This window comes from Rhinopithecus roxellana, chromosome 8, assembly GCF_007565055.1.
Source record: "Rhinopithecus roxellana isolate Shanxi Qingling chromosome 8, ASM756505v1, whole genome shotgun sequence".
Lineage (NCBI taxonomy): Eukaryota > Metazoa > Chordata > Mammalia > Primates > Cercopithecidae > Rhinopithecus > Rhinopithecus roxellana.
In genome coordinates, this window is record NC_044556.1 from 100,979,554 (window position 1) to 101,084,879 (window position 105,326).

The 105,326-nt window shown below is 42.7% G+C and overlaps 1 protein-coding gene across 1 annotated transcript; it reads left to right on the forward strand.

Moving 5' to 3' along the window:
* Window positions 1-28,585: 28,585 nt before the first annotated feature.
* ACTN2 (actinin alpha 2) lies at window positions 28,586-104,732 on the forward strand. Its single transcript, XM_010384678.2, is given in 22 exon segments — window positions 28,586-28,711; window positions 58,821-58,935; window positions 59,862-59,981; window positions 61,078-61,164; window positions 66,880-66,967; window positions 68,637-68,715; window positions 72,187-72,268; window positions 76,643-76,728; window positions 78,142-78,234; window positions 80,330-80,560; window positions 83,102-83,249; window positions 84,832-84,982; window positions 88,594-88,702; window positions 90,049-90,189; window positions 92,346-92,528; window positions 94,822-94,956; window positions 95,877-96,041; window positions 96,043-96,057; window positions 97,077-97,223; window positions 100,636-100,701; window positions 102,251-102,409; window positions 103,999-104,732. Coding segments are annotated over 22 exon segments (2,685 nt in total). The 3' UTR covers window positions 104,158-104,732.
* The last annotated feature ends 594 nt before the right edge of the window (window positions 104,733-105,326 follow it).

Here is a 105,326-nt window from a genome sequence, read left to right on the forward strand (position 1 = left end):
AAGGTTATAGTGAGCTCTGATTGCACCACTCACACTCCAGTCTGGGCAATGTCAGACACAAAATCGGCTGGCACCTTGATCTTGGACTTCCCAGTCTCCACAACTGTGAGAAATACATTTCTGTTGTTTAAGCCATCCAGACTATGGTGATTTGTTAAAGCTGACTAAGACAGTATTTGCTATCAAGAAGAGGGGTGCTCCTGTACCAAGTCCTAGAAATGTGAAAGTGGCTTTGGAACTTTGAAAGAAGGCAAAAGATGGAGGAGAGGTTCTCAGAGGGGACAGATGAGACTAGATCTCACTCTGCCCTGTGTCAGCCTAGGGTTTGGCCCCATGGGCACACCAGCCTCTTCTGGGTAGATTAGCAGACTGGCAAGATGCCGGTAACCAAAAGAACAATTTCTACATAAATCTGTTTCTTTGGATGTGGAAGTAGCTTGAAGGTTTTTAGGAGTTTTTCAGGTGCCTTTCTAAAATGACCTTTGTGCATTTGAAAAACCAAAACCATGAATGGAATTCACTACATAATTTAGGGGGCCCAGTGCAAAATGAAAATGTGGGGTATCTTGTTCAAACATTAAGAATTTCAGCTTGTTGGCCGGGCGTGGTGGCTTAAGCCTGCAATCCCAGCACTTTGGGAGGCTGAGACAGGCGGATCACTAGGTCAGGAGATCGAGACCATCCTGGCTAACACAGTGAAACCCCGTCTCTACTAAAAAATACAAAAAACTAGCCGGGCGAGGCGGCGGGCGCCTATAGTCCCAGCTACTCGAGAGGCTGAGGCAGGAGAATGGCTTAAACCCGGGAGGTGGAGCTTGCAGTAAGTGGAGATCACGCCACTGCACTACAGCCTGGGCGACAGAGCGAGACTCCATCTCAAAAAAACAAAAAAAAAAAAAAAAGAATTTCAGCTTGTTGGTAACAGCCGAGCACTAAATCAAGCACAGGACCCTTGAGGGTGAGGTCTGAGACTGTAGGACTACACAGGCTATGCATCCATGAAACAGCTGTGAATAGGGTTTGTTTACTCTCTCTTTTGGCCAGAGTTTTTCTTTTCTTTTCTTTTCTTTTTTGATATGTTGCCCAAACTGGAGTGCAGTGGTATGATCTCAGCTCACTTCAACCTCCACCTCCTGGGCTCAAGCCATCCTCCCACCTCAGCCTCCCAAATAGCTAGGACTACACCTGTGCACCACCACACCAGGCTAATTTTTTTCTCTTTTTGTAGAGACTGGGTTTCACCAGGTTGCCTAGGCTCTCTTGAACTCCTGAGCTCCACCTTGGCCTCCCAAGTGCTGGGATTATAGGCGTGAGCCAACACACCTGGCCATGGCAAGAGTTTTCTTACCTGCCATAAATTAGTGGTTCTTAGGCTGTGGTCCCCTGGAGAGGACCATCAGCACTGAGATGGTCTGAGAACTTATTAGAAATGCCAAACCTTGAGCCCCAATCTGTGTTTTAACGAGATCACCTCCAGGTGATTCTGTCTCATGCCCAAGTTTGAGAGCCACTAACACAGGCGATAACTAGAATGATAGATTTTGGAATAGAAGCGATCTTTGCGATCATGTGGGCTACCCACATGAGGATTTCCTTATTATGAGGAAATTAGGGCAGGGTGAGGCAGAGTGAGGTCTACAATTTATGTTTAGTTCCCTATTCCTCCACTGAACAGATAGCGTCAAATGATCTATTTCACTAGTTAATTACTCATAGTCAGCTTTCCGGTGAAGACAGCTCATATCCCAATTTTAAAGATGAGGAAATCAAAATGCCATAAGTGTTCAATGACTCGACAAGTGGAGCTGAGGTTAAAACCCAGAGCTCCTAAATCCCCTGTCTGTGGCCCTCTCCCCAGCCTGCAGGTAATATGATACAGCCAGCAGGTGGGCTAAGCCACTTTCCCCTCTGCAATAGCATCAGAACCCAAGAGGAACCAGCACAGCCCGATCAACCCAGGAAAAGTACAGTTCAAAGTGCCTCCACCATGTGGTACAATGATGAGGACTTCAGGGGTGTTGTGTTGCTTTTGAGAAGTTAGTATTCATCAGACACACCATATGGACACGTGGATCTCAGCACCCCCACAAACTGACGTCATGGAGTTTATTATTCTACGTCTGAGCGGAGCCAGTATGAGGGTGGCATGTAGCCCAAACCCTCTGCACTTGCAGGTTCTTTGGGAGGCCTGTAATTCACTATACTGTATTCTCAGATCTGCCCCTTGCATTCCTGCCATTAAGTCACTTTGAAAGCCTTGGCCCCGGCTTATCATTTTTTCCATTCTTAGGCCAAGGCTATTTGTAGTTTCTCCACCTGTCACCCTATGTGTTAGGCTGCAAAGGCCGAGTGCAGTTTCATTAATAGCATAATACAAGCTCAAGCTTATTTAGAACACTGTGCTTTCTTTGAATGTTCCATTTTCGGGTCCCTTTATGAGTCTTCACAGCTTTTTAGCTGTGAGATTTCACTTGGGTTGGGTAATACATATTGAGTTAGCTATTCAGTGAATGAGTTCCTTTTCAGGCCTGAGTTATTGCCATTCATAAAGAAGGAATTTTTAATAACTTACTAATTTCATAATATGCTCATGATTAAAGAAGTTTCTGCATGTGTCCAAGCAATACAGATGTTATAAATGGACTGCTATAGAAGAAATACCTATGGAAAAGAAACAGGAAAACATAGTGGGATAGAAAACAAGATGACTGGCCGGGTGCAGTGGCTCACGCTCTAATCTCAGCACTTTGAGAGGCTGAGGCAGGTGGATCACCTGAGGTCAGGAGTTCAACACCAGCCTGGCCAACATGGTGAAACTCCATTTTTTCTAAAAATACAAAATTTAACTAGGCATGGTGGTGCGCACCTGTAATCCCAGCTACTTGGGAGGCTGAGGCAGGAGAATCCCTTGAACCTGGGAGGCGGAGGTCGCAGTGAGCCAAGATTGTGCCACTGCACTCCAGCCTGGGCAGCAGAGCGAGACTCCATCTCAAAAAAAAAAAAAAGAAAGAAAGAAAAGAAGAGGATAGCCTAATTTTCAGACTGCAATTTATAATGCAAAATACGAAATATCACAATGCTGTGATCTTTTAATTCGATAGTTAAATTGGGGTATTATGGAGAGCATTAGCCAAAAAAGAAAATGAAATGTATCATAGGCCTAATGTAAAACCCAAAACTATATAACTCATAGACGATAACATGGAAAAAAAGCTAGGTGACCTTGGGATTGGTGTTCACTTCCTAAATACAACACCAAAGGTACAATTCATGAAAGAAAAAAATAATTTTGGACCTCATTAAAATTTAAAACGTTTGTTCTTTGAAAGACACTGTTAAGAGAATGAAAAGATGAACCCATAGACTCGAAGAGAATATTTGCAAAATGTATATCTCATCAAGGGTCGGCATCCAAAATATACAAAGAATTCTTCAACAGTGAGAACACAACTCAATTAAAAAATGAGCAAAAGAGCTGAACAGACACCTCAAGAAAGAAGATAATTGGTAGTAAATATGCATATGAAAAGAGGCTCATTATATGTCATTCAAGATTGAACACTTAAAAAACGAGATACCACTACACTGCCCAGTTACTAGAGTGGCTAAAATCTAAGACACTGACAGCACCGAATGCTAGTGAGGATGAGGAGCAACAGGAACTCTTGTTTATTGCTGGTGGGAATGCAAAATGGTCCAGCCCCTTTGGAAGACAGTTTGGCAGTTTTTAAAAAACTACACATCATCTTCCACATGATTCAGCAATAGCGATCCTTGGTATTTACCCAAATGAGCTTAAAACTTACGTACTTACAAAAACCGGTCCATGAATGTTTATAACAACTTTATTCATCGTTGCCAAAACTTGGGGTCAATTAAGATGTCGCTTACTGAAGTAAGTGAATGAATAAACAAATTGTGGTACATCTGGAAAATGAAATACATTATTATTTAGCACAAAAAAGGAAGGAACGAGTTATCAAGCCATGAAAAGACATGGCGGAAACCGGAATGCATATTACTAAGCGAAAGAAGCCAATCTGAAAAGGCTGCATACTATGTAATTCTGATTATACAAGTTTCTAGAAAAGGTAAAACCATGGAAACAGTAAAAAGATCCATGGTTGCCAGGGGGTTGTGGGAAGGGAGAAATGATAGGGAGTGCACAGGGAATTTTAGAACATTGAAACTATTCAGTATGATACTGTAATGGTGAATACATGTCACTATGCATTTTCCAAAACCAGCTGGGCACAGTGGCTCACACTTGTAATCCTAGCACTTTGGGAGGCCAAGGCATGTGGATCACTTGAGGTCAGGAGTTTGAGACCAGCCTGGCCAACATGGTGAAACCTCGTCTCTACTAAAAATACAAAAATTAGCCCAGCGTGGTAGCATGCACCTGTAATCCCAACTGCTCCAGAGGCTGAGGCAGGAGAATTGCTTGAATCTGGGAGGTGGAGGTTGCAGTGAGCTGAGACTGTGCCGTTGCACTCCAGCCTGGGGGACAGAGTGAGACTCTGTCTCCAAAAAAAAAGAAATCATACAACACGAAGAGTGAACTCTAATGTAAATTATGGACTTGAGTTAGCAATAATATGTCAAGAATGGCTCATCAATTGTAATAAATGTCCTACTTGGGTAGGGGATGTTGATAATAGAGGAAACTGTTGGGGAGGATGTAGGTGAGAGTGTGTATAGGAGCTCTCTGTACTTTGTTCAATTTTTCTGTAAATCTAAAATTGCTCAAAAATAAGCATGAAACTTAGAAATTATGTAAAATTATACTCTTTTTTGACACAGAGTCTCGCTCTGTCACTCAGGCTGGAGTGCAGTGGCACAATGTCGGCTCACTGCAACTCTGCCTCCCAGTTTCAAGCGATTCTCTTGCCTCAGCCTCCTGAGTAGCTGGAATTAACAGGCACACGCCACCACACTCCGCTAATTTTTTTTTTTTTTTTTTGTATTTTTAGTAGAGACAGGATTTCACCATGTTGGCCAGGTTGGTCTCAAACTCCTGATCTCAGGTGATCCACCTGCCTCGGCTTCCCAAAATGCTAGGATTATAGGCGTGAGTCATCACCACGGCCTAAAATTGTACTTTCAAAAATTTTACATACAATATATTTATGTGTGTGTATTTCTTTAAGTTCTCCAAAAATAACCGTAGGATACTTTGAGGGGGCCCGAGACCCTGCTATTATGCACATGAGGCCTACTGAGCCAGTCAATGTTAGGTTAAGAATGAAATCCTGTTTAATGGGTGCAGACTTTCAGTTTGGGAAAATGAAAATGTCCAGAGACGGATAGTGACAATGGTTATACAACAACGTAAACGTACTTAATGCCACAGAACTGTGCACACCTAAAAATGGTTAACATGATCAACTTTATCTTAGGTGTATTTGCCACAACAATTTTTTTTAAAAAGGGCCCGGCACAGTGGCTCATGCTTGCAATCCCAGCACTTTGGGAGGCCAAGGAAGGAGGATAGTTTGAGCCCAAAAGTTCCAGATTAGTTTGAGCAACATGGTGAAACTCTGTCTCTACAAAAAATACAAACATTAGCTGGGCATGGTGGTGCACGCCTGTAGTTGCAGCTACTTGGGAGGCTGAGGTGGGAGGATTGCTTGAGCCTGGGAGGTTGAGGCTGATCACGCCACTGCACTCCAGCCTGGGCAACAGAGCAAGACCCTGTCTCAAAGAATAAATAAGTGAAATGATTGAAATCCTGCAGAAATGCTAACTGCTAATCATCTAGTGCTACCACAGTGTTCTTTTCAAATAAAAGTAATAAAGCAGGGGTCTGGAGAAGAAAAACTGGATTAATATTTCTGGGACTTTCCCATCTGTAAAAATAATCTCCAAGCTCGAAGATATTAAGCTTCCATAATTCTGTGACTTTATTTCACAGGGATATTTGCAAAATGGAGAGGTTGGATGGCTCATGAAGCAAAAATGAAAGGAAAGGTTTCAGTTTCCATTCTGTCGTTTCACATCAGTCTCAGCTATATTTCTGCATGGGCCTACTATCTGGAAAGAGGCTTCTAGGAAACCAGGCACAATTGCGAAGGGGTGAGTTTGCCTCTCTTGCCATTTGTGGTATTTTTCACACTTCCTGAGCAGGCAGAACTTCTCAGCTCCTCATACTTCCCCACCCTCTTTCTCTGGTACCCTCAGCAGATGCCCTTTCCTCCCTGGTGGCTCTAAAAGCCATCAAACATGAGCGTCTCATCTACCTGAGACCAAACTCCCAAGCCTCTTTGCACACATCTCCATCTTCCTTCCTCCCTCAGTGAGCCCCTGTCTGTCCCTTTCTCGTGCTCTCTGATCCCATTCCTTTCTTCCTTTCATAGAGACCTTGATACGTATCTCCCGTTTCTCCCTCGGATCATCACTTCCTCCCTCATTTCTGGATTCTTTCCCTCAACATTCACATTTGCTCTAATATGCTCCAATTTTCTGTTTTCCTTATTTTTTTCTTGTCTTTTTATAGATGAAGGAAGTATTTTTTCCTCAATCCAATTTTTCCCCACTTCTACTTTGAAAGCTATAAATTCTACTTCTATTCTTTTGGTAGTTAACATGGAAATTTTAACATGACATGTAAGGTATCAACTTCTAAAGTCATAGACATCTTTATACTCCTCCAGGACAATACAAGGACCTTAAGACCACTGCAACACTGAGCACCTGTTCCTGACTTATGCTATTATTGTCCTGGATTTTTGGATTGTTCATTGATGGTACTTTTTTTTTTTTTTTTTGAGACACAGTCTTACTCTGCCACCCAGGTTGGAACGCAGTGGCATGATCATAGCCCACTGCAGCTTTGAACTTCTGGGCTCAAGTGATCCTCTTCGCTCAGCCTCCTAAGTACCTAGGACTACAGGTACATGCCACCAAACCTGGCTGATTTAAAAAAAATGTTTGTACAGATGGGGTCTCACTATGCTACACAGGCTAGTCTTGAACTCCTGGCCTCAAGCAGTCCTCCCTTCTTGGTCTCCCAGTTTCAGGATTGCAGGTATGAGCCACCATACCTGGCCTAGATTTCTGTACATCATTCTTGCATCTTGAAACTTCATAAAAGTCATTTATTAGTTTTAGCTGCTTTTTTGTTGGTTCCATCAGATTCTCTACACAATCAAGTCATTTTTTTTTTTTTTTTTTTTTTTGAGACGGAGTCTCGCTCTGTCGCCCAGGCTGGAGTGCAGTGGCCGGATCTCAGCTCACTGCAAGCTCCGCCTCCCGGGTTTACGCCATTCTCCTGCCTCAGCCTCCCGAGTAGCTGGGACTACAGGCGCCCGCCACCTCGCCCGGCTAGTTTTTTGTATTTTTTTTAGTAGAGACGGGGTTTCACCGTGTTCGCCAGGATGGTCTCGATCTCCTGACCTCGTGATCCGCCCGTCTCGGCCTCCCAAAGTGCTGGGACTACAGGCTTGAGCCACCGCGCCCGGCCAAGTCATTTTTATACAAGGACACTTTTACATCTTCCTTTCCAATGTGGATGACTTTTTACTTATCTTTCTTGCCTTTTACACTGGATACGTCCTCCAGTACAATGCTGAAGAGAACCGGCAACCATGAAATCCATGTCTTTTCCCTGATCTTAGTTAACAGAAGGATTCAATATGTCACCATTGAGTATGATGTTTTCCGTTTCATTCTCCAGCAGGTTGAAGAAGTTCCTCTATACTCCTAGCTCACAAAGATTTTTTTTTTAAAAATAAGGAATGGATTTTGGATTGTCTTTTCTACAACTATCGAGATAAATATATTGTTCTCCTTTTTTTTTTTTTTGAGATGGAGTCTTACTGTTGCCACCTAGGCTGGAGTATAGTGGCACGATCTCCGTTCACTGCAACCTCCGCCTCCTGGATTCAAGCGATTCTCTCGCCTTAGCCTCCTGAGCAACTGGGATTACAGGCACCTGCGACGACACTTGGCTAATTTTTGTATTTTTAGTAGAGATAAGGTTTCACCATATTGGCCAGGCTGGTCTCCAACTCCCGACCTTAAGTAATCTGCCCGCCTCGGCCTCCCAAAGTGCTGGGATTACAGGCGTGAGCCACCACGCCCGGCCTATGGTTGTTCTTTATTAGCTTTTGATATGGTGAATTATGTGATTGTTTTAGAACATCAAGTCAGCCTTGTATACTTGAATAAACCCCACTTTGTCATGATGTATTCTTCTTTTTATATATTACTGTATTTGATGTACACAATTTATTTTAGAATATTTTGCATCTAAGTTCACAAAAGATAATTTCTTACAGTTTTTGTTCTTGTAATGACTTTGTCTGATTTTGGTATGAGTTATGCTGGCCCTACTAGATGAATTAAGAAGCATTCTTTCTTCTACAACTTCTGGAAGTTTATGTAGAAATGATGTCAGACAGGCATGGTGGCTCACGCCTGTAATCCCAAAACTTTGGGAGGCCAAGGCAGTGGATAACCTGAGGTTGGGAGTTTGAGACCAGCCTGACCCATATGGAGAAACCCCATCTCTACTAAAAATATAAAATTATCTGGATGTGGTGGCACATGCCTGTAATCCCAGCTACTTGGGAGGCTGAGGCAGGAAAATCGCTTGAACCCGGGAGGCAGAGGTTGCAGTGAGCCGAGATCACACCATTGCACTCCAGCCTGGGCAACAAGAGTGAAATGCTGTCTCAAAAAAAAAAAAAAAAAAAAAAGAAAGAAAGAAAAAGAAATGATGTTTCTGGTATAATTCATCAGTTAAGCCATCTGAGTCTAGAGTTTTCTTTGTGGTAAGGTTTTAAACTGCACTTTCAATTTCCTCAATCAGGCTATTTAGAGTGTCTGTTCTTGAGTAAAATCCAGTAATTTATGTCTTTCAAGGAATTTGCCCATTTTATCTAAGTTGTTCAAAATTTTTGACATACAGTTTTTAAAACATACTCCTTGATTATAATTCTAATATTCATAGAAGCTCGCATTTGAAACTCAGGAAAGCAGTGCAAAAATGTTGATACTCAGGCTACTGCTATTGGTGTGAGTAATAAAGTCCTTTGCCTCTGACCCAGGAGTCTCATGTCTTTTACCAGCATCCATGAAACTGGAGCAGTGTAGATTATTAACTTGCAAGTGGGGTAAAAGTCTTATGTACTTTAGTTCTTGATGTACTTTAGTTTGAATCGTTTTTTTTTTTTTTTTTTTTTTTTTTGAGACGGAGTCTCGCTCTGTCGCCCACGCTGGAGTGCAGTGGCGCGATCTCGGCTCACTGCAAGCTCCACCTCCCGGGTTTACGCCATTCTCCTGCCTCAGCCTCCCGAGTAGCTGGGACTACAGGCACCCGCCATCTCGCCCGGCTAATTTTTTGTATTTTTTAGTAGAGACGGGGTTTCACCATGTTAGCCAGGATGGTCTCGATCTCCTGACCTCGTGATCCACCCGTCTCGGCCTCCCAAAGTGCTGGGATTACAGGCTTGAGCCACCGTGCCCGGCCAAATCTTTTTTAACTTTATATATAAAGTGTATTTGCATAGGCAGCACACAGTTGGGTCTTACTTCTTCGTCCAGTCTGATAATCTGTTTTGCAAATGGGGAGTTTAGACCATTTACATCTAATGTGATTATTAACACGGTTAGGTTTAAGTCAATCATCTTCCAAATGTTCCCTCTTTGTTTCATCTATTCTTTTTCCTATTTTCTTCTGCCTTCTTTTGGATCAATTGAATATTTTTAATGATTTTACCTCCTTTGTTGGTGTTTTAGCTCTAACTCCTTGATTTGTTATCTTAATAATTGTTTTAGGGCTTGTAGTATTTATCTTTAACTTATCAGAGGTCTATGTTGAAATTATCTTTTATTACTTCACATGCAATATACAAGCCTTACAATAGTATACTTTAATTTCTCTTTTTCTGAACTCTATGCTAGTGCTGCCATTCATGTTACTTTTATATAAATCTCATACTACATTGTTATTAATTTTCTAAACTGTTCATCCATTTTAAGAGACATTTCAACAATAAAAAAACTTATGTTCACTCATGTTATTACTATTTCTAACACTCTTCTTTCTTTTGGAGAGATCCCTATTTCGATGGCGTATCATTTTCCTTCAACTTGAAGGACGTTAACATTTCTTTCTAGTGATGAGTGCTTTCAGCTTTTGTATGTCTGAAAAAGTATTTACCTTATTTTGAAAGACACTTTCACTCAATATGATTCCCGGTTTGCAATGTTCTTTTAGTACTTTAAGATGTTATTTCACTGCCTTTTGACTTGCTCTGTTTCTGATGAGAACTCTGTTATAATTCTTATCTGTTCATAACCTGCCTTTCTTCTCTGTGTATGACACATATTTTTTCCCCTGGCTACCTTTTTTTTTTTTTTTTTTTTGAGACAGAGTCTCACTTTGCCACCCAGGCTGGAGTGCAATGGCACGATCTCAGCTCACTGCAATCTCTGCCTCCCAAGCTCAAGTGATTCTCCTGCCTCATCCTCCTGAGTAGCTGGGATTACAGACAAGAGTCACCACGCCCCAACCTCCCCAGCTGATTTTTGTGTTTTTAGTAGAGACGGGTTTCACCATGTTGGCCAGGCTGGTCTCAAACTCCTGACCTCAGGTGATCCACCCGCCTCGGTCTCCCAAAGTGCTGGGATTACAGGTGTGAGCCACCGCACCTGGCTGAGTCTTTTTATTTATTTATTGTATTGAACTTTTAAAAATCTCAGCTCCCACTAGAAAAGTTTTAACATTACTCAGGTGACAGAATGAATGAAGGAGGATGGAAGATACCTTCCCATTATTTCATAGACCTCAGTATGCAGGCAATTACCTCTCTCTATAAACAAAATCCATCCTATCAACTTCTCAAAGGCATTTTGTTCTATTATCAGTAGAGTCAGGACTATTCTCTTTCTTAAAAGTTGCTTCTCGGCCGGGCACGGTGGCTCACGCCTGTAATCCCAGCACTTTGGGAGGCCAAGGTGGGCAGATCACGAGGTCAAGAGATCGAGACCATCCTGGCTAACACGATGAAACCCCATCTCTACTTAAAAAAAAAAAACAAAAAAATTTAGCCAGGCGTGGTGGCGGGCGCCTGTAGTCCCAGCTACTCCAGAGGCTGAGGCAGGAGAACGGGGTGAACCCAGAGGCGTTCTTGCAGCGGAGGCAGAGCTTGCAGTGAGCCGAGATCACGCCACTGCACTCCAGCCTGGGGACAGAGCAAGACTCCGTCTCAAAAAAAAAAAAAAAAAAAAAAAAAGTTGCTTCTCTATGGTATTAAGCATTTACAATGTTATTTTGCATCATTAGTTTATTCATTCTTCATAACACCTCTGGTGAAGTGTGCAAAGCAAGAATTATTCACATTTTACAGCTGGGGAAACTGAAGCTTGAAGAATAATTTGTCCAGCATCACACTGGTAATAAGTGATAATGCTGGATCTTGAATATAAATTCTGAAGTACTGCCAATGTGAGACGCGAGTTTGATCCTTACAGTAAATAGTTTGCTTATGTATGCCTCCAATGTATATTTTTAAGCTTAAACACATTAGCTGTTTAATCTAGTTAAAAGTGTTATGATCAATAGCACAGACTGTTTAAACACAGTGCTTCTCAAACTTTAATGTACATACAAGCCAGTGATGATCTTGTTAAAATGCAGGTTCTGATTTGTGAGGTCTCAAGGCTCTGCTGTGTAAAGCTCCCAGGCGAGGCTGCAGGTCTGCAGACAGAAGCATTTGAAATTGCAAGGACTTAGCAGATTTTTGCCAAACAAACAATGACTTATAATGTGAGGGAGAGTAAAGTGTGATTTAAAATGTCTTGGACTAGGGATCAGGTTATGTTGGCTCTAATCTTAAGAAAATACTTGCAGATGCTAGAACTTGGAGTGACGTTAGCAGTTTTCTAACCCAAGTTTTTCATTTTCTGCATGTATAGAAATCAAGCTTGGTTGGACGTGGTGGCTCACGCCAGTAATCCCAGCACTTTGGGAGGCTGAGGTGGGTGAATCACCTGAGTTCAGTTCGAGACCAGCCTGGCCAACATGACGAAATTCCTGTCTCCACTAAAAATACAAAAACTTAGCTGGGCACGGTGGCGGGCACCTGTAATCCTAGCTACTCGGGAGGCTGAGACAGGAGAATCGCTTGAACCTGGGAGGCGGAGGTTGTAGTGAGCCAAGATCGTGCCATTGCACTCCAGCCTGGGCAACGTGAGTGAAATTCCATCTCAAAAAAAAAAAAAGAGGAAATCAAGCTCAGAGTGATAAGGAAAGTTGCCTGGGGCCACATAACTAGGGAACTAGAACCTGGGTCAACCTGGCTCTAATATCAGTTCTTTTTCACGAAGCACACCGCCTCTCCAGACAGTCGTGATAATTAGAGCTGGGGCAGACTCCTTAATCTCTTAGCTTCAATATCCTTATCTTTAAAATGAGAGGCCTGGACATGAACACTAAGATTCCCCTATCGCTAATACTCACTAGTAGTTAATCTCCCTTATTTCTCACATTGGAAAAGAGTAGAGGGAGACAAAATGAGTCTCTCTGCTGCTGTAGAACTTTAGACCAAAGACAATTAACCCAAGCACAAAGTAGTGTTTAAAATAAAATGTCAAGTGCAAAATGTACCCTGTCCATAGTTAGAAGAGAGTCCTCTGGTTCTCATACTCTCATCAAGTGAGAAAATTGCATTGCCCTTTGCCTCATAACACTTGTATTATTTTCAGGTAAGTTGCCTTAAGGACTAAATTACTAGGGAAGACTTGGAACTTGGCTTACTTTCTGTGACTGAGACACAACAAAACTCTTCATCAAATCCCTTCATCATTGCCAAGTCTTGCCGAAGGAACCTTTAATAACTCTTCAGTGGTGGGTTGCCTATACTTCCTCCACCACCTGTTTTCTGTTTAGATCTTCAGGGCCCATTATGAAGCACTGGAAAAGAGATGCTCATAGTGTAATTGACCTTTGGAAGATGTGCTTGGAGATTTCTCTTGGATAAAGAAAATGAAAGTTTCTAACAATTTTATGATTTTTCAGATAGCAAGTATATTTGTATGAATGTTCAGACAAAGATAATGAAAGCACATGACTCAATAGAATGGACAAAATTAAGAGAAAGAAGATTAAAATAGAAAGGCAAAATTTCAGGCTTTCTGCCAAAATAAAACAAACTAGCCTTTTGGTACATTCGGTAGATCCGTACATCCTGATTACAATTTGAATAAACAAGGACTGTTTCTTCTTTCTAGAAGTGGGATCTTGCTAAGTTGACCAGGCTGGACTCAAACCCAGCAATAATAACCATTTTAAATCTCCATTTAAATCTTGATGAAGGTTTGTTCTACCAATAGGCTTTGCCCCAAGCATAGAACCTTATCTATATAACATATATTTATACCTATATAACCATATATATATATATAATATACCTATATAACATACCTGAGTAGCAGATTCTCAAAAGGCAATCTCATCTATGCCAGGGCTGATGCTCTCCAAATCTCTCCTCCAATCAGATCACTCTCCCTGCCCTAGAGCCACAAGTTGAGTCTGACTATTGAACCTGTCCCCAAACTGAATTCACCATTTTCCCTATGACTTCTGCATACACCTATATCTGTTCCTTTCTCTCTATTGTCTCAAGGAGTGGTACATCCGCCCACTGGCCAAGTCAGGAACCTAAGAGGAAACCTAGATTCCTTTCTCTACCTTCCTCTGCCTCCATCAAATCAATTAAAATATTCTCTTCTGGCTGGGGATAGTGGCTCACTTTTGTAATTCCAGTACTTTGGGAAGCCAAGGCAGAAAGATCACTTGAGTCTGGGAGTTAGGGACCAGCCTGGGCAACATGATGAAACCCTGTCTTTACAAAAAAATAAAAAAATTAACCAAGTGTGGTGGTGCACACCTGTGGTCCCAGCTACTTGGGAGACTGAGGTGGGAGGACAGCTTCAGCCCAGGAGTTCGAGCCTTCAGTGAGCTATGATCATACCACTGCACTCCAGCCTGGCGACAGGGTGAGATTCTATCTCAATAATAATAATAATAATAATAATAATAATAATAATAATAAAACAAAAAATACAATAAAACATCCCCTTCTTTCACCTTCCAGATGTCTCTCATGCCCATTTCCTTGACTCCATCCCCATTGCCATTGTTCCAGCTCCCTCTTATCTTCTGCCACTGGAATGATCTTTCCAACACAGTAATCCAACTGGGTGTACCTGAGCCAATTCTCTAGTAGTTCCCCCTGACACATAGAACCAATTTTTACAGTATAGTGTGGCATATAAGGCCCCTTCTCATGGTTTGCACCAGCCCACGTGCCCATGTGTCCAGTTGTATTTCCTGCCATGCCCCATTGTGCCACCATTCAGGCTCAGGGTTGTAAAGGGGCTCCATGCCTTTGCATGTGTTGTTCTTTCTTTCTAAATAGCAACCCCGGTTTACCAACGTGGGAAACTCCTGCTTGTCTTTCGCATCTCAGCTTAAACCCCACTTCCTCTGCAAAGCCTGTCTTGTCCCATCGAGTCAGACCTGATTCCAATCTTCCTATACAACCTCATATTTGCACACACTCCCATTAATGCTCCTAAATTATTGCACTAGAACTCTTCATGTGTGTGATTCTCTCCTCATTAGCTCATAAGCTCCTTGAAGGTGAGAACACTTTACTTTCTTCTTGGTATCACCAGCACCTACCATGGTGCTTGGTACTTAGAATAGGCATAAAAATATTTGCTGAATAGAGACATGAATGAATAATATTGATATACATCACTCATCACTCCTTTCTGGCCTGCCTTATCCAAATTGCTTGGCTGAGCCAGAACTGATTAGGAGAAAATTTTAAAAATTCCACCTTTGTTACATGGGAATATTCCTAAATTGGAGTGGCCCAAGGAGGTGGGTCATTTGAAAACAAAAGTTGAAACTACTTTTCCCCAAGCACATGTTGGGAAAATTATTTTGCTTTGTGTTTCTTTACGGTCTCTTGGAGAGAATCATTAGACTAAATACAAGAGTTGCATCAGAGGAGATTTGAATACTTTGGATCAGAATCAACTAGCTAAAATGAGACAGACTGAGAATACTGCTTTAAGAAACAGTATTATAGTGACTCAGAAGTCTGAAATCAGATAGATCTATGTTTGAATCCTGATTGCAACATTTACCAGTAGTAGGCTGATTTACTTATTGATGCCACAGTGATTTTTTTTAATGGCCTACTATGTGCCAGGCATAGTTCCAGATTCTGGGAACAGTGAAAGCTAACATTAGTGAAGCATTTAGCACACACTTGGCAAACATCATGCTCTTAACATGTGGTAGATATTATTATTACTAAATCCATACCAGTACAGACATCCAAAATTCAGACAGTGATGCTCCAAGAAACCATAAATATACCAGTGGCATTAAAGATGTTCTTAAGGAATTATTTGAGCTACCACCCGAGTCTCAGTCAAAATTAAAGTCTTTACCTCTCTCACCTCCTCATTCTCTTCTAGCACTGTGTCCTGGTCTTCAACATCTAATATCCTACATCCTAACCACTCAAGCCTTTCCATTTTTCAAAAGTCTGAATTTCATCTCCCTGCTCAGAACCCAAACTCAGATTCATCAAGTCTATCTCAGACATTGCCTGAATCAAACAATTGGCACAAATGAGTATTCATGAATGGGTGAACTTAACCCCACACGCCCTCCAGCCTCCCAATCCCCACTGGAATGTGAGAGTGTGCTCCTGGGGCTATCTTAGCTTGAGTGGATCCTGAAGGGCATGTCTGGCTGCTTCCCTAGAGATTCAAATTTATCAAAATGGAACGGAAGCAAAGTCAGGTGGGAAACATTGCTAGAAAATGAGAGAATAACTGAGGTTGACATTAGGAGATAGAGTAAAAAACCAAGGAATGCAGGAACCAGGGAAATGGGACTGGACCCTGGGTGGACTGAGCAAATGGGAGGAGACTTCTGGGAATGCATGGGGTTCCCAGGCATTCAGGGTTGCTGATGTCTAAGTGTTTACTGGACTGTGATACACAGGTAACCTGTAGAATCATCTACACTCTAAATGAAGAACTTAGCCATCTAAACAGCTCTCCAGCTAGTGGAATGTTTGGAACACAGTTTTTGAGCTGATAAACTTCTGATACTCCTTGCATTCCGAAATTTCAAAAGGACCTATCTCCTTCCCCCTCTTTCCCTCCTTGCTGCCCCTTCACCCCAATCTCTCTAAAATACACGCAAAGGTGGATGGTAAAAAAAGTTCAGGCCAGGCGTGGTGGCTCACATCTGTAATCCCAGCACTTTGGGAGGCGGAGGTGGGTGGATCACTTGAGGTCAGGAGTCCAAGACTAGCCTGGCCAACAGGGTGAAACCCTGTCTCTACTAAAAATACAAAAAATTATCTGAGCATGGTGGTGTGTACCTGTAATCCCAGCTACTTGGGAGGCTGAGGCAAAAGAATTGCTTGAACCTGGGAGGGGGAGGTTGCAGTGAGCCAAGATTGTGCCACTGCACTCCAGCCTGGGCAACAGAGCGAGCCTCTGTCTCAAAAAAAAAAAAAAAAAACAAAAAAAAAGGTCAATCAACATTACTGAGACAACATCGCATTTAGGAATGAGGATCTCCATGCAGTGATATAGAAAGATATCCAAGATGCAGCGTTACATTAAAAAAGGAAGTTGTACCATAGTTTGTATAGTTTAATCCTATTTAAGTTTTTAAAAAATAAGTTATGAGTGAATATGCATAGAAAAATTCTGAAAGAATCACAAGAATCTGTTCACATTGGTTGTATGGCTAGGAAAAAGCATTACATTTATAAATGCACACTTATAAAAAACAAATGATTAAGCACTATTGAACAGCCGCATTTGCATTAGATCAAGCACTATTGAACACTATTAGATCAAGCACTATTGAACAGCCGCATTTGCACACCACCCACCTGCACTTTCTTCACTTTTTAAAGGGGCTCTGCACTTCATGGCAACGCAAGAGAACGGTAAACATCATCAACAGGAAAGAGAATGTGGGTTGGTGCAGGAATCAGTGCTGAAAATGCCAAGCATGTCTTGTTGTGTTAAGTCTGTTCTTAACAATAAGTAACAATTATCGGATTGAATTTTATCTTTTGTTATTTTACCTACACTGCCTTCGGGCTCTGTGGAAAAGACCTAGGTGTCTTAACTGACGGCAAGTTCAATAGAAGCTTCTGTAGGCGGACAAAAAAATCAAATGCAAAGTTAAATTGCATTAATAGATGTGATGTTCAGTTGTTGATAATGTAGTATTCTTTCAGCTGGGGAGAACGCAGCTAGTAATAAAGGCTACCATTTATTATAAATGTAACATGTACTCATTGTACAAAGAAAAACAAACAGTACAAAATTGTATGAAATAAACACAACTTAGTTCCCCCATCTTTCCACCCCTCCTATTCCCCACAGTTCTCTGATAGGAACAGTTTGGGATGTTTTCTTCCAGATGCAAACATTTCATAGACATATAATTTTCTTACATCTTGCGATCATTCTTGCAATTTGCTTTTCATTTCTAAATCACAAACATCAAAATTGAGAGGTGTTCGATAATCATTAATCAGTCCCCTACACACGGACATTTGTCTGGGTCTGTACAGTAGATTCAAAAAGCAGAATTTCGGAGTCAAAGGGTACAATTACAATCTTTGATAAGTAGTAACAAATCCTTTCCAAATAGGTTGCATCAAAATCACCTTTTAGAAACAGTATGTATACATGCAGAAGTTTGTCCAGAAAAAAATTAAGAAGGCAATATGACATAGCTGTTGAATGTGTAGCTTTTGTAATAATTAATAATTCTTAATAGACGCTATCATGGTGAAGAAGCCTCCCACCTCGGCCCCTGAGTCAGTAGGACCACAGGTGCTTAGACATCTTCTCTGGAGCTCCAGAAGAAAGGTGGAGCTACTAATGGGTAGAAGTAACATCACTTCTTCCAAAACTAAGATGAGTTCGGGGGACCATAGATTGTTCAATCTGGTGAACTTTAAGAACAAAGGATACAAAATTATGACTCCTAAATTACCCGCTATTTGACCTTGGACACATATTATGACATCTCCCACCCTCAGTTCCCTAATTTGTTTCCTTGTTTTTGGAGACAGTCTCACACTGTTACCCAGGCTGGAGTGCAGTGGCATCATTGTGGCCTCGACTTTACGGGCTCAAGCTATCCTTCCGCCTCGGCTCCTGAGTCAGTAGGACCACAGGTGCGTGCCACTATGCCTGGCTAATTAAAAAAAAAAAAAATTCTGGCCGGGCGCGGTGGCTCAAGCCTGTAATCCCAGCACTTTGGGAGGCCAAGACGGGCAGATCACGAGGTCAGGAGATCGAGACCATCCTGGCTAACCCAGTGAAACTCCGTCTCTACTAAAAAATACACACACACAAAAAAACTAGTTGGGCGTGGTGGCGAGCGCCTGTAGTCCCAGCTACTCGGGAGGCTGAGGCAGGAGAATGGTGTAAACCCGGGAGGCGGAGCTTGCAGTGAGCTGAAATCCGGCCACTGCACTCCAGCCTGGGCAACAGAGCGAGACTCCGTCTCAAAAAAAAAAAAAAAATATTCTTTTTGTAGTGATGGGGTCTCAATAGTTGCCAAACCTGGTCTGGAACTCCTGGCCTCAAGTAATTCTCCCGCTTCAGCCTCTGAATACACTAGGATTACAGGCGTGGGCCATGGCATCAGGCCTCTTCATTTGTAAAATGGGAATCCTAGTTCCTCCTTCCTAGGCAGCTGTGCAGATTATTGAGATAATTTATGATGACCACAATGTTTACCACACAGAGAGCTCTTTTAAAATTAATTAATTAATTTATTTATTTGAGATGGAGTCTCGCTCTGTCCCCCAGGCTGAAGTGCAGTGGCGTGATCTCAGCTCACTGCAAGCTCTGCCTCCCGGGTTCATGCCATTCTCCTGCCTCAGCCTCCCGAGTAGCTGGGACTACAGGTGCCCGCCACCACGCCCGGCTAATTTTTTTGTATTTTTAGTAGAGACGGGATTTCATCGTGTTAGCCAGAATGGTCTCGATCTCCTGACCTCATGATCCACCCGCCTCGGCCTCCCAAAGTGCTGGGATTATAGGCGTGAGCCACTGCAGCCTGCCGAGAGCTCTTAATAGATGCTATTACGGTGAAGAATCTGGAGAACAAGTATTGTGAGATAATACCAAAGAACTTGTGTGTACTGTTGATTGTCTTAAAATGTTTGAATCAGATTAGACATCTTCTCTGGAGCTCCAGAAGAAAGGTGGAGCTACTAATGAGTAGAAGTTACATCACTTTTTCCAAAACTAAGATGAATTTGGGAGACCATAGATTGTTCAATCTGGTGAACTTTAAAAACAAAGGATACCAAATTATGACTCCTAAACTTGATACTGAGTCATGAAGGGGCCATGCAAGGGAGGGTCTCTAAAGTTTAAGCTTCAGTAAATCCACCTTCAGATGAGTCATTGTGAGACAGTGAACTTCCTAGGACTGAAAAATTACATTCTGGGTCATAGCAGCTATGCCAGAGGTCTAGAAATAATGCAAGTAAGCAAGGTATTTATTTTTTTGTGTGTTTTTTTGTTTTTGTTTTTTTGTCTTTAATAGTGTTCTTTAGCTGACTCCTATACTGGGTGGGAGTTCAGACTAGATAACATTTACTAGCTCTTAAATGTCTCCGTCTCGTGAATCTGAAAGTTGTTGGTATACATCAAAATACCCTAAATCTATGTATCATGAAGGAGAAGAAAGAACAGGTAATTTACATGAGTTATTCTTCCTTAAATGATTAATAGTACCTAAAATTAAAGTTTCTTTTAGGAACAAGGACTGCACGATAATGTGGTACAGTGGAGAACTGGAAAGAAGACTGATAGGGTCTCAGGCAAGATGAGGGAGGGTTTGAAGATTAATACCATGGAAGGAAGAAGGCAGCGGGGAAGCAGACAAGCAAGGTGTGAATATCCCTGGCAGGGAGTGGGATTCTTATGCAAGTCAAGGACATTTCAGAGATTCTGATTCTGATTCTTGGGTCTCCTGGAATTTTTCATAACCTTGAGGTGAAGAAATGACTGGGTGAGAGTTTGGGCAGTTGACCTGAAACAAAGGCCTGAAGAGGAGCCTGTGGTAATGGAATTGTGACCCCTAACTGTGGCTCTGTCACTAACTAGTAGGTCTCAACTAAGTCCCGTAATCCCTTAGCAGTGGTTAGCAACAGCCCTGGGGTCAAGTTCTAGGTTTTACCATCTATGAGTTACATGAGTTTGGGCAAGTTATTTAATCTCTGTAAACCACAGTTTCCTCATGTGTCATGGGGGGTGATTATACTTGCTTCAGACATAAACTTGCTGTGAGATTTAATTAGCTAGCATTCAAAGCATTCCCAGAGTGCCTTACAGAAAGTGTCCAATACATGTTAGCTATATTTGTCAGTTTTTTTTTTTTTTTTGTATGGACATCTATATGCACTGTTTTTTTGTTTTTTGGTATCAGGTGTAATGAAAATTCAAACTGTACAAAGGAAGGTCCTTGCTTTCCAGGAGTGTATAATCTTCTAAGGGAAATAACATGTAATTATTTATGATTCAAGGCAGTATTTCTTAGTTACACATAACTGGCATTCGAAAGGTTTTTGAAATACAGAGGTGAGTCACTTCGGGCTAAAATTATCAGGAGGTGTTTTAGAGAAGGCATTTCAGATGGGCCTCCAAAGACAGGCAGAATTTTAAAAATTAAAATTTGTGAGATATACTGAAAGAATCACGATCCAGTCCAAATTGTTAGGGCAACAGAGAAACACACAGTTCATTTTTAAACAGCTTTGTTGAGATATAGTTGGCATAAAATGAACTGTGCATATTTAAAATGTACAATTTGATATGTACATATATCCCTGCAAAACCATAACTACAATCAAGATAATGAACATATCACCCAAAAGTTTTCTTATGCCACTTTGAAATCCTTCCTTCCCACCCACACCCAGGCCTTCCCAATTTCCAGGCAACGACCAATCTGTTCTGTCAGTGTAAATTTGCTTGCATTTTCTGGAATTTTATGTAAGTGTAATCATAAGGTATGAACTTTTTTATGTGTGCCTTATTACACTCCACATAATGATGTTGAGATAGTTCATTTCTTTTTATTGTTGAATAGTACTCTATTCATGAATTTACAATTGTTCTTCCATTTTTCCATTGATGAAGATTCAGGCTGTTTCCAGTTTTTGGTTATTGCAAATAAAGCTGTTATGAACATTGATGTCCAAATGTTGGTATGGACACACACTTTTCTCCTGGATAAACACCTTGAGTGGAACGGCTAAATCATATAGCATATGTCTAACTGTTTAAGAAACTTTCAAACTGTTTTCCTAAGTAGTTCTACCATTTTACATTCCCACCGACAATGTATGGGAATTCCAGTTTCTGCATAACCTTCCCAACACTTGATATGTTCAGACTTTTAGAGTTTAGATATTTTTATTGGTGGGTAGTTGTAGCTCATCGTGGTTTTAATTAGCATTTTTCTAACGACTAATAATGTTGACCATCTTTTCATATGCTTATTTTCCATTAGTGTGTGCTCTGCTCTATCTTTTAAAGTCTTTTGCCAACCTTTTATTCAGATTGATTATTTTCTTATTGTTGCATTTGAGAGTTCGTTATGTATTTCGGATGTAAGTCCATTGTTGGACGTGATTTGAAAATTTTTTTATTATTTTTACACATCATTGTGTTCCATTTGCTAATATTTTGTTGTGGGTTTTTGCATCTGTGTTAATGAGGAAAATTGGTCTGTAGTTTTCTTTTTTTTTTTTGCATTATCTTTCTCTGGTTTCGGTGCCAATGTAATGCTGGCCTCCTGAAATGAGTTGGGAAGTGTTCCTTCTATTTCTGTTTTCTGGAAGAGATTGTGCAGGACTAGAGTTATTTCTTTCAATGTTTGGTAGATTTTGCCATTAAAGCCATCTGAACCTGGAGATTTCTTAGTACAACTGAATTTTGTACATCTATCTTATTTTCAACCTACAGCTTTGATAAGCCAACTTATTAGTTCTAGTAGCTTTTTTGAAGTTTCCATCATATTTTCTACATAGATGATTATGTCTATAAATAAACACATTTTTACTTCTTCTTTTTCAATCTGGCTATTTCTTTGCCTTGCCTGTTTCTTTCGATTTGTTTTTCAATACCAATGCAATGTTGAATAGAAGTTGTGAGAGCAGACATATGGTTTTGTTCCTGATTGTAGGGGAAAAGCATTCAGATTTTCACCATCAAGAATGGTGTTGGTTGAAGGTTTTTTCATAGATACCCTTTATCAGGCTCCCTTCTATTCTAGTTCGCTGAGAATTTTATCTGTAATGGATGTTGGATTTTGTTAAATGCTTTTTTGTATCTATTGAGATGATCGTATGGTATTTCTCTTTTAGTCCACTAATATGATAAATTAAATTAATTGATTTTTGGATATTAAACCAATCCTGCATTTCTGGAATAAACCCTTTTGATCATCATGAAACCAATTTACTAAAATTTTGTTAAGAATTTTTGCAAATATTTTCATGAAGGATATTGATCTATAGTTTGTGTTGTTAAAGAGAGCTGTCTATTTCATCTAAGTTGTTGAATTTATTGTCATACAGTATAGATATGAAAGTATAGTACAGATATAAAAATAATATGTGAATATTAAAATATTCACATACTAAGAATGTTCTTAACAGTAATATTCACATATTATTCTTTTAATATCTATAAAAACTGCAGTAATGTCACCTCTTTCATTTCTGATATGTATAATTGGTGTCTTCTTTCTTTTTTCAGTGTGGCTTGAAGCATATCAATTTTATTGGTTTCCTCAAAGAACTAGCTTTGAGCTTATTGGTTTTCTCTCTTGGGTTTATGAATTTCAGTGATTTCTACTTTGATCTTTATTATGCCTTTTCTTTTGCATACTTCCCTTTGCTCCTTTTTTCTAGTTTCTTAAGGTGGAAGCTGAGGTCATTGATATAAAATCCTCCTTTTCTAATATAGGTATTTAGCGCTATAAATTTCCTCCTAAGTCCTGCTTTAGTGGTAACCTGCATATTCTTTACTTTTCATGCAGTTAAAAATCACTTTCTAAAATTCTTTTAAATTTTTTTCTTTGATCCATGGGTTAACTAAAAATGTATTATTGAATTTCAAGTATCCAAGGAATTTTCAGAGATCTTTCTGTTACTGATTACTAACTTAATTCCATTGTTATCTGAGAACACTCACTTTAAGATTGAATTCTTTTACATTTACTGAGAGTTGTTTTACAGCCCTGAAAATGACCTGTTGATTTTCATGCGGGTTCCCCATAACCTCCAAGTCCCATTGAGGTGACCCCAAAGGGCTCATAATGAAAGCCTGCACACACAGTGAGTCTCATTATAGAAGAGGAACACTGAGCTTGCACCGCAGGACTTTTATAGCAACCAAAAGCAAGACTTTTTTGCTTGGGAGTAGATATCACTGCCTTTGTCAAGGCTGTACATTGCAAACACAACCCTGAGAAATAGGGTGGGGTAAAGAGCTGTCAGGGTCCTATCATTTCTGGCAGACCAGGAAGAATGTGCAGGCATATTCAGGACAGATGGTGAATTGTTCTTTCAGCAAACTAACTGAAGCTCTTTTCATTCTTTTGGATTATTTTTTCTTCCTGTGTTTCATTTTGGGTTGTTTCTACTGCTATGCTTTCGAAGTTCACTAATCTCCTCTCCAGTGTCTAATCTTCCCTTAATGCCATTCAGTGTATTCTTCTTCTCAGACATTTTAGTTTTCATCTCTGGAAGTTTTATTTGAGTCTTTTAAAACGTATCTTTCATATCTGTATTTAAGTTTTTGAACATATGGAATGCAGTCATAGAAACTGTTTTAATGTCCTTATCTGCTAACTTTAACATCTGTCAGTCTTAAGTCAGTTTCAATTGATTTATATTATCATTATTATATTATTATAGGTGTGTTTTCCTGCCTCTTAGTATGTCTGGTAATTTTTTAATTTTAATTTTTTTTTATTTTTTGATACGGAGTCTTACTGTATCACCAGGCTGGAGTGCAGTGGTGCGCTCTTGGCTCACTGCAGCCTCCGCTTCCTGGGTTCAAGTGATTCTCCTGCCTCATCCTCCCAAGTAGCTGGGATTACAGGCACCCACCACCATGCCCAGCTAATTTTTGTGTTTTTAGTAGAGACAGGGTTTCACCATGTCGGTCAGGCTGGTCTCGAACCCCTGACCTCAGGTGATCCACCCACCTTGGCCCCCTACAGTGCTAGGATTACAGGTGTGAGCTACCACGCCCCGCCATACCTGGTAATCTTGTATTGAATGTCAGGTATTATGATGTTTTACCTTGTTGGGTGCTGGATATTTTTGTATGCTATAAATATTCTTGAGCTATGTTTTGTGATGCAGAAACTTGGAAATGGTTTTAATCTTTTGGGTCTTGTTTTTATGATTTGGTTAACCACCTTAGAGCAATGCTCTATTTAGGAGTAATCATTCTGCCCTGCTGAGGCAAGACCTTCCTAATCCCTCCCTCCCTCCCTCCCTCTCCTTCCTTCTTTTTTTTTTGAGGCAGAGTCTCACTTTGTCGCCCAGATCGGAGTGCAGTGGTGCAATCTCGGCTCACTGCAACTTCCACCTCCCAGTTCAAGCGATTCTTCTGCCTCAGTCTCCCGAGTAGCTGGGATTACAGGTGCCACCACCATGCCCAGCTATTTTCGTATTTTTAGTAGAGACGGGGTTTCACCTTGTTGGCCAGGCTGATTTTGAACTGCTTTCAGGTGATCCGCCCACCTTGGTCTCTCAAAGTGCTGGGATTACAGGCGTGAGCTACTGCGCCTGGCCGTGCTCATTTCTTAAGCCTATTTTCTTTCTGTGTGTTTCATATTGGATTTTTTCTATTGCTATGCCTTCAAGTTCACTCATCTTTTCTAATGCAGTGTCTATAGGCAAACACGTTTAGTATATTTTAAAATTTCAGATGTAGTTTTCATCTCCAGATATTAAATTTTTTATATCTCCTCTGTCTCTTCTTGTCATGTTCAATCTCTCCTCTAGCTTCTTAAATATATGGAATATAGCAATAATCACTCTTCTAATGTTCCTTTCTACTAATTCTATAATCTGTGTCAATTCTAGGTCAGTTTTGATTGATGGATTGTTCTCATTATGGATGATACGTGTCAGTTTCTTTGCACACCTGTGAAAAATTTGGTAATATTTCACAGGTGGCAGAAATTGCAAATTTTACATTTGGGTAAAATTTGATTGTTGAACGTTTTCATATTCTTATAGATAAAATTTTTGAGCTTTAATATGGGACATGGTTAAGTTACTTGGAAACTATTATTTTCAGGTCATTTTTTCAGGTTTTGCAGACAGGACCAGTACAACATTTAATCAAGAGCTAATTTCCCTCCAGGTCGGAGTACTCTGATGCTTTGTGGATTATAAGGTTTTCCACCCCGGCTGATGGAAACAGAACTATTCCTGGCCCTTTATGAATTCAAGAATCATTCCTTCTATTCCTTTCGGTACTTTCTTTCCGTGGCCTCAGGCAGTTTCCTCTCATGTATTCACTGATCAGATTCCAGGGGACAGCAGATCTCCAGGATTTTCTCTCTTTGCAGCTCTATTTTCTCCTGTAATTGGCCTTGCAAATTCTGATGTTTGGTCTCTCTGAACTCTCAGTTTACGGAGACCAGTAAGCTGTGCCTGGGTACCCCTCTATTGCATTGCATCTGGAAATTTTTCTCCAGGCTGTAAGCTGAGGCAATTGCAGTACTCACATTTATTTTCTGCCTCTGAGGGTTCATTGTCCCTCTTTGCCTGATGACTAATGTCTTGAAAACCGTTGTTTTATGTGTTTTTTTTCCCCAGGCTTTAGTTGTTTCAGGCGGGATGGTAAATCTGGTGCTGTTTTTTCCATCTCATCTAGAACTTTAAGTCCCCACAGTTAATTTTTGAAAACTAAGTTGAACAACGTAGCACTTTTTGTAATTGTAGATCCAGTTTCTTTTCTTTTCTTTTCTTTCTTTTTTTTTTTTTTTTTTTGAGATGGAATTTTGCTCTTGTCGCCCAGGCTGGAGTGCAGTGGTGCGATTTCTGCTCACTGCAACCTCTGCCTCCCAGGTTCAAGCGATTCTCCTGCCTCAGCCTCCCAAGTAGCTGGGATTACAGATGCATGCCACTACAGTCAGATTTTGTTTTTTTTTTTTTTTAAGTTTCATCATGTTGGCCAGGCTGCTCTTGAACTCCTGACCTCAGGTAATCTGCCCACCTTGGCCTCCCAAAGTGCTGGGATAACAGGCATGAGCCACTGCGCCCAGCCCCAGTTTCTAATAGTTAAAATTTATTGATCAACTTGTTTCAAGTGTATGATTTTAATCCAATATACAAACTCTAAATTTTACATTTAAATCCAAGTAAATTAGCTCAGTCACTATTTCTAGGGATATTACTTCTTCCAACAAATGTTTGAGCACCACTATGCGGTGGACACGCCTGTAGTTACTGGGGTCTACAACTGTGGACCAGACAAAATCCCTGTGTTCGAGGAATTTACATTTCAGTGAGAAGGTTTTTGAAAATGTTAATACGGCCGGGCGCGGTGGCTCACACCTGTAATCCCCACTTTTGAAGGCCGAGGCAGGCGGATCACCTGAGGTTGGGAGTTCAAGACCAGCCTGACCAACATGGAGAAACCCTGTCTCTACTAAAAATACAAAATTAGCCAGGCGTGGTGGCACATGCCTGTAGTCCCAGCTCCTCGGGAGGCTGAGGCAGGAGAATCGCTTGAACCCGAGAGGCGGAGGTTGCAGTGAGCTGAGACCGTACCCTTGCACTCCAGGCTGGGCAACAAGAGCAAAGCTCCATCACCCGAAAAAAAAAAGTGAATGCAATCTATTTGCTAATTGTTAGTCTTTCTGCATAAAGCCCCAAACAGTAATGGAGAGTGATGTCAAAATTCTAAGGAACAATGATAAATCCAGACAAACTAAACTTGAAACATGCCCACAAATTAGTAGCCCTGAATCACAAAAAATTCTGTAGCATCTGTGGGCAACGTTTATTCAATTGAGATATAAACTGAATTAGAGGTAGGCATCCTATCAGCTCATTTGGTGCCTAAGGCAACCTTTGGTTTACAGTAGTTGCTCAATACATTTTTGATTAAAAAATTTCAGCCTACTGATCCCAAGGGTCCTCATTTTGCTTCCTGTGGCGGCATAACTGATAGGGGACAGCTAGCCAGCACTAGTGGGATGAAAAGGCGTTAAGTGCAACCCACAGGGCGACATGGAAATACAACACGAAGCTGGCCGCTTGCCCTTCATTGTCAGCTCTCTTAAATTTATGCCTGGCAGGTGAGAGCTGACACTTCCTGCCTTTGGTTTGGTTCCTGACATTTTAATAGGATGGGTCCAAATCCTGTGCCTTGATTTCCCCAGGTGAGGGTGGGGAGGAGAGAAGGAAGAGGGGATTCTGTAGCTTTTAAACTTTACTCCATGGGGGGCTGTATGTATGTATATGTGTGAGAGAGCGAGAGGAAGAGAAACGGGGTGGGGGGAGAGAGAGACAGAGATGAGAGAGGTATGAGAGACACAGGAGACAGACACAGATGAGAGAGAGAAAGAGAGACACGAGAGAGAGACAGACGAGAGAGACGAGACAGACAGAGAGACACAAGAGACAGTGAGACACAAGAGACAGAGATGAGAGGAGAGAGAGACACACGAGAGAGAGAGACACGGGAAAGAGAGACAGAGATGAGAGAGAGGTATGAGAGATATATGAGAGAGACACGGGAGAAAGAGGGACAGAGATGAGAGAGAGACACGAGAGAGAGACACGGGAAAGAGGGACAGACGAGCGGAGAGAGAGGCACGAGAGAGAGATGAGAGAGAGAGAAGAGAGATCTCCAATGAATATGTGGGAATACATGGAAAACGCGAATTCCGAATGACATTTGGAAAATTTGGCTGTGTTTGGGGGGTCAGGTTGGGTGGCCCTCCCCTGGCCCGCGATCACCCACCTGGGACACAGACGGACCCTGCGCAGCCAACCAGCCGCTCTCAGAGCGTGGGTGGCAGGCGTGGCTCTGCTCGGGCCAGGCCGCACCCCACGCGTTCCCGGAGGCCTCGGCGCAAGGCGTGCAGGCGGCCTCAGGGCGGCGGCTGCAGAGGAAACCGTGGAGGGACCCGGCGCCCCGGTCCGCCCGCACGTGCTCGGGGCGGGGCTGGCTGGGCCTCTACGGGCGGGGCTGGGGGGCGGCGGCGGCGGGGGCGCGGCCGGGCGGCCACGTGACGGGCGGCGCGGCTATTAAGCCGCGCGGCAGCTGCTCGCAGCCGGAGCTGGTGCTTCGCCCGAGACTCTGCGCCCAGGCGTGCCGCCCCGAGAGGAGTCGCGCGAAGGTCACCCCGCGCCCGCCGCCCGCCACCCGCCACCTTCGTGGGTCCATTTCCTCGTCAGCCCGTGCGTCCGAGCTCCTCGCGCCCCGCCGCAGCCCCGGCCAACCGAGCGCCATGAACCAGATAGAGCCCGGCGTGCAGTACAACTACGTGTACGACGAGGATGAGTACATGATCCAGGAGGAGGAGTGGGACCGCGACCTGCTCCTGGACCCGGCCTGGGAGAAGCAGCAGAGAAAGGTCAGCAGGGGCCCGCGGGCCGCCCGCGCGTGGTGGGGCCGGGTCCTCCGCGGGACTCCCGTGCGTGTGGCCGCGTGGCCTGGCGACTGGCGAGAGGGCGCTTTGTGGAGGTGCTGTGCTGTCCTGTGCCCTTGCAGCCCCGGGGACCCCTTAGGAAAGAGGACATGTCCGGGGACAGGCAGGACACTGGGCGTCGTGTGTGTGCGCGCGCGCGCGCGTGTGGTAGCAGCATCGGAGTCACAGATGTGGTTCTGTTCCTCACACCAACCCGCGTTAGACCAGGATCTGAAGGGGTCTCTGGTCTGCTCCTGACCCCTTGAATCTGTGACCTTGGCCCCCGAGTTATACTTTCCTGGCCCGTTTGTGTCCTTTTACCCCAGCCTCTCTCTTCCCCATTGAAAGAAGCAAAAGAACATCAGCTTCATTGCAGTTTCCACCGGGCAGCCCCTAGAGTCATGGAAAGTCATTTATTCAATCTTTTGGGTTCCTTGGAGAGGGATGTTGTATGAACACTAGACATTTACCGATAGTCACAATTATTTCACACTCTATTTATAGTTCATTGAGGTAAGCACACAGGGACGAAGGAGTCAGCCAGCTTCTGAAAGCTCCCTCCCCGTTTTGATTGGCGCTCTCTGGGGGCCCAGTGGAACATTCCACTATTTCAAGGTTTCCTCTTGATCCTCTTGGCTAGAATAAATAGGGAATGCTCACCAGGAGGCTTAATCCTGCCTCTTACTTGACTAGGCAAGGAGCCTGCTTGGGTCAGGCATGACAACGGAGACCTGCTAACCCAACCTTAAGATAAGAGGGTTATGGTAAAAGCCAAACGCTCTGAGCTTTTCCCCCCCTATTTTTCTGGGCGTGAGGCAAGATAGATTTCCCTTCTAAGGGCCTGCTTTAAGTGGATAGATAGCCTGTGGTGACCATAGCGTGTATGGGAATCTCTGTATAATTGGCTCTGTAGTTGATTGTGCGATAGTATTTGGTGAATAGGAGTGTGATGGTGAACACACATCCCAAACTTCTCTCACAGCAAACAGCGTTAGCTGGAAGGAGAGATAATTATCAAATAACCAAGCACTATTTTTATATCAGGATGTCTCTTGTCTACCCTCTCTCCTAAAATACCATTTACTATTTTTATTTTAAAGCTCTAATGTAGCTACATTTCAGTCTCTCCCCGAGTTTCTTAAGGCTTTTACCATCCCTACCTTTTTTAGAAAATGGGAGTAATGAGTAGAAACAACAAAACTTCGAGCCGTCTACCGTTGTTTAAAGTACTGATTGTGAAGGAAGCACATGGCTTGAAGATTCCTAATGTGTCATCTGGACCAGCTGATGCATCATCCATCAGCACGAAGTTAAAAAGTGACCTTAAGTTTTAGCAGTGAGTGTTTTTTTAAAACAATTTCCTCAAATTTTGATTACTGCACTTTTCGTGGATTAAAAAAAAGGTAACTCCCTAACTCCCGGTCATTGTTTTAAAAAATTGCTTTCTTATGAGGAACTGTAAAATAGCTAAGGAATTGGACAGGTAGTCTGCCCATCATTTTTGAAAGTGATAGTCTAATCACAATGCTTTCTGTTGCCTTTTTTTTTTTTTTAAGTACAGTAAGATAGCAGGATAGAGGTAATGACAATTTCCGGAGGCCACATTGACATCCCTTCCACCATATTTAATCTTTTAATATATTTGCAGTATTTTTTTGATATATGGCTTTTAATTATTTTAGGTTTGGGATTCCCATGTTGACTGTATTATTATAATTGCATAGCACTTGAAGTAAAGTTGATTTACTTCAAGTAAATTTACTTAAGTAAAGTTGAAGTAAAAATGACATACTTCCAGATCCCAGTCCAAAATAATGTTAAAAAGTTTAACATGATAATTTTTTTTTTTCTTAAGATAGTTTGAATGTTGTACATGCATGGGGGGTAAAAACTACATTAGGACAGATTTAGAAGATTCTCTATTTCTACTCTCGATTCTCTATTTCTACTTTTGGTATAGACCCTGCTCAAGTCAGTAAAATAATATTGAACTGTGAGCTCAGTGCAGCCAGAGCAGTGGCCTCTATTTATGTCCTATGAGACAAACTGCTGGAACCGGACGAGGGTAAAATGCCATTGTTTCTATTGTGGGCTACCTTCTCCACACTTGCCATTTCGGTGATATGCTGGGTATGAGATCTGTCAACAGATGCTGGTAGCACATGATGACGTCCGTGGTGTCATAATGGATGTGATGCCTAATTATATCTACAGTTCAGAGAGTCTCATGGGCTACGGTAATCCTTGCTCTGTGGTGTGGAATGAAAGCCTTGTTGTAGAAGGACTTTATAAAGTGTAATGTGTTTTATAAGAGAAGGGAATCCAGAAGATAGTGGGTTTAGCATGAGTGCGAATAGGTATTTCAATGTGTCTACCTTCTCTTTCAAGAGTGTGTTAGGAAGAGTGTGTTACACACAAGAGTGTGTTAATAGGGTTAGGAATATTTATATTTTCTATAAAGAAATATTTTACTTCATACAACTCATGGGTAGAAGAAAAATGCCTACAGTCTTACAGATATCATATATATATATATACACACACACACATGTATGTTGTATATATAATATACAATGTTTAGAGTTAGGATTTTGCTCTGTTGCACAGGCTGGAGTGCAGTGGCATGATAATAGCTCACTGCAGCCTCGACCTGCTGGGGTCAAGTGACCTCCATGACGTCGAGGCATGCACTACCACCACACATGGCTAATTTTTTTATTTTAAAAACTTTTTTGTAGAGACAGGGTCTCACTGTGTTGCTCAGGCAGGTCTTGAATTCCTGGCCATTCTCCCACCTTGGCCTCCTAAAGCGCTAATACTAAGGATATGAGCCACCATGCTCAGCCCCAGATACAATATTTTAAGACACCGAAATGCTGAGGCACACTCTTGGAGTGAGAATGTTTTACCATATAGAACACAGTTTAGGGATATCAATTTCTAAGTAAATTGGGACCTCTTCAGTGGACTGTTGAAACTTTCAGAGTGTTGGTGTCTAGAAGTAAACGTCTCCTGGAACCAAGGAACACATTGAGCTTGTACCTCAACTGAAGCCTATTTGGGAGGTGACTTGTCAGAGCAGCAATGCTGAATATGTTTGCTATCTTCACAAGCTCAGGGCGCTGTCCTTAACTGTACTGGGAGGCTAGAGCAGACCTTTTAAGGAAACGAAATATGTTTTGATACGTAAAGGATCCTTATGTCCATAATCAGTACACGGCTTGATAATCGATAAACTTTTCTAAGTGTTCTGATTGTTTTCAATAGTCCCTAAAGAAATTCAGATTCTTTTGCACTCTTCACAGTTGAGATGGCTGGATTCACCTTGGAGCACCTCCTGTCAGTCTGGCATTTAGGCGAACGTGTTGCCATGTCGGGTCAGGCAGCCTGGCAGGATGCGTGTGCAGAGGCAGCCGCCCACGGGGTCCGGATTAAATAGGGAGCCTGGGAGGCTTCGAGTTGCCCCTGCCCTTGTTCTGTGGGCAGCAGCTGCTGATTTAGAGCACAAGGTGAAGGCTCTTCCTGCCTAATGACACATACTCTTGCATGAATTTTTCCTAGGAGAAAAGGCACTAATTGTTCCAACGATCAACAAAAAGCTTGTGACATTTCTCAGATTCATGAGACCCAGATCAGTCGAAGCTCTGCCTGGTACCCGACTACAGTTGAATCACTAAATGTTTCAAGTCTCAATTTCTTCACCTAGAAAATGAAGATAAATACCTGTCTTTCTTAACGCACGGGGTTTTTTGTCTGGATCAAACAGTTAAACTATTTTATGGTGAAGGGGCTTTATACATTGTAAAGCGATCTGTAAATGTTCAGGTATCATTATCCTTGTGCACCAAATATTTATTAATCAGCACTGTGCTTAGACTTGTGAGGGATAATGGAGCATGAGATTTGGCCCTTGGTGACCTTGATATACTTTGAAAATTATGGGGAAGTACACATCACAGAAAATTTACTATTTTAATCGTAAGTGTACAATTCAGTGGCGTTACGTCTATTCACATTATTGTGCAACCGGCACCACTATGTGCCTCCAGAACTTTTCCATCATCCCACGCTCAAACTCTGTACCCATTAAAAACTAGCTTCCCATTCCCCCCTCCTCTGGTGTACTTTTTTTGTTTTGTTTTGTTTTGAGACAGTCTTGCTCTGTGTTGCCCAGGCTGGAGTGCAGTGTTGCAATCTCAGCTCACTGCAACCTCCGTCTCCTGGGTTCAAGCAATTCTCCTGCCTCAGCCTTATAGTAGCTGGGATTACAGACGCTGGGTAGCTGGGATTACAGGTGTGTGCCACCATGCCTGGCTAATTTTTTTTTTTATTTTTAGTAGAGACGGGGTTTCACTTTGTTAGCCAGGATGGTCTCAATCTCCTGACCTTGTGATCTGCCCGCCTCGGCCTCCCAAAGTGCTGGGATTACAGGTGTGAGTAACTGCACCCAGCCTGGTGTATTTTTAAAGATAGGATTTATACACTGGAACACTTGGAACTAAGAAATTAATAATAAGTGCATATTAAACAAGAAATTGTTTAATAATTGCAAGAATAAAAGTTAGCTGGGTGCAGTGGCTCATGCCTGTAATCCCAGCACTTTGAGAGGCCAAGATAGGAAGATTGCTTGAGCCCAGGAGTTTGAGACCAGCCTGGGCAACACAGCAAGACCCCATCTCTGCAAAACAATAAAAAATTTAGCCAGGTGTGGTGGTGCACAGCTGTAATCCTACCTACTTGGGAGGGTGAGGCCAGAGGATCATTTGAGCCCAGGAGTTTGAGATTGCAGTGAGCTGTGATCGTGCCACTACACTCTAGCCTGGGCAACAGAGCAAGTCCCCATCTCAAAAAATAAAAAATAGTAAGTGTAATACAATAAGTGTTTACCTTTGGCACTATCAGAGCACCCTGGCATCCCTGCACTCACCCTCTCATCAAGAAATGGGAGAAGTTCGAAGGTAAGAGTATAGAAGGAGAAAGTAACCAAGGTGGCCAGACCAGAACTCAGGTCTCCCAAAGCCTAGCTCTGTATTGGATATGTCTGTGTATTGGATATGTCTGTGGCTTAGCTCTGTATTGGATATGTCTGTGTTTGTGTACGTGTGATAGGGAGATAATACCTGACGCTAAAGATGCATATTCAAACTTAGAAAGTTGGATCCATGAAAAAGGGCCAGGTTATAGAGGGCCTGGGATGCTAAGGTGAGTGCAGACTTTATTCTCCAAACCATGCAGAGCTCTGGAGGTCTTTTGAGCTGGGGAGACCCATGCTTACAGAACTAGTGTTGTTGGCAGGATAAATCTGAGTGGACAGGGACCTGAGGCTGGAGGACCCAGGCAAAAGCCTATTATGGGACCATACAGATAAAGTGGTGAGGATTAGAACAAGGGGGCTGTTAGAAGCAATGGTGAGGAAGGCATCAATTTGAGAGTGATCAGGAGGGATTATACGAAGTATTAAATAACCACATGTTGTTCCACAGTAGGCTGTGGTATAAATCCAATTAAGTAGATATGATCCTCACCATTAGAGCGCCTGGATTTTAATGTCAAGACAGTGGTATTGACAAGTAACAGCCAAACTAATGAGGAGAGTCTGTTTATCCACTGGGAGATTGTGTCTGGATAAGAAGTTAAGTATTTACAGGATGTGTCATTATTCCATGCAGGGAAAGGAGCCACCGTGCTGAGGTGGCAAGTCCGGTGTACATGTGGCCATTGCTGGGAGGGAGAGGTGGAGTTGTAGATAGTCTTTGAGAGCCAGAGGAAGTTCTTAATGGGCAGAAGTGTCAAGGAAGAGGTTAAAGGCAGAGTCTTGTGTGGGCACTAAGAAATCTCTGTACCCAGAGGGACTGTAATAAATATACATGTGGTTTGCTATGGAGAATCACAGGTGCAGGAGTTCTGAGGCACAAAAAACACTCTTTGTCTTTACATCCTATTTGGGACACCGTGATGTGTCCTGGGGTTGCCCTAGGCCTTCAGCCACCTTCACCAGGTAAGAAACTTAAGCCCATAATAAGATTTTCCAGGAGTGTGGGAGGGGGAATATAACTCTTAGCGGGGAAACTTAATTAACGCAGCCTCAGAAAACTGTCAGAAAGCACCGCAGTCGGTTACTGCAGCTGGGAGACACCTACAGAAAAGGCGCAGTTCTGGAGTGGGTGAGGGCGCTACCATGCCGAGCAGAGGAGCTCACACGGAACGCGTTGGAGGACAGTCAGAATCCTACCGCCGTTTCCCTGGGAACGGCACTAAGTCTTCCAGAAAGAACAGAAAGCAAAGATTGGGGGAGAAGCTTGCAAACTACTATGCTAGACACATTTCAAAGGAAGGAAAATCTTAAGTGCAAGAATTTGGCCTTTCTGAAGAAGACTGAGGACAGTTTTTGTTACAAACATATCTGAACACATGCACACGCACACACACGCACACACACCACTTCCCATCTCCACAGCTTTCTAGTTTGGAAACTAGAAGGTGTTTTTACCTGCAACCCTAGTGAGGAGCAAAATATAAATGGAACACAAGCATGATTGTTCATTCTTTCATTCATTTGGCAAACATTTTTGTGGTCCTTCTAGGGACCAGCGGAGAGAACTGATGACACCACCATGGCCCTTAAGGAGCTTACAGCCTGGTTCAAGAGACAGGAGTGGTCTGTGAGAAGCACAGAGGAGGGGCATCTGCTTCAGCGAGGCTGATGTAAGGAAGGTGTTTTCAAAGCCAAAGGTGTTTCAAAACCCTCCTGCTTGGTTCTCCTTCATGGTGAATGGAAATGTCTTTCTCCCAGGTGCCCAAGCCAGAAACCTGGGTGTTACCCTTGCCGCCTCCTTCTCTCCCACACCACAGCCGTGGGGTCACCACCTCCCATGGAGTCCTCTGGACCCTGCCTCTTCCTTTCCCTGTGTGCTCCAAGGCCTTCAGGCTTTCCGCCTTCCCTGCGGAGATGAGGGTGGTGGCCTCCCTTTTTGTCACCCTTCCAAGGGTCATGCTCGTCTGCTGGCTTTTCTCCAAGACGCTGCCAAGAATGATCTTAATAAGACACAAGCCTGGCTGTGGTATTTTCCAGATTCAGGTGTCTCTGTGGTTCTTCGTTGCCTTCAGGAGAGCGTTCAAGCCTCTTACGGTGGTTTGTGAGGCCAGGCCTGAACTAGCCCCATCGTCTGTTCGTTCACCACCCCAGCATCCCTGCTGCGGGTTTTTCAAGATCTCATGTCCCTGATTGCTTGTCACAGTGTCTGACTTGAGCCCTTGTCTCTTCCATAGACCCTTCCTTCTCCACCTATCTTGGTAGTACCTCCTGCAGCTGTTTCACTAGAAGGCCTGCCTGCTAGAGCAGGGGTCACGTGATGCTCTCTTTGTCTCCCCAACGAGGGCTGTGAGCAGTAGCTCTTCTCTGTAGGTGCCTGTGCCTCACTGGGCTCACACAGAGTCTGCACTTCGATTTTTTTTGTTTTTCTTTTTGTCTTCTTTTTTTTGAGATGGGATTTCACTCTTGTTGCCCAGGCTGGAGTGCAGTGGCACAATTTCAGCTCACCGCAATCTCCACTTGCTGGTTTCAAGTGATTCTCTTGCCTCAGCCTCCTGAGTAGCTGGGATTGCAGGCATGTGCCACCATGCCCGGCTAATTTTTTTATGTTTTTAGTAGAGATGGGGTTTCTCCATGTTGGTCAGGCTGGTCTTGAACTCATGACCTCTGGTCATCCACTTGCCTTGGCCTCTCAGAGTCCTGGGATTACAGGTGTGAGCCACCGTGCCTGGCCTTTTTTTTTTTTTTTTTTTTTTTTTTTTGAGACAAAGTCTTGCTCTGTTTCCTAGGCTGGAGTGAAATGGCATGATCTTGGCTCACTGCAACCTCCGCGTTCTGGGTTCAAGCGATTCTCCTTTCTCAGCCTCCCAAGTAGCTGGGATTACAAGCATACGCCACCACGCCTGACTAATTTTCTGTACTTCCATTAGAGACGGGGTTTCACCATGTTGGCCAGGCTGGTCTCGAACTCCAGACCTCAAGTGATTGCCCGCCTTGACCTCACAAAGTGCTGGGATTACAGGTGTGAGTCACTACGCCTGGCCCACACTGACATTTATTGAATGAAGAAATTATGAATCATTTCTAAAAAACATTTAGTACAATTACTTTTTTAATTAAAAATCTTTCATTTTAACAATTAAAAGCTTTTTGACAGTCTTTATGATTTTTTGAGCTCTAAATATGTTAACTCCCAACTCATACTCATTTAATGCTTTTAAAAAATGTTCTCTTGAAGTATTTTCTCAAGTCTCCAAAGAGTTCCCTGACTTGATTTTTGTTGTAAGTCTGAGCTGTCGAGGCCCGGAGTGGTGGCTCATGTCTGTATTCCCAGCACTTTGGGAGGCTGAGGCAAGGCTGTCTCTTGAGGCTAGGAGTTAGAGACTGGCCTGGGCAACATAGAAAGACCTTGTCTCTATAAAAAATTTAAAAATTAGCAGAGTGTGGTGGCGTGTGCTTGTAGTTCTAGCTGCTTGGGAGGCTGAAGTGAGAGGATCACTTGAGCTCAGAAGTTGGAGGCTGCGGTGAGCTATCATGGCACCACTGCACTCAGCTCTGGGTGACAGAGTGAGGAATAAACTTTTCATTAAAAAATGTTCAGGCTGGGCGCAGTGTCTCATGCCTGTAATCCCAGCCCTTTGGGAGGCCGAGGCAGGTGGATCACACGAGGCCAGGAGTTTGAGACCAGCCTGGCCAACATGGCAAAACCCAGTCTATACTAAAAATACAAAAAAAAAAAAAAAAAAAAAAAAAATTGGCTGGGTGTGGTGATGCTCACCCATAATCCCAGGTACTTGGGTGGCTGAGGCATGAGAATCGCTTGAATCCGGGAGGCGGAGGCTGCAGTGAGCCAAGGTCATGCCACTGCACCCCAGCCTGGGAGACAGAGTGAGACTGTCTCAAAAAAAAAAAAAAAAAAAAAAAGTTAAGAGATGGGCTATGTCTAAAAAAAAAAAAAAAAAAAAAAAAAAACGTAAATAATTGGAATTTAGAGCTTTTGGAATTGAAAAGATAATTATGCAGATTTATGTATATCATAATAAAATTTGTCACCATACTTATGAGAAAAAGTTCTGGTAACCTGAATTTGACTTGAAATGAGTTTCCCCCCCAGATTGAAAACCTTTACCCACTTAATAAAGAAAATTCCAAGTTCATTTATGATTCAGAGAAGTATAAATTTAAATTTGTTTTTGTATAGAAAACATGGGGGAAAATTTTTTTGAAGGTGCAGTGTGTTTCACAGTGGTGGAATTGGAAAATGGAGACAAGATTGCAAATGATTCTGTGGTCCTGGGAAAGAACTGGCATATGCAGTCTTCATACGTCCCAAGTCCTAGTCCAAGAAGTTGGCATAACTTTGATCTGTCTTATTTGTTTTTGCTAGGGGGTAAATGTGTTGGTCATAGTCTTTAGAAATTACTATACACTGAAAATAGATTCTTATTAGTATCCATTACAACCTTCTCATAAAAAGCCATGCTATCTTAGAAAAGACCTATATTTTATTAGTGATTGTGAGAACCAAATGTACAAATAGGTGAATATGAGATTGTTCTGGGGCCGGGCACAGTGGCTTAAGCCTGTAATCCCAGCGCTTTGGGAGGCCGAGGCAGGCGGATCACCTGAGGTCAGGAATTCGAGACCAGCCTGATCAACGTGTAAAACCTCGTCTCTACTGAAAATACAAAAATTAGCAGGGTGTGGTGGTGTGTGCCTGTAATCCCAGCTACTCGGGAGGCTGAGGCAGGAGACTCACTGGAACTGGAGTGAGTGAGCTGCACTAACAGCTGGAGTGCAATGAGATCACGCCACTGCACTCCAGCTTGAGTGACAGAGCAAGACTCTGTCTCAAAAAAAAAAAAAAAAAGATTGTTTTGGGGGAATGGGAGCAGTATTTAATATGAAGCTATGATTGCGTTTTGCACAGGTAGTTATAATTGAGATTGCAAAGACAAATCAAGAAATCCTATCTTCTAAAGTCATGTAGAGTCTTTAAGTTATTTTATTATAGTCAAACAAGATGTGAAAGTGACAATTACTTTTAGAAGAGGTAATCTCATTGCTGTTTAAGAGGATTTTAAGATAATTTATATGTAAGATAGAACCATATGAAATACTTGATGCTGACCATTTTTACCTCCAAAAAGTACAGTCTCTTTGTTTCAACTCTAACAACTTTACTGCTATTGTCCCACTATTTTTTTTTTTTTTTTTTTTTTTGAGATGGAGTCTTGCTCTGTCGCCAGGCTGGAGTGCAGTGGTATGATCTCAGCTCATTGTGACCTCCGCCTCCTGGGTTTGAGTGATTCTCCTGCCTCAGCCTCCCGAGTAGCTGGGACTGCAGGTGTGCACCACCATGCCCAGCTGATTTTTGTATTTTTAGTAGAGACGGGGTTTCACTGTGTTGGCCAGGATGGTCTCGATCTCTTGACCTTGTGATCCGCCCGCCTTGGCCTCCCAAAGTGCTGGGATTACAGGCGTGAGCCACCGCGCCCGGATATTGTTGTCCCACTATATTTGAGGCCCTTGACCAATACCACAAAATAGCCAGGCTGTAAAACTGAATTCTAATCGTTTCTAGCCTTATCTCCAATGTCTTTGGTATTCATTTGTAAAAGTAAAGGGGCTCTTGAGTTGTGTAGAAGTTAAAAATGTGGGATTTGAAGCCAGGTACAGCAACCTGGTGAAACTCTGTCTCTACAAAAATACAAAAGTCAGCCAGGTGTGTTGGTGTGTGCCTGTATGCCCAGCTACTCAGGAGGCTGAGGCAGGAGGATGGCTTGAGCCGGGGGGGTTGAGGCTGCAGTGAGCCATGGATTACATCATTGTACTCCAGCCTGGGCAACAGAGCAAGACCCCTGTCTTGAGAAAAAAGAAATGGGGAATTTGGATTGAGGGCTTGATATCCAATGAATAAAAGGAGAAAAGGCTGGAGATGTAGGTGTGGAAGTTATCTACATATAGCAATGGGTGTAAGTCTTAGGGGGTAAGTGGAAGGGGATCTACCCGAACGGCACTAAAGTGAGCTAAGAATAGAGGACTCCTAGAGGAAGTGGTGATGGGAACTGAACGTGGAAGTCTTGCTTTTCTGGATAAAAACATCATGTATTAGACAACTTGGAACCACTTCAGCTGTCAAGATGTCTTTGATTTTCTTTCTGGAGAAATCTCACCTTGGTATTCTATTGGAACTTTGCCAGTCAGCCCTAAATCTGGCATTTAAGTTTGTTTAGCTACTGGAACAGAAACCAGCACTTTGGTGCTGTGGAATGCAATATCTTTTAGCTCGTGAAACCAGTTCATTCTTTTTTTTTTTTTTTTGAGACAGAGTCTTGCTCTGTGACCCAGGCTGGAGTGCAATGGCACGATCTTGGCTCAATGCAACTTTCACCTCCCAGGTTCAAGTGATTCTCCTGCCTCAGCTTTCCGAGTAGCTGGGACGCCATGCCCGGCTAATTTTTGTATTTTTTTTCAATTTTTTTTATTTTTTATTTTTAGTAGAGACGGGGTTTCACCATGTTAGTCAGGCTGGTCTTGAGCTCCTGACCTCAGGTGATCCACCCGCCGTGGCCTCCCAAAGTGCTGGGATTATAGGCGTGAGCCACCACACCCGGCCCAGGCAAGTTATATTTTCAAAGGAAGCAAAAAACTGTATGAACGTACTTATGGTGGTATGCTCAAGTCTGTGACATAAAATTCTTCTGCACTCAGAATGGTCAGTGATAGGCTTTGCTAAAGAAGGCTTTATTAAACATTTGTAAGATGCCTGAAAAAAAAAAAATAACATAATGTAGAATTTAACTCCAAGATGGGACTTCCTTTTTCAGTTGTATCATTTATAGAATTAAGGAAATGAATTATTGTTCTCATTTAGATGTTTTGTTTTAAGGTTTTAAAACATATTATAGATGTTTTGGGTATCAGAGAAGAACAGTCATGAAAATAGTAAAAGACATATAGAAAAACTGTAATCCACTTAGAGATTATGCGTAGAGGGTGGTATTTTTCTGTTTTGAAACAAACGCATTTTTGAGGGGAGGCAGGTATTCAGGTGATCAGATTAGAAAAATACAAACCATGTGTTTTGTGTTTTATAGACTGTAATATTTCTATTCTGTTATTGTAATTTTATGTAATATGAAGTGGCTGATTATTTCATTGCATACATTGGTCTTTCATGTTAGAATTTGGAGCAGAGGATGTTGTAATTTTTTTCAGTCTAACGTTAAAACCAAAAAACACTGCAATCAGACAGAAGAAGTGATAATATACGGATTTTTACCAGTGAATTAAAAAATGAGAGATTTTCACATATTATTCCTAGTATCCCAAATGATTTGCTGAATAAGACAGAGAAACAACTATTATTGAGAAATTCTAGGCACTGTTGTAACCTTATACGTGATTTTACTGGATCTTCACAACGATCTTGAAAGGTGAATATTATCTTCATTATTTTAGCTAAGTAAGTTAAGTGAGTTGCCCAGCAGTGGCTGAGGGTGGGGAAGTGGTAGCTGGAAAATGCACATAGAATTTTGTCTAATTTATGTAGAAATAGTTCTCGCTTGTAATTGAAATTTTATAAATATGGAGACACTAATTATTTTATTGCATATTTTGGTCTGCAAGTGGTAGAGCTGGATTTCAGATCCAGGCTGCTTAACTGTAAGGGTCTTGATTTTTATCAGTAAACTTTATCTGTTTTTGTTGCTTTCTGCTCGGATTTGTAATGAACCCAGAGCAGAAGCCTGGGATTCAGTCTTTCTGATTTTCCACTTAAAAACCTCCTGTCTTTATGGACAGGCATGTGTGTGTGTGATTTTTTAAATTTCTAAACAGGTACAACTGGGACTGTCTGATAACAGTGAGAAAACGGAATTTTGAGGCATGGTCCATATTGTCATTCCAAGATTTTCCCCAAGTCAATCTTTAGGATTTGCATTGTCCAACAGAAATACCAAAATAGGAGAGAAGGGGCCGCAGGAGAATCAGCTAAACCTCTCAAGAGTTTTAGGGGCCATGCCATGAAGGGCACATTATCAGAGTGAATGCTGGTATGTCTGACGCACTTCCAAAAGAAGCTAGAGTTCAGGATGACTGAGATACTGAGTCAACTCCCTTTTGGAACTAGAAAATGAGACTTTCAGATGTAGGAGCATAGATTAGAGTTATCCTCCTGTGGGTGCCGTGTCTTTATCTGCAGGAATGCCCTCTCAGATCAGAGCTCCATAGGGACTGACCCTAGCACGTTTTGCAATGGCAGTACTGAGAACTCACTTTACATTTTTTAAAAATCATGTTTATTTGTTTAATGTTTTATTATGGGAAATTTTAAGCACACCCCAAAGCAGAGAGAATATAATGAATCTCTGTATTCAATAGGCCAAGGAAAAACCAAGCTTCATGAATAGGTGATGACTAAAAGGAAAATAAGTTTGAATGGTTAATAAATACTTTACTATGAAAGAAACTGGCACAAAGTAAAACTGTGAAGTAGGCTGATGAGTACCTGCTTGTTGCTTTACCATGTTTCAAAATCCTGTTTCCCGAGGCCCCCTACTTCCTGCCGCTGCCTCTGGCCACCTAGGCCTGCTCCACCTGCACACCACCCGCAGACCCCACATTCTCCTTGTGGTTTTTCATGCACTTACTGTCATCATTGTCTATGCCTAAAAATGAAAGATTCCCAAGACCTGCCTTTCTAGGGATCGCTGATATTTTTATTTTATTATTTTATTTATTTTATTTTTGAGACGGAGTCTCTCTCTATAGCCCAGACTGAAGTGCATTGGCACCATCTTGGCTCACTGCAACTTCTGCCTCCCAGGTTCAAGCCATTCTCCTGCCTCAGCCTCCCGAGTCACTGGGATTACAGGCGTGCACCACCGCACCCGGCTAATTGTCACTGATGTTTTTAAAGGCGACTTTTCTGAAACAATAACCCTGTTGTCTAATTCCAGTGAATTTCAGGCTCAGCGGAAGATGGGGAGGCCTGTATATGTGGGTGGCTTACCACAGTGCCCAGGTGTGAAGTCAGTACTGGGGGGGTATTTACTGTGTGTGAGGCACGCCCCTCTCCTCGTACTGCACCTGATCTTATAAACTGACCCTCATCCCCATCAGGTTTATTGAGACGAGTCCTCTCTTCGCTCCACTGACCATTGCTGTTACTGCTTCGAGTGATAAGCCTGACTTTGAGACAGGAGGTGGGAACAATGTCTGAGGATGCTGAATTTGATACTTCTGCATCTGCATTTCCTCCACCTCCCCCGGAGTACAGCCAGAGGAAGGAGCAGAACAGACATTGCAAAGGTTCTTTGGGAAAGGTTATTTTTAGGGGCCGTCTTGCCAAGACTGGCAAAGGTTATTTTTAGGGGCCGTCTTGCCAAGATTGCTTCCGGGGAATTTATTTAGACACAACAGGCCCCTGCCCTGTTAGAGATGTGAATTCCCACATACCTGGGAATGTTCTGGGTAGCCCCAGAAAAGTGCTGGGGAATTTCATTTTCACCCTGAAAGATGAGAGATGGTATGAGGAGCAGCACGGTAGCCGGTGACCTTGGGCAAGTCACTTCATCTCTGAGGACCTTTGTTCCTTATGAAATGAACAGACCATGGTGGTTGGAGTAATTTCAGAGGTAGGGTGACCCTACCTCCAGGTTTGTCCAGGACAATCCCAGTTTGTGGCTTTTGTCCCAGAGGAATTATAAATAGCACCTCCTTTGCCTCTCAGAAGTGGCCCAGTTTAGACTACAAACTTGGGTCACCCTGTTCTGAGGATATACACAGGCAGCCTCATGGAAGGTTAAAATCATGTTGACACCCAAGTGATTTTTTTTTTCCGCAAGTAATTTATACATCAGGTAGTAATGCCTTTTCTGAAAGTGCTGGCCTATTTCTGGAACTTTAGAAATGTAAACATTGTTGAAGTGAGATTTTTAATACTTTGAGATATATGTATATATATCTCATACATAATCTAGTAATTCTGAATCTTTAAATTCACAAATCTTGTAGAAGACCAAGCTTTGTAGAACACGGTGAGAGTAAGCCCTGTGACTGGAGGGCTGTGGGGCCACCAGCCCCGCTGAGTCCTTCTGCGGGCCAGGTTGCCTCTGAAACGGGGATTGCTGTTATGCTTTTGGTTTTGTATTATATGCTATGTATATGGTTTTATAAATATCATATATCCTTACACTTTAGACAATTTGATATTAATATGGGCCAGGCATTAATGACTTTTATTTTACACATCTGCAAAACTCTAAGAGTTAAACCTTATTTAAAGATCTGAACCAGTTACTAAAGTCCTGTCTGTAGATTTGTTCTTCTGACAGCATGTCTTTTCTGAAAATTATAAGAATTTATTTCCATGTTTACGCACTTGAAAATCTAGCCATGAAATGGTGACAAATGTATTTACTGTGTGACAAATCATGTTGAATAGAACTTGTTCCCTCATGTCTATAATGAGACACAGGTAGGGCTGTCACCATGAGAGGCCTTTAAGGACTTGGTAGGGAAGCAGGAAAAATCGTGTCAGAAATGCCTGGTGTGTGACAGGTGAGTTCTGTTGCTGTAACTGCTATCTGGGTAACTGGATATTAAGGACTTTAAAGGATTTCTATTCTGCAGTCGTAGGATTGGGCAGTGTGTACCCTTTCCAGTAGGATTTTAAAATGTGATGTCAAAATAGGGTTTTGAATGTGAAGCTGTAAAAAAGTCTTGAAGTAGCACCTCATTGAGCAATTAACATCAGAACTCTAGGATTGCTGGACTGGATGCAGTTACGTAGTTTTCGTCCCCCTCCGTTAGGAATATGGAGGATTAGTGAAGTAAAGCAAGCCAGCATCATTACAGACAACTAGGGAAAGGCAAAGACAATAACTTACAAATCTAGGCTAACGAATGTTTATGCTCTCCTAAACTATTGTTTAAAGATATGTATTTAAATAATCGCGTAAGAAGTACCTGTTGATTGTAGCATATTTAGGAAATATTACATTTTTAAATTCGAAATTTTTAAATATTAAAAAAGTCACAACCAGGAGAAAACAAGTATGTACATTTTGCCAAGTGCCTACTAGCTCACTTTATGCTGTAGTCTAGAAGCATCTATTTATGTATTTTATACTTTAATATGCCATGGTCTGAAATGGCTCCGGATGTCCAGTCTTTATTACCCATTTTCCTGAACGCCAGTCAGCAGGAGCCCTGGGGAAGAACTCTTGGTGGAGGAAATCCCAGCTTGGTTCCCTCCGGTGTGGAGTTGGCAGGAACATTGGAAATGCCCAGCTTCTCTGTTTTTATTGCTTATGTTAATCAGAGTTTTCCCCATATGTAGGGGAAAGCTATAGATGTACCTGACTGTGGGCTGTTCCTTACTTAGAATTGTTCTCTGGTCTGGGACAGCGATGCAGAGAATAGGGTGTATTACAGAGAGCTGTTTCATTCTAAATGAATGCTTGCATCTCTGTGTGTAGGCAGCCATTTATTTGGGTCCCTGAAAATAGTAGCAGTATGGTGAACTTAAATTAAAGAATATTTATTTTGCTGTCTGTGTAGTACAAGCTGCTTCCCCAGTTGCCGGATGGGTTGAGGGCAGAATCATCAGTGTGCTTTTCTTTTGGCTTGAATTCATCCTTAAGAAGAGAATGAGAAAAGTACAATAAATGCTGCTGCTGCTGCCTAAAACTGAGCAACAGTTGGGTCTGCCCTGTCACAGAGCCACATCTTGCACGTAATTACCCAGGCTCCAAGGGAACAAGTTATTTTGAGAAGCATAGCTCAGGATCAATCAGATGTAAGGCTGTTTGTTGGGAGCCTTAATATGATTACTTACCAGAAAGTCCTCAAAGGAATTCTCCACGTAGTTTGTGCCAGCCTGGGGGAGGCAGGTGTGACCCCATACAACATTGAGCTAGTGGCTAAGTCAGGCTCCTGGCTTAGAAAATCTTGAAGCTCAGATGACCAGGCACCAATAGCTTTCATGTGGTCCTTTGGGCCTACTATCTTTTTTTTTTTTTTTTTTCCTTTTAGAGCAAACATGACTTATACTTTGATTCTAAAGATAATTTGATTTGGTTAGTTTAACATATGCTTCCAGCCCTAAAATAGTTTGGGAAGAATCTTCATATTTCTAGTCTTAACTCTTGAATTTAACAGTTAAAAGGTAGGGGGTGGGGGGGGGGTTTCATCAGGATCATTTGCTAACCCTCATTTAGGAGAGAGGATGCTCTATCTTTTTTTTTTTTTTCAATAATTAAAATCTTGTTTCAAGAATTTTAAAAGACGCCTTGGAATTAACAGAGCTAGATTGAATTGCAGACTAGCTTTGGGAATCCACAGCTCCAAATGTTTGATGACCTTGTTATGTTGCTTCACTCTGATTTGAGGATTAAAGAGAGGTAGAGATGAGTAATTGCAGCTGAAAAATCAGAATTAGGAGACTGAGTATTAAGGACTCCTGCAAATGGTAATAAAATGTAGGAAATTTTCTTAAGCAGGAAGGAAATTAACAGATGGAAATATTTAGCTTCTTGATAAATGTAAGATCTTTATGAAATAGGAAAAATGCTAAATAATTCAACCCAAATTTAGTATTATTTATGGTGATCAGGATAAGAGGGAACATGAGGACACATACGGAGTTTTAAATGTAGAATTTGATGTGGAAAGGGAACGTATAAGCTTCAACTTAAGACAGTCGTTAGTTTCACAGGCCAAGGGAAGCATACTGTAATTTGAGATCAGCATATGATGGACTTCAGTTCTGTGCATCATTCTTGTGTATTAATCACTCTTTGTCTTCATGGAAGTTGAGTGTGGAAAAAACTCAAATGGTTTTTTCTCTTCTCACACCACAATAGTCAACCCAGAAGACTTCTGTGACCAAATGTGTGTGGTCTTCTCCCGCTTTCCGCCACCCTGTGCACCAAGCAGGCAATCTGTTCACCAGCTGGGTGTCCTCCAGTGTATTTGATTCTGATGCTGTCCGTTTGGTGATAGCATCAGATCCCACAGGTTGAGGGCTCAGTCCCACAAGACTGCCCCTCTTCAGACACCATCTCAAGTCCAAGCCTCTAGAATAATGACCAATCAACTTAAAATTGGGGTTCTCATGCCTCTTTGGGTTTGATCAGTTTGCTAGAGCAGCTCACAGAACTCAAGAAAACAGGTACTTATATTTACTGGCTTATGATAAAGGAGATTTAAAAGGATACTGATGAGGAGAAGCATAGGGTGAGGTATGGGGGAAGGAGTGCAGAGCTTTTATGCCCTCCCCAGCAGGTCACCCTCCAGGAACCTCTACCTGTTCCCTCCAGGAACCTCTACCTGGGAGCTCTCCAAACTCCATCCTCTTGGGCTTTTGAAGGGGACCTCATTGGATAGGCATAATTGAAGCTTGGACAACCATGGGGAAATGTGATTGGACAAAAAGGCTGTGATCTAATATTAATAGGCTGAGTGGGAAAACCCAGCAAAACCTGTCTGTTTAGACTCTTCTTAGCCTCTCTGTGCAGCCTTCCTTTCTCTCCGGTTTGTGGCAGGACTTCTTCTGAAATGAGGGTCTTATGACCTACAGTTAGATAAGGTAGGTCAGATCATTTCTTTATGGCCAGCTCCAAGCCAGAAAGGCAAGGGAAAATTGGAGTCCCTCCAGGGAAAGCCTGCTGCTGAGGCCTGAGCCACCCTAACATGACAGCAAAGACTGTAACTATGAGAGTTATGAGCCAGGAACAATAGACAAAACATATATATATATATTTATGGTATATGTATATTATATACACCATATATATACACACACCATATATATACACCTGTGTGTGTAAATATATATATATCACAGAAACCAATAAAATTTATATCAGAAAAATGAATGTTTTAGCTTATTGGAATGTTGGACTCTTCTTAGAAGAAAGACCCAAAAGGTATTAAAATACAATTCTCAAATAAAAGTAGAGTCATGACTCTCATACAGATATAAAGATGAATATTTAAAGATGTTCTTTAACTCATTAGTGAGAAAACTGGTAAGCCATTACAGCCAGTCCAAAAGAGCATCCAAAGAGTAAGACACATTTGTGGAGCGGGAATGAAATGAATGTGCACATGGAGGGGCTCTATTTTCTGTGGGAGGAGGAGGAGTGCCCCTCTACTTTGATTTATTTCAATGTCTGTAGACAGAATTATTTTGCATTGCTGTCAGTTGTCTGTGACCTATAGATTTGTAGAAAAGCCTAGAAGGGCTGCTTATGCACAATGCACAAGTTTCCCATTGGAGCATAGATTTTTCCCTGTATAAAGTAGCCTTATCAGGCATTTCACCTTTCCAAATTCCATAGTTTCCATCCTTTCTGGAAATTATAGGGGTGATTCTATATATTGGAGAGGTCATTCCTCAAACCAGTATTAGTCGGGGCTAGATTTGGCTTTGTTGAAAACCCTGAAAAGAGTGTTACCTGTTACACAGTATCAGAGCTTAGTGCCCTTCTTTCTGTATTTTGAGCAGCCCATGGACTAAATGGAAATCAGTCTTGTGAACCTGGCAGTGGAAGCCTGAAATTTGCGGTGCAGAATTTGATTAAAACCAGACCTGGATAAGACAGTCTTTTCAAGTGCTGGGAGAACCATCTTTAACCTCTCCACTTAAAGTGTAATCCATTAGCCTGGTTCTATTTTTAGATACCCTCAGCTGTGAGGTTGCCTGTTATTTTTGCAAGGTATTTTCTTTTTCTTTTTTTTTCTTGGCAAGGTTATGGAATCTTTCTTAACATTTAAGGATTCTGTAGTTAAGTTTGACATGATAATAACAAATGTTAAAAACCTGGAACTTGAGCAAATACACATTTTTAGCTTCTCAGGTTTCTTTTTATTAAAAAAAAAATTGACTTCTATCCTCTTTGATTGATTCCAGAAAGTCTGACAAATGAGATCTTGTTTGACCAATAGTTATTGAATGCCACTGTGTTCTAGGTGCTGTCCGGAGCACAGAACAAAGATCCCTGCTTCTCTGTGTGTCACTTTCACCAGCATTTCTTAGACTGTTCAAATGGTGGTGGTCACGGTGCCTTGGAAAATGCTGGAGTTGTTTGTGAGCTTTCCTACCCTTTAATTTCAGATCGTTAGATATGCAATGGCATTGGGTAGAAAGAGACTCTGAATCCTGCATACAGGCAGAGTTTGTTGGGGAGAATCAACAGAACAAAAGGCTGCCTCTCTTTCTTTCTCTTGTCTTTGGGTGTATGTCAGTGTCTATATCAGTGTACCTGGAACTCAAGCTATTATTTTACTCACTACTTTTGATGGTAAAAACTGCAATTACTTTTGCACCAACCTAATAAAAGCAGCCTTTTGATACTGTTGAAGTTCCACTTTATTTATAACTGAGATCATCACAGTTTAAACTTGGAAGTATTGAAACTTTAACAGGTACAAGCTCTGTGTGCGCGAATGCAGGTGCACCTGCTGGGTGCTGAGTTTTCTGAGTGATGGCAGAGGTGAATAAGGCAGGATTAGGGACTACCTTGCGTTGAGTTTTTTGATTAGTAATATGTATGCATACAGACATGTAACAGCCTGGGAAACCAGCTGTGGGTCTTCCTTTTGCAGTGGAAAGAAATGGAATTTGCCTTTTTACAAGAGTTAATTTTAAGGCTCTTTGGACCTGGTGTATTATGAACCAAGTCATGATTCAAAAGTCACCCAATATTTTAATTGTCCCTTAATAATAAGTTTATTTCAATTACATGGGCAATATTTTTGCCCCCTATAGGTAAAAACGGATGTTCTAAATACTTTCTAACCAGAGGAAATGAAGATATGTTAATGATGCTCTTTGTTCTCCAGCAGGAGTATGAATACTTGTGATGAATCTGGAAAAGATGAAGAATTGGCAGGATTCTGGATTCTTAGATCACAGACCTTCTTGCACCCCTTTTCTGTCTGCAGCAACATTCTATGAATTGTGCCAAGCAACAGCATGATTCTCCTTAGCTGCTGGAGGCGGAATATCTCCTGTGTTCAAGTAGGAATAAATCGTGACTATAGGCAGTCTTTATTTTTCTGAGCAATCTCGCCCTACCTGAGTAAGATTTTAGAATGATTTAATTCTCTTTCCGTTTAAACCCCTCAGCACCGCCCAAGTTTCTTGGAATTGCCGTCACTGATTGCTCTTCTTTTGTATTTCTAGTCTCTTTTATATTTCCTAGTCTCTTATAATCCATCATACCTCACAGCAAACTAGTTGAGTTAGATTCGTAGTGCTTTTCTTTTCTTTTTGAGACAGAGTCTTGCTCTGTCACCCAGGCTGGAGTGCAGTGGCACCATCTCGGCTCACTGCAACCTCCACTTCCTGGATTCAAGCAGTTCTTCTGCCTCAGCCTCCCGAGTAGCTGGGACTACAGGTAGGAACCAACACGCCCGGCTAATTTTTGTATTTTTAGTAGAGACAGGGTGTCACTGTGTTAGCCAGGCTGGTCTCAAACTCCTAGACCTCGTGATCCGCCTGCCTCAGCCTCCCAAAGTACTGGGATTACAGGCATGAGCCACCGCGCCCGGCCATCATAGTGCATTTCTTGGAGGAGGGAACTAGCCACAGAGAGATGAGCTGACTTGCCCACACTAGACAGTAAGCTGGTCACGAAGCCAGGGTTCAGATTTAAGGGCTGTGTTTTTTAGGGATTACTGAACTGAGCTGTTGCGTACTATGTTATCTAACAGGACCTTGGAGACCAAGCAGAGATTCGTGGGCAGAGAATAAATGGGCTGCTGTGTAGTTAGATGCCTAGTTATGTAAGTCATGAGAACATTAAGGCCCCAAATGGACTTCTAGGACATCCTGATAATTGGTTGTAGCACAAGCAAAATCCTTGGGATTAACACATTCATTTACATAATCCTTACTTTGATTAAATTTTTAAAATTTCGTGTAGATAGTTGAAAGATTTATCTGAGTACTTGGTAACATTGAAGATTTGGAGGGATATTTTCAAAGTCATGATTATTCAGTTTTCGTTATGCGGAATGGCTGGTCACCACGATGAGTGGCTTCTGGATCTAGAGAGCTTCCTTGATGTTAGCGTAGACTTTCTTGATTTGAGTGTAGATGCCAACACTCTCTAAATGTTTTTCAAGACGGTTGAGTGTCTGAACATTTAAATGTAAGGTTGCCGCTGGTGACTCTGGGACAGCTCATTGGTTGGGATGTTACTGCATCCAGTGTGGTTTGTGTGATGTGTAGACCTTTTAGGCCTTGCTGGCCGGCGGATTGAGACACTCTGTAGTGAGCTGGTATGTTCTGCTCTGCACAGATTGCAGGACTTTTTGCCGTCACATACGGTTAGGCCACCTACTCTCTATGAGGGCAGAGCCTCCTTTCTTAAGGGTAAAGCTGAAATTACATTTACTTCGGAGAGACGATTTTGACCTTCCTCTTCCACTTTAGTCAGTGATTTTTACAACATATGCAGCTTTCTAGAGCCTCCTTACTTTTCTAATATTTAAAAAGAACCGGAAAACCAATTAGAGGTAATCTTGGCAAATTGGGAATTTGCGAAGTAGAAAAGAACATTATTAAAGTGATTGCTGTAAATAGGAAAATGAATGGACCATTTTTTAGAACAGCAGTTTAATGGAGCTGTGGCTTCCAGTGGTTTCCAGTAGTTTCACAGGAGAGGGTGTTCCAAACCATCGTGACACAGGTAGTGTTGGCCGGCCTCTTTCTTCTTGCAGTATTCTTTTGTACTATTTCATAAAGCTGATCATGACAATGACTGTCCATATATATATATAGCTGGGAAAGGATCAGGATGTGAAGGACAAATAATTGCATGGTTTCAGAGTCAGAAATACAATTCGAGTTCTGAGCCATGACTGCAGGCTGGAACGGACTCGGCCTGTCCTCCGTGCCCCGTCTCGGGGACGACTGCCGCTGTGGCTGGGGCTTGGTTGTCCTACCCCACAGGATGCAGGTCGTGATGAGTGTTGGGGGAGGCTTGGAATTGACCGAGCAGACCTCTTGATGTCTCAGCTCCCTGAGGAGAGTAAATGATAGACAACTTCAACATAGAACACTCAGCAGCACCCCAGACCATTTTTCACCTGACAGACAATGCTGACTTATAATTGGTAGGTTTAAAAGCTACATGTTCTTTAGACCTGCTCACCCCTGAGTTTTCTGCTGTGCCTGGATATCCCAGTCCTCAGCAGATTCTCATTCATTTCATTCAGAAAAGCTCTACATCTGGGATGAGTTTCCGTTTTAGGAAATGTGATCTGAAATGATTATTTTATGTAATTATTATTAAAGAAAAAGGTGGTTAAAGAAGTATAAAGGAAATGGATAGACATGTTGCCAAAATTTTTGTTTGGAGAAAATGGAATAATGAAGATTGAACAGGTAGTTTTACAGAAGCCAGCCCAGGCTTAGAACCGTATTGCTAAAAGAATTAATAATTCACTGAAAAGTGAAATGGACTGATATTCAGGGAACCATGTCAGACTCATGATTGATTTTTCAGGTCCCCGTCTGTGTCCCTAGGTAATAATCTCTTCTAGGTAAAATTGTGCACATGCGTAGTCAAAGAGGATGATATAAACAGTCACATTTTTCACTCATTTTGATTAAAAGACTTTTCCTGCCTTTACCCTAGGGAATGTAGGTTGATGTGACTGTAGGCTTCATCAACTTAAAAAGAAATCAAATACAAATGCATAGCGATTGAATAACACTGGTCTGTCTCAACAATTCAGTAAGGACATGCACATTTTCTTTTTGCCGTTAAGCACATTGTGCTGATTGTCCTGTTATATAATTTAGCTTTGAGAAAGGCAATACTCTTGTAGTTCCCATGGATTAGGGACTTTGCTAGCAAGCCCTCCAAGAAAGATGCAATAGCGTCTTCCGCCATTGAATGGGAATGACAATTGTAGCTAGCAAATGCTCCCGGAAAACCCCTTCAACTGATATTTACTCAACCACCATGTTTTGGAGGTTGAGGAACATCCTCTGGGTCTCCAGATCAGGGGCTTCCAACCTCCAGACTGTGGACTGGCACTGGTTCGTGACCTGTTAGGAATCGGGCTGCACAGCAGGAGTTGAGCAACGGACGAGCAAGCGAGCAGAAGCTTCATCGGTATTTACAGCTGCTCCCCATGGCCCAGATTACCATCTGAGCTCTGCCTCCTGTCAGATCAGCGGCAGCATCAGAGTCTCATAGGAGTGCAAACCCTACTGTGAACTGTGCGTGCCAGAAATCTAGGTTGTGCACGCTTTATGAGAATCGAATGCCTGATGATCTGAGGTGGAACAGTTTCAGCCTGAAACCATCCCTCTTCCTTACCCCGACATCTGTGGAAAAATTATCTTCCACGAAACTGGTCCCTGGTGCCAAAAAAGGTTGGGGACCGTTGTTCTACATCATGTTCAGGAATATAATGGACGCAGAGACTGCTGATCGTTTGAGAATCCTTCAGTCCTTACACATGAAAGCTTCTGTACGACTCCAAGGCACAGGAACGCGGTGTACAGGAGAGTTTCCATCTGCATCCAGGGAAGGCCTGTATAGCCATTGGAGAGCATCTGCACCCACAGACTGCCCACCCTGGCCAGGGACTCACTGGTTGCAATTCTTTATGTTTAGGAAAGAGATCCTAATATTTGTTCCAGCTGTCTAAGGAATATACATAGTGAGACTGTCTTCCACCGCATTTCCATCTATAGAACACTGTTGAATACTGTTTCCCTTAGCTTTGTCTTAACTTCTATGGTGGGTGGTAAGGACTAGAAACATGTCTTTTTATTTTTTTGAGACAGAGGCTCGCTCTGTTGCCTAAGTTGGAGTGCAGTGGCACCATCTTGGCTCACTGCAGCCTCTGCCTCCTGGGTTCAAGAGATTCTTGCCTCAGTCTCCTGAGCAGCTGAGATTACAGGCATGCACCACTATGCCAGGCTAAGTTTTTATATTTTTAGTAGAGATGGTGTTTCACCATGTTGGTCAGGCTGGTCTTGAACTCCTGGCCTCAAGTGATCCACCCTGCCTCAGCCTCCCAAAATGCTGGGATTACAGGTGTGAGCCACTGTACCCGGCCAGGACTAGAAACATCTGTCTTTTCTTTCTGGGGATAGCTGGTTTTATGGTTTCCCATCTCGGTCTTCTTTTTGTGGCTCTAAAACTTTTTATGTGCCTACTTTTGGGATGCTGAAAGTGTTTGTATTTATGGCTAGGTGCAGAGAAACAGGAAATAAGCTGTTGGTTCAGGAGAGAAATAGAGGAGGGTTTGAGTTGAAAACAAGAGAGGAGGTTGGAGGATTCCGCCTGTGCCAGGGCAGCTTTGGGATTGAGTTACAAGTTGGGGAGACATTGGCCTCTTTCCTCCATGGTCTGTGTCTGATTGAATAAAGCATCATTTCCCTTAAGAAAGGACATATGGCTTGGTAATCTTTTTTAAACTGAGGAGCCTGCCTCGAGAATGGTGTGGAGCCACTTTCATTCCCACTTGAGTTCTCCAAAGTTTAGTTTTCAAGAACCCTAAAGACGCATATTGCAATACAAACAACAAGAAAGTTCACAAAGAAGTCTTCGGGTCAAATGTGTGGGGTTTTGTTGCTACTGTAGTTTTTATCTTCTCCATGATTAACAGACTTTTCACAGAAACAGGGGTGATAGGAGATGCATAGGAACAGTCTCCCTAGGCAATGGTAATTAAAACAGGAAATAGAATACAAATTAAACATTCTAATAAAGCTTAAAATTCCTTTTCAGAGGGCACTGGCCTCTTATTAAGCTATTACCACAGAACAGCTGGAGTCTTTTTTCTGCATTTAAGTTAGTCATCACCTTTCTTGGCTCTTATGAGTATTCATTAAAGATAGGGAAACTTCATTAGGCTTAACTCAGCTAAATAAATGGACCTTCTCTGGATTTGTACAAGTGGATAATTACCTATGGTAAATTACCTTCATTGTATGTATAGCTATAAAAAGGTGGTATCACCTCGGGAGGCTGAGGTGGGAGGATCGCTGAGCCCAGGAGTTCAAAGCTGCAGTGATCTGTGATTGCACCACTGCACTCCAGCCTGGGTGACAGAGCGAGACCTTCTTATCTCTTTACAGAAACAAACAAACAAACAATCAAACAAACAAAGCAGGTAGTTTCAAACAGACTTTCTGCGCTGTGGGGTCAGGAAACTTGGGATTTTGTGCGCAGCTTTTAGGGATATATCCAGAAGTGCTTCTGATGCCTGTATTATGAAGAGACTTAAATAACAGACAAGGTATGATGACGTGCACCAGCAATATTTGCCCACTTTTAAGTAGAATTTAAATTTTAAAAACTTTATAAATGTTTATATCATTATATGTTCCCTCCATCAGTTGCTTTTTTTTTTTTTTAACAACCTACTATTCTTTTGTGCCTTTCCCAAAAACTCTGGTATGTGATTAGTCTTAATATTGTCAGTTTTAAAAATTGTTTTAAAGTAATTGTACTTGCTGAAGATAGGGCTTGGGGTGTATTTTACTGTAAGAACTTAATTATCTGGAAACAACCCAAATGTTCATTCATGGGGAGCTAGTTACATAAAATATGGTTTATACACTACAGTGGAATACTATACAGCCATAAAAACAAGTAACTTATACTGATATGGAATGATCTCTGGGTTATATATATTGTTTGTTTGCTTGTTTTTTTTTTTTTTCTTTTGAAATGGAGCTTCACTCTTGTTTCCCTAGCTGGAGTGCAGTGGTGCGATCTCGGCTCACTGCAACCTCCACCTCCTGGGTTCAAGCAGTTCTCCTGCCTCAACCTCCCAAGTAGCTGAGATTACAGGTGTGCGACACCATGTCCAGCTAATTTTGTATTTTTAGTAGAGACAGGGTTTCACCATGTTGGTCAGGCTGGTCTCGCAGTCCTGATCTCAAGTGATCCACCCACTTTGGCCTCCCAAAGTGCTGGGATTACAGGCGTGAGCCATTGTGCCAAGCAAAGTATAGAACAATGTATGTCCTATGATGTGTGTTAAAGGGACCAAAGGAAAAACAAAACATGTATGTCTGTGTGTTTATATAATCACAGATACCACTGAAGGAATATACAAGAGACTGATAGCTCCATTCCTCATGGGGTAGGGCATTGGGTAGCCAGGGAACAAAGGTGAGAGAATGGATTTTTTTTTAAAACCTTTTGTACCACTTGACTTTTGAACCAAGGAAATGTATTACTCATTCAAAAGTAAATACATAAAATTAATATGTTAAAAAATAAGTAATGAATTTTTATCATAATCTTACCTTCAAAAAACGAAACTTAATTATCTATAGTGTTGTCCAATAGAATTTTCTGATAGGAATGTTGTATATTTGCACCATCCAATACTACTAGACACATGTGGCTTCTGATCACTTAAAAGATGACTTGTGCAACTGAGGAGCTAATTTTTAAATTTGATTTTCATTAGTCTAAGTGGCTACCTGTGGCTAGGAGCTACCACATTGATTGGGTATAGATCTAATGTATATGACTTAAGACCGGGCGTGGTGGCTCATGCCTGTAATCCCAGCACTTTGAGAGGCCGAGGCAGGCGGATCACCTGAAGTCAGGAGTTCAAGACCAGTCTGGCCAACATGGCAAAACCCCGTCTCTACTAAAAATAAAAAATTAGCTAGGTGTGGTGGCAGACACCTGTATTCCTAGCTACTAGGGTGGTTGAGGCAGGAGAATCACTTGAACCTGGGAGGCAGAGGTTGCAGTGAGCCAAGATCACGCCACTGCACTCCAGCCTGGGAGATAAGCAAGACTCCATCTCAATAAATAAATAAATAAATAAAAATAAAGTGTGTGGCTTAGAGTATCTTTTCTGTTTAGGCATGACTAAAGCTTAGAAAGAATTGTTAGTTTAGGCTCTCAAGGTAAAATTTATTACTGTAAATCCAAAAATTCCCTTCTTTTTTTTTTTTTGTCCTTGAATTAAATGCTGTCACCTCCTTCTTGAAAGGAGAGACTGTTAGTCAGATTTGAAAATCCTCTTTATTACCCAGGAAAATCATTTTTATGGACACTTGGTCTTTCTGTATCTGGCTTGGAAGCAGTCTGTTTTTGATAGGTTGACTTTTTCATCTTGAACACAAACCGTGTTTGTGTGTCCCCTACTCCCCAGTTTGATGTACCAGGCACTTTGTTCTCAAGCCCAGCAGCTGTTGTGGGACGAGGGGACAGTTTGCATGCTTAGCCAGCAGCTGCCAGAAACATTTCTAATCTGGTTTTGGCAGGAAATAGGGCACAAGTGGAAGCTAAGTTAAAAGAAGCTGGAAAAATAAACAGAATGACTTTGGATGTCACTTCATATGTGGTCCATTTTCAGCTGAAGATTTGCCCCAGTAATTTGCTAATATGACTGGGCTGTGATTCCTTCCAAAGGCAGGGTTGAATATAGTCACCTTTGAGATCCAGGATCTAGTCCAGTGCTTGGAACATGCTTGTAAGAGGTTATTGTTATAATTTTTTCAATGATTGACTATACTGCAAATTTGTTTAATTGGTTTAATTAGTAGCTTAAAACTGTTGTTCACCCAAGATAAACTAGTTGTAGGCTATTATTGGTTATGGGTTCCTTCTCTCTTCTTTCTGCTACACAATATCACCCATCGTCTCCTCTAAAGCAAGACATTTTGAAAATTTTTTTTTTTTTGAGACAGAGTTTCACTCTGTCACCCAGGCTGGAGTGCAGTGGTATGATCTTGGCTCACTGCAACCTCCGCCTCCTGGTTTCAAGCTATTTTCCTGCCTCAGCCTCCTGAGTAGCTGGGACTACAGGCACATGCTACCACACCCAGCTAATTTTTGGATTTTTAGTAGAGACGGGGTTTTACCATGTTGGCCAGGTTGGTCTCAAACTCCTGACCTCAACTGATCTGCCTGCCTCAGCCTCCCAGAGTGCTGGGATTACAGGTGTGAGTCACCACGCCTGGCCTTTGAACTTTCTTTAAACATTATTTAGACTGGGCACGGTGGCTCATGCCTGTAATCCCAGCACTTTGGGAGGCTGAGGCAAGAGGATTGCTTGAGTCTTGGAGTTTGAGACCAGCCTGGGCAACATAGCAAGATCCCATCTCTAAAAAAAAAAAAAAATTAGCTGGGTGGGGTGGTGCATGCCTATAGTCCCAGCTACTTAGGGGACTGAGGCAGGAGGATCAATTGAGCCTGGGAGGTCAAGGCTGCAGTGAGCCGTGATCACACCATTATACTCCAGCCTGGGTGACAGAGCTGGATGACCCTGTCTCCAAAACAAAACGCTGTTATTTATTCATCTATTCTGCTGCAAGCAAGCGTATTTTGCATGTTTGTGAGCAAGAAATAAGCACATCTTAATTTAATCTATCTTTTCTGCAAAGTAAAAGGTTTTCAAAACGTGAAGATACAGGTATAAATGCGGTGTCTTTTTAAATGGAAGGCAAAAATTCTTCAGGTTGGAATATCCATTAAGAGAGTTTTTGTCGCCAGGCGTGGTGGCTCAAGCCTGTAATCCCAGCACTTTGGGAGGCCGAGACGGGCGGATCACAAGGTCAGGAGATCGAGACCATCCTGGCTGACACGGTGAAACCCCGTCTCTACTAAAAAATACAAAAAACTAGCCGGGCGAGGTGGCGGGTGCCTGTAGTCCCAGCTACTCGGGAGGCTGAGGCAGAAGAATGGTGTAAACCCGGGAGGTGGAGCTTGCAGTGGGCTGAAATCTGGTCACTACACTCCAGCCCGGGCGACAGAGCGAGACTCTGTCTCAAAAAAAAAAAAAAAAAAGAAAAAAAAAAAGAGAGTTTTTGTCTCTAAAGTGGAAAATTTACTAAAATCGTTCTTTTGGGTTTCCAGTTCTTTCCATCAAATTCTCCATCCTCTAGAAGCCCAAGCAGCCCCAGCCTTGTAGATTCCCAAGAATGTGTAAGGTGTGAAGTGTTATCTGTGAGGAAGGGATCTGAAATCCGATGGGCTTGTGCTAAACCATGTTTGGTTTTCTTTGTAGACCTTCACTGCCTGGTGTAACTCCCACCTAAGGAAAGCTGGCACCCAAATTGAGAACATCGAAGAAGACTTCAGGAATGGCCTTAAGCTCATGCTGCTTTTGGAAGTCATCTCAGGTTGGTGTTATATATCCCAATCCTATGTTTTCATGTGTTATCAGTAGGTAAGCAACTATTTAAAGATGATTACATCAGAAGTTCACTTTGAACTTGGCTGGGCAAGAACATGGTATTATTGCCAAAGAAAACCTTTCCAAAGAACAATCTGCCTGGAGTTATTTTTGTGTTCTAAAAAAGGAGTGAATTCTCTTTAAAAATGACTTATTAAAATAATGTTTATACCACCAAGCTTGAAACAAAATAAGAGAAGAAAAAATGACTTCACATGACTCCCTCCATGCTGCCCTCTCTACTCTTTGTCCAGCTAGAGCGTATTCCAGAAATCATCTTGTATCCAAAAATCTCCATGTTGTAGATGTTGGCAGAACTCTGAACATATAAGCTAAAATCCCAGGGGGGCTTTGATTTGTCCTGAATTTCAATTGGGCGATTTAGACTTTGGACTAGAGAATGGATCACCTTTGGAGAAGTGTGACTGGGAAGGATTATGGCAGATCTGCCCTGATCCATATATCTTCATAATCAGGTGTCAAACGAACCCTGGCAGCCACCTCTGCGATTTTAACTAGGCCATCCTGACTTCCTCTAACAGTTAGCCAGCAACTCTGAATACTCCAGGGACTCTAACCAGCCTCTCTTTTTACTCATTTGTAAGTTGGATCATGGGCCAAACCAGACTCTCCCTGCAGATCTGAAAAGCATATGTCCTTCATAGTATGTCTCCCTGCTGGTCCACTTGATCCTGAAAACCTTTTGGTTACCGTTCCCTCATTGCTGTGATTTAGAGAGACCAGGCACACATCAGAAATAGTCATGTAACCATTTGTTTTTAAGAAAAAAATGGATTCTGAGGTTTGGCATCTTGGTTCCGCATCAAGAGGTCACTGTCTCCATGTCTGCATGATTCTCTTTTCATCCAACAGGGGAAAGGCTGCCCAAACCTGACCGAGGAAAAATGCGGTTCCACAAAATTGCTAATGTCAACAAAGCTTTGGATTACATAGCCAGCAAAGGGGTGAAACTGGTGTCCATCGGGGCTGAAGGTGAGAGGTGTGGTGGGGCGGCCCTCTCTGCCACACTGACCTCATAGCACAGGTGTGGGCTGCAACTTGAATTCTCCTCTTCTTCCCTCCCTTTCACCATTTACTGTACCTGCCTTGTATCAGGCTCTCCCCTAGGGCGCTGAGTGCAGAGATAAGAACAAATGGTACCCTGAGTGGGAGACCAAGCTCTAGGTTCTTTGTAAAGCGTAGAATTAAATATAATGCTGTCATCTTCAGAACACTTACAGGACTGAGAAAGAACTTACACGTCCCACTGACTCTTAATAAGAACTAATAGGAAGGAAGTGGTCTCTTTGTTCTCTATGGGAGACTGGGAATTTGGCGAGGTCAGCGGGAGTTGAGATTACCACCCATATCTCCATATGTACAACTGAGTCCTGCTACTTGTCAGCTACGGAATGCCATAAGAAGGGTCAGGGTAAAGATAAGACTGCGTTCTCTTTATTTGATTATTTAAAACCTTAGTTCATGGCTGGGCACAGTGGCTCATGCTCATCCCAGCACTTTGGGAGGCCAAGGTGGGTAGATCACCTGAGGTCAGGCATTCAAGACCAGCCTGGCCAACATGGTGAAACCCCCGTCTCTACTAAATTTACAGAAAATTAGCTAGGTGTGGTGGCGCATGCCTGTAGTCTTTGTAGTCCCAGCTGCTCAGGAGGCTGAGGCAGGAGAATTGCTTGATCCCCGGAGGCGGAGGTTGCAGTGAGCCAAGGTTGTGTCACTGCACTCCAGCCTGGGTGACAGAGTGAGACTCCATCTCACCAAAAAAAAAAAACAAAAAAAACCATCTGAACTCATTGCATGTTAAAACTTTGGAGACTCCTGGGTGGTTTTCAGTGAGAATACATATGCAAGATTTGTGCTTATTATTAACTCAGAATTTATTTAAACTAGAGACATTTGGTTATGAATACCGTATTTATAACCAGACATACTGCGATACTTTTAAAAACATAAACTGGTCTTTCCATATGCACACTTTCCAATAGCTCTGAATTCAAAACTTATATGTACGAGAAAAGTTATGTACTGACTATGTTATCTTTACATTAATTTGTTGTTTTCTTACCTGCAGAAATTGTTGATGGCAACGTGAAGATGACCCTGGGCATGATCTGGACCATCATCCTTCGCTTTGCTATTCAGGATATTTCGGTTGAAGGTAAAAGACATGGTTAAAAGTCTCATTGTATAATCGGTAAATTGAGCTTATGAATTAAAATTTGAACAAGATATTTGAAAGTCCAACAGTCCCTTACATGATTGAATGAGAGACATGGAAGTGGGTTCTTCTACATTTGGTATGTGTCTAGGAAAGGACCCGGCAGCACTGTTTCATTCAGGGAGGCTGGAATCGGTTTGCAAAAGATGAGCACATGTTCAGAACAGAAGTCGCTTTTTCAAATGAGCATTTATTGAGCTTCTTGATTGCTTATTATACTAATAAATTTACAGCTATGGCAGAGTTCTTTAGTCTTACAACTGAAACACTTTTTATACCCCAGGTATAAAAACAGAATCTGTTGCAATCCACGTTCATTTGTTAGTTCCTTTACGTTCTTCCTCCCTACCTCTCTCCCTTTTTCTTTTCTCTTCTTTTTCTTTTTAAACAAGACCTCTATTGTCACTGTATCTTTTGGCCTAACTACCATTCCATCATTATCATAGAATCTTAATCCTTGGCACTGCCACTGAAGAAAAAAATCTTTAGTCTTTTACACTAACTATACTCCCAAATATTTTGATGAATTCAGCACTGTTGAAAAGTGTCAAATTGGCATTCTTAAAATTAGAACTTTGCCTGTTTGGCCCTCAAATCACAAAGTGTATAACTGCAGAATGTGTTTCTGGGCTGTCTGCATTGTCCAACTATTTGGTCCCCCCGACTCTGTAATCTAGTAGGGTAACCAAGTACCTGAGTGGTAAGGGGTGGAGACGTTATTTATAATTCTGCCCAGGCCAGAGTAGCCTCTGACTCTGGTTTTTTTGTTTGTTTGTTTGTTTTTTGAGACGGAGATTTGCTCTGTCACCCAGGCTGGAGTGCAGTGGTACGATCTCAGCTCACTGCAAGCTCCATCTCCCGGGTTCACGCCATTCTCCTGCCTCAGCCTCCCAAGTAGTTGGGACTACAGGCACCCACCACCACGCCGGCTAATTTTTTATATTTTTAGTAGAGACAGAGTTTCACCATGTTAGCCAGGATGGTCTCGATCTCCAGGCCTCATGATCTGCCCACCTCAGCCTCCCAAGGTGCTGGGATTCCAGGCGCGAGACTCTGGTCTTTTTAAGTGATTTTAGGTACTCATCAACCCACAAACATTAAGAAACAACACTTTGCCTGCTTGTACCAGTTGACATGAAGCCTGCAGTACTTGCCCTTACGGACCTTCAAATTCACTTCAATTATTCCCTTCTGGCACGGGAGACCCACTTATGTCATCTAAAAATCAAACTAAAATCTAATAGCATTAACACCTCAACAATTCAGGCTCAGGAATGACAGCCAGCTTGCATTAATACATAGTCTTGACTTTGAAAACTTTTGCACAACGTAGTTCTATTACAGTACCTTCCTTTATGCTAATGCAAGAAATAAGAGGCTTCCTAAAATTCCTGTTTTATTTAAAAATTGTAAGTTGTAATGATCAGTTTTTATATACTTCTAAATTTAAATATTTAAGCTGTTGAACCCACTTTAAATAAATACTACTTTTAGAAATCTTGTTCACACTGTTGCTGGTCTAGCAAATCCTTTTTCCACAAATATTGCAGAGGTGAAGTTCACCAGAAGTTGTTTCTGATTGGTTACAAATTTTAAATTAGTTATAATATGAATTTAAAACTTAATTATATTTCAAGTTTAGGTATGAATGGTATTATCCATTAGAGTTTTCCCCAAAATTGTTATTAACACGCCCAAAGCAAGATAGCTAAATCACAATATTTTGTAAAATTTTGCAATAAAAGGCTATATTAATCTGTTCTTCACAAGACTAAGAAATTAAGCATTAAAAAATTATGATTTTATTAGCAAAGTACCTAAATCTCTTCAAGCAGATGGTTCTGTAGTGTCCAACACAGTAGATAATTAGTTTGCTAATTTATATTTTTATTTGCTTTAGTTTCGAGTAATTTTTTAATAACCTCATTTAATTTCTGTAAGTCTACAGAAAAATCATCTTTATTTGTTTTAATGATATATAGTATGTTGAAAAAGTCATTGTTACTGGAAACAAATTCTTTGAGGAGTGAGTTTCCTTCAACAAAACGATGGGCCTCTTCCAAGAAGGAAAATGAGAGATTAGGACGGGCACAGTGGCTCACGTCTGTAATCCCAGCACTTTGGGAGGCCAAGGCAGGTGGGTCATGAGGTCAGCAGTTCGAGACCAGCCTGGCCAACATGGTGAAACCCTGTCTCTACTAAAAATACAAAAATTAGCTGGGCATGGTGGCAGGCGTCTATAATCTCAGCTCCTCAGGAGGCTGAGGCTGGAAAATTGCTTGAACCTGGGAGGTGGAGCTTGCAGTGAGCCGAGATCACGCCACTGCATTCCAGCCTGGGTGACAGAGTAAGACTCTGCCTCAAAAAAAAAAAAAAAAAAAAAAAGAAAAGAAAATGAGAGATTAATACATGTGTTGATGAAAGCAGTCCAGACGTAAGTGGATGATGGAGCTCCTCGGGGTGTCAATCAGTGTTTCGTGATGCAATGACAAATAGCACTACCAATCTGTAACATGCTTTTTACACCCATGATGAGGGTTTTATGTGTGGACCTGTTTGTGCCAAATGGCCGCATTTCCACTTTCCCATATACCTTTCGGGAGTGGGCTTTCCAGTAATGTACATAATTCACACAAGCTTGTTAACCTTTTGCTGAAAGCCTGAAAATGGATTTGGGGTTGGAGGAGGGTCAGCTTTGATTGTAGTAACCAATTAAATAGGGAAAAGGCCTTGTCCAACCTTCATGGCCCGAGAGTGTTCACACATATTCAGACAGAAATTAAGTGAAACTCTGTGACTTGTAAATCTAAACTTCAGTAACAATATTAAGATGTCGTAGATACATGTACCTTTGTTTGCTTTTCTAACCTGTTAAGTTTTATTTAAACTCTGTTAAATACATCCCATTATTTCTTCCTGATGTACCTTTTCTTATTAATTATGTTGGTCAGGACTGCAATGACAGGCAGAACAACTGGCTGTGGAGTTCCAGATTTCAACATCCATATCAATTCACATTTTAATTAAGTCTTAACAGTTTCAGTTTATTTTCCCTTAACTAGCACTTGCTAGTTAAGAGACATGAACAGGAGTCATTCAAGTTATATAGCACATGGAACTTTAGGGGTGTGTGTGCTTTATCTGGGTTATGGGTCCAAGAAAATGTGAACTAAAATGGACAGTTTTTTGTTTGTTTGTTTGTTGTTTTTTTGAGACAGAGTCTCACTCTGTCGCCCAGGCTGGAGTGTAGTGGCACAATCTCGGCTCACTGTAACCTCCGTCTCCTGGGCTCAAGCAATTCGCCTGCCTCAGCCTCCCAAGTAGCTGGGATTACAAGCGCCCACCACCGTGCCCGACTACTTTCTGTATTTTTAGTAGAGACGGGATTCACCATCTTGGCTAGGCTGGTCTTGAACTCCTGACCTCAGATGATCCGCCGGCCTCAGCCTCCCAAAGTGCTGGGATTACAGGTGTGAGCCACTGTGCCCAGCCTAAAATGGACAATTTAGATAAATAATTACAGAATTATTTTGATTTGAAAAAATCAACTTCAACCCCTTCCTGAGATAGAAGAGGCCCCATGTTAGTTATGAGTCCACATGCTTTAGGGAATTTCTAAACTGTTAGCATTTAAATATGGGCGGAATCCTAAGTTATATAAGTGGCTTTGAGGAGCTGTTTAGATGTGTGTTGGTTTGGCTCCTCCAGGAAGCAAGTGCCAAGACTAACTAGAAATTGTTGTAGTCTTTCCAGGCCTTTATGAAAACACACCATAGCATGGGTGGCTTAAATAGCAGACCTTTGTTTCCTCACAGTTCTTGAGGCTGGAAGTCCAAAATCAGAGTGCCAGCATGGTCTGATTCTGTGAGGACCCTCTTGTTGGCTAGCAGTTGGCTGCTGCTGTGCTGTGCCTCAGTGCCACATGGTGGGTGGGGGTGGGGGAGAACCTGCCAGTGAGCAGGCTCCCTGGTGTCTCTTCTTATGAAGGCACTAATCTGATCATGAGGGCCCCACCCTCATGACCTCATCTAATCCTAAGCACCTCCCAAAGGCCCCATCTCCAAATATAGGCACATTAGGGTCTAGGGCTTCAACATACGAATTTGGTGATGGGTGGGAAGACACCAACATTCAGGCCGTACCAGAAATGCAAGAGATTTTTTGGGGAAAATGCCTATGCAGGATGAAGGGGAGGGAGCAGGAGATTCCTGAGGAGTCTTCAGACCAGAGCTCCTGGCTGACACCTGGGCTGAGAAGAGGAAGGGAGGAGGCTTGGAGAAGAAGGTCTCGGACTGCAGTGCAGTTCTGAGGTTAATTTTGCAAGGCTGATGGAGTCTTTAATCCTACACTGCCCTGAGAGGAGTCTCACGTCGCATAGGGGTGTCTCAGCTCTGCTGTTCACTCCCCAGTCTTTGGCTGGAGCAGCCCTGGGGAATGTGGCCTCCGTGGGAATGCAGGGGTGTGGTGCATTCAGGGGGCTGCAGCTGGCACGTCAGTTGTCTGCCCTGTGCTCCCAGCTGCAGCCGTGGGATGTCTGAGCAGCACATTTTTATGGTCATCACAGATGGTACTGGGTTTTTCTTTTGGTCAGAAGTCAATTGGCCAAATTTGAAATTTACCAATGAAATGCTTTAAGTGTTACAAAATCAGTTGGTAAAGGAATACATTTGAGATGCAGTAGCATCTGTGAATTCCATTTACCTAGGAGTATGAATTACAAACCAGACGAATGACAGATTAGTTGTCATCAACTACACACATTTTATTTTTTTATGTGAGTTGCATTGTAGACTATTTATGTTGCATGTTTTTCAGGATTGTGTACAGTAAGCTTTAAGCGAATACAAAGGATCCGATTGTCCTGTAACACTCACTTCAATTACAGATTGTGCTCAGCATTAAGCTTTGCTAGTTCTTTAAGGATGCAATCAAGAGGCAGGGAAAGGTCTGTCAGCATCCACAGCCTCCTTTTCAAATTGGACACTTAGTCTCTGATCCTGAATAATAGGTGCCCCAATGTCACCTCACACAATGGGGTACACACAGTTTTTGAACATTTATTTTCAGCCGGGCACAGTGGCTCATGCCTGTAATCCCAGCACTTTGAGAGGCCAAGGTGAGTGGATCACCTGAGGTCAGGAGTTTGGGACCAGCCTGGCCAACGTGGTGAAATCCTGTCTCCACTAAAAATACAAAAATTAGCCGCGCGTGGTGGTGGCACCTGTAGTACCAGCTACTCAGGAGGCTGAGGCAGGAGAATCTCCTGAACCCGGGAGGCGGAGGTTGCAGTGAGCCAAGATCCCACCACTGCATGCCAGCCTGGGTGACAGAGTGAGACTGTCTCAAAAAAAAAAAAAAAAAAAAATTATTTTCATTTAAAATGGGGTAAGTCACCAACCACCCTGAAGTCTGGTTTTAGTATCTTTTTATGTTGGAGCTTGTGATTGCTCCTGCATTGTCCTTTTGAAGTCCCTAAGTGTCATCAGAAGTTACTCACCAAGATCAGCGTTCTGGCTCCTATGCCTTGCAGAGGCTGTAAGAAGAGATGAGGTATTTGGTGATCGACCCCCTGGGAGGTCTGTTTGAAAGTGACTAGGAGCTAAGTGAACTAAGTGGCATTTCCCTGGGGCCACTTTTTCTTGGCTATCATTACAGAAACATCTGCCAAAGAAGGTCTGCTGCTTTGGTGTCAGAGGAAAACCGCTCCTTATAGAAATGTAAACATTCAGAACTTCCATACTAGGTGAGCACCGAGGGCCCCTGGTCCTTGTATTGTCAGTGGAATCTGTGGGTAGCATGGGGAACAGTGTTTGTGTGCACCTGTGTTTTCCTCCTGCCTGAGAAACCTTTTATGTATGGAGGAGAACTCAGGCTGTAGAATTCTTGATGCTTAAAGTCTCCCAAAGGAAAACATTGGATTAAACCTTAGCATGCTGGTAAAACAGCACTGTGTTTGTAAGTGAATGGTGTTGCAGTGCCAGCAGGATTCTACTGAGTTTGGGGGTATAAGCATGCATCTTACTTTAGTCTTCACCTTGGTATTGGGAAAAGGCAGCAGGAATGGCTGTTGTTTCTCAGGGATGGGGGGACCCTGGCAGAGTCTGCGTACCCCCTAATAGCGACTAGCGACTCTTCAGCCCTCAGCCCTGTAGGAAATAGAATGATCCTTCATCCATCAGTTTTGCTCTGCTGAAATTCAAAAGAGGTAGAAAAATTATGTTTGAAAAATTGTAGGAAATGAGATGAATAAAGTCTAGACATAAGGGGAGAGCATGATTCTGTCACTTGCTTCAGTCTTTCTCATATAGATTGGTCATTATTGTGTTGAAGTGAAAGAGTTGGTTATATTTTCACCTTCGGATGCTAGGTTACCCATGAGTGCAAAAAGGCCCACCACTGGCCACTGATAATCAGAAAGATAAGGATGAACCACGGTGAAAAACTGGGGAAGTTCTTCTAGTTAAACAAATATTCTCAGAATGTCTACCAAGCGTCAGGCACTGAGCCAGGCCTTGGGAGGATAAAGGGGAAGAGAATCCTTCTTTGTCCTTACAATGTGCTGTTTGGCAGATGAGAGAAGCTATCAAGGGCTGGGACTTTCTGCAGGTGTCAAAGTTGAAGTACCCAGACCTGCGTCCACTCATCTTGCTTTTCTTTTCCTGACTCCCAGTTGACCCAAATACTTCAGCATTGTAGCACTGATAACTCTCATGGAGGTCTCCTACCCCAGACCCTTTGAGGAACAGAACTCCCACACTCTGCTCTCACTGAACCCACTGTCACCAGCAAGCTCTGGCTTGCCCTTGTCTATGGGGCATTTAGAGCTGGTGTCTATGGGGGAAAAAGACCGGAAATAAACATCTGCCCTGCTAGTTGCATGTCCTCCCTCACCTACATGCCTTTGCCTTAAAAGAAAAAGAAAAGAACTTTATAAAGAAAGACAAAGGAGTATCTGGGAGCTAACAGAGGCTTTTGAAGCATCCTAAGAACTTTTAGAGGAAGCACGTTCTGGACATTTGCAGGGTAGACGTCCTTGTGTATATTTATTGGGTAGATTCAGGGGTAAGGGCCAGAATGGATACTTGGAGAAGAGAGAGGAAACCTGGCGCTGGCCAGGCAGGGACAGCAGTAGAGGCATCTCCCTGCCTGTCACTGCCTGTGCCAGCACAGACCAGACCGGGGCAGAAGACACAGCAAGTCTCAGGAGAGGAAGTCGAAAGGAGAGGAGTACAGTGGACCCTGGGAAGAAGTTGAGTGTTCAAGCTCACTGGGTGGGGTAAAAAGGAAGCTACATGGGGTTTTCCATGCATTAAGTCAGACAGAAGGAAGGCCAACATCTGACTGAGTGCGGACGCTGGCTGCTTCTTTCTCTCCACTAACACGTGTTCCTGTTCTTCTCGACGGTTGTGAAGCTGGAAAGATGGCCTTGGACTCTGTGCCCTCATCCACCGACACCGGCCTGACCTCATTGACTACTCAAAGCTTAACAAGGTTATTCTTGTTAATACAGCATGCAGTGTCCCCAGCCACGCATCTCAGCATGTCCTGCAAATGAGCACATCAGCACTGGCCTAGCACAAACCCCAGGGCCACCTGCAGAAATGGCCACCAGGAAAAAGTACATTCTCCCAGCTAGCCTTTCCCATGATCTAAATATGAAGGGTAGCCAGGAAAACACTTACCTCTTAAAATCAGGGAAAACAAGACCCAAAGCTAAGTCATCCCTTTTTGCCCATATCAAGATATGTTTGTTGATTCGGCTTGATTTACTATGAAGGCTTTCTATATGTTCTTTAGAGATTTTACATTCCTGGCTTCTAAATATGAGAAGTGAAGCCTATATTTTTGCGGGGAAGAAAGGCTCAAATAGTCCAATAGTCCAAGCCTTTTTCTTTTCTTTTTTTTTTTTTTTTTTTTTGAGGTGGAGTCTCGCTTTGTTGCCCAGGCTGGAGTGCAGTGGTGTGATCTGAGCTCACTGCAACCTCTGCCTCCCAGGTTCATGCCATTCTCCTGCCTCAGCCTCCCGAGTAGCTGGGTTTACAGGCGCCTGCCACCATGCCCGGCTAATTTTTTTTATTTTTATTTTTAGTAGAGACAGGGTTTTACCATGTTGACCAGGATGGTCTCTATCTCCTGACCTCGTGATCCGCCTGCCTCAGCCTCCCAAAGGTGCTGGGATTACAGGTGTGAGCCACTGTGCCCAGCCCATGTAAGCCTTTTTAAAGTCAAAGTCCCTTGACTTTCTCTGGAGGATTTAGTTGTAGACATATTTATTCAGAATTGATTAACTCATCTGTCACACAAGGTCTACTTCATAACTATCTTGTTATTGATAGAAAATATCATCATTTGTAGCCTTGCAAAAGAAGTTTTTGGGGCAGGCTTTTTTTTTTTTTTTTTTGAGTTTTGCTTTTTGTCAGAAAATTTAACTTAGAAAACTGCAATTCTCCCTTTAAGGTAAAGGTTTAGTGTGTTTAAGTCTCAGATTGGTATTCAAATTCTTTCTTTAAAAGTAGTTTTAAGGCCGGGTGTGGTGGCTTCCACCTGTAGTTCCAGCACTTTGGGAAGTCGAGGCAGGAGGCTCACTTGAGCCCAGGAGTTTGAGGCTGCAGTGGACTGGGATCACACCACCGCCCTCCAGCCTGGGCCACAGAGTGACACACCGACTCCCAAACAAAAACTTAGTTTTAAAATGTAACCCATGATGGAAAAAGAAATCAAGGTCGCTTCTGAATCTTGTGGATGCTCTGTGCTGCCTTAGAGATGATGGTGCGTAAGGCAGCAGAGAGAAGCCACAAGATTCAGAAGGGACCTTGATTTATTTATCCATCATGGGTGGTGAAACCCTGTCTCTTCTAAAAATACAACAATTAGCTGGGCGTGGTGGCGGGCACCTGTAATCCCAGCTACTCAGGAGGCTGAGGCAGGAGAATGGCTTGAACCCGGGAGACGGAGGTTGCCGTGAGCTGAGATGGCACCACTGCCCTCCAGCCTGGGCGACAGAGTGAGACTCAATCTCAAAAACAAAAAAGAAAAGAATGATGTGTAAAGACTTAAGGGTAAAAGCAAGGCCCACCCTTACTACACATTTCTGCAGTAGCCTCTACACATTTCCTGCTGGGTGCTGGTGTGCTGAGCTCGCCGTTCACGTGCTGTTGCTGTGTTTGGGTGTGGACTCCGGCCCTGTTGCATGCTGACCTCACTCGTGTGGCATGGATGGTCATAAGAAAAGTGTCCTGGCTTCCACCACCTTTTTAGTTATCCATTGCTTGCCTCCTGCCCCCAGCCTGCCTCCATGGCATACAGGGTAGCATGTGAAGAGTTTACTGGCTTCCGAAAGGTTGAGAATGAAATATTTTAAGGTAGCCCATGAAAATGGAACTTTTTCCCAGCTTTTCAATGGATGTATTTTCTTACCCCTGAATTACTTTGAAATGATCCAAGCATGTAGACAGTGTACATTTCTTTTCAATTAATCTTAATCTCATTTGCAAAATGAGGGGATTGTACTGCATAGACCCAGTTTCATTAGCAGTTTATTATGGTCAGTTTGTATTACAAAACGTCAGTAGATCTGTAGTAATTGGTCATCTAAGAAAGTAGAAAAATACTTACATAAACAATAGCAACTAATACTTACATAGCACCAGAGCAGGCACTGTTATAAACAAATAAACATACATGTATATTCACACATCCATATATGCATATATATGGAATCTCACATACACTTTAATCTTTACAGTGCACAGTAACCCTATAAAGTAGGCACTACTATTATCCTAGTTTTGCAGATGAAGAAAGTGGGAAGTCAGTAATCTACCAGAGGTCACATGGCCAATAGCTGAGGTAGGAAATAAATACTTACTGGCACATTTTATCATTTAAATTACACTCTAAATGAGATAGCTTTCACAAAGTCTCAGGTGATAAGCTTTGTTAAAACAACCTTTAGTTAAAAACTTTTTTTTTTTTTTTTTTTTTTTTTTTTTTTTTTTTTTTTAACTGAATTCGCTGTATACTCTGTGAGGCCAGAAAGCTGTCTTTGGTTTCTTCATTGAGCACTGTGAATATGTTTGAAACCTGCACTTTTTCAGTGTTTCACTGTATAAAAATAATGATGCTCGTTGGAAAACATTGTGGTTTCTAAAATACTGAAATGACTTTGTGATTAAAATTCATTAAAGTCATCCCCAGACTAACACTACATTTCATTTTGATTTTTCTATCTTGCCTTCATCTCTTTAGAAATTCTTAATGGTTAATTTCTCTAGTGGATCAAAATAAGAAATGTTGCATCTTCTTTCTTTTCACTCTTTTAGTTATATACTCTGGTTCAGTTTATTTTACTATGTTACATATATTTAACTAGTTTTTACAGTGGAAGGTAAATGTAATCCTAAGAACAAAATTTTTTTCATGAATTCACTTAATGATTTTAAGGTTTTGTCATTTCTTCTTGCTTTAACATGAGTTTTGCCCTTTGTGACACTAGTAACGCTCTTTAGCCCGCTGAAAGTTTTAGCTAGCAACGTTTTTCTTTCATCTCTTTACTCCTCAGCTTTCCAATATTTAAAATCATGGTATTGGTTCTCCAAGATCCCCTTCCAAGTCTGGAAAATGCATGTTTCATGATTTAGGATGATTTAAATGTTATTTCTAGGCCTGAAGATCAGTGCTGATGGATTCAGTGTGTCCTTTCTTGTCAAGGCATTTGTTCTCTTAAACCCTTTGTTTACACTTTGTGATTGAAGTGTGCATGGATTTTGCGGTTTCTGTCATTTTTGATGTTTCTCTAAATGTTTGAAGTAATTGGGAAAAGATGAAAAAGCAAGCAACACTATTGCGATTGTGTGCGGGTGGGAAGGTGTCCGTCCTGAAGTGGGGTATGCAAAAAACATGCTTCATAAGTCCTGTTTCAAAATACATTGTAAAAATCTCATTGTCTTGGTTTTCCTGCAGGATGACCCCATAGGCAATATTAACCTGGCCATGGAAATCGCTGAGAAGCACCTGGATATTCCTAAAATGCTGGATGCTGAAGGTGAGATGAAAATTGTGTTTGCTGAGTTAGAGAAAATTTGAAGACTACAACTGTTATGGCTACACATGGGGACCTTACAGAATTTCGTAGCTAAGTTACATCCTAAGTGCTCTGGATTCCTCACAAGTTTCTGTCACTGGCCACATGAGTAGTGGAGATTTTCATGTGTAGCTTGTTCATAACATTTTTTAAAAAAAATTGTATCCTCCAACAAGCAAGCAACATTACAGCAAAAGGATTTGGTAAAAAGTTCAGCTTTGGCTAAGAAACAAGATGCTTTTATTTATAATTTTAAAAAAACATTTCCTGTATTTTTTTTTTCAACATCATAACGTTTTCTCCCTAACCACGTAGAGACAAGTGTAGCAAATAAATCCCTTTGTGACATACTTAAGAGAAAAAAATTCTTTCCTTCCAGCCAGAAGTTAGAGAATTGAAATATAGAATATGGAGCATTCAGCCATCAGTGTGCCATCCAAATGTTCACATATTGTTTTTAATTCATCTAAATTTAATTTATTTAGAGCTGAAATAATTTCCATGTATTTTGCACTTCAGTATCACTCATTCTGGGGACTTGCTTCAGATACTTTTTTGCCCCTTTTATATGGTGAATTTGTGTGAGCTGTACCGACAGCAGACCATTGAAAGCACAGATATGTGGACACCATTCATTCATTTTACTTATTCACGATTCATTTACCACTCAACAGGCATTTACTGAGCACTTACCATGAACAGGACCCTCGGCTGGGTACTGCAGGAGCTGATGAGATGTATAAGATATATACCCTGCCCTCAAGAAGCTTATATCCATATATTACTTTGTTATTGTAAATATTATTATTCCCTAATGGTCTATTACTTCCACTAATTAGCGATGTTGGGGAAAACTAAGGAAATTGATTACAGTCAGTTGTCAATCTTCCATTCCTCTTTGCTTTGGTAATTGTATTATGGCCTTTGTAACAAATTACTGCAAAGTGGGCAGCCTAAAACAGCAGAAATTTCTCTCACAGCTCTGGAGGCGGTGTCTGAAATCAGGGAGTAGGCAGCACCCTAAGCCTCTAGGGGAGGATTCTTCCTTGCCTCTTCCAGCTCTGGAAGCCCCAGACATTCTTTGGATTGTGGCAGCATCAGTCCAATCCCTCCCTGCCTCTGTCTTCACACGGCCTTTTCCCCCTCTGTGAATGTTTTCTTTTCTTTTTTCTTCTTTTTTTTTTTTTTGAGACAGAGTCTCACTCTCACCCAGGCTGGAGTGCAGTAGTGGGATCTCGGCTCACTGCAGCCTCTGTCTCCCAGGTTCAGGAGATTCTCCTGCCTCAGCCTCCTGAGTAGCTGGGATTACAGGCATGCACCACCATGCCCAGCTACTTCTTGTTTTTTCAGTAGAGACAGGGTTTCACCATGTTGGCCAGGCTGGTCTCAAACTCCTGACCTCAGGTGATCCACCTGCTTCAGCCTCCCAAAGTGCACGGATTACAGGCGTGAACCACCGTGCCTGACCTGTGAATATTTTCTTACAAGGATACCAGTCACGTTGCATTAAGGGCCCATCCGACTCCAGCATGACCACATCCTCACTTGATTATATCTGCAAAGATCTAACTTCCAAATAAGCTTACATTCACAGGGGTGCTGGAAGTTAAGACTTCAGTGTATCTTTTTGGGAAATGCAGTTCAACCCAAAACAGCAATCTTTCAATTAGAACTCTAATTTTGCTCATTAATTAATCATTTTAATCAAACATCTGTATTATCGGGTATGGTTTCTCTAAAAGTCTTTAGAGGGACAAAGTCTATAAAACACTGAAGTAGAAACGTAGGAAATTTCCTTTCCTCTTTTTCCATCTGTCCTAAGCTAAGTTCATATTTGTATCGTCTTTCTTTTGACCTTTTCATACGATAAATAACTATCTTGAGTTTTCCCACTTGGGTTAATAGCCAGGGTACTAAAGAGAGGAGAAAACAGACAATGCTTAGTAAATTTTCCAGTGTATTCATGCCTCCCTAATATCCTAAGCCTGAAGGTGAGTTTCCTATTCAAACACTCTTGTAGAATTATTGGCAGGATCATCATCGATGTTACTCTGGCGCTGCTAATATTCTCTTCTCAGTTCTTTGGTTTTTCCTTAGTCTCTGAGTCCTGGTCTGGGCAGGTGTCCATTCTGCTCATCCTTTCAGGCAGATGGGGTGTGTGAGCACTGTGTTCATTTCCTCCCCCTAATCTTCCGTGTGTTTCTTCATCTTTCCCTTTTAACGGTTCAGAAGAATGCTCACACACTGTTTTATTATCTTTGCAGAATAATTGCTCTAAAGAATCTTCCGGCAAACAGTTCTGAACTTGGTCACCTTGCATGTAGAGCGTGCGTTGGCATCACTGCCTGACAGATTTAGCCACGCATTCCCTGTTGTACGTTTGCAGCCTGCGTTTGGACTTCCCATCACCACAGCATTCTATCAGCAGTTTAAAATTTCTGCTGCTCTTTGATGGGAATGTCAGGTCCAGGTCTCCTCAGATCATGAGTGCCTTTTGGTAAATCCTTGCCTTCCTGCCTGCTGCCGTGGACCTTAATTCCTGTCATTCGTGTTGGTCTCTGAACCCAGGTGGGGATTTTAAAGTGGCTCATTGGCCCACTCACCCATTCTGTGCTTTTAAAAGGTTGTAAAAATTGTTTATTTCCCTCCACAAATCTTTGAGGTGCAGACTAGGTTTAGATCTTGGGTACATTTGTTCCGTGAGAACCTGCAGAAGGGATCTGGTGGCCCCCCGGGCCCTCCGTGTGTAGTAATAAGAAAGTCCTGGTGAGTGTGCTGGTGTGTGCGCTCTGTTCAATTCCGAGGGCCTAATTCTGTCCATAGATGTGCCTTTCTTGCTAGGTTAGGGCTCTTCTGGGTTAGCCTTGCTGTTCTCTTTGGCAATTCCTTTATTTCCCTTGACTGTTCTCAAAAGTGCACAGAGAGTAATCACTTTGCAGGTGTGACTTCTTTGATTTGAGCCAAAATTTTAACAACATAAGTGTATGGGGGCGAGGAGGGAGATTCCTGATTCCAGCACCTCTGAGGAAGCACTTAACAGAAGCCTGCTGGTATTAGAACATCCACACAGTTAACCTTCTTTTCTCCACACAGATTTAGTATACACTGCCAGACCTGATGAAAGAGCCATAATGACTTATGTTTCCTGTTACTATCATGCTTTTGCTGGTGTACAGAAGGTGAGGATGTAAACCATGAGTCACCGCTCACCCTTCACCTTCTGTGTCTTAATTTTTTTTCAATTGTTTTCCTCTTTTTCCCTGCCCTCTCCTCAGAGTAAGGAGACTGTCTGGTTCTGAGGAGGCAGTTGTTTGTCTTTTTTAGTCTAGCTTTCTTTGAAACTTACTTTCTGTTCATGCAGTGGTATGCCGTTCATGTTTGTTTTCCAGAAGATTGCATAGTTACACAACCCCACATCCTTTCTGTTCATAGTCTCTGCGAACCCAATGACTAGGTTTCACCATAGGGAATTGTCAGGTATCTTTTTAACTTCACTCTGACCCACTGACTGACCCAAGTTTATGAACAAGTTTAAAAAGCAGCTTACCAAAAAATAGTGTTGCCAAGATGGAGGAAGAAAGGATGTAGGTTTTCATGGTTCTGTTTTCTGTCTTCCTTTTGGCTATTTCAGCAACTAGAAATAGTAGTGAGTCATAATAAGCACAAGCCATGTAGACCCTTCTTTTGGGTCTACATGGCTTGTGCTTATTTAGATATTTTGTTATTCTTGGTGATTTCTATAAGCGATATGGTAAGTATGTATAGAAGTTATTAAAAGAGCTGCCCTCTCTAGTGAATTTCATGCTCACGCAAGGCACTTTACAGAGTAGAACTCCCCAACAGTTGTTTGGGTGGGGAAGGGGAAGTGGGAAGACAGCCCAGTGCAGCGCTGTGAATATTCCCCGCATCTTGCAAAGTGACTTGAGTTCCCCAGAGCAGACGGGCCAGGTGCCCTGATGTGGTCGGAGGACCGGAGTCACGAGGAAGGGGTGACAAGCTCTGATCTGCAACAGACATTTGTTCCGTGAATAGGTTTCCACGTGAAACCATTGAATCCACCTTTAAAAGCCCATCAAGGGGTGGGGGAGAAAACAAGCCCTCAGTTTGATCCTTAAAAAACTTGCTGGCTCAAACCATCCTGTTCACGAATCATTTCGATACAATACGGCCTTCCTGAGGTTCAGGACCATGGGCCGCGAAACACAGAAAATTGGTCAGTGTAAACCAATTTGTTCTTCCCTCTGTTCTCCCTGGTTTCTCTCCTTCGTCTCTGTGTGTGTGTGTGTGTGTGTGTGTGTGTGTGTGCGCGTCCTGTGTTATTTTCTCCCCCTTCAGACATCGTGAACACCCCTAAACCCGATGAAAGAGCCATCATGACGTACGTCTCTTGCTTCTACCACGCTTTTGCGGGCGCGGAGCAGGTACTCAACACTTGTCCGTCCGGGCTGTTGTGTTACTCTCTGTTGGTTTTAGTTGTGTGTGCATACTTGAGTGTGTGTTTGTGCGCTTCACATCTTACCTTGGAATCTTTCTGAGTGTTTTCTAATAACCTCATATGGCAAGTTCTAAACTGTGAAAACTTTTTTTTAACAGCTTTAACTTTAGACAGTTCCTGAAATGTTTTTATGTGTTTTACTTTTAATATATTTCTTTTATTTCATTAGTAAGTTGTGGAAAGTATTTGTGCTTTAGAAAAATAAAAAATGCCATGAAAATTGAGCCACATGCATTGGTTGGTAAAGGGGAAATGTGATAAGGAGAAATGAATGCCTTTCCAACCCAGCCTTGTTCTCTGCTTAGAAATTGCCTTCACAGTTCCATGATTTGGTCTAACATCCTTCAAGACTAATCTTATTTGAAATGAAGTAGTGGAAGGGATAAGAGAGTTGGAACCTCAAAAAGTTTTACATTTCTCAAAACAAATAGCCCAAGGTACCTTGAGGAAGAATGGCCCTCAGCTTTCTGCATATTCACCTGTTTCTGTTTCTGTTCCTCTCCTTGGAGAATCTTGATAGACTGCAGTGGACGGAGTATGCATTATTTCAGTGACGGCTTGTGAAGCCCATCACTGGGAAAGGATGCTAACAGGCTGATGAGGGCTTTAGAGGAAAGGCCTGGGGACAGACTGCGGACCCAGAAGCCAGATAGGCAAGTTTCTCTTGTTCCATCAGACAATTATGGTTCAAGGCACTTTGCCACTCCTGCCCCTAGTTCCTTTCCACGAAAGATGATAGAGAATTGTGTATTACCTCAATGACTTCTCATCTAGGTTAGACAAAGTCTTAAAGCACACTGAGCTCTGTGGAAGGATCCGCTCCAGAAAGTTCTACATATTCATATCAGGAGATGAGGAGGTCTTCAGTGCATTCAAGTGCAATGGTATATCTGGATTTTCCTGACCCAGTTATTTTTTTGCCTTGATTTCCAAAGGCTAATGTTATTCAGGGAGTCTCCATCCCATCGTCATGAGATCAGTGGAGAGTTCAGGTGGACATTCAGGGACCCAAGATCTTGGTTTCCTGGACCCAAATATTTCTGTGACTAACTTGCTGGATGTTTACCGAGTTTGTGTTTTAGACTAATGCTCTCTCCCTGTTATTCCCTACAGTCTAATCAGCCTGCCGTGTAAGTCTGTGTGAAAACTGTAACAAAGGTGTGAAATGATTCATAGTACACAAAAGCCATGCCTTCAGTCTGACCGCACCCTAACCTAGATTCTGCACCATCTACAGCACGCCACCCGCCTTGTCCCCTCTCATCACCCGCCTCGTTCCATGCTGTGTGTGCGCATTCCCGTCGACAGAGCCGTCCTGTTTACCTATTGTGTTTTACAGGCCGAGACAGCGGCTAACAGGATATGTAAGGTTCTTGCTGTGAATCAAGAGAATGAGAGGCTGATGGAAGAATATGAGAGGCTAGCGAGTGAGGTAAAGGAAACTGGTGACCTGCAGTTCTGTCCGTCCTCACGCAGGGGCTGAGGCACAGAGGGTGAAAACAGAGGGTGAAAAAATACTCCGTGGGGGTATATATATATATATATATATATTTTTTTTTTTTTTTGCATTTTTCATCTCAGATAGGACGAAAGCAGGAAAATAAACCTGATCTCCGAGGTTGTTCTTATTGTAGTAACCTAACTTTTGGCAAAAACATAATCCCCAGTGGTCTTCCCAACGATCCCAAAGCAGAAAGGTGTAGTTTGCATGTCTGAAGATAGGAGAATGCGATTCTCTGCTCAGCTCTGCACCCCCGGGGTTGGACACCCCTAGACGACCTTGCGTTACTTGTTTTTTTTTTTTTCCTGTTCACTGGCTACCGACATCACATAGGATGCACTCCATATGCAAAAGCCTCACTCCACACACAGACCCAGTGTCAAAGGAACTGGCCCAGCCTGGTGTGCGGAGCTGGCTCGGGCTTGTGTGTCTGTATAAATATCCAGAGGAAATCTGGGGAAGACAGAACTCTCCCTGCAGGATATTTGAGCATGAGTTTCTGTGGTGCCTTTCCAGAGCTCTTCAGCCAGACTCTTGGTTAGGACAGCACTTTCCAGGTTGTTTTTCTTTGTGTTCTTGTTATAGCATACGTAGCAACTACACAGCGGCCTCTCTGCATCTGCACTGTTTTCCCCAAATACATGGGCTGCATGAGGCCCCCAGCCACCTCCTTTCTAAATTGGACTCAAGTACAGTGACACATACTTGAGACCAAACAATTTTTGCCCTGCCTTGTTTTTTGTTTTTTTCTGAGACAGAGTCTTGCTTTCTGGCCCAGGCTGGAGTGCAGTGGGGCAATCCTAGCTCACTGCAAACTCCACCTTCCCGGGTTCAAGCAATTGTCCTGCCTCAGCCTCCCGAGTAGCTGGGATTACAGGCGTGTACCGCCACACCCAGCTAATTTTGTATTTTTAGTAGAGACAGGGTTTCACCGTGTTAGCCAGGCTGGTCTCGAACTCCTGACCTCAGGTGATCTGCCCGCCTTAGCCTCACAGTGTGCTGGGATTATAGGCATGAGCCGCCGTACCTGGCCTGCTTTTTAATTTAGCTGATATTTGGTCTTTATTGGTAAAAGCATCAGGACACTTGGAATAAATCTTCCAATAAATAGTAGTGTAACTTAATGATACTGAGTTCATATTTTCATACTGCTGCTGTAGAAAAATTCAACTTGATGGCATTGTTGAATGGCAGTGACAGGGCTGCCAGACATGAAGCATGGCCAGTACTGAAGGCCAGAGGATCCTTAGGAATTCAGTCCTCCCTTTTCTTACTGGGTCCTTCATTTATCCTCCTAAAACCCTTCGACTCTAGGTATATCACCATTTAAACTATGTTTCATTCTAATCTGCTGTCATTTTCCAAGTGCTCAGTAGGCATAGGTGTAAATAATGGGGTTTTCAGCAAGTCATTTCTAAGACCTAGGTAGTAATTCAGGAGGTGCGTGCGTATTTTGTCCTTAGGAACTCACTACCACGTTCACTTCTATCATGCAGATTTACTTAAAAGCTAGACGTTAAAATACACTTTGGCATTGAGTTAGACGCAGCCTTACAATACCATTGTGTAGTAAGTAATCTAATTAGATTTCAGCTTACTTTTTAAAAACACATTTTAAGTGAAATCCAGTTCTTTGCTGAATTTATTACACTACAATTCTGCCATGTCAAGTATTTTGGGGTTGTTTGGTTTTGTTTGGTTTTTTTAATTTGAAAGCTCCATCCAGCATTTGTCTGCTAATGTCTGGTCCCTGAGTTTCTTGTAAACGTCACATTCTTGTAAGACACGACTTGACGTGCTCACTTTAAGTTTTCGACCTGTGTTTGATATCGTTGGGGTGATCACTAGTGGCCATGGGTGGACACTGAACATTTCATTCATGCCTCTGTGCATAGAGGTACCACATTTCAGTGATTTTAGGAACATTAGATTCATCCATTACAATTATTGGATGCCTCATTTTTTTTTTAACTGGGGAAGGGGGTTTGCTGGTGTCTTCAGCAGTATTTTTATGTTTGGGGAGCAGCTTTTGGAATGGATTCGTCGCACGATCCCCTGGCTGGAGAACCGGACTCCTGAGAAGACAATGCAGGCCATGCAGAAGAAGCTGGAGGACTTCCGGGATTACCGCCGGAAGCACAAGCCACCCAAGGTGCAGGAGAAATGCCAGCTGGAGATCAATTTCAACACATTGCAGACCAAGCTGCGGATCAGCAACCGGCCTGCCTTCATGCCCTCCGAAGGCAAGATGGTGTCGGTGAGTAGAGAGCCTCCCAAAGTGCTGGGGTGACAGGTGTGAGCCACCGTGCCCCGCCCCGACTCACTCACTTCTTTTACCCTTCGACTTGCACTCAGCTGGCTTCTGTCCCTGCTTCCACCAAGAAGGTTCTTGTCAAAGTCAATGGCATTCATGTTGTCAAAGCAAGTTGTTTTTATTTTTATATTTTTGAGACAGAGTCTCACTTTGTTGCCCAGGTTGGAGTGCAGTGGCGCAATCTCAGCTTACTGCAACCTCTGCCTCCCGAGTTCAAGCAATTCTCCTGCCTCAGCCTCCCAAGTAGCTGGGATTACTGGCGCCCACCACCACGGCCAGCTAATTTTTGTATTTTTAGTAGAGATGGGGCTTCACCATATGGGCCAGGCTGGTCTCGAACTCCTGACCTTGTGATCCGCCCACCTCGGCCTCCCAAAGTGCTGGGATCATTTGTATTTTTATATTCTCAGTTTCTTTGACCCAGCTGCCCATTTCTCCTTTCTTGAAGTTCTTTCCACTTTGGTCCTCCTGTTTCTTCCTCCTTCACCAGCGAGGCCTTCTCCATCTCTGCTCAAGGCCTTGCCTCCTCCCTCTCCCTGTAGATGCTAGTGATTCTCAGGCTTGGTGCTGAGCCGTCTTCATCTTTATACCCTCCAGGTGATCTCATCCAGGCCCATGGCTTGTTTTTTCTTTTTCTTTTTTTTTTTTTTAAAACATGGTCATGCTCCGTCATCCAGATTGGAGTGCAGTAGTACAATCACAGCTCACTGCAGCCTTAATCTCTTGGGCTCAAGCGATCCTCCCACCCCAACATCCTGAGTAGCTGGGACTACACGCGCATACCACCAGGCATGGCTAATTATTTCTTTGTAGAGATGGGGTCTCGCTGTGTTGCCAGGGCTGGCCTCAAACTCCTGGGCTCAAGCGATCCTCCCACCTCAGCCTCCCAAAGTGCTGGGATTATAGGCATGAGCAGGCATGCCTGGGCAGGCCCATGGTTTTCATTGCCACCTAAATGCCAATAACTCTCAAATTTTACATTTCCAGCTCTGACTTTTCCCCAAGTTCCAGACCAATATATCCACCTGGATATATTATAGCATATTAAATCAAACATATCCAAAAGAGTTCCTCCCAGTTTCCTCGATCCTAGTAAATTCTGTCACTGTCCTCTAAGTTGCTAACCCCCAAACCCAGGTTTCATCTTGATTCTTCCCTTTCTGTCACTTTCTTACATCCAGTTCTTCAGCCAGTCCCATTGGCTCTTCTTCCAGAATACATCTTAAGTAAACGCTCTTAATCCCCTTCTCTTTACCTCCACGGCCACTGGCGTATGCTAAGCCACCATTGTCTCTCCTTGGACCCTGCAAGTAACTCCTGACTGGTTCTTTTTCTTTTGCCTCTTAAAATTCATCCCCCATACATCAGCCTCTGTCATCTTTTAACAATATGAATCAGATCTCATCTCCTTTCTTCTCAAAACCCTTCAGTGACTCAGTGACTCCCCAGAGTATTTAGAGAAAAATCCAAGTTCATTATCCTGGCCTATGAGGGTCTGCATGATTGCCAAATGCATCTCTCACTCTGCCCTGACTCACTCCACCGCTGCCACACCACACTGCCTGCCATCCTTCCCGCACGCAGAGCACATGCCCTCTTGGGCATTCGAGAGTTTTCCCTTGCCCAGGAGCCCTTGTTTCGTACTTCGTCACATCACTGACTTCTGTCATTGAGGACTCAGTTCAGATGCCCCCTTCTCAGAGGGGTCTTCTCTAAGTAACCTGCCACAGGGACCACCCTGACGAGCAGGGCTGGCAGTATCCCTTGACCCTGCTTTTTTTTCCCTTACAGCATTTCGTTTATCACTTTCCGAAATGAAATTGCTTAAGTACTTAATGATTGTCTCTCTCCCCACCCCACCATGGAAGCTGCATGGGAATGGGGAACTTTAGAGGTATTGTTTACCCTTTCAGAGTTTCTCACTAGTGCCTGCTACATGCTAGATGCCCAGAAATTAGTGGTTGATGGCTGGGTGGCTGGACAGTTCACCCCAGTCACTGAATAAGAGTTGTTTTGGAGGCCGGGTGTAGTGGCACATGCCTGTAATCCTGGCTATGGGGGAGGCCGAGGTGGAAGGATTGTCAGAGCCTAAGACTTAAAGAACAGCAACATAGCGAGACTCCACCTCTTAAAAAATAAAAATAATCATAATAAAAGAGTTTTGAATTGAGCCATCCTGAGGCTTTATCTTCTTGTAGCCAGAAATTGTCAGCCCTCTGCATCTTTGTCCACATCTGGAGAAGTGTCAAGATAACTGATAACAACTATGTTCATCTTAAAAGATCCCAGTGAATTATAATTAAGACATTTGGAAGCCAAATAATTGAATGGTTATTGGGGTGAGGGGTAAGGAAGGAAAAGAAAACAGAAGGAAAACACCATCAATCACGTAGTGGAGGAGATTTAGAGAAGAAGCCTTAGAGTTCAGAATGTAACGAAGGTGCTTGTTACACATTCGCTTCCCTTGGCTTCCAACCGTCCCAGGATATTGCTGGTGCCTGGCAGAGGCTGGAGCAGGCTGAGAAGGGCTACGAGGAGTGGTTACTCAATGAGATTCGGAGACTGGAGCGCTTGGAACACCTGGCTGAGAAGTTCAGGCAAAAGGCCTCAACCCACGAGACTTGGGCTTATGGTAAGTAGACAGGAGTCAGATTGGATTTTTGAAAAACCAGACTTGAGCCATGTTGAACACATCAGAGCCATGATGTGTCCTTACTAACTATGCCTAATGTCTGTGACACTAAAGGTAGGTGTCATCACCTTTCTCTGCTCCTGTCTCAGTGCCAAATTTAAGAGGTAGGCATGAAAATTTAGTTTCTAATCAAGCAGATAATCTATTTCTTTCCAAAATGGCACCTAAAATGTGTTCTTTACATACCTGCCTACAGAAGGCCTGGCCTCCTTCCTTGTTTTTTATTTGATTCCACAAGTATCCATTCATTCCCTAACTGGTGGTCAGATAGCCCTGGGCCAACCACTAGCTTCTGCCAGTAGAATGTATATTAAATGCCATAGAGCAACATAATATCCCATGTAGAAAATCTGGAAGGAAGGATGCAAGATATCGTCTATAGTCTAACTTGCTCATTTCACTTGCATTCATCTACTTTTTTCAGGCCTTACACACATGCCGGTCTCCATAGCCATAAGAATACGGCCCTAACATTTTTTTTTTTTACTGTCTCCTGGACTAAATAGTCCTTGCCAAGGCAGAAGAATAAAGCATTTTCCCCATCACATAATAATCTGTTTTGAGATTTGGGAGATTTTTCCTCATTATATGGTTTTTGCTTTTATTGTTGCTTGATTTTTAATATTTCTTAGACAGGTAGTTACAAGCAAGGAACCTGGAGCCAGGTGGGTTGGAGGCACGGCTCTGATGCATAGCAGCTGTGTGCCCCGGATGAATTCTTAATCTCGCAGGGCCTCAGTGTCCTCTTGGAAATGGGAATCACAGTAATACCTCCCTCATAGGGTTTCCATGAAGATTTAATGAGTTCATATTTAGAAAGCATTTTGAGTAGCGTTTAGTACACAGTAAGTGGCACATCGTCATCATTAAATATATGAACATTTGCTTTCCACTTCCAATTTCATAGAGTTCTTAAAGGTTGTTAGCCAGGGGATAAATGTGGATCCAGTCGTGATCACAGCAGTTGCTGGATTTGAGAAATATTTATATGGGAAAATATTAGTGGAGGGTCAGAGAGGAAAATTTCTAATATTTATTATCAGGAAAAGAAAGCACAGACTCCATTTAAGCACACACAGTATAGCTTTCAAATGAAAGGAACTAGGGTGGGGTGGAACTCATGGGTAGACAAGTTGAGCACAGGGGTTTTATCTAAGCATCCCCAGTAGCTCTTGGGAGCGAATAATGACTAACTTAACTGAGGATCATGCAGGAAAATCAGATACTTGTGACTTAGAATGATGAAGACTACAAATTTTTTTTTTCTTAAAATGTACTCAGCATGCTCTCCTTCCCCCTTTATTTGGAGACACTAGCTTTCAAAACTGAGAGGGACTGGGGCATCCTTAGCGGGTAGCAGCCTGAATTCCATCACAACCCTGGCCTGCGTCTTCAGTCCTGCCCCCTCTCTGTCCGCTTCTCTTAGTTCTTTGGAATCTCAACGCTCCCTGAGAACGTGGCTGGCCCGAGGAAGCCACTGTGCCCTCAGCATATTCATACTTTCTTGCTACCACCTTTGCAGGCAAAGAGCAGATCTTGCTGCAGAAGGATTATGAGTCGGCATCGCTGACAGAGGTTCGCGCTCTGCTGCGGAAGCACGAGGCGTTCGAGAGCGACTTGGCAGCGCACCAGGACCGCGTGGAGCAGATCGCAGCCATCGCGCAGGAGCTCAAGTATGTGCAGATGCCGTCCGTCCTCCCGGGAGCCCCGGGGATTCCATAGAGAGGGGAGAGGAAGGCCTGCCTTTTCTTTCCTGACTAAACGCAGAGGGAACCCGGCTGGAGGCACTCTGCAGGGATTCTCCTTGTTTAAATGTAGAAACAGATTTCGGTTCTTAGGTTGTGGTAGAATCCCTATGTCCTCCCATCCAGCGGCACCCCTGCCCCCAGCACAAGCAGCTCTGCTTCCGGGAAGATGAGAAATAAGTCTGGAACATTGGGGCCCAGAAAGCTATGGGAAGGCGGCCTCACCCAGGCCAGGTGCAAGAGGCCGAACACAGCCTGTCCTGAAATCAACATAAAACGAACACAAAACAGAGGGCACTGGCTGGGCGCGGTGGCTCACGCCTGTAATCCCAGCACTTTGGGAGGCCGAGGCGGGCGGGTCACGAGGTCAGGAGATCGAGACCATCCTGAATAACACGGTGAAACCCCGTCTCTACTAAAAATACAAAAAATTAGCCGGGCGTGGTGGCGGGCGCCTGTAGTCCCAACTACTCGGGAGGCTGAGGCAGGAGAATGGCGTAAACCCGGGAGGCGGAGCTTGCAGTGAGCCGAGATGGCACCACTGCATTCCAGCCTAGGCGACAGAGGGAGACTCCGTCTCAAAAAAAACAAAAAAAAACAAAAAAGCAAAACCGAGGGCACTGCTGTACATGTGCAGAAGAGACGTCAGGGCCCCACTTTGCTTTATCATCCCATAAGTGCTGTTTCACTTTCATGGGTTTAGTTTTATGAGAAGAACTAACAGGACAATTGAGCCTAGGCTGGATTTAGCACAGAGTGAGTGTTCTCAGTTCCCACTCTGTGTAGTGTGAGCCTTGGGGCGCAGCCGCCCTCTGGGAGAGGAGCCTCCATGCCATGTTTCCGAGCTTTCTTCAGGTCCTTTTCCCTTGTAATAAAGACAACATTTTATTCCCTACTACTTTCCCCACCATTATAATCACTGATACATCTGTAGAGTGTTTAGAGCCTGTCACATAATGGTAACTTCAAAAATTAAATAATAAAAATTTATTTCAGTCTATTACGTTTTAAAACTGCCATGTTCCTCACTTTTGACTAGAGAAAATTAGCAGATGGGGCCTTTTAAAAGAGATCGTGTGTTTCAGTCTTGCCCATACAAACTCTTGCTTTTTTGTGATCTTTATATCCACTTCGTGCACTGTATTCATAGCCTGTAGATGGTCTTATTTCCCATGCTTCTTGAACGTTGGCTTTTTCATTGCTCAGTAACAGGTACAAGTGAAATAAAGGGATGAAAAGAAACTCGAGCTCTTTAGTGCTCCATAATAGCTCCCATGAGCAATTTGGAATGGCTTTAAGTGTTGCCCATAAAATTTAAGTAATAATTGTATATTATTATTATTCCTGCCATCCCCAGTGCCTATGTCTTCACACAGGCTAGAGATTAACCACACATAGAATTTAAGTATGTGCTCATCTTATTGTTATTAACATCCTTTTCCATTTTTACCTGTCCTTCAATAATAAATCAAACGTTTTGTGCTGTTCTCAAAGTACATAAACAATAGTTATGCATAGTTATGCAAACCCTAACTCCTTGAAAGCATGTATGTATAGAACCATTGCTGATGAATTAGAGGAAGAGAGAGAGACTCTGCCCTAAAGGTAACCCTGGATGGGTGAGCATTGTTGTCTGCGTTATGGAACAAGAGAAGGATTCCTAGGTTTTTGTTTCTGGAGAAGTCTGTCTTCTCTTTAATGTCTGAAAATCCACAGCCTTCTCATTTTATATTTAGGGCTGTGCAAACTGCTGGTGTGTTTTGGTTGGTTTTGTTTTTTTGGTTATAATAAGTAAGACAAGAATCTTAGTCGACCTTGGTCTAGTGAGGAGTATTTGTATATAGAAAGCTGCTGTTTGCTCTTGAGAACTGGACAAGCTTTAATCAGGTGATAGGGAGCTTCTTATCCACTGGAAAAATACTCAGGTAGTAACCATGTGCATCCCCTTTATTCAGTAACAGAAACAAGAACATTCAGTAAGCACAAATTAGTGTTATTCAAAGGAAAAAAAGCAGCGAACAACCACTGCCTTAATTTAAGGTTGAAAAAAGAAGTAAACGAACCTAAGCTTTAAGGAAATGGATTTGGTAGGGTAGAAGGGGACTTTTCAAAAGTTGTCTAATCCTGGACTGTTTTTGAAGAAGCTTCCCAAAGATGTCTTTAAACTTCCATAGTTATTGATTTATATCTGAGTGAAAAAGATGATTAAGTTTTGTACAGGATTCAAACTTGTTATCTCTGGAGGTACTGGGTTAAGCTTCGAGTTAAGAATTTGCTTTAGGTTGGATGCAGTGGCTCATACCCGTAATCCCTGTACTTTGGGAGGCTGAGGAGGAAGGACTGCTTGAGGCCAGGAGTTTGAGGCCAGGAGTTCGAGACCAGCCTGGAAACACAGCAAGACTCCATCTCTAAAAATTTTTTTAAAAGAGCCGGGTGTAGTGGCACATGCCTGTAGTCCCAGCTACTTGGGAGGCTAAGACAGGAGGATCACTTGAGCCTAAGAGTCTGAGGCTGTATAATATACGATCATCCCACTGCACTCCAGCTTGGGTGACGAAGCAAGACGCTGTCTCTTAAAAAAAAAATAAAGAAAATTGCTTCAATAGTGTGTGCACAGAAAGATCCCAGGTAGAATGCATAGATGGATCTGGCAAGGAAAAGTAAGGATTTAGTGAGAAATCATTTTGCTCTTGCTTGTCACACTAGTGGCATTAGATAAGTCAGAACCTCTCTAAGTGGAAGGGCTCAGTTCGGCCCCATTTCAGAAATCCCTCTATGTTAGATAAAGTCATGGCACAGCTCTGGACCTGATACTCTACCTAGTGGTGAGGCCAAGTGCCCTTCTAGGGAAGCCAAGGACACAATGTGGTGCAGGCTGACTCCTCCCTCCCCAGTCACTGTAGCTGCATCCTGGCCTACAGGACTGTTTTCCAGGTCAGACAGTGACATCTTCTAACCTTCACCCACAGGGACATTGCCACTTAGAAATAATGCTGTCTGGGGGCCTCTCCAAGAAAAGGAAGGGAAAATAAATGGAGCCTGTGGTATTAAGAAGACAGCGGTTCTCTCTGTTTAGAAATCTGTTGGCCAGCGAAAGTTTTATGAATTCTTCTTGTAATTTATCTGGGAAGAGTGATGTTTACAGTGATGACAGTTAACAGAACCCTGAAATAGCATCCCAGTTCTCTATTAGATTTTTATATTTTATTATTTTTTTATTTGTATAAATGTTGGGGGCGGGGATAGCAGTGCAGTTTTGCTACATGTGGCCAAGTCAGGGTTTTTAGGTTAGTCATCACCCAAATAACATACGTCGTATGAAATTACACTAAGTAATTTTTCATCATCCACCTACTCTCCCACCCCCTCACCCTTCTGAGCCTCCACTGTCTATCAGCCCTCACTCTATGTCCATGTGGATACATTTCAGATGTTTTTGTTTGTTTTTAAACTTCCCTGTTGTTTTTCTTTTTTAGCCCATGTTCATTTTCTCTCATCATCTAGAAAAGTTAATCTTTATTTATTTTCACTTTTAATAGTGAACTGGACTATCACGACGCTGTCAATGTCAACGATCGGTGCCAGAAAATTTGTGACCAGTGGGACCGACTGGGAACACTTACTCAGAAGAGGAGAGAAGCCCTGGAGGTGAAGTCTTGAAGCCGCTTGTTGACATGAAATCTTTTAATAGAAGCTCTTTAGTGAAATCGCTGGTATTCGTCGTCTGTTTCTCTGTGGCATGAAACAGGTTGTCTAGTGAAAGGAACCCCTGAAGAAAACATGAAAAGGGAAGAAAGAGGGAAATGGGAAGTTGGGAGCTTTGTGTTGTAATTTGTCCAGACAGCAGTGAAGTATATTTTTCAATTTAAAAAAATCCAGGGGCGATGAGATTACTGCATAAATCTACTTTGTATCGGGCAGTGACAGTACATTTCCAAAAGTCCTTCTGCCTGAGTAAATTGAGCTGTGAGTGAGTCAGGAAATCAGAGATGTGTGAAGGGAAGATGGAACCGAATGTTGAAGTGAGTAAATTGATAGGAAACAGAATTGGGATGAATTTGGCCTTATATAAGTGTAAGACTAAGTGTAAGACACAGTGGGTAACTGGTGTCAAACTGCCCCTCATTGTCTTTAACCATGGAAGACATCTCCCACGTGAAGGAAATAAGCAGTTTACCAGTTCCCTGAGTCTTTTCTCCTTGACTGATGACACTTTTGAGATAACGCAATATTAAGCTTCCCAAATGCCAAATGGCTATGACATATCTGCTTAAAGAAAGAGATGTCGAGAGAGAGAAAAGACCAGACATGTAACAGACAGCGCAAAATGTTTTAGAACAGGAGGGGAAAAATGAACCTCATTATGGAAGGCTGAAAGCTATGGAGATGCGTTCCCCTTCTGCCCCCACTTGTCTGCCGTGGGAAACAAGCGCAGGATCATCCTGTTGCTTGAGACCTTGTGCCTTCATATGCCCAGAAAGGCAAGAGCTGATCTGTGTTAAATCCTGACTGAGGATTTGAGAACATGAACCTGTAGTCCCTTCTCTCTCCACTAGGCAGGTGACTTTGGGAAAGGCACACTTCTCTGCACGTGTTGACTCTGAAACGTGGAAGATGCCCTGCATTTTCTGTTAATCTGGCACAGTTAGGGAATCAGGTCCTCTTACAAAGTCCTTTTTTAGCTGAAAGCAAGTCAGAGTAGGCCGTATGTGGAGTCTCAGTTTTCAGAAAAGTAGCATGTAGTGAAGTACTTTAGACACTTTACAAATGAGGCTGCTCTGGATGTTATTAAATCCTTCTTTGATTCAGAAGGCACCTCAGAGACCTGCAGGGCTCAGCCTAATCATTTGAGCATCAGGTAATCTTTTGTAGACACATGCTAATATGCTTAACAGAATGTCAGAGAATAGTCTGTTGTTAGGGAATGCATAATTACACTTTCAGTGAATTTTTAAATTAGTCTATGATAATGCTTGCTTCTCTTTATTCTTCAGAGAATGGAGAAATTGCTAGAAACCATTGATCAGCTTCACCTGGAGTTTGCCAAGAGGGCTGCTCCTTTCAACAATTGGATGGAAGGCGCTATGGAGGATCTGCAAGATATGTTCATTGTCCACAGCATTGAGGAGATCCAGGTAATGGAACCCCAACTCTGTATGCCCTGTGCATTAGAAGTGAGTTGTCATTTAAACTTAGAGTTCTGTTATTTGGTTTCTCATTTTCTTTCTTTAAAAAAAAAAAATTAATAAACGTGGCTAGAAAGCCCAAATTACCCTTGAACCTTAGCTTAAAAATGTGTTTACTACTCTGTGTTGCAAACCCGTTAACATCAATCAAGTAATGGTGAATATGTCTCAAAAGCTCTGTTCTTTAAAAAAGAATGCTGAGGCTGGGCGCAGTGGCTCATGCCTGTAATTCCAGCACTTGGGGAGGCCGAGGCGGGTGGATTGCTTGAGCTCAGGAGTTCGAGACCAGCTTTGCCAATGTGGCAAAAGCCCGTCTCTACAAAAAATACAAAAAAATTAGCCAGGTGTGGTGGCGCACGCCTGGAGTCCCAGCTACCGGGGGGGCTGAGGTGGGAGGATCGCTTGAGCCTGGGAGGCAGAGGTTGCAGTGAGCCAAGATTGTGCCACTAGACTCCAGCCTGGGTGACAACAACAACAACAACAACAACAAATGCTGAATCATTGAGCAAAATAAACATGTGCACTTGGAGTTACTCATGAAAACATTCTAAGTTTACTAGCTGCTGAGTTAACTACTTTGCAGATGTGTGCATATTACTGTTTATTTAAATCTACAGAGTGGGTGGCAGATTGTAAACCGTAAGAAGCCACAAATCAGCACCTACCTTTTGCCTACCACCAATCCAAAATGTTCTGCGTATAGTTTTTTCTGGAACTTCAGAACTATAAACAAAGCTTCTAAGTGGTGACGTTAGGAAGGAAAGTTAATCTCAGTTAGCCAGGACATAATTTATTTAGCGAATTTGATGTATAATAGAATAAAAAGAGAAAATATTTTTTTACTTTTTTTTTTCTGTAAAATAGATATGTCATCAAAAAGAATGCAAGTAGAAAGGAAATCCTGAAGATTGGCATTTGAAACCACACCTCCCTGCCAGGAGCCATCTAGAAGGGTTTCCACCTGCATGTCAGGGGAAAGAAAGTGCTTCCATGAACATTGGAGTTGCCTTTTGAAAGAGGCTTTGATGATGTTTCCTGCTTGCACTCTTCAGCACAGGCCGACAGTCTAAAATCATTTATTTGTGGAATAAGTGAGACCTCTAAGCACGACTTGGAAGTCACACTCTTTGTCAAAACTCTGTTGGCAGCTGACCTGTTGCTGCACCTAAAGAGAACAGTAGCTTCACACTCAAAGGTGCTCCACGAGGCAGCGAGGTCTTTGAGCAGCTGAATTTGCAGGGCTGCTCATGTCCGGGTCAAAGAATAGGTTTGATAAATGGCTCTTTAGAGCGGCTTCTGGGAAGAGTTAGTTTCTGTGGCCTTTTCTTTTTGAGGAGTAGGGATGTACTTCCTGGTTTTCTTTAGGGATAACAGTAGCAAATGTCCGATGCTTTTGTAGGACTACAAAGGTAACACTGGCCATTAGAAAGGGCATCTAAGGGCTGAGCGTGGTGGCTCACACCTGTAATCCCAACACTTTGGGAGGTCCAGGCGGGGAGGATCACTTGAGACCAGGAGTTTGAGACCAACCTGGGCAACATAATGAGACCCCGTCTCCACAAAAAATAAAAATAAAAAAATTAGCCAGGCATGGTGATGTATACCCTATAGTCCCAGCTACTCAGGAGACTGAGGCAGGAGGATTACTTGAGCCCAAGTGTTCAAGGCTACAGTGAGCCATGATTGCGCCATTGCACTCCAGCCTGAGTGACCTAGCGAGACCCTGTCTCAAGAAAAAAAAAAGAAAAAGGAAGTGCTGCTAAGTTAAGTTCTGCTCGTCAGCAGAAAATAAGAAAGACCTAAACAATAGCTGGCGATCGAAAACAGTGAAAGGAAAACTGATTAAAAAAAAAAAAGATTTTTAAAAGACTCTGGGGGAGTAGCCATCAATCAAATTAATAGTCATCGTGATACCCTTTTTCCATTTTCCAGGAACTTGACTTCTGTGTACCTAAAGAGTTTTTTCTAAAGCATTCAGAATGTGTTTTTCTCCAGAGGTTCTTGCAATTAACAAGGCATTTACTTGTGTGCAGAAAGGAATATCAAAGCCTATGAAATTAACACTCAAGCCACACTGTTTTTCTCCGCTTGTGTCTCGGGTGTAGAGTTTGATCACTGCGCATGAGCAGTTCAAGGCCACGCTGCCCGAGGCAGACGGAGAGCGGCAGTCCATCATGGCCATCCAGAACGAGGTGGAGAAGGTGATTCAGAGCTACAGTATCAGAATCAGCTCGAGCAACCCGTACAGCACTGTCACCATGGATGAGCTCCGGACCAAGTGGGACAAGGTGGGTGGCTGAGGGCCTGGTGTGGGACCAGGGGGCATTCTCAAAGCTGAAGTTGAAGGAGGAAGTTAACGCCTCGGGGACTTAGGGTGACAGCCTCATTTTGTGTCACGATCAGGATTGTCCTTTATCCCAGATTTCACAGGCAAAATGTGATAAACTCTTAAGGACCTTGCAGCAGCTTCTGCAGTTTGTGGGGAAAGAAAGCAGAGATTATTTTACTTAAGGAAAATCTTACAAATGTTGACACAACCGCTATAGGTTATGACCCTAATGCCATAAAGGAAATGGTTTTTAAAGCCCCAACTGAAAATTTGGTTAAAAACATGCTTACAAGTACTTATAGTACTTTTTAAAAGAATTTTTAGAATATGATATAGACATGTCCCAGATGTGTGTGAATTTTAAATGCAGAAAAATTGCTTAGAAAACTACATCTTGGGAATGAAAGTATTCTTACTAACTTGCTGCCTTTTAAATTTGGGGCAACTATCGACAAATGTAATTATGGTCCAAATGGAATAATTTGAGCCTTTTTGCCTCATTGTTAAGATTGAGACATTTCTTTTCATGGTTGAAATTATAGCACAATTAGTCATCTCAGTATGCCAATCATAGTCTTTGAGGAATAAGTCCACCACATGGGTCTGAAGTGGCTTTTACCATAAAAACACATGTGCAGCAAGTTAGTTATAAACAGTGCAAAAGACAAAAACAGGTATGAGGAAGAGGAGAGTATTCATCTGAGAGACAATGGCTAATTAGCGCATCTGAGCTTTAAATTTAGCTCTGATCTTCCTATCAAACACCCGAAAACAGAAAGGAAACAGTTCTGAGTTAAGTAGTTTTCATACGGGGGGGAATAAAAGGAAATATATCATTTTTTATTTTTCATTTTTATTACGTTCATTTTTTTGAGACAGAGTCTCACTCTGTCGCCCAGGCTAGAATGCAGAGGTACAATCTCGGCTCATTGCAACCTCTGCCTCCTGGGTTCAAGCAATTTTCCTGTCTCAGCCTCCCTAGTAGCTGGGATTACAGGCGCCTGCCACCACGCCTAGCTAATTTTTTATATTTTTGATAGAGATGGGGTTTCACTATGTTGGCCAGGCTGGTCTTAAACTCCTGACCTCAGGTGATCCACCCGCCTCGGCCTCCCAAAATGCTGGGATTACAGGTGTGAGCCACCATGCCGGGGCAGAAATGTATCATTTTTTAAAGTGAGACAAACTTTTCTCCCATCAGTAAGTTATAAAGCAAATGGATTTTTGTTTAAAAAAAAAAAAAAAGACAATAATAATGCTTTTAGTAGCAGTTTTGCAGATGACACAAAGAAAGATTTTTGAAGTAGCTTTTTTCTTTTCCATTTATTGAAAGAGAATGGAGGCATAGCCTTAAAATGTAACTCACAAATGGAACAGAAAGCAGGTAGACCAGGTGTATACTCTTCTGTGGGCCAGCATGGTATAAGAATCGAACTCATGAACCCAGCGTGGGCTCTTGACATTTTGGTGTCATGAACCCCTCTGGCAGTCTGGGGAAGCCTGTGGATTCCTCTCATAATAATGTTTGTAAATTTATAAAAATATTTAATATTACAAAGGAAACAAATTATATTGAAATGTAGTTATTCAAATATCTCTAAAGTTATTGTAATGTATGTGCTTCTTTATGAACACATTTAAAACCAAGATCTAACAGCAGGTCCAATAATTTTGGAGTAGTGCTGAGTGTACGTGATACTTATTGCAAGAGGCAGGCATAACTGTAACATTAGTATAGAATGTCTGTGCTTTCTGTTGTGATAAGATCACAGGGACTGCTAAATACTGCTGCAGATTTGCTCTCCACATCGTTCATAAACAAAGGGAGTGCTAAATTTTAATCTGAGATGGTGAATATAGACATGTCAGTGTTCCCTTCATCCAAGTTCACAAATCCTCTGTACTCTGGACCTGGCCCTGACTTGGTTGTGCAGCAGGCCTAGAGGCTCTGGCTGGAGGGGAATGGTCGCTGCTCCTACTGCAGGCTGTTAAATACTCTCCACCTCATCCTGCCTTTCAGCAGGCACTTGGTGGCACTAGATGGCAGTCAAAGCTAAATCAAGCTCATCCTCTAGTCCCTAGAGTAGGGACTCCTCCTCCCTATCCTCCCTCTTCCTTCCCCCCATACCCTCCTCCATTCCTTTCTCCTTCTCCATTCCCACCCCAACCCCTTGAACTATTCCTGCATTCTGTGGTCGTTCCTGGGAGATCACAGCTGGCCTCTAACCCTTGTTGTCCTTGGGCCCTGACAGGTGAAGCAACTCGTGCCCATCCGCGATCAGTCCCTGCAGGAGGAGCTGGCTCGCCAGCATGCTAACGAGCGTCTGAGGCGCCAGTTTGCTGCACAAGCCAATGCCATTGGGCCCTGGATCCAAAACAAGATGGAGGTAAGCCAGTGCCCTCCCAGGCGCTGTTCACAAGCCCTGCAATAAGTCCCTTAGCCACGCAGCAGTGATACCGCACATGCTGTGGTTTCCAGCCACCCACTCAGTCAGGTGGGAGCACCGTTCTGTTATCACCCCAGCTTTATCTTTCAGCCCCTGGCTGTTGGGGACAGTGTGCAAACCGGGCACAATACAGAATGCAGGAAGGGGGCACTCAAGGAAGGAGAGTGGGGTCTTGCTAGGTTCTGTTTAGTTTCTCACTAAAAATGGTGACAGGGCTTTTTCTCCGTTTTTGGCCTCTGCAGGGCCTAGACTTTAAACCGTCTATCCCTACAAGGAGGACACGTGAAGACCCACAAATACTTTGCATTTTCAGAACATTTGAGGGACACTGGTCTTTAAATAACACTGTTGTCCTTTGATCATCAAGAACAGCCAGGGGACATTTATTGACTCATGTATTTCTTGCCCCACCACCCTTTTGGTGTTAAAATATTGACTTTTTTCTTTAAGGGGAGACCATCTAAAAATATAAGAAATTCTGATGGAGGAAGCATCTTGTGGGTCTTAAATCTGTCTGGCAGCTCCACCCACGCAGCCCACCCCCAGCTTCCTCCAGAGCAGGGCGGCTCTGCCCGACGGCATTTCCCTCCCGTGGCAAGAATCCGACAGGACTCATCTCTAACCCCTCTTGCCTCTCTGTTTTGGATCTTAGTTGACTTTTTTCCCCATTCTCTAGACAGACTAGAACTAGACCTTGTTTTGTTCTGTGATGCTCACTGAGAAAAGTGAGCCGCGTGACACCGGCCGCTGCCTGACGCTGGCCCAGCATCCGATGCAGGGTCTGGAACGGCGCCTCGCGCCGAGCTCCCTTAGAGGGTACTTTACTTTGTTTCTGTCTGCTTCTCACTCGCCTCCCTCAGGAGATTGCCCGGAGCTCCATCCAGATCACAGGAGCCCTGGAGGACCAGATGAATCAGCTGAAGCAGTACGAGCACAACATCATCAACTACAAGAACAACATCGACAAGCTGGAGGGAGACCATCAGCTCATCCAGGAGGCCCTTGTCTTTGACAACAAGCACACCGAACTACACGATGGAGGTACGGCAGCCAGGCACGCGTGCGCCGCTCGCTTGTCACGGGGACCACGCCACCTCCTCAGGGTGCTTTCTTCATGCACTTGTCCCTCTTTGTTCCTGCTAAGACCTACAAGTATGAAAGTTAGGGATCTTTAAGCCTTTCCAGTCACTATTTGTGGAAATGCTTCGTGAGCTATATCAAGAACTATATGATATTCCTGACAGTGACATTATCATTATTATTATCACCACCATAAATTCGCTACACTTCTTCACGGTGAGTGCCAGAAGCTGGACTGTGGCATTTCCACCAGTTAGGCCCAAACTGAACTCTCTGGGAGCCCGGAGGTATAACTCAGGGCTCATCCTGCTACTTGGTAAACGGGAAAATATTTTTAGTGACAAACAAGAGTATATCCTACAGAGTGCCCGCTGTCACCGCTAGAACCCTGGTGATACAGCATATCCTACAGAGTGCCCGCTGTCACTGTTAGAACCCTGGTGATACAGCATATCCTACAGAGTGCCCGCTGTCACCGTTAGAACCCTGGTGATAGAGCATATCCTACAGAGTGCCCGCTGTCACCGCTAGAACCCTGGTGATAGAGTGTATACTACAGAGTGCCCGCTGTCACCGCTAGAACCCTGGTGATACAGCATATCCTACAGAGTGCCCACTGCCACCGTTAGAACCCTGGTTATAGAGTGTATCCTACAGAGTGCCCGCTGCCACCGTTAGAACCCTGGTGATACAGCATATCCTACAGAGTGCCCGCTGCCACCGTTAGAACCCTGGTTATAGAGTATATACTGCAGAGTGCCCGCTGCCACTGTTAGAAAGCTGATGAGTACTTGTGAGTACTTCTCACTGCAGAATCTTGCAACAGATGACAAAGTAGAATTTTTTTTCTAGTGCAGTGAAGGCGATCGTGAGTCTTGCTTAGTAAGCCCTTTGAGTCGGCTGTGCAGTTATGAAAGTAAGAGGCAGCGTTGACATGCTGGAAAGACCTGGAACTGATCTTTCCCCTTTTCCCTCAATAGCACATTCGTGTTGGATGGGAGCTGCTGCTGACCACCATCGCCAGAACCATCAATGAGGTGGAGACTCAGATCCTGACGAGAGACGCGAAGGGCATCACCCAGGAGCAGATGAATGAGTTCAGAGCCTCCTTCAACCACTTTGACAGGGTACCACTCTCTACTTACTTGAAGGGCAATACTGGGGACATTAAACAATGTATCTGAAATAATATGCGTGCTCTCAGGTTAAGTCTTAAGGCTCCCCAACATTTACAGGGAAACAGGATCGTTAATGACAAAATCGCCACCAAAATGAAGGGTCCTAAGCTCTGGTATTGCTCAAGGTGACACAAAGCCCAGGTTTGTGTGCTGTTTCATGCAGATCGCTTAATAAGAATGCATTTCTAGTTGACATCAAAGCTCATTTGTTCTAAGTCAGTATATTTTTCACAAAATCTGACTGTTGGCTTTAGGTCATTTTGTAAAGACTTAAATACAAAACTCTGATATGCTTTTCCTAAGCAACTGTTTAGGAAAAGCATCTGGTCATAATTTAACCTGTTCTTTCAACATATACAGCTCAATTTTCTTTTTTAATGAACAAAATTGACACATGATCTCTTTTAAGGACACGCACCAACAAAATGGTGATAATTTTCATAGTAAAGGCATATAAAAAGATAAGTGCTGCTTTTTAAATATTATCTTGTATTTTGATTTGAATAATATTGAGTAAAACCAATTCTTTATGAGAAAATACTATTTACTAATCCTGTGGCTGAAAGTAAGTGACTATTAAGGCTACACTCTAATTCTTGTTTTTTTTGTTTTTTTTTTGTTTTTTTTTTTTAATGAGATGGAGTCTCGCTCTGTCACCAGGCTGGAGTGCAGTGGCACGATCTTGGCTCACTGCAACCTCCTCCCCTGGGTTCAAGCGATTCTCCTGCCTCAGCCTCCCGACTAGCTGGGACTACAGGCACCCGCCACCACGCCAGCTAATTTTTGTATTTTTTTTAGTAAGGACAGGGTTTCACCATGTTAGGCAGGATGGTCTCGATCTCCTGACCTCATGATCCACCCACCTCGGCCTCCCAAAATGCTAGGATTACAGGCGTGAGCCACCGCACTTGGCCTTTTTTTTTTTTTTTTTTTTTGTTTTTTTTGTTTTTTGTTTTTTTTGAGACAGGGTTGTGCTTTTGGTGCCCAGGATGCAGTGCAATGGTGCGATCTCAGCTCACTGCAGCCTCCACCTCCTGGGTTCAAGCGATTCTCCTGCCTCAGTCTCCCAAGTAGGCATGCACCACCATGCCAAGCTAATTTTTTGTATTTTTAGTAGAAACAGGGTTTTACCATGTTGGCAAGGTTGGTCTCGAACTCCTGACCTCAGGTGATCCACCTGCCTCAGCCTCCCAAAGTGCTGGGATTACAGGCGAGAGCCACCGCGCCTAGCTACGTTCCAATTCTTAAAGATCACTAAAAGGGATGTACCATTACTTTGTATGGAGCCCTGTTATGATTTGCAAATGTCCTTCACTGGTTCCTAAAATGCCTCTGGGCTAGACAGACCAGTCAGATTTGGGCCTGTTAGAGGGTTCAGACCACAGAGCTAGGCATTAGTGAAAAATTATACACAGAGATGGATATTGACATTCTTATAGTTTCAGCACACCTTCATTGTGCAGAAACGTGCTTTGATTTGACCTAACTGCATTCAGTAAAGCCCAAGTCATTTTTCTTCCAAGGAGGGAAATGATGGCTCTTCATCCCGGCACACAACCATCTCTTATTGACAGACACTCTTATTCACTGGGGCTGCGTTAGAGGAAGAAAGCACATTGATTTGAATCCAAGGTGATCACAGTCTTTTGCAACGAAAGTCCAAGGAGTACAGTGCAGAACTTGCCATGTTTAGAAGTTTGTTCAAATTAAACATGATTCTTTGTCTTGTGGGGAAAATAGTTCGCTTACTATGTAGTGGGAAGGGGTGTCATGTCAGGGATACGGATCCACTTGGCTTCGTCTTTTCATTAAACGGTAAAGATAGGCATGGCAGGGGGCACAAAGGCTGTGAATGGAGGGATTCTTCGTGGACATCAGAGAATTAGAGAAGGTTTTACAGCATAGGTGTAACATGACCAGAGCTGTGCTGCAAAAAAAAAAAAAAAAAAAAAAAAAAAAAATGTGCCAGACAGCACATTTAAGATGAAGGATAGACAGAAGGGAAGGAGAAAAGATGAGAAAGTTAGTAGAGGATCAGACCCAAGTCTGTTTGGAAAATGAGAGAGAAGGAACATGAACTTCAGGGCTGAGGGATAGGAGCGGTGGGAATGAAGAAAAGAAAAGAGGTAGATCTGAGATTGAGACAAATCTGACAGAGGTGAACAACAGGATTTGGGGGCTAAGGGAGAGGGTGAGATGGAAAGTTCAAACCGTGAAGACATGGGAGAAGTGGGACTCAGCTATTGCAAAAGCAGGAGGAGTCCAGGTCTAGAGTTTCGGGCTGAAGCCTCCAGGAGTCACCGTATAATGGCCCTGTCCAGCAAGAGTCTGGAGAGTAAGAAGAGAGAAGGCCCAGATCTTAGGGAACTACTACATTTATGGGAGGCAGAAGAGCCAGAGGAGGAGCATTAGAGAAAGTGGAGGAGACTGGGTCAAGGTGGGAAGCATCACTTAAGAGAATGCTGCTGAGGAATCCGGCAGTGACTGAGGACAGAGTACATGGGTGTGAGGACAGACATATAAAGTCTCTTATTCATAGAAAAAAAGAACTTCTGACATTAGCTTTTGGGACTGGCTGTTTCACGGGCAAGCGCAAACAACAGAAAATAGCCTTCTATTTAATAATTCATATGGCCAATAACCAGTGTTTTTTTCTCTTTAAGTGTGTACTGATGCTGAAACATTAGCCATCCCTTTAAAACCCTCAATGAATCTTCAGCACAGCTGTGCGCTTCATGTCACATGCAGGGCTTTGCATTGACACCCCTGTTTCTATAGAGTTGGGTTGCAGTTTGTCCTGACCTGGCCTTTCTCAGCTGGGAAAACTTGTCCCTGTGGACCCCTTCTTGCACACTGCTGTGTAGACTCTCATTGGATTTTTGGGAGCAGCTGAGCTTGCCACACATAGGGGCCACTGCATCCTGGCCCAAGGGCCTAAGAGTAGTTGCTTTCTAGGTGTCGGAGCTCTAGGAATGTGCTCATCTCTGCAGGAATTTTACAAATGATGATAACCTGGGATCATTGAGAGCATCGTCATTTCTTAGAACATTTACCATACGTTTTGTCATCAGTAGGTGGCAGCAGTGAGCTCCCAACTGGTTCCTTTTGCTATTTTCTTGAGTGTGTGGTCTCCGTTCATTTTTGTCTGGTCTATAGCCTCCTCTCCCCTCTTTTTGATTTTTAAGAAACTAGTTTGTAACATCCTTGTGCTGGCTCCATCCTTCTTGCAAGTCAGTGGTGACATTTACGACCTTAGCAGAGCTCAAAGCGCTTCTCTTACCAGATCTTTGTTCAGTTGGTCAAGTAGAGTTGCCCGTCTTGCTCTGTGCTCACCTGCTCTGTCCTTTGTTTTTGCCAACAGAGGAAGAATGGCCTGATGGATCATGAGGATTTCAGAGCCTGCCTGATTTCCATGGGTTATGACCTGGTAAGACAGAAGTTGAAATTGTGTACTAAGATTTGATATTTTATTGAGTTTGGATTTCTATTATAGAAGATGACAAGCTCAAACCAAGGTAGTGCATTTGGGATTGGTTCATTTTCATTATATAGGATAAGATTTTTTGAAGGTCTCACTGTTGCTGTATAAAAATAAAGTCACGGGGCCTGGCACAGTGGCTCATGCTTGTAATCCCAGCACTTTGGGAGGCCGAGGCGGGTGGATCACCTGAGGTCAGGGATTTGAGACCAGCCTGACCAACATGGTGAAACCTCATCTCTACTAAAAATACAAAAATTAGCCAGCCGTGGTGTTGGGTGCCTGTAGTGCCAGCTACTCAAGAGGTTGAGGCAGGAGAATGGCTTGAACCTGGGAGGCGGAGGTTGCAGTGAGCTGAGATTGCACCACTGCACTCCGGCCTGGGCGACAAGAGTGAAACTCTGTCAAAAAAAAAAAAAAAGTCACAGAACCAAAGCATTTATTTTTATTCAATAATTGGTCAGATGATTTATTCTAGTGAAGGAGATGAGAACATAGCCTTTTTGATTTTTTTAAACAGCTTTACTGAGATATAACTCACATACTGCGGTTTACCCATTTAAAGTGTACACTTCAGTGGCTTTTAGTAGCATCCTGATGATTTTTTTTTTTTTTTTTTTTTTTTTTTTTTTGAGACAGAGTCTCGCTCTGTCGCCCAGGCTGGAGTGCAGTGGCCGGATCTCAGCTCACTGCAAGCTCCGCCTCCCGGGTTTACGCCATTCTCCTGCCTCAGCCTCCTGAGTAGCTGGGACTACAGGCGCCCGCCACCTTGCCCGGCTAGTGTTTTGTATTTTTAGTAGAGGCGGGGTTTCACCATGTTAGCCAGGATGGTCTCGAACTCCTGACCTCGTGATCCACCCGTCTCGGCCTCCCAAAGTGCTGGGATTACAGGCTTGAGCCACCGCGCCCGGCCACCTGATGATTTTTCAAGTGCCCTTTCCTCTAATATGTTGAAAGGTAAAAAAGGTTTAGTCATAAATCAGCCAAGATAAACTTACATTTCACTGTGGGCTGGGATAGTCCTAGAATATCCAGTACTTCTCTGTTACCCATTAATGAGTATTTTTAACCTGGCCTGCCTCGATTCTCTTCGGGACTGTAAACTACAGTCGTGACAGCCATGTTCTGAGCTGCCTTCGATTTGGCAGCATTGCTTTCCTAGTTCTAATCTGAGAAAAGGGTTCAGCTCTCTCTTTGACCTACTCTTCCATAATTACGTTCCGTGACCCATGAAGGCCAGCAGTGGGTCCCAGAGAGGAAAGAATTCTGACATTTACAAGCTTCTAGTTTGAAGCTCCAGCAACTTTTAAAATTATTTGATAGCAGTAAACCTAAGTCACCCTGAAGGGGAGTCTCGTCCAAAGACCGAAGGGAAACACAGGTCAAACTTCAGTTTTCAGACATAAAGGAACTGGCGTGTCACTAGGGAAAGAATGAGAACGGCTCTGTTGAGAGCTGTGTACTGTTCGAGTACATGTTTCTTTGTACTTTGCCCCAGGGTGAAGCCGAATTTGCCCGCATTATGACCCTGGTAGATCCCAACGGGCAAGGTACCGTCACCTTCCAATCCTTCATCGACTTCATGACTAGAGAGACGGCCGACACGGATACCGCCGAGCAGGTCATCGCCTCCTTCCGGATCCTGGCTTCTGATAAGGTCTGCATTCACAGATTTGCTTCTGCTTTAGCAGGAGTCCACTACGTCATTCTAACAGAAAAGGCAACACTGTTGTAAATAAAAACCATTTTTATACCAGTGTACTTTGTACAGCATTGGCACTGATTTCAGAAAGCAGCAGGTAGACACACAACAATGGGGCGCTCAGCACAGAGGAAACAGACTTGCCATTCCTGGCATTCGTGCTTGGCCTTGCACTTAATTTTTATAGAAGGGACAGTAGTGTGTACTTTTATGTGTGTGTGTGTGTGTGTGTTACTGGTTCAACCCCCATTTTACATTCTAGTTTGGTGACTGTGACTCAGAAAGAAGAAACCATGCAATTTAGATGTTATAAAACTGGGTACCTTCTCCCAAGGATCAATAACCCTGACTTTGTGCCCAGCAAAATCATGGAGCAAAGTTAAATATAGCTGTTCAGTCAGTAAAAAATTGGCAAGCTTTTCCTTACATGTAGCCTAGACCTTCAGGAGGAGTTTAATTGCCAGTTCAGAATTTTCGTATTTTATCCCCCAAACAGTAAAAACATCTCTATGTACAAATTCAGTTTGAGACAGGATTATTTTACCCTGTTTTCTGGCTGAAAGGATAATGAACATTACCACAAGGAGGTTAGCGTGTTAAACACATTGACAGAGCCATATTTATTACCTTAAAAATCAGATAAAACCAACTATTTTTAAAATAATGTTTTCTTGGCCGGGCGCGGTGGCTCAAGCCTGTAATCCCAGCACTTTGGGAGGCCGAGACGGGCAGATCATGAGGTCAGGAGATCGAGACCATCCTGGCTAACACTGTGAAACCCCGTCTCTACTAAAAAATACAAAAAACTAGCCGGGCGAGGTGGCGGGCGCCTGTAGTCCCAGCTACTCGGGAGGCTGAGGCAGGAGAATGGTGTAAACCCGGGAGGCGGAGCTTGCAGTGAGCTGAGATCTGGCCACTGCACTCCAGCTCCGGCGACAGAGTGAGACTCCGTCTCAAAAAAAAAAAAAAAAAAAAAAAAGTCTTCTTTAAAATGAATCATTTACCTATGGGGTGAGGGTGGATGGGAAAGAGCCCAGATGATTTAGAAGGTAATAAACCGTGGCTCCTCCAACCCCACTAAGAAACTTCTACTATAAATTATATAATATACAAACTATAATTATATAAATTTTAATGTGATATTTGTGATTTCCTTTAACTTTTACCAACCAGTCTATTTGGTTGGAATTGTCCTATTTCCCACTGAACATTTTTTTTGAAAAGCTTCGTCTTTTCTGGTGTGAAATGCAGATCATAGTATGTATCCTTGCATTGTGGCTCAGTTTGAGAACTACTAGTAATGCTCCATTTGCCTTTATGAAGCATGTCACCCTTCCTGCTGGCCAGGCCAGCTTCTAGATACACTCCTACAAGTACAACTTGGCTTTCTGGTAGTTGTCTGATACTACTATGCCAATAGACTCCCTATTCTTTAGTCCTTTTGAAAAAGTAAACAGATGCAAGAAATATGTAAGTATTAAGACTATTTATGTTGTGGTGTTTTCTACAACTGACTGCAAACACGTGCGTATTTTTTTTTCCAGCCATACATCCTGGCGGAGGAGCTGCGTCGGGAGCTGCCCCCGGATCAGGCCCAGTACTGCATCAAGAGGATGCCCGCCTACTCGGGCCCAGGCAGCGTGCCTGGCGCCCTGGATTACACCGCGTTCTCCTCCGCACTCTATGGAGAGAGCGATCTGTGACATTGAGGTTCTGTAATCACCGATCCCATCAGAACGCAATAAAAGCAGAAGTCACAGTTGGTTTCCTGGAAACTTTGATAGGCTTTATTAAGTTGGGAGAGAGAGGGGGGAAAAAAAAAGCCTTTTGTAGTTCAGTAATTGCCAGCAATATAACACGGCTAAAATGAAGTTTCTACAGTATATGACATAGTACGCTTCATAAATAGGTTTATTTCTGAGTTTTTAGCTAAATGTAATGAAATATCAGGTTGATTTCTTTGATTAAACGGAACAAATTACTTGAGTAGTAGGAAATTAGGAGGATCTAGGGACAGAAGGAAAGTGAAAAATGTGAAAATACAAAATACCCAAGATTTAAGACCGGGGGGGGGGGAATCCACAAATTGGTAAATAAAGGTTTGCTATTTGTAAAAAATTTCATTTATCTCTAATATGCCTATGTGATTGCCCCTAGGGGAGTATATTTGGGATTCTAATGTTTTATTTTCATGCTTATCCAAAGATTACTATTGTGTCTTCAAATGAATATAATTGTGAGATGGAACTGCCAGGGATTAAAAAGACTATCAAAAAGATTTTTTGGCACTTACCATTTTTAAAATAGAGTTTATGGTCATCTCTTCATTATTTAGGGCTGGATGGTCAACTCAGTCAGTGATTTTTGATGCTTCTCTTATCCTCCAGAGTAGAGACCTAAGGAAACATGGAAGTCAGTTTAATTGCCAGAGGGAAGGAGGCAGTCACTAGGTTAAATGTGGTTTTTAGGATTATTTATTGATTCCAGGTTCCCATGCTTTTTGTTAGAGCTTATTAGTACAGGTTCTCAAGAGATGACCATATGAAAGTGCTCTGTTTTTCAATAAGCAGGTTTCTGTAGTAGTGGTTCATCACAAGGCAAGTCAGAAACCAGTATCCTTCTAGCACTCCAATCAGGACTTCCTTAGGCCTCTGTTAAGGAGAAGCCAGAGTTATCGTAGGAAAGGACTAATTCTCAGCAGCAGTGGAGGTGAGTAAAGATCTTTCTTTGCGGAAGCTTTACGTATGTTTTGTGTAGTAGGAATGACTAGATGTTTTAGCTAGTGTGCAGTGTGTGTTCAGCCCTGGGATTCGAGAGTGTATCCTAACAAGTCCCATGTCTGGTTCTGTGTCTAAAGGCCTGCTCCATGACA